The 130,135-nt window shown below is 34.6% G+C and overlaps 8 protein-coding genes across 13 annotated transcripts; 1 reads left to right on the forward strand and 7 right to left on the reverse strand.

The window, feature by feature from the left end:
* Nucleotides 1–3,314: 3,314 nt before the first annotated feature.
* LOC114748069 (uncharacterized) lies at nt 3,315–7,243 on the reverse strand. The gene is made up of 6 exons (XM_028936426.1): nt 7,056–7,243; nt 5,953–6,466; nt 5,647–5,841; nt 5,271–5,552; nt 3,757–5,147; nt 3,315–3,670 (listed from the first exon to the last, which is right to left on the reverse strand). Exons 1-6 carry the CDS (start codon nt 7,167–7,169, stop codon nt 3,587–3,589), a joined length of 2,580 nt encoding a protein of 859 aa, XP_028792259.1. The 5' UTR covers nt 7,170–7,243; the 3' UTR covers nt 3,315–3,586.
* A 10,174-nt stretch (nt 7,244–17,417) lies between these two features.
* Nucleotides 17,418–21,955, forward strand: LOC114748046 (uncharacterized protein At5g64816). Of its 3 annotated transcripts, XM_028936410.1 has the most exons (3): nt 19,260–19,567; nt 19,681–19,845; nt 21,306–21,955. In XM_028936410.1, exon 3 carries the CDS (start codon nt 21,379–21,381, stop codon nt 21,757–21,759), a length of 381 nt encoding a protein of 126 aa, XP_028792243.1. In that variant the 5' UTR covers nt 19,260–19,567; nt 19,681–19,845; nt 21,306–21,378; the 3' UTR covers nt 21,760–21,955. The 3 variants fall into 3 exon arrangements, with proteins under 3 accessions (XP_028792250.1, XP_028792243.1, XP_028792236.1); XM_028936417.1 differs by lacking the exons at nt 19,260–19,567; nt 19,681–19,845 and adding an exon at nt 17,418–17,547; XM_028936403.1 differs by lacking the exon at nt 19,260–19,567 and having other exon boundaries at nt 19,615–19,845.
* A 1,980-nt stretch (nt 21,956–23,935) lies between these two features.
* LOC114748036 (uncharacterized) lies at nt 23,936–26,705 on the reverse strand. The gene is made up of 3 exons (XM_028936395.1): nt 26,473–26,705; nt 25,316–25,518; nt 23,936–24,559 (listed from the first exon to the last, which is right to left on the reverse strand). Exons 1-3 carry the CDS (start codon nt 26,566–26,568, stop codon nt 24,229–24,231), a joined length of 630 nt encoding a protein of 209 aa, XP_028792228.1. The 5' UTR covers nt 26,569–26,705; the 3' UTR covers nt 23,936–24,228.
* A 2,499-nt stretch (nt 26,706–29,204) lies between these two features.
* Nucleotides 29,205–32,332, reverse strand: LOC114748025 (uncharacterized). The gene is made up of 6 exons (XM_028936386.1): nt 32,145–32,332; nt 31,844–32,059; nt 31,003–31,169; nt 30,250–30,331; nt 30,072–30,140; nt 29,205–29,633 (listed from the first exon to the last, which is right to left on the reverse strand). Exons 1-6 carry the CDS (start codon nt 32,286–32,288, stop codon nt 29,463–29,465), a joined length of 849 nt encoding a protein of 282 aa, XP_028792219.1. The 5' UTR covers nt 32,289–32,332; the 3' UTR covers nt 29,205–29,462.
* Nucleotides 32,333–34,481: 2,149 nt separating this feature from the next.
* Nucleotides 34,482–36,730, reverse strand: LOC114748164 (uncharacterized). The gene is made up of 7 exons (XM_028936521.1): nt 36,241–36,730; nt 35,968–36,117; nt 35,622–35,702; nt 35,442–35,492; nt 34,909–35,330; nt 34,603–34,830; nt 34,482–34,511 (listed from the first exon to the last, which is right to left on the reverse strand). The coding sequence occupies exons 1-7, from the start codon at nt 36,728–36,730 to the stop codon at nt 34,482–34,484; spliced, it is 1,452 nt and encodes a 483-aa protein (XP_028792354.1).
* A 19,317-nt stretch (nt 36,731–56,047) lies between these two features.
* LOC114748183 (uncharacterized) lies at nt 56,048–82,298 on the reverse strand. The gene is made up of 5 exons (XM_028936541.1): nt 82,023–82,298; nt 60,489–60,704; nt 59,559–59,787; nt 57,653–57,735; nt 56,048–56,179 (listed from the first exon to the last, which is right to left on the reverse strand). The coding sequence occupies exons 1-5, from the start codon at nt 82,164–82,166 to the stop codon at nt 56,048–56,050; spliced, it is 804 nt and encodes a 267-aa protein (XP_028792374.1). The 5' UTR covers nt 82,167–82,298.
* An 11,051-nt stretch (nt 82,299–93,349) lies between these two features.
* LOC114748088 (ankyrin repeat-containing protein NPR4-like) lies at nt 93,350–107,261 on the reverse strand. Of its 4 annotated transcripts, none has more exons than XM_028936464.1 (6): nt 107,036–107,261; nt 106,558–106,710; nt 106,026–106,106; nt 105,833–105,880; nt 105,311–105,525; nt 93,350–94,017 (listed from the first exon to the last, which is right to left on the reverse strand). In XM_028936464.1, exons 2-6 carry the CDS (start codon nt 106,619–106,621, stop codon nt 93,415–93,417), a joined length of 1,011 nt encoding a protein of 336 aa, XP_028792297.1. In that variant the 5' UTR covers nt 106,622–106,710; nt 107,036–107,261; the 3' UTR covers nt 93,350–93,414. The 4 variants fall into 4 exon arrangements, with proteins under 4 accessions (XP_028792297.1, XP_028792276.1, XP_028792291.1 ...); XM_028936443.1 differs by having other exon boundaries at nt 105,311–105,735; XM_028936450.1 differs by lacking the exon at nt 93,350–94,017 and adding an exon at nt 104,363–105,011 and having other exon boundaries at nt 105,311–105,735.
* On the reverse strand, nt 94,698–96,866 carry LOC114748115 (uncharacterized). The gene is made up of 5 exons (XM_028936471.1): nt 96,806–96,866; nt 96,414–96,724; nt 95,708–96,193; nt 95,435–95,584; nt 94,698–95,157 (listed from the first exon to the last, which is right to left on the reverse strand). Exons 2-3 carry the CDS (start codon nt 96,706–96,708, stop codon nt 95,820–95,822), a joined length of 669 nt encoding a protein of 222 aa, XP_028792304.1. The 5' UTR covers nt 96,709–96,724; nt 96,806–96,866; the 3' UTR covers nt 94,698–95,157; nt 95,435–95,584; nt 95,708–95,819.
* Nucleotides 107,262–130,135: the final 22,874 nt, after the last annotated feature.

A 130,135-nucleotide genomic window follows, 5' to 3' on the forward strand; every position in this document is an offset into this window, starting at 1 on the left:
GTGGATTGAGGTCTTATATTTAGGACTAAAATAAAAGTCAAACAGGGTCTTATATTAAGGACCAGAGGTAGTATAACCATTATGCTCATGTTTATTTTCAGTATTCCCATGCTACCCTAAACCCCTTTCTTCTTCTCTCCTAATGCCGCTCTCTCCTTCCCCACCCCCACACAAAGCTCGTTGTCACATTGCATCCGCCACCCTGCAGCTCGCCATCTTCGTCACTTGTGCATTTCTCGTATGTTTTTGCGAAGCTTTTCCAATGATGCCAGATGTAGAGATGGGGAGTTGTTTTTCTGTTTCCTTGTCTTTGAACATGAACAAATTTCGATTTCTGTAATGAAAGCTTTCCCATTCGAAAAGTTCTCGTAAAGAAGAAGCCATGTGTGGTGGTGGGTAAACTATCAAAGAAAGATGAGCAATTCACTCTATTGTGATACTTTGAAGAGTTCAATCAAAAAGCCAATCAAATAATAAACGGGCAAAAATTAATTAAAATATAAAAAAATTATAATATTTAAATCCCTCTACTCTTCTCTGTTAAAATCACTCCTTTTCCTTCCATTGAAGTGTTACATTTGTCTTGTTGAATTCATTTGCTCTTCCCTCTGCAGCAAGCTATGAACCTCCCAATATTCTTCACTTAAAGAACCAGCCAAGGCAAAATTTGAATTAACAACACATAGGGAGAATAACAATAAAAATTAGAAAATTAACAACAATGTATAAGGGAATTAACAACATCTAAAATGTAAGTAAGAATTAAAAACAATATGTGTCGAAATATGAATAAACAAATGAAATAAGAGGATTAACCACAAAAATTTAGTCATTAATAAGAAACATAAAGAAATTAAAAATCATTTTTAACAAGAGTTAGTGATTCAAATCAGAGTTAGACTGATCATAATTAAAATAATATAATTTAATTAAAATATATAAAAATACTTATGAAAAGAATAATATTTAAATAAAAAGACATTAACTCGTAAATAAATGAAACATTCATGTACGAAACCACACATAATTCAGCAAAACAGAGTAACTAAATTATAAACCTAACATAATACTATTTTTAACTTCAAACAATGTCATTTTAAGCTCAGTAAAGAAAAAGAAAAAAGAAAATATAATTCAACTCAGTCGACCAAATTGTAAACTCATAACCAAAACCTGTTAAGGAATTGATTCATCACTTCACTCCAGGCAACCTAGGTTGGGTTTTAACGCCATATGTTTAAAAGATATTTAGAAATTAAAGAATCCATTGGCTAGAGATGCTCCATTGAGAGGGATTAACAGTTGTGTTTGCTACTAACTTCAGGCAAATGCTTTCAGCCAGGAGGCACAAGAATTTGTTGGGTAAATTATTGTTGTAAGTGATGGGAAGATCTTTAATAATGACAGAGACATTTCAAATACTAATACCCTAATGATCTATCTTTGCAATTAGCTTCACAGAATGCTGCCGGGAAGTATAATAATTTGTTGAGTAGATTATTGTTCTAAGTGATGGTAAGGTCTTTATTTATGACAAAGACAATTCAAATATCATTATGATGCTTAATAAAAAATATTATTGTGATCGCTTGATTAAAAAAATATCATTATACCAATCAATTCCGGGTACACAACTAAAGCTAGGTGCAATTTACCATCATAAAGTCAGGTAAAAAAAAAAAATAATAACCATCATAAAGAAGAGTCAAGTTTCTAAAGAAGACTTTGTCACCTTCATGCACCCTTTTATCTGGTACTTATCATATTTGAGTTAAGTTTCCCGCCCCCTCGTAACCAAAAATAAGTTTCCTTTCAAAAAAAAAAAAAAGAAACAAAAGAAATGGAAAAGAAAAGAAGGTCATGCGAAACTACCACCAACTTTTAGAGCTCACTCAAGTTTTTTCACATATTTTAATATTCAGTGAACCTATATAACCAAACCCAGTACTATTTCAATTAATTTTCTTTAGGATTAATCCTTGTGATCTTGTAGTTTTAACTTGTTTGTAATTTAGGGGGTGTTTGGATGAAACCAAATCATGGTTTAGAGAATAGCTTCTGGAGAATAGATTCTGTGAAAAGTGATTCTGATAAAATTAAAGTGTTTGGATAGTTGTTATCAGAAGTGCTTTTTATATATGCAAATTACTAAAAAGAGCATAAGTTAATATGATAGATTTTATAATATATTTTAATTTGAAGGAATAAAATTGTTAATAATATATTTTTTATCAACATAATTAATAATATATAAGATAATGTAATTAATAAATAATTAATATGTGCATATATATTTATAAAATATAAGATTAAATATGTTTAGAGAAAAATGACTTTTTTTAATTTGAAGGAATAAAATTGTTAATAATATATTTTTTACCAATATAATTAATAATATATATTAATTAATTGTTAATATGCGTATTAATTAATTGTTAATAATTTTACATATATTTATAAAATATAAGATTAAATATGTTTTTAAAACAATAAAAAAAATTCAACAGAAAAATATTATTTTAAGAGGAGGAGGAACAGTCAAAAACCAAAAAGAACTGGAGAGGAGAAAGAAGTAGAAATGTGAGGCATGAAGATTATAGTGATGGGACTCCTCACTTTCGCTGACAATGTCGGGGGTGTTTGGATAGAAACCAAACCATGGTTTCAGAAGTGCTTTTACGGATTACGAAGTAAATATGTGGAGGAGATTACCTCGTTTTGCGGAAAAGTGCTTCTGAAACCATGGTTTTGGGTTTCCCAAACACCCCCGTCATTGTTCAAAAAGTGAAAATTTTTTGTTTATGGCAAAACCATGGTTTTGATTGGCAAATCATGGTTTCATGCTAAAACTATGGTTTCAAAAAATTAAGGGGTGTTTGGATGTTTTTGGGGGTAAACCTTGGTTTGGGATGATATCCAAACAGCCCCCTTAGTCCCTATATTATGACTTGATGCAATTCAATCTTTATAAATTTGATTATAACTCAGTTTTTAAACTTTAATTTATTACAACTCAATCCACATAGTTTTAACTATTTTATGATTTGGTCCTTGTATTCTTAGTTCTAAAACTATAGAAACTGAATTGTACATAAAGATTGAATTACAAACGAGTCAATGCTAATCCCTATTTTTCTTCTCTTTTTTTTTTTTCCAGTTTTGAACTAGTCATCAATTTCTTACAATTTTCCTAATGTTTTCTCCCTTTATTCAAATTTTTCTTATGTTTTATTTCTTCATTTTTTTCAAAATAATACTTCTTACTAGTGACATCAAGAAATTGAACCTGTTTACTGATTTATGTTCAAAGGCCAAAAGACATATAATACCTAGAATCATTGAGAGTGGTGGTTGACGCCACATGGTTAGACTCCTTTCTTTTAATAGTATGACTTCAAGCAAACTTGAAATACAAGCACAGAAAAGTGAACTTTGCACCCAAAGTTGAAGTCTTGAACAAAGGATAGTGATAGTTTGACCTCCCAGGAAAAAAAAAAAGTGGAAGAAAAGAAAAGAAAAGAAAGAAACTAAGGAAGAAAACCAAAGATTTCCTTCCCAGTCTTCCCCCCATCCTTGCCGTTCCTCTTCATGGTAATAATGGATGACCCTTGCTCGCTGTCATTCGGTTCTCTGGCAGTTCCTGCAACGCAGTTCTTTTCCTCTCCACTTCCTGCACCTTCATAAATATGATAGTGAATTAAATGTTAATAAGAATATAGTCACTTAAAATTTTACTCACAGATGTATCAGCCTCACCTTAACAGAATTACTCTTGTCGTTATTGGTTTTATTTTCTAAAGATAAGTTCTTCAGCATCTTCTTGAGCTGCCGCATGCTTTTACTGGTCAGGTCATCATTGATCTGGTTTTCCTTCTGCATATCTCCCTCTTCATTACATGTCTTTCTAGCTGATCTAACTTCCACTGCTGCATTATTTTTCAGTTCCGACAGATCTTGAGAAGCAAACTGAAGAACGTCAGTGGCCTTCTGTTCAGAACTGATTGGAGCAGAAGTCACAGTTGGAACATCGACATCTTCCTTGCAGTCTTCATTGCCAATTTGAACGTCGGTAGTATCAGATTCTGCTTCAGCTTCATTTCTAACCAATGAAGATTGGACATCTATTTCAGGCTCTGCTTTGGCTTCATTTATAACCATTGGAGATTGAGAATCTGCTGCACTTTGAACATTTGTATTTCCTTCGGATGATGGTTCATTGCAGACCTCCGTGACTGCATCCTCCTCTACATATCCTTTGGATTCTTCAATATCTAATGAAGCTCCAAATTCCAGTTCTCCATCAACAAGAGGAGACGTGTCGTCTTCAACTTCTTTTTTCTCAGCGGAGCATATCTCGTCGGAATTCTGAACGTCACATGAAGTTTCAGCTGCTTTGTTCTCTGCAGAAAACATGTCTTCAGGATTCTGATTGTCATATGCAATTTCAATGGCCTTGTTCTCAGCAGAGATCATTTCTTCCTGAATCTCACAGGAAGTTTCAGCTGCTTTGTTCTCAGCAGAAAACATCTCTTCAGAATTCTGGTTGTCATAAGCAGTTTCAATGGCTTTGTTCTCAGCAGAGATCATTTCTTCCTGAATCTCACAGGAAGTTTCAGCTGCTTTGTTCTCAGCAGAAAACATCTCTTCAGAATTCTGATTGTCATAAGCAGTTTCAATTGCTTTGTTGTCAGCAGAGATCATTTCTTCCTGAACGTCTCGGGCAATTTCAGTGGTTTTATCCTCGGCAGAAGACATCTCCTCAGGATCCCGAATTTCACAGGCTATTTCAAGCGCTTCCTTCTTGTTCTCAGAACAGAACATTCCTCCAGAATTCTGAGTATCATTGCCCACGTTAGAATGCTCACTTGCCTCATTCTTGTGTTCGACAATCATAGAAGCATCAACCTCATGATCACCTTTAGATACATGTGTTTCTGCTGAGCCATCTTCCATTTCTACAGCTGCTTCGTTCTCAGCAAGAGAAGAAAGCATTAGTACTGAGTTCTGAACATCATTTCCCATATTTGAATGTTCATGGCTCTTTTGCTTGTCACCAGAGAATGCATTATTCTCGGTACATGGAGAAATATCATTTTCTGTATCTGAAGAATCACAAGCATTCTCAATTGGACATATAATCCCAGTTCCTGCAGATAGCAGTAACAACGGTCAAATTCAACGTCTATCGAAGCAAATACCAATGAAATAACATAATCATTGGGCAAAAGAGATTTACAAAAAGGAATCATTCAACCAATGGGAAAACACACCTAATTCATTATTAGCATCATTCACTTCCTCAGTAACTGACTTGATTAATTCAACGTCTGATTCAGAACTATTGTTCATATCCTTCAATGGAGATCCTGATTTGTTGATTTTCATGAGACTCTCTTGTGGTTCAGCCAGCAGACTAGCTCCTGTATCACTTGCCATTTCTGACTTGGAATCAATTGACTGGCATTCAAATCCAGTGTTCTTTTTTGAAGAGGTAAGTTCCAATTTATCACCTTCCTCAATAAACTCACTTGATATAGTCTGTGAACTGGCTCCTGCATCATAAACCAATCCAATTTAAGACACCAAGTTAAAAACAAAGGTCTCCAAAAATAAATAAATAGCAAAAGACGTGCTGCTCTGACATACCTTCCACATCATCTTCTGATTCTTCAATCTTCTGAGGAAGACCAGTAATTTCTTCAGAGATCTCATCAACCTTCACTGACTCTGTTTCATCAGCATCCACGAAGCTTACCTTAGACAAGTTATTATCTGAAGAGGTCAACTCAGATTCATCAGTTTTCTCTACAACTTCGGTTGATATTGCTTGTGAGCTAGCCCCTGCATCATACACAGTGCTAGCTTAGGACCCGGCAAATTTTTTTTTTTTTTAAAAAAGGAAATATCTCAAGAACAACAACAAAAAGGCTTGAGAAACAAATATGGACATACCATTTTCAGTGTCTTCTGATTCTTCCATTTGCTGAGAAACACTTGTCAATTCTTCAGAAATCTCAGCACCGTTAACCGATCCTGTTTCTTCCTTATCCTCTAAGTTCATCTTAGACAAGTTCTTCTCCAACAACCTCACTGACTTCCTCGTATTGTAAGCCGAAGTAGCCTTTACCCTACTGCTTGAAGCTGCAGGAGTTTTAGGCACATGATCAGTTGGCTTTTCATCTTCCTTCTTTCTGCGACTGGACGCTGCTGGAGCTTTTCTCCTGGTTGTTGGCACAGCAGGAGTAACAGGAACGTTAAGATCTTTGTTCTCTTGATCGATTTCTTCATCATTTCTTGCTCTTGTCCCACGTCGAAGCCGAGTAGAGATCTTGGTGCTTTCAGGTTCTTCCATAACTGGTTTTCTCCGAGTTGCCGTCCGACAAGCTGGTGTTCCAACGCCCTTTTCATCGGGAAACTTCTGGGCATCACAGTCCACGGGATTCATAACTTCTTCTATCCCTTCAACCTAACATATTCAATGGAATATTTCAAAATCCACCATTAAAATCAGCAGAATAATGAGGAAGAGAAGAACCTTGATTATACAGATTGAAATGATTTCATAACTCTCCAATACAATTAAAGACCATGAAATTCGAAAAGACTTTCTATCATCTGTTTTCCAATTAAACAAGGCAAGATGCTCAAAGACTTTCACTGCACGTGGTAGAAAACAATCGGATCATTTCGACGTGCAGGAACTTGCCTGATTGCTGCTATGATGTTTCAAAATATATACAATAATTTCATATAAGTCGAAGAATATCGAGGGAGGCTTAAGAATGCATTATATAAAGGCCTCCAAGATACCCACAACTTCCGGGGTATATCAGCCAAATGAAAAAGATCAGTTCCAACAGCGAAGAATAATACATCATTGCTTGATGTTTAAAACGCGTAAAAATGGAATCAAAGATTACCCAATCCGAAATTTATTTCAAATTATCTGTCTTTAAACTCCCAATAAACCGTGATACATACTATGACGAAAGTCAGAAACAAATTGCATATTGCAGGAGAAAGAAAGAAAGAAAGAAAGAAAATAAACACATTACTTGCTCCAGAGCAGCAAGAGAATTGGCCATGGCCACATTAGTCATATTAGCTGGGATTTTGTTCTTCTTGCAGAGGGCTTGCAGCTGCTTCCTTGAGAGGGTGTGGAAGTCCATGATTAAGATATTTTCTGAATTGAATCAAAACAAGATGTTTTGTATTTGGGAGCTGAGAAATGAGAAATGCGGAGGAGTGTCTGAATCCGAAAGCAGATCGGCGAGGGAAATGCAGATCGGCGGTGCTATTATATGCACAGTTGGTCGTGCGAGAGACGTTGGAGAACCCTAGAAATTATGACCGTTGGAGCGTGATTTGAAATTTGAATTTCTGGGTTATTTTCGACCTCAATTTCTGGAGTAATTTGGTTCTTCGTATGGCACAAAAAATTGTGGTGCTTTAAAGTGTAAGAGAAGACAAGTGAGAAAGAGATTCAAGTTGAAATTATCTCGAAGGGTTTATTCTTTTAACTTTTACCTTTCTTTTTTTACCAGCAACTTTTAACTTCAATATTTGGCCAAACATAAAAATTAAAGAGAAAGAAAATATCAATATACACCTATAAATATATATTACATTGTGGGTAAAAAAAAAAAATTATGGTATTAAGATTTAAATTTAAGGTTTTTTGTAAACATATTATATTAAAAGCATCGTTGGCTAAAAAACTTAAATAGCATCTCTTATTATTTTTCCCAAAAAAAAAACTAAATTTTTTAAACAGTTTTTATTAAATACGGTTTATATACTTCGGAAAATTCATCTTTCCCTACGCATATAACTGCATAAGATTTTTTTTTTTTTTGGGTCGGGAATGCATGAGATTCTTTTTGATTGCGCATATTTCAAAATAAATAATGAAAAAATGATTCATACTATTATTTTAGTGTTATTCATTATAGGATTAAGGTGCGCCCAGTATCCCGAAATATTTTTCTAAATACACCCAGTGTCCTAAAGTTATTTATGGTGCAATTTTACTCTTGAAGCATTTAAAATGGTACACCCATATCTAATCATAACATATCCGTTTTGTTTGACTGTGAACTAATGACTCAATTTTGGTTTGACCAAAATAATCCTAGCTGGCATGCGTGACAATCAGCTGATGTGGATATTTAGATTTTTTTTATTTTGTTATGTTTTATCTGAATAGGTTTTCGTTGATGAGCCGCCTTGTTCGGTTCTCAGCTTTCGACGGCTCCAACAATCGTCTCTCCGGTCCAACTCCGGCGTCGTTAGCCAACGGCAGCGGCAACTTGCCAAGATTTAAAGCCACGTCTTTCTCAGGAAATAAGGAACACTACTAATGCCTTTTATTGCCACTTAGGAATAAAGGATTGTCCGTTTTAGCTGTTGTGGGGATTGGGTTAGGAAGCGGTCTCGCAAATCTGGTGCTGAGTTTCACCGGAGCTTGTATATGGTTAAAAGTTACGGAAGAGAAGATGGCACTTGAAGAAGGAAAAATCTGTCGGCTTATGCCGGATTATTGACCTTGGTGACAATGGCTTCAGAAGCTCCAAGGTATCTTTAAAAGTGAGGTGGGGGACATAGCCCTATTTTGCCTTCCTTCAGTTGAGTCATTCATTGAGATTTCATACCTTTCTTTTTTCGATCTTTTTGGGGATACAACAGATTTTTTTCTCCTTCCCTGTTCCACTGTTTCCATGCCCTTCCCCATTCCTGACTGGTTCTCTATCATAGTTTCTTTTGATTTTGATTCTGAACAGCGTATAATTGAATTTGAAAGGCATCTTCATCACCCGCACCAGTAAATTGCGCAGCTTTTTAATTTTTTTTTTACTGAATTGCTTTGGTGTAAGTTGTAGGATTGAAATCATTTACTAATGGTGCTGGAAGTAGTACAGGGCGATGTAATTTCCTCAATTTTCGATATCCATATTTCTCTGGAGGTGTTGGGATCATTCCATGGAGCAGTATAGTAACCAGGTAAGTGAAAGCACAGGTTCAGATAAAACACGCTTTTGAACCACAAAAAAAAAAAAAAAAATCCCAAATAGCCACATCAGCTGCTTATGTAACATGTCAAACTAAAGCTAAGTCATCAGTTCACAGTCAAACAAAACGGATCTGTTAGGATTGGATATGGGTGCACCATTTTAAATACTTCAGGGGTAAAATTGCACCATAAATAACTTTAGGACACTGGGTGTATTTAGAAAAATATCTCGGGGTGTTGGGCGCACCTTAACCCTTCATTATATTGAGATTTCTTGTTATTTTTTATTGTAATAAGTAATAACAACATTTTCGCTGACAAATAAAAGTAATGACAATATTTATTTTGAAAAATAAACAAATTTATAAAAGGTTTTTCCCTTCATATTTTGTCCTCTTGTTTACAATATTACATGCAATAATCATACTCGCTAAAAAATTTATGCTGTAGTTTTAAAATCAATATATTACTCCTCCGGTCTTTATTATAAGACCCCATTTGACTTTTTATTTGGTCCTAATTATAAGACCCCAATCCATTTTATCTCTTATATTTATGCATTTTTTTCGAAGATAATCCTTCTAATAATGATAGTTTTAGCCAATATACTTAATTAGCAAGGATATTTTAGGAATGACAACACTTATTTATTATAAATAACCAACTTAACTTACTTCCTTAATCTCCTCAAATAAGTCAATTGGGTCTTATAATTAGGACCGGAGGAGTACTATATTAATATTCAGGCAAAAATCAATATATGAATATATTATATTAAATTAAACCATCTCCTACTTTCCAAAAATATTTTTTTTTGCGTTCGCACTTTTTTCTTTTTCTTTTTTATATCACAAAAATAGTTGATTAAATAATATTCAGAGCACAGAATAATCTAATATGAATATTGAGGGAAAAATAAATTTAAAATTTAAAATGCCAATCAAAATAAAAATCACACTATGTAATAACGTGAGAAATAACTGAATTGACTTGTGCTGGCCCAAAATAAAAAAACTGAATCGAGTTGACTTCCTATAAATCATCCATATAATATTTATCCAAAATATTTAAAAATTAATTACATCCGTATACTTTGAAAACAAAATAACAGAGAAATCTACATTATTCACTCAAGTATCAATATTCAATTAATACGTGTCTTGTTTTATTTATAGGGCAAAGTCCAGTTTCTAAGTACCATTATTAAATTTTTCATATGAATATACTTTTTCGTCTTTTATTTATTATAATATTAATTATTATTCTTTTAGAAAGTGTATATATTTATCTAATTCTAAATATAAGATTTATTTTGTAGTGTAATTTATACTATAAAGTGGGTTTTATATTTAGGACCGAAAGAGTATGAAATAGGAATAAAGTTAAAAAATTGACATATTTTAAGGACGAGTTAATGCAGTTTAAAATTTTTTTAATCTATATGAAACATCTTGGAATCAATATTTTCAAAATTAAATCAGTCAATCAAACAATAATTATACTCAGAAAAAAACGACCCATTGATTGTGGTTTTTCTCTCATGAAAGAAATCATATTTATTGGTTATTGGACTTTGTTTTCGTGCATTTCCGGGAGAAATATTCCATTAACTTCTTAAAATTACAGTTTTACTTTTTATCTTTCCTCCCTTTATTTTAATTGATTCTACTGTTATTTTTTATTTGAAATCAATTAATTATAGGTAGTTCGGCCGTCTAAGTATTGAACTGTGAAGTTGAATTTTCAATAGTCGACCTAAATTTTAGAGAGAATTATTATGAGGTTCCAATGAAAGAATTGAATTACTAAAAAGTTTCAATAACAACTGAGCAACATAAATTAGTTGTCATTTTTTATAGTGGAACTTAGTATTACATGCTTATCAGTTATCAACAAATTTTAAGGTAATTAAATTCCTTACTTAGGATCATATTGTAATTTCCTCTAAATTTTAATACTACCTTTCACAAAACAAGAGAATGAATTTGTTTTACTAGGGATAAGTAGTATTAAATGTGAATTTCTATCCCAATGAGAATTCCAATCTTAATTTGTCATGTTGTGAAGAGCTAGTCATTTCCACTAAACTCAACCTTGATTGATTGTTAGTATATGTTCTTATTGGAGCACAAGACCCTTGACCTTTATTGTCTATTTCTTCTACTCCAAGCCCCCCAACCCCTAGCCACAAAAAAAAAAAAAGAAGATAGTTACAATGAAGACCCAAGCAAAGAAAATACTACCAAAAAGTTCTACTAATAAGTTAGAAGTTGTATTTTCTATTTTATAACTAGTTATTAAAAACTGCTCACTTGTCATTGGGACTTTTTAGTTGTTATGTTTTTTCCTTGAGACTTTATTGCAATTTTTCCACAAAATTCAGACCAAACAAAGATCCTTTTTGAAAACATACAATTAACTTGATAAAATCATTGATCATATACTCCTTGGGTCCTAAATATAAGACCATTTTTGCAGTGTAAATTACACTATAAAAGGGGCCTTATATTTAGGACCGAAGGAGTATTAAATAAGGAATATTATACATGTTAATACAATTTTTGGTCCCTTAAATTTGTTTTTATTTTGATTCTGGTCTGTCAAGTTTGAAACTATAGGTTTTTGTCACTCAAGTTTCTTTTTATTTAAAATTTTATCCCTATAATTCCATAAAAACCTAAATTTTTTTGCTCATTGAAGGACCAAAATCTATTATTTAAAATTTAAAAGACTAAAACTAAAATTCATTCAAATTTAAGATATCAAAGATTTTATTAATCCAAATCATACAGCAAAAGTTGATAAAATAGGATAAGAAAAAGCGGTTAAGATCCACAAGACCATTCAGCATATTTTATTTTTGCATGTAATGACTATGATATGATCTAATGATGCAACAAATGATAAGAGTACCTGGATAATCCAATAAAGCATCAACCTCAAAACAACAAATACAAAAGAGACAAGGAACAATAGATCCAATGAAGTATCAATCTCAAACAAGAAATGCAAAAGAAAAAGGATCAGTGGAATTTAGTTTCACCCATTTAAAAGTCTATAGACTCCTACAACATAAAGAAATTGTAACAAAGCAAGTGGTGTGGCTTTAAATATTGTGCTGTGTTTGGTATGATGGAACTTGTGTCAAAGAATTGGAAGTGGAAGTGGAAGTAGAACCCATAAATTGGATTGTTTGTTTTGTGTGAACCCACCTCCCTGTGAAACCCAATTCCATCAAAAATGATGGAAGTGGGTTCCTTAGATAGACCCATGGAACCCATATGAGTTCCATGGAAGTGAAGATTTTTGGACAATATTGCCCCAACCTATGAAATGTATGGACAACTTTGCCCCTCTTCCAAATAAAAAAGAAACCTATTATCTCATTAATGTAAAATAGAAGGGAGAAAGGGAAAGAGAAGGAGATCAGAGAAGAATATTAGAGAGAAAAGGAGAGCAAAAATGAGAATGGGAGTGGAAGAAAACTATTTGATACGTTCAAAAGCCAAGTCTCCTTACAATTGAAACCCTAAACTATTTATAATAGTTTAATTAAAATAAATAAAATAAAGAAATAAAATAAATAAAAGAAATAAAATGGGGTGAGTGGAGTAATTGCCCACTCTCTAAAATACAAAAATAATTAAACAAAATAAAACAATAACAAAATAATTGGTTAATCTGTGTCACTCATCTTCAATTGAAACACAAGCCGCATCTCACAAGTTGATAGAACAAAACAAAGGTTGATAGAAGAAAACAAAAGTAGCAGAAGACATAGCGAAGCACAGCAGATATCACAGCAGAGCACTATAGACATTGCAACGAAAGGAGGAGCACAAGTCAGTGTAGCACTGAGGAAGAGGATAGTAGATAAAGGTGATTTTTTTATACCAATATGCTTTTCCTAGATTTAATTTCTGCACCTTCTTCTTCTTGTATTTTTCATAAGAATTATTCTGGGTTTTGTTTGAAGCTCATACCTGATTGTCTAATACTTGTTTTGTGGGGCTTAGTTGCATTCATGAGTGATACCTCTTAAAAAATATTACTATACCCCCAATGCTTTTTGTTTTTGTTTTAAAATTAGAACACAGTTGCATTAAAAATCCAGAAATAAAGTTAACTTACTTCTAAGTATTTTATAAAGATTGATATGCTAGCAGAATACATTAGATTTATATTTGCAAGCAAATTCACACTACTTTCCCTGCTGCTTGTTAAGTTTTGTTTGTTGATTCACACATTTTCCATTGATTTATGAGGAGCCACGTTATTGTGTAGAATGAATAATGAATTTCCAAGTTCCAAGAGCACATGTAATAGGTTATAATATTTTTAAATGATTATGGTCTAGGCATTTGGTACAGCTTTTGAATAGTTCCTTAGGTATAAGTAAGTTAACCAAGTGGAAGATGAAAAAGAAAAAAACCATGACAAATTTATTGTTGACCAAAGCTTTAATGTATATAACAAAACCAAAGTTCTTGTTCTTTTGGTATGCTCCGGGTGAATTTATCGCCCTGCTCTTGTGAGCTTCATTTTTTTGGTGATATTTATTAGTTTGAATTGGATTCTGTAACTCCTCATAGCTTAACTTTCTGAGATGTTATTACATGTTTTCATGCAGCCATGGATCCAAAAACAAGTAAACTAATCATGCATCTGTTGGTTTAATGGTTGCATGTTGTATTTGCTATGTATCAATGTTTTATGAATGTCTTTATCACTATTTCCATGTATAGACGACGAATTCCTCATCATCCATACACTATGAACTTTTATTCTAAGAGAGTGTATCTACGAAATCTAGTGTATAATAATGATACCATTTGTTCTAACCAGATTAGAATGAATAGGGTTACTTTTGACAAGTTATATCTCATGCTTGCTATAAGAGGTGGTTTAAAACCAACTAAGAATATGTTGGTTGATGAGCAAGCTGTAATGTTTCTCCATATTCTTGCTCATCATGTGAAGAATGGGGTTGTACAATTTTATTTTGGGAGATTTGATGAAACTATAAGTCAATACCTTAATATTGTCTTAATGGCCATGAGGTGATTGGCTAAGGAGCTATTTAAGAAACCTAAACTGATTCGTGAGGATTTAATAAACGAAAAGTGGAAGTGGTTTGAGATGTACTGTTATTGATTATAAAATTATGTAAATTAATTTTATCATTTATTTGATTGCACTAACATCTTCATCTTCAAAAAGAAATATACAAACTCACAAGTTCTTCTACCAAAAAAACAAGAGAAGTTTTTTATTGCAAAAACTCGTGAGGGCAAATCTTCCTCTTCAATTTAGATTGCCAAAGATGAACAAAGGCAAAGAAGGAAAAAAGATTGATGGTCCTACAATTCCTTACGGAGGATATGAAGAAGTGAGAGAAGGCAAGGCAAAAGAGGTGAGGCGAGCTAGCGATTTGCTGAAGAAGACAGGTGGGGCAAAATAAACGACTAGGGCAAAAAAATTTTTTTATTTATTCTGTTTTATATTTTACTATTTTAATGAGGGCAAGGAGGTCTTTTTATGCTAGTTTCACACCTTTTATCGCCTTTTTTAGGGGTAAAGGTTTGTCTAACACTCTAACTATTTTTTAAGGTGCACCTAGCACCCTAAATTATTAAGTAATGCAATTGTATTCCCAATCTATTAAAATAGGTGCAATTTTATCCAAAACTAATGAACTCTTAAACGTCCGTTTTCCCATCTCCTTCCCTCTCTGCTCCGTCCATCTCTCCCCTCCTCCTTCCTTTTCTTTTCTTTCTGCATTTAAGAACAAACAACCCAAGACAAGAAAAAGAAGGAATCATAGGGAACAAGTAAGAACCCACAAAAAAAAAAAAGAAGAAGAAGTATAACTCGTGTCGAGTCAAAAGGAAAATCTAGAATAAGTTTGGTCTAACAAGGACCTTAATGGTGCTGCGTCCATCTGCTACAAAGTCTTTCCCAACGATCTCATGCTAATATCAATTACAATTGTCTGATGAAAACTCTCTCGAGAGAAGGCATGGAATAGTTTTCCAACATCAATATTAAAAAAAAGGAAAGAAAAAAAACACTTCACCTCATTGATACTAGAAGGACTTCTGGAAAAATAAAAATTAATACTAGAAGTACATAATGTGTGTAGCTGAGGAATACTTAGACTGGGTATAGCTCTGCACATTCGTAATAGTAGTAACCATGGCGTTAGAAGATTTTGCACAATAATTAATCTCAGTGCATGTAACTATTAGCGCACCAAGTAAACACAGCACAGGGAAATTACTCAGATGTAAATCAACTATAAATTCCAAGAAATCAGATATAGATGCAAAAGGGAAGAAAGGAAAAGGAAGGAGGAGAGGAGAGACAGACAGAGCAGGAGGGCGGGATGGGGAAGAAAACGGACGTTTTAGAGTCTATTAGCTTTGGTTAAAATTGCACCTATTTTAATATATTGGGAACAAAATTATACCACTTGATAGTTTAGGGTACTGGATGCATATTTAAAATTAGTTTAGGATATTGGGTGCACCTTTACCTATTTTTTTAATGAAAAAATTTACATCAATTTCCTGTTCATTTCTATCACATCAAATGAACTTTTAAATTGTGTGTATCATGATAATTATTTCATAGGAATATATAATACATGTAATTGAAAATGTTCTATATTGGATTATAATTATATTATATTATATCTATATATATATATGTTTATCAACTATGCCTTTTATTATGGTTATATATATTATAATAATATATAAAATTCACAACAGTTTATTTTAATTCTACATAAATAATAGAATATAAATTTACTGTTATGATTTTTTTTTACCAGCGACATTTACTGTTATAAATGATAAACATACTATTGCTACATATTTATCAAAGTCAAACAACTGCTGCTAAAAAAAATGAATTTAATAGCCATATTTTTTTAAAAAAAGTATTGTATTATAAAATTGATTATTTTCTGATTTTAATAAGATAAACTATCTAAGATCATATATTTAGTAATTTTGAAAACATATATACTCACAAAAAAACATTTTAAAAAGATATGAGTAAACAAATAATAGAGAAAATTGGGGTAAATTCCTCATAAAAAAATTAATTGGTGAATAGTCCTTAGAATGATGAATTACATGAGGAAGATAAATTACATATAAAGTTAAGTTACATAAAAGAGAAATAGTTTGTACAAACCATTAAAACTAATCCATGCATAAGAAAAATAGACTGCGCACAAGGAAAACAGATTACGCAAGACTACTTGCCAATTAAAAGGATTTACCCACGCTCGAGCTCGACCCCGCGGGCCGCCTCTGCTTGCTTCTCTGATCGTCGTCTGTCTACGCTTGATTTATACAAGAACAAACCACTACCGCCTCTGATCCCCACGTCGTCCTGTGCATCTACCTCCCTCCCTTCTTCTTCATTAAATGTTGAATTCAAACCACTGCAACTCTGCTGCAACTTTTATCACTGCACGCAAGTTGCATCTTTGTCTCGTGCACTCACATCTCCTAGCTAGCCATCGATTTTGTTCTTTTTCTTTGTGAGTTTGTTTCCTGTCTAGTCTGAAATTTTTAAATTCAGTGTTTTTTATTTTTGGCTGAATCTTGAATGTGTTTCTGTTTTCTGGAACAATTGATGTGTTTAATTTCAATATTTATTATGGACCCATTTGGAACGGCTTATAAGTAGCTTATAAGCTACTTTTCAATAGTGATTTACGGAATACGAGCCAAGTATGTTGTAAGAAGAATTTTGTCTCGACTTACGTGAAAAGTGCTTATAAGAAATTTTGACCTCTCTGCCAATAGGAGTTAGTCAGTTGATAGAGAGCTGACTTATAATTCACAAATAAAGTCAATAATGCTGAAGTTTGAAATTTTTAGGTCTACACCTCCTTGAGCCCGCTCCATCACGGGCCGTGGGCTAGCTTCCCTTTTTTGTCCTCACAGAGTCACAGTTCCTCACAAGTCAGTCATGGACTCGTCACTCATGAATTCATGATCCATTGGTCCATACTCCTTAATAGTCCAACTTCACCTTTCAACCCAAAAACTGAAATTTTAATCATAATTTTTTTTTAAAAAAAAACCATCCGCCCTAGTTCGCTTTGGCTAGTTCACTCTTCGTCTCTTCTCTTCGGTTTCAGCTTCAGTGCTTCACTCTTCAGCCTTCCGGAATCCAGACTTCGTCTTTCAGTCTCCAGAAACCAGAATTGCATAGCAGGTCGCAGGCTCGCAGCTCACTCCTCACTACGCATCGCCATCGCAGCTTCGCTCTTCACTCGTCTTCGCGATCGCAAGCTCTGAATTCCCTCCCTCGGCCGGCCTCGTCTTCGCGAATCGCGAGCTCGTCTCCGGCTCTCGCTAGTGTCCGCGACCGCGAGCTCGTTTCTGGCTGAGTCGTCTACTCTCCAGCTCTCGGCCACCGCCACGCACGCGTTGTCACAGGACAGGAGGGGGCTGCACGCAGCCACGTACCACGGATTCAGAATTCGGGCAGTCGCTGGAGCTCGTCCCTCTCAGGCAAATCTTCTTTAACTTCGATTTCTGCTTTCTTCTTCTTCGATTGTAATTGCTCTGCTGTTTGGCTGCTGGATTTGTTCTTCACCATCAACTTCGATTTGTTCTTTCCGTTGTGGTTGATTTTGCTGGATTGTCTGGATTATTGTTGATATTTGCAAGTTAACTTTAAAGAAAAATGGCTGCTGGTCGTAGTGTAACTGGGAGAAATCAAGTTGAGATTACTGTTACTGATGAAACAAATATAGAAAACCAATCTGGACAAGAGAAAACACATTAATCTTCTGTGCAATATAATCCAAATAAGAAGGCAAAGAAAAATACATCTGATGTTTGGTACTAAAATTGGTACTGTAAATGGAAAACAAAAAGCAGCATGTAATGGGTGTGGAAAACCATATGTTTGTAGCGGAAAGGAGTATGGGACTTCAACCCTTCGGCGTCATATGGAGTTGTGTGTATCACTCCCAAAAAATAAAGACATTGGTGACATGATAATAGACCATGCAGGGAATGTGAGGTCTGGGCAACTTGATCATAACAAAGTTCAAGAAATGATTTATGCTTGTATCATTAAACTTGATTTCCCATATTCATTTGTTGAGTATCAAGCAGTTAGAGAGTTGCACAAATATTTGAATGCTGATTATAAGAACATTACTAGAAAAACTGTAGTGCTGGATGTTTGGAAGTTTTATATTAGTCAAAAAGAAAAACTCAAAATGGTGATGGTGGATTGTCCTAGTAGAATGTGTTTAACTTGTGATTGTTCGACATCAATAACCGGTGAAGGTTATCTTTGCTTAACAGTTCATTTTGTTGATCAGAAGTGGCAACTTAATAGCAGGATACTTGCAGTCTCTAAGTTGCTTCCGTCTCACTCTGGGATTGCATTAGCTAAAAGGGTGCATGATTTATTGATTGATTGGGGGATTGAAAAGAAAGTATTTTCTATTACCTTGGGTAATGCTTCAGCAAATGATGTCATGCAAAATTTATTGAAAGAGAGGTTGAATTTGAGTAATAACTTGCTATGCAATGGGGAATTTTTTCATGTGAGATGTTGTGCCCACATATTGAATCTCATAGTTCAAGAGGGCTTGAAAGTAGCAAGTGATGCTATGCACCTCATTTTTACTTGAGTTCCTATTAATGCACCTAAACAACACTGTAACAAGTAAAACACATATTATACAGTTGTCACATCTTTAAAAATTAATGATAAATACAGAGCATGTATATCTACCTTGAACCACTTAAGTGGATGGAGAGAGGGGCGACATCCTAGAAATGCACGAGAGTACTTCAATATTAGACATTGTTTTGCAAGAAACGTCATTGGAAGGTTCTTTGGCATTTTGAAGTCAAGATGGGCTATTCTAAGAAGCCCATCATGTTATCTTGTTAGGACATATAATTGAATCATCATTCCCTTGTCAATGTTGCACCCTCTTGCGTTGTTCATTCTTCATTTCGTGTTCAGGCCTGCAAATTTAGGAGTTCCAGTGTTGGCAGCATCTTTTCTCTCACTTGCTTTGCTTCTTCCTCACCTTCGCTTTCAGAGTGCAGTGCGAGTACTTTAAGGTTTTAATTTTATGCCTCTGATTTTTTTTTTTTTTTTAAAAATCTGTATCGATTTTGGAATGTTGAATTATTGGTTCTGGAATGTGTTTTGCACAATACATTGTATGACTTCTTTAGATGATATTTGATATTGAATATGTGTATTCTGATGACTTTGAATTGTGTTTACTTTGAAGGATACTTTATTGCTGTTGCAGCTTCTGATTTATTTTATTCAAGTATGATGAAACTTTGGTGGTTTGATGCTTTATCTTGGATTTACATAAATAATCATAATAGGAATTATCCTTCATCTGTTTTTAAAAATTTTCGTACCTTTGGTTTTAATAATCAAAGTCCACAATACCGTTAGCTCTCGTCCTCTTCCTGTGCACGGTGCTTAATCGTCGATCACAAATCACACCCTCTCCTTGTCTTCCTTGTTGCCACTATACTTCAGGTTTCTCTTCTTCTTTTCATCTTCTCTCTCTTTTTTTTTAGTTTTTTTTGGTGGTTGTGGCATTCTGAATCTTTGTAATTTGAAAGTTGTCTCGTGTGTTTGAAACTTGAAAGAGATATGGTTGCTGAGTGGAAACTTGAAAGCTGTCTCATGTGCATGTGGTGTGCCCGTCAACCAGATTGAAGTAACTGTTTTGACTTCTGAGTTTCTGAGTGAAGTTACTATGATGAAATTTGAGGATGGAAGAAGACAAGGAAATTCAAGAACTAGATTGTTTAGTGATTCTTGAAGTGGCTTATCTATTTGCAAATCTTCTAAGTGTAGTTTGCTTGAAGATTAAAGTAATGGGACCATAAAATGTGATTAATCAATCCCTGTTTTGAGTTTGCTGGAATATCAAGAAAGGTCTTGTGGATAATTAGAGCATATAAAAAGCAGCCTAGTTTGCATAAGCCAGCAGGGGAATTATGATAGATATTCAAGTGGATATTGGGAGTTTTTCATCCTATAATGGGTGGGTTACTTTTCAATTTGTATGTGAATGCATTTAACTGTCACGTTTTCTTATTTGCTAATAGCTTATTTCAATGCCACCATTATTTGTTAATGAGGAACTTTCTCTTCTTATTTCTTACTTTCTAATATATTTATTGTTCCTTTGGTATATTCGAATGTAATTTGACGTAGCAGAACTTTAAATTCAAAGTTGATCAACCTAAAACAGGTAAGTAAAGATCTATCTAGGACTATTCTAGAAGGGAAACAAATTAGACTTTACCTCGTTAAAAAGATGTCCTAAATCATAGATAATCAACTCAATCTTATCTTTGATGACTCCCCCCCCCCCCCCAAAAAAAAAAAAAGAAAAGAAAAAGAGAGGTTTGAAAGAAGAGAGGATTGCATAGCAGGAGGAATTGAGCAATGTTTTTTTAATCTTGTTCTAACACTTATTTGTCAAAGTATCTGTATGTAGTGTTCAAATTTTAATAAATCTCACTACACCTGCATTTAAGAGTTTTAGGAAGTTGCTGTCTGTATATCGTAGTTTTAAACACAATACACTTGCATGAATCAGGTGTATTCTAAGTTACTCTTAGTGTTTTTTAATGGAACAGTGAATTGGTGAAATAAAAAATCTGCCTCTTGAGATTAAAAAATGCCACTAGAACTTTATCTCTATTGTTGTTTGCTTATTTCTGTCCTTTTTGCTTTTGTTACGAATGGTGATGAGTATCTATTGTAAAAGCACTATCTATTTAGAAACTTATTTCTTGTATTATGTAAAGCACCATACACTTGACACCAACTTCTTCAGTTTTGTGAAGCAGCCCTGTTCCTTTTGCATGGCTGAGTTTTTAATTTTATGTCTTTTTCTCTGAGGAAGTTAATATTCTGAACACAAAGGTGACTTTTTCCTTGGTAGACTATTGAGGTAGAGATACACCGCATCAGATCAGGATTTTAATCAATACTTGTTTTTTCCTTTTGCTAATACATTTTTTCGCCTAATTTAGCTTCTAGATCTGAGTTCTGATGATTTGTGCTGTTACATTGAGATATCAGCTGTGGGCTTTTGCTGGAATTTTTTTCTTACATTGAGAGCAAATCTATATTGCTGTAAATTTGAAATAGTGATACATGAAGGATTTTGGTAGTATGAATTGCCTTCTGTTTATAATTTTCTTTTATTACTTAGTGTGGATAATCTTAATTAACAAGTCCCCTGTAAAATTTATAGGTTTTCATTGATTTGTTGGAAGCGTACAGCACATGCAATAGGGTGGAAGAGCAGCTTAACTTGCATAGTAGTCATGGTGGAAGTGTGGTGGACTCTGTTGGGGGCTGCAATCCCGGCTGTCATTGCAGGACAAGCTTTTAGATTGAAGAAAAGGCATGCTGAAGAGCAGAGGTTGAGAAGTGCAAGGGGAAGGGAGAAGAGTTCTGACGATATCTTTGTTTGTGAGCGGGTCTGTACGTCAAAGAGGATGCTGAACAAGGTCGGCTCATTCTCAAAAGACCCCATTCCTGATACTTGTGTCACTGTCTGCGGTGTCTCTGAGCTTGATGCTTGTGCTGATGCCTGTGCTCGTACTGTGTGTGTTAACCAGCATCAAGTACCTAATTGGAATGACATATGCCTTCGGAGGTGTCAGAGCGAATGCCTGAAACTATCTGAATCTCATTCTTCTTAGGAGGTTTTCACTTGTATGCAGATAATTATGTTTTGATATTCTGATTTGAGATCCATGCTTTGGTATGGTTATTAATGTCTTTTGGCTGCCATGGTACCTCCAAATTTAGCAGCATTGCTAAATACTTGTAGATGGCATCATTCAATTTCTAGTGCATAATCAATCAGGTTCAAAACCACTTATCACTCGCTTACAAGAGCTCATAGGCTTTATTTGTTTCTCTTGCCTTGTTGCCTGAATATTAAGATTTATATTTCTTTATGGTCAGCTTGTAGGGCCCAGTGTAGTCTAAACACTGTTGGGGACAGTCGAGTGTTGAGAGACCAATTCAAACTAGTGTTAGAAAAAGGAAGCATGTTGGATTAATAGGATGAGAAAAACTTGTATACTTTTGTGATTTCCTGCGGCTTGGCTGTCTTTCTTTTCACGGATTCCTCCTATTCGATCTCTCCAAAAGCTTTAGGGCTTGTTTGGTTTCTGGATTCGGAAGCATTTTTTTGTTTTGTTTTTAAAAACAAAAAAAAACATGGGGCTCATTTGTTTCTGTTTTTGTTTTCTTATTCCCAAAACAATTTTATAAAATTGTGTTTAAAACAAGTTTTGAGAATAAAAAAATAAAAAGATATGTTTGGATAATTATTTTAAAAAATCACACTTGAAGTTGAAGGAAAATATAAAAAATTAAATTTGGAAAGCACTGGACATTGCCAGCAATATGTGATCCGTGGCGGTAAGTGATGAGAGAAGGTTTTTTCGATTTTTCAAAATAAATATTTTTTGTTTTTTAAAAACAAAGAATTGTTTTTAAAATAAGAAACCAATCAAGCCCATAAAAACTAGTTTGATAATTTGTTTTTAGTTAGTTATTTTGAAAAAATAATAATACGTTTTTAAAAACTAAAAAAACCAAAACAAATTTTAGATGATGTTTCGTTTTTGTGTTTTGCATGTTTTATTTATTTTTTTTTTTGAAAAATTAGAAAAATCTTCTTATCATCTTACCCCATTAAAAACTAAAAACATTTTCTTCTCATTTTGTTGCCTGTCACCTATCATCGTCCTTTTTGTTTCAAGTATGATTTTTTTAAAATAATTACCCAAATAATTTTTTTTATTTGTAAAACTTGTTTTAAAAAATAATTTTACAAAATTGCAAAAACCAGAAACAAACAAGCTCTTAATATGAAAACTCAATTTTTGCGTGGAGACACCCTAATTCCTTTCATTTTTTTTCTGTGCCTCCCTCCCATGCTCTCACTTGTCTGTCCTGACCTCTGTAGTTTAAATTTAATAAATCTATGAGATAGCATGTTTTAAAATAGAGAGAATCCCCAAAAAAATGACTCTAAAATTTCAAAATCCTAAATTAGGAATGATTATAAAAATGCGTTGTCATTTGTTTTTCAAATGTTATCTATTATTATTAAAGTGTAGTGAATAACACTGATTTGGAATTTTAAAATTTAAAGGGATTTTTTTGAAATTCTCCTTTTAAAATATTGGAACACTTTGCTTTGGTTGTCCAGAGTATTCTCTCATCTAAACGGTAAGAGATTAATCTTTCAAGGTATTGTAAGGCGCTGTAATGTAGACCTTTTTCAACAACATTTTTCTCCATGCACACTGCTTTAAGAATCGAATGTGGAACATGAAGCTTAAGGTACCTAGACCTTTCCACTTAGACTAACACTTGTTGGTGATATGAGATCACTTAGATCTTAAGAGAGATGTTATTTATTTGGGATATCTTAGGATAAATATTGAATATTAGCATGTTATTGCTTCTTTAGTTTATTCTTGTGAGATAACTCGGTGATATATTGAACTTTAATATCCTCTTAATTTTTTAATCTCTCTTGAATTTTCTAAAGGATAATCCCAAAAATCTTATCAATATAGAGATTTAACTCCTCCCAATCTATAGAGAATAAATATGCAAAGATATTTCCTTTAATTTTCACTTAAAATCTCAAGTATGATAACCCGTAACAATATTTGAACATCTATTTATTATTATTTTGGATTATTTTTTTGATATTTTTTTCTATTATTTTTTAAAACCTCAATCATGAGTATTTTTAATGAAGTTACCATTCCAAGTTAAGGCAATTGATTCATTTTTCTTCACAAACCTGTATAAGAATTTCTCTTCTTCACAAATTCTGACCATATCTCCTAACACCGATGCATAAAGATTCAACATATGAACTAACACTGATGCATAAAGATTCAACATATTTGATCTTCTCTGGACCATCAAATTGTAAATACAAAACAATCATAATCCCCTAACTATGCTGTCCTTTCTCATGTGTACATACATACATGTACAAATCCTACCTGAAAATAAACCAAATATTGACTGAAGCAGCCTCCAACCTTCACTTTCACAACATCATCCATAGAAACTGCTGTGCAAAATGTCATCCACCAATACACATCGCTCTTTGGTCCAGAGATATTTACTGATCAAGTGAACTGCCTTCTAATGTATGTGTCTTCATGTACAAATACTGGTTCTTGACTGGTCTGGGTTGGTGGGAACTGTGGTTGCCCCATGGCTATTCCTCCTTGATTTGGCATCGACGTACCATCCCCGGCAATCTTTCCTGTGCTTAGGGTGATGTAGTAAACAATTCCAAATGCTGCGCTTGCAAGGGCTAGGAGCGAACCTCCGGCAAAAACTCCAGGTTTCACCACATAGCAGTAGTAATTGCCAAAGTATATGCTCTCATCACCATGTTGATCATTAAGAGCAGCACCAGTTAGTAGCAGGAGAAACCCAATGACAAATGTGAACCTGTTTCACATTTAAACCACAATGTTAGCTGATCACTGCTTTCCTCTCCTTTTTATCTTTTCTCTTTCCCTCATACCAAACAAGGCCTTAGAGGAGAAAATAAAACGAAGCCTGCACAGCTATTGTCATTGGCATACATGAAATTCTTGTAACCACAGTTCAAGAAGAAACCAAGCACAAATATTCTATGCACAAAGCCTTAGCCTTATACAGAAATCAAAATACATGTTTTACAGGTTTAAAAAATTTCAATGCGCTTACAAGTCTAGAAAGAAGCAAGACAATAAAACAAATGTAGTGATTAACTTGTACAGCTTGTGAATAAGCTTTGTACCAAATCTTTTGTAATTATGTAAAAGTTCAAAAAAGAAGTTCCAAAACAAAGTCAATAATGAAAAAAAGTCACCAAATCTATGTGAAATCATGCATCATATTTATGTAACCTGTTTTCCCTTTTCTGGAAGTGCTCCTTCACCCCTATTTAATGAACCTTCTGGTCCCTCCTCACTACAAGTTGAATCATCTATAAAACTAATATTTCTATGCTCTTCGGACTCCGATTCTATTTCATACTACATCCCACAAAATGAATTACCCCCATTCATCTATGCTGCCCGCTAACGCAGGCCTGTTCAAGGCCAAGCCTCTTCAAAAGAATGAAATTCATAATTCTACTCTACAGCTAAGAAACTGACAACATTAACAGAGTCCATAAGGAATAAGAGTCTAAAAAAGATTACGCGAAATGAAAATTACCAAGATAATACAAAGCAAACCAGTGCCAGCCTCCAACTAGAATCAGGGATTCGAGGGCTTCTTCTACAACAAATACACCCAGTTGAAACATTTATGATGATTTGAGCAATCATAAGAGATAGAGCTGCAGTTAAACCAAGAGGTAGTGCAGGACTTCGAGGGTACACACATTGATCAGGAGGATCAGACATAACTTGAGAACTCTGCAGAAGTCACAGAACAGTATTTGAATGGAGTTTGTGGATGATGTACAAATAGCAAAGCAAACGAACAATGCTAGAGTGAGCAAGTACAACATCAATAGCCAGCTTGATACAAAGTAAAGGGATTGCTCAACAAATATATTACTAGTCCTACCAGTATCACATTTGGTCAAAACCTTACCATCAAATTCCATGTCAGATACCTAGACTTGTTTTCACATTTCAGGACAGGAAAGGAGAGCATGCTAAAAGCTGGAAGATAACATGATAACGGGGAACAGACAAGCATTAAATTCATAGTCAAGGACGGCAATTTAGGTCAGACTTGAAGGGTCCCCTACTTGTCCATCCCTGTTTGAGTCAGATAAATCAAAGTTTACTGAAGTTTGATGCGTGTTAGGGGAAAAAAGAAAACCTAACCTTAATAGTACAATTTCAAGGTGACATTAGGGTTCCTGTCCCATATCCATGTAGAATATACATCGATAGAACTTCAGTGGTACGATTCATTCTGAAATTTAATAATTCGCTTCCAAACTAGAAACCTACGTCGCTCCATCATTGCCATCCCCACTGATAGCACAACATATGTAAGGCAACATGGGATCCAATGCCGTACTAATCCCTCATGTACCGTTTAGACATAATTTAGATAGTTCTTCAATTTGTTCATTAAAGATGCCATTTTTAATTTGAATTTTTTTCCTCCAAAAGTCTAGACATCAGCACGGTCCTCATCTAACTTTTCATCCCATGAACACTAGATCTGTTTCTATTAAGAGGGGCTCTAGTTAATTGTTTAGACTGAAAAAAAATGATGCTTTCACAACTTCTCAAAAGTACGAAAATTTAAGTTCTCTTCAGCCGTTCCAGCCACTGTCGGACAATAAAAAGCGGAAAAAGAACAATAAACTGTCCAAATCAAACCCTCAAAAGCACAACACAAAAAATCACCTTAATCCGAGTTCCCTCTGCCGCAAACCCAGTCGCAGCCGATAATATCCCCAAGAAACCCACAATACCGCAAACCACCAGAACCTTCCTCTCCATGTATATCTCTCTCGCCCCCTCTCTTTTTCTGTATCCAAGCGTCTCCTGGGGTTGCGTGGGCGAACTGGTGACGAAGAAGAAGGAAGGGTAAAGTTGATGGAGGCGTACAGAATGGGAAATGGGCAATGTGAAGGGTGTGAGTGGACTCGTTTTTCGATAAACAAGAATCTAAATGGAAAAAGCAGTCAAAGCCCGTGTGATCCTGACAAACAAGAATCTAAATTGGAATTTAAAAACTAAGTTTCTTAATTTTTTACAAAACTTTTAATCCACTCAACCCTTCAATTATGATTTAGCGCGATTAATTTTTGACTTACTTATAATTTTTTTTGACTTTATATTATTACCCTTCCATCTAGATAACTCCATACGACAAAAATACTCTTGCAAAAATGGTGGCCTTTCAATGTCGACTAGAAATAGTACGTCTAGAAGCATTTGGATGCTTAGTCTTTGCTCGAATGTTATGTTTCTTTTCATTAGAATGAGCTTTATTTTTATAGTTTTTTGGGCTGCGATCAATTAATTATAATACCATCTCTATCTCTAGTGTTTAATATTACATCTGATCCTTTGATGAAGTATTAAACATTAGAGATATGTGTTATCTTATCTAAAATATCTTTATTAATAACGTGTATTAACTAAAACTATTATTTGATGGAATTTTTAATATGATCAATTATTACAATGATTACTTTGAAAAACATGAATAAATATGAGAAACAAAGTAGATTGGGTTCTTATATTTAGAACCAAATTGAAAATCAAACTAACTTTTATATTAAAGATCGGAGATAGTATAAAAATTAGATAACTAATTTAAAAAAATAAAAAATTAGATTAAGTTGGTTATTTGTCACAAATATGTGTTAATCCCTTTAAAATATCCTTTTCAATCATATGTATTAAGTGGTTATGATAATAATTCGGTGGGAACCCTTTACAATCATAAGAATATTTTTAAAAAAAATGAGAGAAAAATTAAATTTAGATATTATATTGAAGACAAAATCTAGATATTAAGAATGGAAAGTATTATAAATTAAATTGGCTGTGGGCATATGTATCTCTATACCTAAAACCAAGCCAATATGAATTACATTTTTTAGGCGTATAGGGGAGAACACTATGCCTTAAGGAAACCAGAGAAAACATCTAACACTTCAATCAAATCTAATATTTATGCTAAATGCATTAAAATTGCAAAAAAGATTATTCAAAGTTAGAAATTGAAATTATATAAAACATCAAACAAACATTCAAATTATATAAAATTGTTAAAAGCCCATCCTTTTTGCACCTTTCTTTTTTTTTTTTGCATGCGCACCCGGTATCCCAAACCGGCCCAATGTCAATGGGCTCACAACGGGTCTAGACTAATCCGGATTCGGGCATTGGCTGGACCCATACGGGTGGTGGCCCTGACCTTGGGGGAAGCTGCGTACCCAGCGCTCGAACTCAAGACCGCTGGTTAAGCTGCCGCGATCCAGTTCCATCGAGGCAATCCCGCGGGGTTTGCACCTTTCATTGCATAGTCAATGATGTTGATAATTATTATGGTGATAATAAATATAAAAAGGTGACTAAACTTGTTTTCTTTATGATCAATTTGAATACACACGCTAGTCATAGAGTATGTTGATCTTGAATTTGGTTCGATCATGAGATAGCTTAGAATGCCACAAAAATGAGGCTCAGTTCAACAATAACTAGTGGTTAGTTGTCAATTTCTTATAATAATATTGTCAATTTCCTATACTAAAATATTAATTTTCCATTGACTACTGTCATGTTAGAATTGACTTTAGCATATGAAATTAATAATTAATGTCTTGCAATTGACAATGCTAAGTTATGTCCATAAAATATTTTGCATATATTTATTGAATAGATTTGTTAGTTTAGTGGTGGTATAACTTCTTGGGATGTGGTGACTATGGGGAGAGAATTTTTTTTTTTTTTTTAAATTTACTGCAACAATTTGGTAATTGTTTCTATAAACTTATCTTGAGGAATTTCATCGCCATTTGTCCATTTAGTTTTTTTTTTTTGTATGTACAATTGTATTGTGGGATCTCACTCTACTTTTCCTGGTCCCCCCCAAAAAAGAAAAAACTATGCTTTTCCTGGTCTATTTTTGTTATGTCAAGCCACTTGCTGTCCTACAATTTTAAGATAAAACTAGTTTAAATTAAATAAAGTAGTCTAACAAAACTTTATATATTTCCTTAAATTATATTTAGATAAGAAAAATAAATGAATAAAAATTTTATTCCAATTTTGACTTGCTCATATCATAGAACAAATTAATAGAGCACTCCCTCAGTTTTGAACCCTCCCAAGTCCCAACCATATATTAGGCAGTGCAAAATTCAGTTTTTTTATTGTATTTTCTATGACTCTCTGTTTTAATATATACAAAATAAACAAAAATAATGCTCTACTGCCACTCCCCCCCCCCCCAAAAAATAAGTTATCACTCAAAAATCAAATATTTCAAATTCAAACCATCCAATTTAAATTCAGAAAATCATGCAAGGGTCATCCTTAAAATGAGCTTCAAATTATTCTCAATCCTATTTAATATGGAGCTCTTCATTTTTGTAGAAAAAGGGTTACTTGCTAATTCCTTCTGAGCAAAGGATCCAATTAAGCGCATGTAACCGTCTCCTGAGCAAAGGTCTATTTTTGTGTGAATTTCCATTACTTGTGCACAGTTCAACTTCAGTAAACTCAATCTGCAGAATTGCAGTACATATTTACTATAATGAATCATGCTTCAGCTGTAACATCCAAACTGGAAGTTGCTTTTGTGATGCAAGCTCCTAGATGGAGAGACAAGTATATTTTGGAGCATTTTCAATGAAGGCAGTGATTGATAGAAGAAAACTTCACTGAAGACCATAAACAAGCAAAGCTCCTACTGCGCCTACACCAGCAACCAGTCCAATAATAACTCCAATTGGTGGCAAACCCCCACCAATAGCTCTCCCTGTGTTCACGTCATACCGAGCAAACCTCTTCTTCGGCGCCTGGCACTGGGGACATATGTAGGTGTCGGGCTGCAAAAGACAGACCAGATGTTATGGACATTTAAAACTCATATCTTGTGAATAGGTATAAATCAATGCAGATCTTATGTGTACAAAAGTGAAGGCATATAACATATTTGAGAAGAGCCATAGAAAAGAGATTATGAGCATAAATAAGGGATGCCGGTTTTCCCACAGTCACATTCTTTTACATCACTTTCTCTTCAAATATATAAATGCACGAATGTAAGGGATTTAGAAAGGTTGTGCTTCATTTTGTCTGATGGCAATTTATCAGCACATGAGAGAAACAATGAAAATGCAACCACTTAATGGGCAAACAGACTATATGAACACCATAATGGGAAGAAGAAGCAAACCATCTTCTTGTGCTAGTTTTCTTTGAAGAAAATAAAATCTTTTTTTTTTTTACAGTGTTGTATGATTGATATGCCTTTCTGCTCTTACCTGCTCATCGAAAGGTTTCTGTAAAGTGTATATGAATCCACAATCAAGGCAAATGTGAGTAGCTCTAGCCTGCATGCATTGTGGGGCACCTTATTAGCCGTTGAATGTAAAACACATGACAATGTAATCATGGGCCTAGAAGATAAATAGACATGAAGATGCAATAGTCATTACTTGCCTTTTGAGCCTCACTCAATTTTCTTCCGAACCGAGGAGGGGCAGGGCGTTTTGGAAGTCTTTTAACATCTACATCAGCACCTCTTCATTAAAAAAATTGAACATATTATAACTTGATAACTCGTGATAACCGCCAATAAGCATGACAAAGTAACCAAGATTTCATGAAAATCACACAGCCATCAAAGCCCTAATATCTCAATCCTTCCCCGTCTTGCACATTCACATGTATGCTATGCATTTGATGCTGTTCCAACAAACTGATAGCATAATTAGTGTTGTAGAAACAGATTTCATGAAGAACATAAAGCGTCACTTAATGCATACCAAAAATTAATGCTGATCAGATTGATTAGTTACTTTTGCCCATGATGTTTTCATATTATTTGCCCCTTTGGTTAATTAAACTAGGTGTGCCAGAACTTGTCAAGCTATCTATAATACTGATTTTTCATTGTTTGTCCCACCCCAACCATGCTTCATTGGCATGATTACACACCATATGCATTATGAAACATACTCGCGAAGCAAACCAGTTTTTCAGCATCCTACCAGGATTCGTCAGGCCAACTAGGAATTAAAGGAGGCATCATATTACAAGATAAGTAGAAACTAGAATAAAGATTTTTATGAGCATAAGTTATAGACAAATTCGAGCTGTGTTTACATGCATTTGCGTATGCGTGAACTAATAGCAACTTAGTCTTCTAAGAATTGATGCATTTAGGCTTAAAATGCGTGGAATGAAGAAAACCTGCTGACAACAAAGTAGACAGAATCAGGCTTTGCTTGAATGGCAGTTTTTGTAAATCCAAGCTTATCAGCTGGCCACAGTTCATCCCCAAAGAAACTGCTGGTATACAGAACTTGGTCCCCTGCTTTCAACCCTGCTTTAGCTGCATTCCCACCACCATCCACACCCTAAAACAGACCATAAGTTTCCATTAACAACTTAAAAAACTAATATATATTGGCCAGTTTGGCATCACAAGGAAGTAGCATTTGTTTCTTACGACCATATGTTTTCATTACTCAACAATGACTGTATTTTTATATTTGTTTTAATCTAAGGACATTTGGCCAAAAGAAAAAAGAAATCTAAGGATACATGTATCATTTTTATCTATCTTCCAATCCTCTTTTCATTTTCATCCCTAACATTTGGCCTGCCAAAAGTGAGCATGTTTAAACTAAGCAGAATTCCAAAGGGCCAAAAGACAGGAAAGTTTTGAATTTTGAACCTAAATAAAAAATTATCTAAACTAAATTTCTGTTCGCTATTCTCCCATTCTCTACAATTTGAACATATGCTCTTGAAGACATTGATAAATTAAACACACACTCCTCTAACCAAATTAAAATTCCAAAGCAAAATAGCTTTCACATGCAGTAAGAATTCTAACAGAAATCATCAAAGTCCTGTACAAAACAACCGCATCAAGCTTTCACAGTGCTGTTTGCTGTACATAATAAACTGGGGGAAGAATACCTTTGAGGAAATAATTGAATTGGGACGAGCTGATGACGACATGAACAGTAATCACCAAACTGGCTAAAATTTCTCATTAAAGGTAGAAAACAAGCAAGTTACTCACAGTGATGACGACGCCGCCACCAGATTTCTGGCCCAGGGTGAGGCCAAGTGGCTTGTCGACCTCAACCTCAATGGTCTTCGCGGCACCAGCAGCTCTAGCTGCGATCTCAAGCCCTTTTCTGGCAATGGCAGAACCTTTCGTGTTCTCAACCACAAAGAAGGAACCCGAAACAACCCTTTTGGCTTCACGAAGTGAAAGGCCCTGAAAAGACGTTTTCTGGAGAAAAGAACCAAGAAAATCATAAATTCAAATGGGCAACAAGAAAACATTACAAAGAAAAAGTGAACAGAATGAATAATACCTGGGATTGAGATGAAGGGTTAGGGACAGACCTGGACTTGGAGTACTGAAGGAGCTGAGAATTTTTTATGGTGTGGTGGTTGGAGGAGGAAGAGAAGGTGGCAGAGCATGAGGAAGAGGAAGCTGCTGCGACAACACCGGACATGGCTGATCTTGCGAGTGAGAGAGTTCAGAGTTGTGCGGATGAGAATGAAGTGAACCAATTTCCAAACGAACACTTGAGCGAAGCAAAATTACTAAATTAGAGGAAGGTGGTTCTTTTTTCCCCTCACGGTGGAAGATAACCTTTGATTGGTGAGGGAGGATGACACCTCTGCGTGCCACACGCCCTCGGCAACGTACGGCCGCCAAGTCTCCAATTATTTTAATGGGCAAATTACAAAGTAGGACCCTTACCCAATTTTAATTATTTGGTTAGGGGTTGGGAGTTGGGACGAACACTTGGTGACTGACTCAATGCCCCACCCCCCCCCCTTTTTTTTTTTTAAGTAACAGAAAAGGAATCCTCAAGACTAACTATCCAACATCAAGGGCATTGTTACAGTTCTTCTCTCTACTACTAAAAATTAGTCTAATTGATAAGGAGTGAATTCATAACTTGTAAAGTCATAAATTTATTTTGTTAAAATTTGCTGAAGTGTCTAACATTAAAATGGTAATGTAAATTCATAAAATGACATTGATAATAGAGAAAAAAAATAGATCATCAAAATGCAAATGTTTAACACTTTTTTTTCCTGCTGTTTATTTGAGTAGTTGTTCACTGCTTGTGTTTTGGAAACTGATCCCCTTCTATTCTTTCCATTACACTTTGAGGACATATTGTTTTTTTAATCCTAGCAAAATCTAGCTGAGTACCACTTAGTGAGTTCGTCTTATCACTTTAACATTGTTTATAAAGATTAATACCGCTTACACTTCTAAAGACTAACATTTAAACCAAACTAAATTTTAAAAATTAAAATCACAGGTTTGAAATTTGAAAGATTAAAATTAAACTTAAATTTCAATATCAAATTCCAAGAACAACGTTTAATTTGATTCTTTAAACCATATAGTCTAATTTTAAATACTTACTTTACAAATATAAAAATTTGATGGGCGTCGGCACGCTAGGCTGGTAGGGAAAGAATAAGGGCAACATATCCTCCATTTCCTCGTCATTTTACATGAAGAATTTTATTGGCTGTATCTCAAATATATTAAATTACATCCTAGCGTGATGAAACTATTTTTAGAAATAAGTCAACCCACTGTTGTTTAAAATTCATTTTAACTCCAAGAATTGTTTCATCATACTAGAACTAACAACATTGCTCAATTTTTTTTCAGCAAGCCAAAAAACATTGGTCAGGATAGTGAAATAAAATTTCAAAATTGTTCATGTTAACATCTTTCGGAATCATAGAAGCCGAATCAATGCACAATATATCCAACAACATGTGCCAATTAGAGAAAAGAAAAAGGATGTTATGCAGAAAAAATGTAAATAGTTCTTCAAATTTGTTAATTAAACCCCTGGAGAAGATTCTCTCTCTGTTTTTTTTTTTCAAATCCTCTTTCCCTGCTCTTCTTTCAACATTTTAACGTCTATGTTTGTGTATATATATGTATGACTTGCAAGAAACTTATATTATTTAATAGAAATATACAAGTTATAGGATAACAACCACTTGCACATACATATATTTGTTACAATGGTAATTCTAATTTATATAATTAAATAACGTAGTATAGAGAAATCAAACACATTTGTTACAAATAATTAATTTAACTAATTTTTTTAATCTCTTCAAATTAATTATTTGGTTCTTATATTAAGGACCAAAGGTAATATATAACTTTTCAACCACATTAGCCAGCCTCAAATTAGATGCACCTATGCAATGTCTGGAAAGGATTCTCTCATCTTTTTTTATCCTCTTTCCCCTCCTCTTCCTTTCGATCAACATTTGAACGTGTATGTGTGTTTGTTTGTGTGTGTATATATATATGACTTGCAAGAAACATATATTATTCAGTAGAAATATACAAGTAGTGGGATAATAACAGCATGCACATACATACATTTCATGGCCAAGGGTTTATTTTACATTTCTCTTGAAGATGCCTGGGCCATAGGTAGAACAAATCACATCAAGAAGAAGAGGAAACTGTAATAATACAAAGAGAGTTATTGGGACACTAGCAATAATAATAACAGGAAGATAAGACCATGAGCATGTATGTTGGAATATGAGAATGATGCTTGAACAAAATGCTGCCATCATGGTTAAAATGGATAAGAAGAGTGTAGAAAGGCCTATGATCAATTTTTTTGGTAAGGATATGTGGAAGTCTATTTCAGCATAACGTGAGGTGAAAATCCCTAAAAATGTCAACACAGAAGTTGTTGAGGAAAATAATGATAGTGCATGTGAGATCATGAAAAGTATAAATAACTTGTCTTTCAAAAACACTGGGTAACCAGTATTTTGATCGTACCCTCCGGGAACAGTAAAAGCTGCTGCAAACATGACAGTAACAATCAAAGCACCAACAATAGAACAAGAAGATGCTGTATCCTTCATCCATTTTTCTCCTGCATCCCTTAAATCTTTGTGAGTTTCTTTGAATATGTCTTCTGGTTGTTGACCCCGACGATTCTGAGATACCCTAAGTCCAGGAGGTACCAATCTTTCAACTTCCTGCATGCATTATTTCACAAAAATAATTATATATGCATGAATGGATGTATTTATGTGTGTGTGTGCTTTTCTTCCAACCTTGAACCATTGCATTTCACTTTGCATCTGCAGAGCTGCACCCCGGTGAAGCTGGCGGTTAGAAGGAACCAGCCTGGCTGCAACATGGAGCATGCAACCTCCGGACGGACCTACTATTGATGCCATTAAATTGTTGAAGCGATACTCATGGATTAGGCTGAAAACCCCAGCTTGACGATATTCAATAGCACAGAAGAAAGTGTTCCAATTTTCTAATGTTGAAGTCAACTGGATTAATTGTGGGCTTGTTTTTGATATTTCAGACAAAAAATCAACAAGCCCTCCTTTAGCCGCAAGGTGCAGCGCATTTATAACTATTTCACGTTGCTGCTCATTCAAAAGAGGTACCCTCCGACAAAGTAGTTTCAGAATTTGAGATGCTTGTGCATGCTTCAACTTCAGCTCATATATTTTCTTTACTCCTATATATATATTCACAACTCACATGTAACTATCTCTAGGTTGTGTTTATGAGATTTATTTGATAATGTACACATTAGGTAGGAGATGCCTCAGCATATGATATGATATACCTAACAAAGCATAGACTTTAGAGATGAACCACTGCAGTAGACCATGCCCCGCTGCAAGCAAAGTGTTAAAAATTCATAATTTACCTCATTTTTAAATCATTTGAGAGAATTTAGAAGTAAGCTTGAGTTTTTTACGCACACACGCTCTCTCTCTCTCTCTCTCTCTATAAGTATACATACCTTGAATGCTTTTATCGTCACCTTCTTGTTGAATGTCTACACAAACATTGTCGATTGTTGTGGTTGATGTTATAGGTATGGCTTCCAACAAAAGGAGAGACAAGAGAAACAAAAGAAAAATGAGCGTCACTTAATGTAAAAAAAAATGGATAGAATATATGACTTAGTTTAATAGTCTTTGCGTATAAATCGGCGAGGATGTTACAAGAGATTACTAGAGACATGTAGAATTAAATTGGAGAAAACTTAAAATACACTTCCTTTTTTCTGTCATCAAGTTTTGTAATAATAAGTATATAGATAGATTCTGTAAAGAAAGATATTTGAAAGATAGTAAGAGACCCACAGTGATAAATCCATCTTTTCCATAATCCAAGTTGACTTGCACTCTCAACTGTAGCTGGCATGAGTGCTATACTGGCAACTGGTGTCCAATTGGTGTGGTCTGCGGCAAAAATGATATCTTCACATTGTTCAAGTAGATGCAGAGCAATATCTGTAATTATTATATATAGTCATGGCAAGATGTGAAATAAAGGGAAGAAAAAACAAGCCAACAAAATTAGATAGAGAAATAATATTTGTTCCCATCAAGGGCTGGGTAGGTAGGTTTGATTACCAAGTTCACCAGCTTCGAAACATGCACGAAGAAGTCGAGAACCTAGATAGCCATTTTGGGGTTTGAGAACTTCCAATGGGGTTTCCTTATAGAGAAAACGTCCCATTTCTTTCCGACCAGCACCAATAGCCAATGTAACAGGAAGATGAAATCTCAAGTCTGGAATGTCCAGTATGTTTCTATTCTTATGAAGGATGCATTTTGCGATTTGAATGACCCCAGTCGATGCAGCAATTGCAAGTGGAGTAGAGCCATAATCGTCAACTATTTCCAGGAATTCTGGGTCAGCTAATCTCACCAACTCCTCCATTAGTTCTACATGTCCAAAAAGCGCAGCCACATGGAGAGGTGTTCCGTTTGTAACGGTAAGTTTTGCCGTCCAAGCACTTGAATGTTGCTCAAGGATTTGTTTTGCTTCCTCTAAGTTGTTAGCACATATAGCTTTGTACAAAATGCCCACGTCAAAAGAAGTTTCTCCCGCTGCATTCATGGTAGCTAACCAACAATTCACATGCACATATATATATCAGCACGAGTAGTAATTAACTTTTTCATATCAGTATGTCATAATTGAATTGTTTTTCCCCCCTAATGAAGACTGAATAACATTACTTCACAAGGAAATAAAAGGAAAAAAGTAACAAACATTAGCTAACAAAAGAATTGAGTTGTTTTCTAACTACACAATCGGGAAAGAGTTGTGCGCATATATAAAGGTTAATGTATTAATTTGTCCTGGAAGTCACTCAGAAGTCACTAGGAGCGTTGGGCATCCAAACCTTTTTTTTTGGTGGTGCAAGTTTATCCCCAAGTTTAAAATCTTAGCAATATTATCTCTTCGCGTTAAAAAACTAACGTTGACTGTTAAAATTATTATAACAGCAGCAATATTATTATATTTTAAACTTTCAGGCAAATTTGCATCCAAAAAGAGCTTCTAAGTGCCCAGTGTCTTAGAATGAAAACTTTCAAGACAAATTTGAATATTAACCCTGTTAGTAGATCATTAGATCCACCTCTCCTGGCCCAATACAATAAAACCCGCATGCAGAACGACACGTGATATCAAGACTGGTTCAAATTAGAATCTTAGGATATTATATGATATATATTAGATTGTAATCATGCAATAACAGTATCGTGAGATTATCGCAATGTACATTGTAGTTTTTTCAATGAATAGATCATCACGATTTCATCTCAGTTGTTTTCTCTTTCTTGGTATCAGAGCAGTAAGGCGCAAGCCACCATGAGTCCATCAAGTTCTCAAGAGCTCTCTATTCCTGCTGGCTCGGCCATTCAAAAGGCCACATGCTTCGCAACTTCTAACTCTTTCTTAATGTCTGTCAAGTTGGACAGACAGAACTATCTCCTGTGGCAATGCACTGTTATGCCCATTATTCGGGGACATCGTCTCGAGGGCTTTATCACTGGTACTACTCCATGCTCAGTAGAGTTCATCAAGGACAAAGATACCGAGACCATCACCACTACCACCAATCCTTCTTTCAATGATTGGCTTGCCACCGACCAGTTGCTCCTCGGATGGCTATTTACAATAATAACCCCTGAAGTAGCCACTTAACTTGTTCATTGCTCAACATCTTTTGAGCTTTGGAAAGCTACAAAAGATCTTACGAGATCATATAATCATGTCCGTATTAAACTGCTTTGAAATGAACTTCAACAAACGCGGAAAGGATCCATGTCAATGGATGATTATCTTGCGAAGATGAAATCCATCTTTGACAACTTACAACTCGCCGGTAATCCTATCTCATCTGTTGATTTAGTATCTCAGGTCCTTACAGGTTTGGATGCTAACTATAATCCCATAGTGTGTCAACTACTTGACAAAGACAACCTCTCATGGGTTGAGTTATAAGCTGCACTACTCACCTTTGAATCACGTTTAGAACAACTGAACGAGTTTACCAATCTTAATCTTGGTACTCAGTCAGTCAATCTCACTGCTCATGGCCGTGGACGATCTCATAATCGCAGACCCCCATGTGGGAGAGGGGACTCAGGCAATCGTGGTCGAGGACATCACTACCAAAATAATGATAAAGTTCAAGGCCAGTTGTGCCGTAAGTTTGGTCACTCTGCTAAGACTTGTTATCACAAGTATGACAGGACATATGATGATGGGTCAGATACTGTAAAATCTACTCCCTATCACTTTGCTTTCATGGCTACTCCAGAGACTCTTAGTGACTCAGATTGGTACCTTGATAGTGGTGCCACGACCCATGTCACTAATGATGTGAACCAGTTGGACAATCCTCGTTCTTATTCTGGCAAGTCACCTTTTATGCTGGTAATGGTAACACTCTGAAGGTATCTTATATTGGTTCTAAGAATTTGCTGATAAATAGTGGCACAAAGCTGAAACTTAAAGATATTCTACATACCCTTCATGTGATGAAAAACTTACTTAGTGTTTGGAAGATTGCCAACGACAATGATGTTTATGTTAAGTTTCACGCCTCTGTCTGTTTTGTGGAGGACGAGAGGACATGAAGAATACTACTTCGAGCAACTCCTGAAGGAGGAGGACTTTACAAGTTGATTCGAATAATTGTACAGAATAACAATGCTTCACAGCATGATAATCATTTTTTTCTCTTCTTGCTAAGAATAAAGCTGTCTCTAGTTATGAACTAGAAGTATGGCATAGGCGTCTAGGACATCCATCTTATGGTATTTTGTCCAAAGTTTTATAACTCTATAATTTTTTAGTTCCAAGTAGCAATAAAACTCCCTTTTGTGAGGCTTGTCAATTTGGAAAAATGAAAAATTTGCTTTTCGACATATCTAAATCACATGCAAAAAATCCTCTTGACCTTATACATTCTGATGTTTAGGGGCTGGCACCTATTCATTTGATTAATGGATTTTGATATGTTCATTTTATAGAGGATTACAGTCACTTTACATGGATATATCCTCTCAAAAATAAAAAGTGATGTGAAAGCTGCCTTTATCCATTTTAAGAATATGGCAGAGACTATGTTTGAACAAAAAATTAAATCCTTGCAGAGTGATGGGGGTGGAGAGTTCAAGAGCTTGGCTAATATTATTAATGACTTAGGCATACAATTTCATTCTTCATGCCCATACATGTCTCCCTAAAATGGTCGAGCAGAATGAAAGCATCGTCATATAGTTGAATTTGGTCTTTCCATGTTAGCTTAAGCAAATATGCCCTTACGGTACTGGTGGGAAGCTTTTCAAACTGCTATTTATCTTATTAACTTACTTCCTACACCTGTTCTTGTAGGAAAATCTCCTCTTTATACACTCTTCAATAAGGTTCCTGATTATAGTAGATTAAAGATTTTCGGTTGCGCCTGCTACCCTTATCTTAAACCATATAACAAGCACAAATTGGAGTTTCACATTACGCGGTGTGTTTTTCTTGGTTACAGTGGTGTTCACAAAGGATTTAAGTGCCTCTCTGCAATAGGAAAAATCTTTATTTCTCGGTATGTGGTATTTAATGAAAAGGACTTCCCTTTCAAAGATGGATTCCTTCATCACACTTAGCCTACTAAAGTTTGAACCTTTTCAATTTCAACTTTCCCAACAAGTCTTCAACACTCACAACCCATCCATCATGCTTCTAATCATGAGTTGTGCACACCAAATCACTCTCTTAGGCCTAACATTATAGACCCACCTACACCACAGGGGGAGACCACATTCTCTCAATCCAATACCGACGATTATCTCCCAAGCAGTGAATTTATGTCATCTCCTCAGTCATCCTCATCTTTAGTACCTCAATCTACTGAACAACACATTGGCCATCAAATGGTCACACGTTCAAAAAGCTTAGTTTTCAAGCCTAAACATCTATTTATTGGTGTCCTTTCACACTCCTCAGTAGAAAATGATGAACCTACTAAAGCTTCTGATGCTTTGCAGATCCCATAGTGGTATGAGGCTATGAAAGTTGAGTATGATGCTCTCATTCAAAATGGAACCTGGGAGCTTGTCGCACCTAAGAGAAATATCAATGTTATTGATTGTCGTTGGGTTTTCAAGAATAAATATAATGCTAATGGATCTCTTAATAAACAAAAGGCAAGACTTGTTGCAAAGGGATTCCAACAAGATGCTGGTGTGAATTTTGGAGCTACCTTCAGTCCTGTTGCTAAAATTACAACCATCAGACTTGTTTTATCTATCGCTGTTTCTCTTAACTGGCCAATCAAGCAATTAGATATCAAATAATGCCTTTCTTAATGGTTGGATTACAGAGGATGTTTACATGGCTTAGCCGGAAGGATTTGTTGATCCCACAAAACCAAACCATGTCTGTAAATTGAAAAAGGCATTGTATGGGCTCAAGCAAGCTCCAAGAGCTTGGTTCGAATGACTTCATAATGTGTTGCTCTAGTGGGGTTTCTACAACACTAAGAGTGATAACTCTCTTTTCATTCTATGGCAGTCAGACTACATCATTATTACTCTTATATATGTCGACGATATTTTGATTACGGGCAACAATCTCTCCCACCTACGTAAGTTTACATCAAGACTTCATGCAATTTTTAGTCTAAAAGACTTGGGTGACATTCATTACTTCTTGGGTCTTGAGATACAGAGAGACTCGAACAGACTGCACCTTGGTCAAGCAAAATATGCAATAGACATTCTCAAGAAATTCAACATGCTCTACTTTGCACCATGCAAGACGCCCATGGTTACAGCAGCTGAAGGATAACCACTTGCAAACCCAACTAAGTTTCGAAGTGCTATTGGAGCCTTGCAATACTTGACAAACACACGCCCTGACATCTCTTATGCCGTTAACCACCTTAGCCAATTTCTTAGCAGTCCTACTACAGCACATTGGCAAGCTGTAAAGCTGATGTTACGTTATATCAAAGGTACTGTTTTGCATGGTTTATGTTTAAGAAGATCGAAGCACCTTGATCTTGTGTCATACTCTGATGCAAATTGGGCTGCCTGCCCAAATGATAGATAGTCTGTGACTAGGTATTGTGTATATATTGGAGGATCCCTCATTTCATGGTCATCCAAGAAGCACAGCATTGTTTCTCGATCAAGCACGGAGTCAGAATATCGAGCATTGGCAAATTGTGCAGCTAAGATTGCTTGGCTTAAGTCCCTTTTAATAGAGTTGAAGTTCCCACTTAAACGAACTCTGATCATATGGTATGATAAAGTAAGTGCTGCGACACTCTCTAAGAACCCTGTTTACCACTCCCGCACAAAACATATTGACATTGATATTCACTTTGTGCAAGATTAGGTGCTTGCTCATCAACTTTCTGTATGCTATGTTCCTACTCGTGAACAGATAGGTGACCTACTCACTAAACCTCTAGGTCACACTTAGTTTGTCTATCTACGTAACAAGCTCGGGGTATGTTTGGGACCCTCTCGCTTGAGGGCGACTATTAGTAGATCATTAGATCCACCTCTCCTAGCCCAATACAATAAAACAAGCATGCATAACGGCACGTGATATCAAGACTGGTTCAAATTAGAATCTTAGGATATTATATGATATATATCAAATTGTGATCATGCAACAACAGTATCGCGAGATTATCTCAACGTACATATTATATATACTGTAGCTCTGTCTATGAATAGATCATCACGATTTCATCTCAGTTTTATTCCTTTACTTTCGTTTTCTCTTTCTAACCCTATATATATATAGGGTTATATATATAAGGTTACCAGATGGTTTGTGGGTGAAGTTGTGATGAAGAATGAGCCAGGCAGCCTTGGCTTCAGCGACTCCTTCTATGAGATGATGAGTCTCGGGCGAGCATGAGATGCGTAAGATGCGTAATGCTTCATCATTCTTTTGTCCCCAAGAGGGATCATCTTGATGAGTAGGTGTATTATCAATCATTACTCCCCAAAGACGGTGGGCTATCAGATAGTTTTTAACCAAATTAAACCACTCTCCAGAGTTCTTCTCCGTAAGTGGCTCTATAATTCTGTCGTTATAAACACAGGTCTCAGCCATAAGTCACTCAATCTGCAAATGAAGACACTATGTTGAGATTGCAAGTGTATTTCAAATCATATATAGCAGCGTTTTCATAATTAAAACATACGTTATTCTAACTTTATTGTTTGTTTGCCTGGCGCCTTCGCACCAAGCTGTCTTAGTTGGAAGTTGCTTTTGCGCTGAATCATCTAATCACCATTCCCTTGCATTTTAATGATTAAAATGAAAGCAAAGATACTATAAACAATCATTGTCTTGGAAAAAAAATATATGAAATTCTTTTCGTACTGTATAACTTGCAAACAATCAATCACTTCCCTGCCATGCCCGGAATAAGTAAGAACTTATCTATACACCCACATGTATAAGTAACCATCAATTACTTGTAGGAGGCTTAGTTTTAGTCTAAATATAATTTTAAAATACATCAAGAGCCTAACGAAACGATAAGAAATTAATAAAAATGACAGAAACAGAATATACAAATAAAAGGAAACACATATTCTTACTTTTTTTCCTTAGAGATTTTAGCCAAGGGATCCTTTTTGTTTTTTGTTTTTTGTTTTTTTGTTTTTTGAATTTTGCCTGGATTAGAACACAAGAGGATAATTAAGCAAAAAAGCATATACATATATACAAAGGTGCAAAATTCATAGGAGAAAAAGTATATAATAAACAATGGCAAAAAAAAGTATATAATAAATATGAGATTAAAGCGATCGACAATGAATTCATTCATTATTAGAACGATAATTTAATCAGTTTTCTTTCACATGTGATCCTTCTGCAATTACCAAAAAAAAAAAAAAAGTTTGGCAGTTCTCCTTTTTCAGAAACTTTTCGGTATATAATATAAAAATTAAAAAGGACGAATGATTTTTTTTTTTTGCAGAAAAATTAATTTAGAAGTCCTTCTAGTTTTCATCAGTTTGGAATGAGGTCCTTGTAATTTATTTTCTTTTTATTAGATCCTTTAACTTTCTCCTATTAGATCCATTAACCTCTACAGTTAAATAAAACAAACACCATTATAACTTTGCGTTAAATCTTCTCCTCCTCACCCCCCAAAAAAATACCCAACTCACTGTTCCTTCCACGATAGATATCATCAGGCAGTACATCGAGCATGCTCTGCAAAAATTATAGCGTATGGTCTGGTTCAGGTTTGAAGGTCAATAAAGGAAGTGCGTTCCCTGGGTCATGTCCATATAGCTCATAGGGGTAGGGTAGGAAGACAGGGAATGAAGCCGAAGCAGAAAAGAGAACAAGGAAGAGAACCTTAAATAAAATGGGGGTTTCGTACAAAGTTCATTTTTTTGAGCTTATATTACTAAGATAGAATATTCAGGGTCTAGACTAAGGGAAAGTAAATTTGAGATAAGAGGATCACAGAAAATAAAGGAACAAATGAAAAATAAACTAAATCTAACAATAAAGTAAAGATAAATTCTATAACTAGCATGGATTCAATTTAAGAAACTGTTTAAAGGGAGAGAGACTTGCGTGGATCCAGTAAAAAAAAAAAAAAAAAGGAAGAAAGGGGAACTGGGGAAATGTATCAGATGAACAAGTGGGATGCAGCTGGAATTCGTGGTGTTTTCACGAGTTTGATGGACGAGCTCATACTACTCATGTCGGAGAAGTCGCGAGAACAGTGGGGAAGGAGACGACGTTAACTGAAGACCTTTCTGATGATGGCAAGCCTTTTTTTATTTTTGGGTATAAGATGCTCAGACATAAAAAGGGATTCAAGCAATTGATGGAGACAGAGAGAGCGGGGTTAAAAAAAGAACTTGGCCTGGAGAACACAATAGAAGGCAAACAACTCAAAGAAACAGGTAGTCTCCCACTAATTTTGCACAATTTTAAAATAGAATATTTAGCTTATAACTTATAACATATTCAGCTATACAGAATAAATGTGAATAATAAAGATCACCATTAAAAAGAGAGAAATCGACCTCTATGTAAATCAATATAACAACAGAACAACAGAACAAAATAGAGAATACAATTAAAAGGAAATAAGTTATGTATTTTTACCTTTTTCCTTCGGCGTTTAAGAGAGAACAAAAGAGATTATTCAGAAGAGAAGAGGACGCAGAGCAGAGAGCGCAGGAAGCAATGAGAGATGTATGGACTGATATTTGAAGACAACATCAACGTATACAACAAGTCTTCTGAATTTGGTAGTCAAAGTCTCCAACATAGTATATTTTTTTGGGGACCCTCCACTTGTCACTTACTTTTATAATGCTGTTGTTATTATTATATATTCGGGATGAAATGCAAGGGGGCAACTTGACTTACGGCTGCTGGTAAAAAAAAACTTGACTTACGGCTGTAAATCCTTCGTTGGACCCCCAAAAAAAAGCCAGTAAGTCACTTTTTTTACCAGCAGTAAGTCGTTCGTTGGGCCCCCCAGAAAAATGCAATTAGCTGTAAGTCACGTTTTCTTTTTATGGAGGGAGGTGGAGGGGCCCAACGAGCGACTTATAGCTAATTGAGTTTTTTTTTTTTTTTAAAGTCCAGTTGATAATATATACTAATTTCCTCCACTTCGTTTTCGTAAGAAACAATCTTTTTTGTACCAAAAGAAAAGAAAGAAACATTGGTTTTCATTTTAGTATCCTAAATATACAAAACAAATTCTTTTTTCTAAAATTTTAAACTAGTCTTTTCACTTTTACTTTTATTAAATATATATTACTCATTATCTCTGTATAATAAATTTTCAATAAATTTTCACAGTTTGACTTTTTATCTCTCATGTACTCTCTTTATAAATAAGGATATAATTAAAAAATATGTATATATATCATGCACATTATTACATTTAAGTAAATTTAACTCACATTTTGAATTGCGTGATTTTACTAATTATTTTTTTATAATAAAGGAGACTGTGTCTGTCAAGGACGTTCATTCATTGTCAGACGAGAATTAGATATTTTTTTATATTTATGCACATTGTGATTATATATATTTAATTTTTTATGTACAATTTCTTTTTATTAGTTCGTCATGGTCTGAGGCACTGATTTTTATCTCTCTTTTTTTCGATGATATAGTTCTGTTAATTTTTATAAGAGATAATTAACAAAATCATATATATATATATATATGAAAAAGAGACAGTTAACAAAACCAAGTTGATCAAAAAGTTGATTAAAATTAATTAAAGACAAATAGATGATGAATATATAAAAAATATTTTTTTTAAATATCCTTATTTATGAGGGGAGAGAGCGTAAGAGAGAGAAATTACCATCTAAACAATTTATCCTGATGCGCAATGATATTAATATAAGTAACTAAATAGGAATAACATGGGGGAAAAAAAGAAGAAGAAAAGGAATCATCACCAATGTATCCCTCATAACTAGTAACAAACCATGTCCAAAAGTTGTCTCTTGTAATCAGTGTTATCACAAATAGCCCATTATCCCATAATAAGGATGTTCGTAAGCATGTTTTTCACAAGAAATTTGTATAAAAAATGTTTTCAAAAGAAATTAATAGTTGTATTGGTTAACTTGCTAATCATTCTCATAATATGGATACAAATTATTACTCTTCTGATTTTATTTATAAATCAATTTTAATATGTTTTACACAAACCAATCAGGCTTAAAATGTAATAATTTTTCAATTATACTCCTATTTAATATATACATTTTTCAAATAACTAATAATGTATAATGATAAATGAAAAGTAAACTAGTACATTCATATTAAAAATTTAATGAAGTGACTTATAAATATGACCAAATAAAACATTCCTTCTTTACCTTATAAATAGGAGTAAAAGAGTATACTTATATATGAGCCTCCTAATTATCGTAGGAATTTACTGCTATAATCCAATTATGGCCACATTGCCTCATACTCTTATCTTTCTTAGTTTCTTTGTTAGAGAAAATTATTATAGGGTCTCAAAGAGTGAACATGGTCACAAAATCAAGGGCCCGTTGTCAGCTTTTTCGTTAAAACTTGTCGTTGTGTGGGCCTCAAAGGTGATCCAATTGGAGCCTAAATCAGGGATATGTGACAGGCAAAGTAAAAAGGGCCGAGGGAGATGTGAGAAATTATGGAAAGTAAAAGGGAAAACATGCTGCAATACACCACAAGGACAAAAGTAGTTATGCGGGTTGTGCAATCATTACTTGAATTCTCCTCTCCACAGATTCTCTTCTCCCTGGAATCCCTGCCATTTTCTATTTCCTTCTTCTTTGTATTTTCGTCCCTTCTTCTATGTTCTTTGCTTTGAATTTCTGTAGAGTTTGAGCTTAAAAGAACACCTAGAAATTGAAAAAAAATTTAGACTCTTATATGCTTTGAAAGTTTATTTTCGTAGCAAAAATATACTAGCTGTTATTCACCTCTAAATTATGTTGGTGGGTCAATGTTTTTAATAGTCAAACTTAATGATAAATAATGGTTTATAACAGAAATATTACGAAATAAAACTTCCACAACATATAAGAACCAAAAAAATTTTTAGGTGCTGGTTGCTTCTTTGTAGGTGCTTCTGGAATAGATATTTAAGCACCTTATCCTTTCATATATCTATACTACCCCCGGTCTCAATTATAAGAGTTAGTTGACTAATTTGAAAAGATTAATAAAGTAAGTTAAGTTAGTTATTTATAATAAATATGCATTGTCTTTCTTAAAATATTCTTACTAATTAAGTTTATTAATTAGAACGAATATTACTAGAGGGACTACTTTAGAAAAAAATAAATAACTATAAGAAATAAAATGGATTGGATTCTTATAATTAGAATCAAAATAAAAATCAAATAAGATTTTATATTAATAAATCGGGGTAGTATATATGCATATTTGAGAATCGATTTGATGATTACACATTACGTGCTACTCAGACGCAAATGATATTATAATGTTTAGTTTACCATCAACGAGTCAATAGTCTCTTAGTGGCAATACAACAAACGGCTAGAGTACAATGCGAAGTGACATTTCACACAATGATTGTGGCTGAGAGTCAGATGGGTAAATTCCTTTTTGTTGGAACATAATCTAATTAATTGAATCAAGCTCGATCTGACTAACATCAGTCAAGAACGATGAGTACTCAGTGGGAAAACTTACGGTTAAATGGGGGGTGTGATAAGATTTAAGATTTTTTTTTAGAATGAAATATTAAAATGTATTTAAAAATAAGCTAATAAAATTATAGCTGTGTGTACTATTTGACATTTTAAACATTCCTAGTTAACTTATCATTATTACTAAAAGAAAGACAAATAAAACCTTTTTTTTACACATAATTCGAATTCTAAATCCGAATACTAACCAGCCACCAAAGTTCCGTGGCCAATAATCTCCTCATGTTAAAAATATCCAATAAATAATAAAAACATTAATTAATAAATGATTATTTATCTTATATTATTTTTAGGACTATTACGATATCGTTATAGGATTTTTTTTTTTTTCTTTTTCTGAACTCTCCCTCCTCACTTGCTAATTTTTCTTTTTTCTTCATCGTTTCTTTACACCTGACAAGAAACTGGAGGGCAAACAAACTAAGAAATTGAAATTAAGGGGACCTAATTCATAGCAAAAAATATCCCTTTTTTTCATCATTTCATTGGTCATTCCTATCTGTTGTCGCACCACACAGATACGTCTTTTAACCATGTTCTTGAAAAGCTTCTTTGAGAAGACCAGCCAATTGTACAAAACTTTGCAACTAATTAGTATTGTGCTCATGCATTGTAAATAGATAGTATATGATATAGAACTAGCTATGGTTTTTAATATAGGAGCTAATTGACTAATTTAAGTATATTTAAGAAAATTTGTAAGTTAATTATTTGTAATAAATAGTTGTTATTTTCCTTAAAATACTTTTACTAATCAAGTGTATTATCTTTAATATTTGATGAAACTTTTAACATGTACAACTACTATAAGGACTGTCTTGGTAAAAAAAATGAATAAATATGAGAGATAAAGTAGATTGAAATCATTTATTTAGGATTAAATTAAAAGTCAAATTAACCTTTATACTACCTCTAGTTTTTAATATAATAGTAAGTTAACTAATTTGAGTAGGTTAAAGAAGTTTGTTAAATTAGTTATTTATAATAATTAGGTATTGTCTTTCCTAAAATATCCTTGCTAATAATGTATTTTTTAAAATTACCATTTGATTGAATATTTAACATGTACAATTGCTACAAAAATTACTTTGGAAAAAAAATAGATAAATGTGAGACAAAGTGGATTGGAGTTTTATTTAAAATCAAATTCAAAATCAAAATAGTTTTTATATTAATAACCGGAAGTAGTATTAAATAATTAGATAAAATAAAACCATTTTCTAATATGACTTCTACTGTAATTATATATAAAAACGATAGTGATTGTTTAAACCTCACAAGTGCTGCGATGAAATTATGACAGGTAACGATCTAAATTGGTAACAACTGGCATGTTATTATATTTTTCTTAGATAGAATTACATATAAGTCCAGAATTTATTTTTTTTTAAAACCAACTACATAGGAATTCCAACACGTTCATACTGAAAAATAGCATGCAAATGTTGAAGTTTGGCTTGAAAAGAAACTGAGAAAATAACCAATTAATCTACTTATTTATGACTTAAATGTAATTACACTTATTTATTTTTATTTTTTGAATTCGAAATTATGATTTTATTCATTTCATTATAATTTTGGATTTGATATAAATTTAATATATATACTCAAATATTGGGTAAATGTGCAAATTTACTTTTGATCTTATTTCCTAGGTGCATCTAGCACGATCTTTTTATTGATGTAATTTTATTCATATTTTTTTGGGTATAATTTTATCCATGATCTTATATTTTTTGATGTAATCTTACTCTTGATCTTTGAGTGCAATTTTAATTTAGCCTTGAGGGTAGAATTGCACCAAGAAAAAAAGATTATAGGTAGAATTGCACCACTAAAATGATCAGGATACTGAGCACACCTAAAAATTAAGATTAGGAGTAAATGTGCACCTTTACCCTTATATATTAAATATAAGATTCATAATGCTTTGATTATGATTAATAGCAGTAATATGTCAAAATCATAAATATGTCTTATATTCAGGACTAAAAGAGTATATATACAAGGTTACTAGATGGTTTGTCGACGTAGATGTCATGAAGAATGCGCTAGGCAGCCTTGGCTTCAGCGACTCCTTCTATGAGATGGCGAATCTGGGTCGAGCATGAGATGCGTAAGATGCGCAATGCTTCTTCATTATTTTGTCTCCAAGAGGGATCATCTTGATGAGCAGCTGCATCATCAATCATTACTCCCCAAAGACGATCAGCTATGAGATAGTTTTTTTTTTTGGTTACAACAGAAGCAAGAAAAAAACTAGACTATTATCCGACGTGGAAACTCAGTTCTGACTAGATCTTCTTGGAGTATCTCCTCCATCTCCTTTGGCAGTGTCATCCACACTATTTTCCCCGTCCTCATTTGTCTGGTCACTGAGGCTAGCTTATCAGCACATCTATTACTCTCTCTATAGATATGAATAAACCGTACTTGCCAATCATGACTAATCAAGTCCCTCAGCTTGAGAGTAATCAATTGGTTCCCTTGTATCAAGCTGCCCCTTTTAATATCTTCCACGATCTGTTTTGCATCACACTCCACCTCTATTTTCCGAAAGCCGAGGCTCCAGCATAATCTCAAACCTTCTATTATACCCCAAACTTCAGTGCTTTCTACATCACGGACATCCAGCTTCCTAGCAAATCCACCTAATGATTCCGCACAACTTCCTCTGATTACTCCTCTGCACCCAACTCTGCCTCCCCTATCTTTGGTACCGTCCACATTTAGCACTTGGTGGTTTCCATCCTACCCTAATCACTCTTTCCTATTCTCTTGGTTGTTCTGGCATCCATCTTTGCTTGCAAATTTCCAAATATTGTTTCACTATTGCTGGTGGGTTCCCTGGCAACTTCTAGTCCTCGTCATGTACCTGAAAGTTTCTCCACTTCCAAAGATGCCAGCACCCAATTGCAAATAATTCCGACCAAAATATCTCGTCCTTCTCCTTCCTGCTCTTCCTTAGATTTTGATCTAGCCAATGGCCCAGCCCGCCTTCAAAGAATTCTCCTTGTCTCTGACAGTTCACCATCTTCTTCCATAGATTTCTAGCCATTCGACAGTCCCTCAACACATTTATGTGAGTTTCTTCTTCCAACTGACATACTGGGCAATAGCCTTGGCCCCCATCCCAACACCTAGTAACTTGTTTGGTAGGGAGCCTCTTGTGTCTTGTCTGCCACAAAAATAGTTTGATGAAGCCATTTGTCCATTTCCATCTTACGGTATCTTCTCCTGCTTGCTCTTGTGGAGGCGGTAACTGTCTAATTCTTTCTAGTATATCTCTTGGAATTTTTCCTTCCAAGGCTTCCAGGTTCCATTCGCCTTCCTCATCAATGAGATCATTTACTTTCAGGTTTCTATCAGTTGGGTCTTCCTGCAACCTAAATCTCTACAGTGGCTCTTCCTCATCACACTATTGGTCTCTCCACAAGTTAGTATTTCTACCATTCTTGACTTCCTTCCTAACACTGAGTATGTATTTTTCTCTACTCTTAACCAGTGCTTTCCATAGTGTTGAATCAGTGCTCCTGGCAATTATTTCTGCTTTTCCTTCATCGTCGCATTTGTGGTATTTTCCCCTCAATACTTGCACCCATAAATCTTCTGGTTCCTTTTGTATTCTCCACAGCAGCTTCATTAAAAAAGCCTTATTAAAAAAGCCTCATTCATTGTTTCCAACAATTTCATTCCCATTCCTCCTTCCTCCTTAGCCTTACATAATGTATCCCATGCTATGACATGCCATCTTCTCCTACCATCTTGCTTACCCCAAATGAATCTACGCTGCTCCCTTTCTAATTTTTCTACTATCCCTTTTGGTGTTTTATCATGTTGCATTGTGTAGAAAGGGATTGTGCTTGTTACAGTTTTGGCCAAAGTCATTCTTCCTGCCAATGATAAGCTCGCCACCTTCCACCCACTTAGCCTCTTCTGCACCTTTTCAGTCACTTTCCTGTACTTTTCAGACCTTTTTCATGGAAATGATATTTCTACACCAAGGTATCTTCTGATGTCCTCCACCTATCTAAATTGACTCCTTCTACATATCTCTCTCCTCATATGTTGCTTGACATTCTGAGAGAAGTAGATTTGTGTCTTTTCTAAGCTCACCTTATGTCCTAACATTTCGCCAAATTCCTGTAAACAATTAAGCACAATTTGCAATTGTTCAATGTTAGGTTCTGCAAAAAGAACAAGGTCGTCAGCAAACATCATATGAGATATCATTAGTCCTTTTCGACCCGATCTCATTCCTTTTCATTTTTTCTCTCTCACTCTATCAAGGATAATATGTGTGAGCTTTTCCATTCCAAGTACAAAGAGATAAGGGGAGATTGGATCACCTTGTCTTAGACCCCTCAAGGGATTAAATTCCTCGGTTTTTTCTCCATGCCACAGAATGCTTGTGCTAGTAGCAGTAACGCACTTTATGATTCTTTCCACAAATCTACTCGGCCACTTTAGTTCACCTAAGACTTGCTCCAATAAAACTCCAACTCATTCTGTCATAAGCTTTTTCAAGGTCTACCTTGATCACCATGAAACCTTTTTGCCCTTTCTTTTGCCTTGTGGAGTGTACAAGGTCTTGTACTATAATAATATTATCCTGTATATTTCTTCCAGGCACAAAGCTCACTTGACATGGGGACACAATGTTGCTCATCACCTCCCTCATTCTATGGACAATCATCTTTGAGATACACTTATAGAGCACATTACATAATAAAATTAGTCTCAAATGATTTACCCTCTCTGGTTGATCAATCTTTGGAATGAGCATGACCAATGTTTGGTTGATCTCTTGAATTCTTGCAGGGTTCTCCGAAAGTCTAAGAATAGAGTCACATATGCTGCTTTCCACAGTAGCCTAATTTCTTTGGAAAAACAGGGCAGGGAAACCATCATTGGCAGGTGCTTTTAGACTGCCAATAGAGAATATTGCGTTTTTCGCTTCCTCCGCAATGATGTCACTATTCAACCCATTTCTCTGATCTTCTGTGATACAAGGCCAGGAATGTGTTGTTTGGACCCAGTTTTGGTCTTCATTCTCCTCCATAAATAGATTTTGGAAATTTTCCTTTATGTATCTTCCTACCTCTTCTTTCCCTTCCATCCATTCCCCTTGATCATTTTTCAGCATAGAAACTCTTGACCGTCTTCTTATATTTGTTTTTGTATGGTAAAAACTCATGTTTCTATCACCATCTTGCAACCATTGTGTCCTCACTTTTTGAAACCACAAAAGTTCCTCTTGTTCCAAAACTTTCTCTAATTCACTCCTTAACTCATACTCTAGCTTTTCCAACCTAGAGATCCATCGTTCCTGCAGCTTTCTCTGAATTCCTTTAATTCTATTTAATAACTCCCTTTTCCTTCTTCCTATGTGCCCAAACACATTATTTTTCCAGTTCCTTAAATGATTCTCCATATCTGAAAGTGCTTCCCATGCCTCTCGGTCTCTCTTCCAGTTTCTCCTAATAGTTGGTACAAAATCCTCATGTGTACACCAGGTTGATTCAAATCGAAAGGGAAGCTTTCTTGGTTTCCCTCTTCGCAGTTCAATCTCAATTAAAAGGGGATGATTGTCTGATTCAATTCTAGGCCCAACTTTGATTGTTGCTTCATTGAATTCGATTCTCCACTTTGTATTACTCAGGGCCTGATCCAATCTTTTAAACAACCTCTTTGTAAATCCACACATGGGCCCTCGCTAGGTAAACCTTGGGCCCTCAGCGCCCAGGTCTACTAGATTGCATTTGTCAATATGTTCCCTAAATCTTTCACATTTCCTGAGGTTAACTTCACTTCCACCTTTTTGCTCCTCTGGCGACTTTATATCGTTAAAGTCTCTAGCCAAAAGCCACAGCTCATACATTGATAGTGCTATACTTGCTAACTAATCCCATAACTTCCTCCATTCCATTTCTCTCGGACTTGCATATATAGCCGTTAAAAACCATTTACTCCTACCAATCCCTCCAACCTGGCAATGTAAAAATTGCCTGTTCGCCTTCACCACCTATATCTAAATTTCTGGTGCATTCCACAGAATCCAAATACCTCCAGACATTTCTTGAGCTTCCTCCAGGATCTGGAACTTAAAGCCCAGTTTTTTAATAACTTTTTGGGCAGTCAAACCACTACATCTGGTCTCTACTAGCACCACAATTCTCAATCTAAATTTCTTCAAAATTTCTTTTAGAGCAATACTGAAGGCTTTTCCAACAACCCCCTCACATTCCAAACTAGAATCATTAAACAACTTAAAAGGAAGAAAAGGATCCTCGAGTAAGCAAACTCACCTCTGGGCCATATGGCCCTAAAGAACACCACTTGAATCACCTCCCACATTTTGCCTAGTTTTGTGGGTGCATACAATTTTCAACTTCTGAGAGTCCAAGGTATGTGTGCACCTCCCTTGGATCTGGTGGTTTACCATCCTCCTCTCCCATATATTCATCTTCCTGACCTGGTAAATGTTCCAGGAAATGTTCCATGATATGGGCTTCTATTTCCACCCCTTCCATTTCCTGTAGTCCAAATCTAACTTTACATCTCCTCTCTATCAGCCCATTCGGCGAGTTAGCATGTTTTTCCTCTTCCTTATTCCTCTCAAGTTCACTTGCCAGTTTCATAGTTTGGCCCATTAATTGCCCTTATTGCTCTCCTTTTCTGGGCCCATTTATTTCTACTTGGTTACTTTGTTTTTTCTCTATCTTCATCATCCCCCTTATGGTTTCCCTGTACTTCTCCGTCTTTTCTTTCTCTTTCCTCTCCATCAGTTTTTCTCCTCTGTCAGCATGTCTTTCCCCTACTTTTTTTGCCTTAGGAGTCACATTTTTCTTTTTTGGCTTGGTTACAATTTGTCCTTCCACCTCGTTTTGCCCACCATCATTAGAGATATCCTTGAGTGCTTCTCATTCTTCTATCCCCAATTCAATCTCTTTTTCCTTTTCCAACACATTTGCCAACACTACAAACCGCGATTCAGTAGACTTGCGCACATCACTTTTGTCGCCTTTTTTCTGACTATCTACTGACTTTCCTTCCTTCTATATGCTACATCTCCCTCTCCTTGAGTCTTGCACCAACATCTAGCCTCCATACATTGGTTCAGATTTCTTCATCCCGTTTTGGTTGCTTCCTCCATCTCTAGCAACCTATGCTCCTCCCTGGTTTCCATTAGCCTGAGTACATGCTTCGTGTGACCTTCTCGCAAAACAGTGTTCCAAGGCATGACCAAACTTCCCATAGCAAAAGCATATCAAGTTAAGTCCCTCGTATTCAATTTTTTGGTGGTTCCCATCAATGCAATATGCTAGGAGCAGAGGTTGGTTTAAGTCTACTTCAACACATATCCTTGCATACATTATTCTTGCTTTGGTTAGGGTTATTTCATCCACCTTTATCGCCTTCCCAATTTTGTTTATCATATTATAGAAGAATTTTTTGTCATAATAATCACCCAGTAAACCCGGCAACCTTACCCACACCACTATCGTCTAAATCTTTTCATTCCAGGGGTTGAAGTTGCTCTTCCATGTTTGAACCGTTAGATACTAGTTCGTGATCATCCAAGGTCCTCCTTCAAGAGCAAAGTAGTAATTATCCCATTCTTAGAACGTTGCCATCATGAAGCCATTCCCTATATCTGAGATGGAAACTGACCCAGACTTGCTCCACAAGAGCTACACCTTCCTTCTCATTTGCATGAAGCCAATCAGCTCCCCTAATAGCTTAATAATGAGAGATTTCTCCCATTTTTTTGCCATCCGTCTACACTCTTCTTCAGTGAACATAATCTTCAGTCCCGTTATAATATCTACCATGGATACCTCTTGTTTCAACTTATTATCATCTTCAAAAATGAGGCTTCTATCCCACCCTTCTACTTCTTTCTCTTTTCCTCTGTTTCCTATCTCCCCTGTCTTTGGTTTCAAAGCTTCTCTATATGACAGTGGCATTTGGGGCACCATTGTCGGCACTATCTCGTCGTCTTCCATCCAGTCTTCTCTACAGGGTACTAATGAGCTCTATCCTGTGAAGTTTCCTTCTGTTCTCCTTAGTTTTCCTCCAGACCCAGACCCATGAGTGGTCTCCTCCAAGGCTTCCCTTCTGCTTTCTATCTCATTTGGACTTGGAATGGTACTTGCTCTCCCATCTCCAACCACCGTCTCGGCCATAGGACGATCCGGCAAAATGTTTTTGGGGGGTGGTCTCAAGGTCACTCCTATGGAAGCTCATGGAATCTCTCTCTAGTTTCTCTCTCTTTCTAACGTTTTTGTTCTCTCTTTCTAACATTTTTGTTCTCTTTCTATCTCATCTGTGACTTACAGCTATCAGATAGTTTTTAACCAAATCAAACCACTCTCTCGAGTTCTTCTTTGTAAGTGGCTCTATAACTCTATCGTTATAAACACACGTCTCAGCCATGACTCAATCTGCAGTCGGAAACAGTGTGTTGAGATTTCAACTGTATTTCAAATCAAATATAGCAACGTTTTCATAATTAAAACATGGAAAAATTACACATAGGTCCCATACAAGACAATTAATTCATAAAAAGTCCCTGAAAATTCCAAAATGATTCCTAAGTCCTCGAGGACCTGTGTGTAATAAATTAATTATGAAATTACCTATTTATTGTAGTAATTTATTTACAACATCAATAGTGGCTGTTGATAACCCGAGGAGAAATGGTTAACAATCTCGGCAGTGCCCCTGACAACTCACTCTGTGAGATACCAGGGGCACTGCCGAGGTTGTTAACTACTTCTCCTTGGGTTGTCAACAGCCACTGTTAAGGTTGTAAATGAATGAGGGTAAAGAGGTAATTTCACAATTACAATTTATTACACACAGATTCCTGGGGACTTTGGAATTATTTTGAGATTTTAAGAGACTTTTTGTGAATTAATTATCTTGTATGGGACCTGAATGTAATTTTCACTTAAAACATAAGTTATTCTAACTTCCTATGTTTGTTTGCCTGGCGCCTTCATACTAAGCTGTCTCAGTTCAAAGTTGCTTTTGCCCGGAACTATCAAATCACCATTCCGTTGCATTTTAATGATTAAAATGAAGCCAAAAATACTACTTATCCGGTCCTAAATATAAGACCCTTGTATACTATCAAATCACCATTCCGTTGCATTTTAATGATTAAAATGAAGCCAAAAATACTACTCCTCCGGTTCTAAATATAAAACCCTTGTATCCTAAATATAAGACCCTTATAGTACAAGGGTCTTATATTTAGGACCGGAGGAGTATAAAAAGAACATATATGAAGTTCTTTTCGTACGTTATAACTTGTAAACAATCAATCCCTTCCCTACCATGCCCGGAATACGTGGGAACACACACACACACACACACAAGTAGCCATCAATTAATTGTAGGAGGCTCAGTGTTAGTCCAAATATAATTTTAAAAAAAACATATTTTATTTATATATTCGTGTGTTATGTTTAAAAAATAAGAAAAAAATGATTAAAAAAAGAGTCAAAAATTACTAAATTGTAAATTAGATTTGGTAGTTATTATTTATAAATATTAACGATTTTTATTAACATTTCATGTTGTATGTGATTTTCTAATTTCTTTTCTTTTTTTGCGTGTAATTCCTCCAAAAAAATAACTGGAATTTTTTTATAAAAACTTTAACGCTGAGAATATACAATGTTAATCCTTAATATATATGCGTGTCGAAACTCAGAACCATTCCACGATCAAAAGGCCCAAAAAAAGAAAAAAAAAAAGAAACTCAAAACCATTCATGTTGGATGGATGACAATTAGATATTTTCTTTTTTATAATTTTGCATATTTTTATCATATATATTTAATTTTTTTATGCGCAGAAATGTGGGGTATTTCTTTTTATTAGTTCGCCACAGCACTAACCCTACCAAGTTGGTGGGCTACCTGAATTAAAATTCTTAGATCTGAACGGGCTGTTTTTTTTTTTTTTTTTGGGGGGGGAGAATTAAAAGGAAGAAAAAAGTGGTCGTCCAAGTTCGTTTGTGTTGTGCTCTATGAATCTTATGACAATGGAGATGAAGTAGAAAAATAGGCAATGAAAAGAAGAGGAGAGGAAGAGAGAAGATGAGAGAAGAAGAAGATCCAAGATGAAAATAAGTAAAGAAAAGAAAAGAAAAATTAGAGTATAAACTGGAAAATAAAGGGAGAAGAAATGAATCAGAGATGGGAAAAGTGAAAAAGAGTAGATAGAAGAAGAAAGTTGAAAACCAAGTAAGAAAAGCTCTTACCTGAACCACGAAAGAAGACGATGACTTGCTCAAGCTTTCAGGCCTCCCAACTCCCAGCCACTGAAGAAATTGAAAATCCAATCCTGAACACAAGAATGAAGAAAGAAGAGGGTTGTAAATGGCCAAGGCATACCGACATACAGTACAATTTCCTTGGGCAGTTAAAAAAAATTTGAAAGTCAAGTTAATGAATGAGTGAATTCAGACTGTACTTCTCTTTCACACTTGATTATAATTTTATTTTATTTTTGTATTTGAATCACGAAATCGTTATTTATGATTGTATAACTACTCCTCCGGTCCTAATTATAAGACCCAATTGACTTATTTGAGGAGATTAAGGAAGTAAGTTAAGTTGGTTATTTATAATAAATAAGTGTTGTCATTCCTAAAATATCTTTGCTAATTAAGTATATTGGCTAAAACTATCATTATTAGAAGGATTATTTTGAAAAAAATACATAAATATAAGAGAAAAAATGGATTGGGGTCTTATAATTAGAACCAAATAAAAAGTCAAATGGGGTCTTATAATAAGGACCGGAGGATTTTTTTTTTTTTGGTCAGATATAATTGTATAACTATAAACTACATATTGATGGGTTAAAGTTTTTTTTGTTTAAATTAGTTAATATAAAATTGACAACTTTTGTATCAACATTATTGTTTCACTCAAAACTTTGTTCATTGTAGTGTTATTATATTAATACTTAGACTCATTATATATTTATTTTTACTTGTTATTATATACATACAGTAATTTTTCATCAAATTTTTTGCTTTAATTATTACCAGTTTAACTATAGGTTGATCCTAATATGATCCGCTAATCCTTAAATCACTGTTTCAATCAATTTATTGACCAGTGTGATTTTTAGCTTTTTTTTTTTTTTAACCATAGCCATACAACTTTATTCTAAATACTTTTTACAATATTGGCAATGGTTGTCATTTATTATTATAATAATTTCAACTACTCCCTTTTTTTCCTTGTGAATTGGGGGGGGGGGACGATTAAAAACATACATTAATTATACTTAAAATTGAGTAGTTTTTAATAATTAATTAGCCCGATAGCTTATATTAAGGAGTTGAGGGAGTATCAGCTTCTTTCTTTTTCTTTTTCTTTTTTTTTAACTTTTGGGTTAAAATGCATCTAGTATCTCACCTGCTCTTATCTACTAGTATGATTGATATGCCTTTCTGCTCTTACCTGCTCATCTAGTATATCTATCCACAATCAAGGCAAATGTGAATAGCTCTAATATCTACATCAGCACCTCTTTATTACAAAAATTGAACATATTACAACTGGATAACTCCTGATAACCGCCAATAAGCATGACAAAATAACCAAGATTTCATGAAAATCACACAGCCATCAAAGGCCTAATATCTCAACCCTTAGCTGTCTTGCACATTCACATGTATGCTATGCATTTGATGCTGTTTCAACAAACTGATAGCATAATTAGTGTTGTAGAAACAGATTTCATGAAGAATATAGAGCATCACTTAATGTATACCAAAAATCAATGCTGATCAGATTGATTAGTTACCTTTGCCCATGATGTTTTCATATTATTTGCCCCTCTGGTTAATTAAACTAGTTGTGCCAGAACTTGTCGGGCTATCTATAATACTGATTTTTCATTGTTTGTCCCACCCCAACCATGCTTCATTGGCATGATTACACACCATAATACCATATGCATTATGAAACATACTCGCGAAGCAAACCAGTTTTTCAGCATCCTACCAGGATTCGTCAAGCCAACTAGGAATTAAAGGAGGCATCATATTACAAGATAAGTAGAAACTAGAATAAAGATCTTCATGAGCTTACGTTATGGACAACTTCGAGCTGTGTTCACGTGCATTTGTGCATGCGTTAACTAATAGAAACTTAGTCTTCTAAGAATTGATGCATTTAAGCTTAAAAACACAAAAGGGTGGAATGAAGAAAATCTCCTGACAACAAAGTAGACAGAATCAGGCTTTGCTTGAATGGCAGTTTTTGTAAATCCAAGCTTATCAGCTGGCCACAGCTCATCCCCAAAGAAACTGCTAGTATACAGGACTTGGTCCCCTGCTCTCAACCCTGCTTTAGCTGCATTCCCACCACCATCCACACCCTAAAACAGACCATAAGTTTCCGTTAACAACCCAAGAAACTAATATATATATATATATATATATATATATATATTGGTCAGTTGGGCATCACAAGGAAGAAGCATTTGTTTCTCATGACCATATGTTTTCATTACTCAACAATGACTGTATTTTTTATATTTGTTTTAATCCAAGGACATTTGGCCAAGAGAAAAAAGAAATCTAAGGATACATGTGTCATTTTTATCTATCTTCCAATCCTCTTTTCATTTTCCTCCCTAACATTCGGCCTGCCAAAGGTGAGCATGTTTAAACTAAGCAGAATTCCAAAGGGCCAAAAGACAGGAGAGTTTTGAATTTTGAACCTAAATAAAAAAATTATCTAAACTAAATTTCTGTTCGCTGTTCTCCTATTCTCCACAATTTGAACATATGTTCTTGAAGACATTGATAAATTAAACACACACTCCTCTAACCAAATTAAAATTCCAAAGCAAAATAGCTTTCACATGCAGTAAGAATTCTAACAGAAATCATCAAAGCCCTGTACAAAACAACAGCGTCAAGCTTTCACAATGCTGTTTGCTGTACATAATAAACTGGGGGAAGAATACCTTTGAGGAAATAATTGAATCGGGACAATCTGATGGCGACATGCTACAGTAATCACCAAACTGGCTAAAATTTCCCATTAAAGGAAGAAAAGAAGAAAGTTACTCACGGTGATGACAACGCCGCCACCAGATTTCTGGCCCAGGGTGAGGCCAAGTGGCTTGTCGACCTCAACCTCAATCGTCTTCGCAGCCCCAGCAGCTCTAGCTGCTATTTCAAGCCCTCTTCTGGCAATGGCAGAACCTTTCGTGTTCTCAACCCCAAAGAAGGAATCGGAAACAAACCTTTTGTCTTCACGAAGTGAAAGGCCCTGGAAAGACGTTTTCTGGAGAAGAGAACCAAGAAAATCGTAAATTCAAATGGGCAACAAGAAAATAATGCCGCACAGAAAAAGTGAACAGAATGAATAATACCTGGGATTGAGATGAAGGATTAAGGAGAGACTTGGACTTGAAGTACTGAGGGAGCTGAGAATATTTTGCGGAGTGGTGGTTGGAAGAGGAATAGAAGGTGGCAGAGCATGAGGAAGAGGAAGCTGCTGCAACAACACCGGATATGGCTGATCTTGCGAGTGAGAGAGTTCAGAGTTGTGTGGATGAGAATCAAGTGAACCAATTTCCAAACGAACACTTGAGGGTAGCAAAATTTGAGGAAGGTTGTTCTTTTTTCCCTCGTGGTGGAAGATAATCTTTGATTGGTGGGGGAGGATGACGCCTCTGCGTGCCACACGCCTTCAACAACATACGGCCATCTAATTATTTTAATGGGAAAATTACAAACCAGGACCCTTACCCAGTTTTAATTTTTTTGACGGGCGTTGGGAAAAACACTTGGTGATTGGCTAAGGGGTGTTTGGAAATATATAAAAGTGTTTTTAAAAAATATTTTTTTTCATCAAATGAGATAAACTTCTTCATACATTTACTTTATATATTATAAAAATATTTTTAAAATAATGGTTTGATTTCCATCTAAACACTTTTTTAGTAGTTTTTTTTTCAATAACAAAAGAGGAACCCTCAAGACTAATTATCCAATATCCTCCCCTCAAGACTAATTATCCAATATCAAGGGAATTATTATAATCCTTCACCCTACCACCAAATATTAGTCTACTTAATGAGAAGTCATCTCATAACTTATAAAATCAAAAGTTCAAATCTTATTGTAACTATGAAAGTCTTGTTAAAGTTTGCTGAAATGTCATAAACGACATTAAATTAGGCATATAAATTCATAGGATAACACTTAACTAGATATTTGTATGGATAATTGAAAAAAAAAAAAAAAGGTTATCAAAATGTAACTATTTAGTCCCCCTGTTCTTTCCATTATATTTTGAGGGCATATTCTCTCTGTGTTTTTTTTCTATCCCCACAAAATCTAGCTTAATCCCATTTGGTGAGTTTGCCTCATCACTTTAACGTTGTTTATAAAGATTTTAACACCATTTACACCTCTAAAGACTAATGTAGGATACGGAATAAAGGAATATATCCTCCATTTCCACGTCATTTTACATGGGGAATTTTATTGGCTATTTCTCAAATATATTAAATGACAAATTAATCATTTGGTCTTTTAATTATTAACTCATCTGTAACTCAATTTCTCTGCCATGACTCGTTGTAATTCAATTTTTAAATTCCTACATGACAAAAAATATACTTTAACAATATTAAAAGTTGCAAACACGTCATCCGAGTCAGCTTATATGCATTTGATGAATTATTTTAAGGAAAAAAACAAGACTGTCTGGCCGACTCAACTCATCGTCCTCTCCTTCGTCCTCACCCTTTGATAACCATGTCCACTTCTTCACTGCCATTCTCTAATCTCTTCTTCCTCCACGGTTTTAGAGACAAGCATGCCCTATCTTCTTCCTTGTTTCATTTCTTCCTCCATATCCCTCCACACATTTCTCCTCCCAGTGATTCTCACATTAGCCTGCAACGCGCTCGAGTTTGAGTAACCCTCTGATTCAGGTGCATAACGTTGTGGGGTTGTGGCCAATTAAAATTTTTATATTTGCCACTGTGATTATAAAGGCCATTAAAAAAAAAACAGTTGCATCATCCTTCAACCTCCTCATATACATAGCGGGAGGACAAATGCGTGGAGGGGGTTATGAGGAGGAAGACAGAGCATGTGCCCCTCTGTGAGAAGAAAGGAGAGGACGATGTCGACCAGATGGTTTTTTTTTCTTTTTGGTAACAGACCAGATGGTTTTTTAATCGTGAAGTAAATTATATCCTAGCGTTATGAAACTTTTTAGAATTAAGTTAAAACACTGTTTTTTAAGATTCATTTTAACTCCAAGAATTGTTTCATCAGAGTAGAACTAACAACGATTGCTCTGATTTTTTTAGCAAGCAAAAAAAACATTGGTCAGGGTAGTGAAATATCATTTCGAAATTGATCATGCTAATGTCTTTCAGAATCATCTAAGCCAAATCAATGCGCAATATATCCAACGACATATGCCAATTAGAGAAAAGAAAACGGATGTTATGCAGGCAAAAGTGTAAATAGTTCTTCGAATTTGTTAATTAAACCTCTGGAGATGATTTTCTCATCTTTTTTTTTTAATCCTCTCCCTTTTAAGGGTGAAAATAGGCTAGGCCTCTATTAGGCGCTAGTCTAGCCTATTTATTAAAAAAGCTAGGCTAAGGTCTATTTAAAAGCCTTATTATATAAATAGGTTAGGCTTATTTTGTTAAAGCCTAGCCTGTATATAAACCTTCAGGCTTGGCCTGTTTAGGCATAAAGAATATAATTATATTTATAGATATATATATACACACACAGACTTTAAGCCTATTTGTAACATATATAAATATGTAGGCTTTGAAACCTTTCAAAAACCTATGTACATGTTGGTTTTAGTAGGCTCAAAGCCTACTTACAAACTTTAAGGCTTGCAATATGAGATTTTTTTAAAGATCTACATTGTAAGTAGGCCTTTAAAAAGGCTTTAGGCTTAATCAGGCCTTTGAGAGGCTCAGGGTTTAACTTTAAAAAAAAAAAAGCTTATATTCAGGCTCAAGTCTAGACTCAAGCTTTAGGTTACCATTATAAGCTCATGCCTATTTTACCAAAATCTGGCCTGGCCTGGTCTATTTCTATGCCTACTCTCCTGTCTTCTAGTGTGTGTGTATATATGTATAACTTGCAAGAAGCTTATATTATTCAATAGAAATATACAAGTCATAGGATAACAAACGCATGCACATACATACATTTGTCACAGTGGTAAATTCTAATGTATATAGTTAAATAAGATAGTCTAGAGAAATTAACACACATTTGTTATAAATAACTAATTGAACTAATTTATTTAATCTCTTCAAATTAATTATTTGGTTCTTATATTAATTAAGGACCAAAGGTAACATATTTTTCAACCACATTAACCAGCCTCAAATTAGATGCACCTATGCAACATTTGGAGAGGATTCTCTCATCTTCTTTTTTTATCCTCTTTCCTCTCCTCTTCCTTTCTATCAACATTTGAACGTGTATGTGTGTCTGTGTATAGATATATACATATATATATATATATATATGATCTGCAAGAAACATATGTTATTCAATATAAATATACAAGCAGTGGGATAATAACCGCATGCACATACATGCATTTCATGACCAAGGGTTTATTTTACATTTCTCTTGAAGATGCCTGGGCCATAAGTAGAATAAATCACATCAAGAAGAAGAGGAAATAGTAACAATGCAAAGAGGGTTACTGGGACACTAGCAATAATAAAACCAGGAAGATAAGACCATAACCGTGGGTATGTACGCTGGCCCATGAGAATGATGCATGAACAAAACGCTACTATCATGGCTAAAATGGACAAGAAGAGTGTAGAAAGGCCTATGATCAATTTTTTTGGTAAGGATATGAGGAAGTCTATTTCAGCATAACGTGAGGTAAAAATCCCTAAAAATGTTAGTACAGAAGTTGCTAAAAGAGCCAATGATAGTGCATCTGAGACCATGAAAAGTATAAATAACTTGGATTTCAAAAACACTGGCGAGCCAGTATTTTGATCATATCCTCCTGGAACAGTAAAAGCTGCTCCAAACATGACGGTGACAATCAAAGCAGCAACAACTGAACAAGAAGATGCTATATCCTTCATCCATTTTTCTCCTGCATCTCTTAAATCTTTGTGGGTTTCTATGAATATGTCTTTTGGTTGATCACCCCTCCTATTCTGAGATACCGTAAGTCCAGGAGGTACTAATCTTTCAACTTCCTGCATGCATTTATTTCATAAAAATAATTATATATGCATACATACGTGGATGTATTTATATATCTATATATATATATATATATATATATATATTCCAACCTTGAACCATTGCATTTCACTTTGCATCTGCAGAGCTGCACCATGGTGAAGTTGGCGGTTAGAAGGATCCAACTTGGCTGCAACATGCAGCATGCAAAATTTGTCGGTATCTACCAGTGGTGCTATTAAATTCTTGAAGCGATACTCGTGGATTAGGCTGAAAACCTCAGCTTGACGATATTGAATAGCATAGAAGAAAGTATTCCAATTTCTAGAGCCCAAAGTCAACAGGAGTAATTGGGGGTTTGTTTTTGATACTTCAGACAAAAAATCAACAAGCCCTCCTTTGGCCGCAAGGTAGAGTGCTTTTATAACCATTTCACGTTGTTGCTCATCCAAAAGAGGTACCCTCCGACAAAGTAGTTTCAGAATTTGAGATGCTCGTGCATGCTTCAACTTCAGCTCATATATTTTCTTCACTCCTATATGTACATTCACAACTCACGTGTAACTATCTCTTGGTTGTGTTTATGAGATTTATTTGATAACGTACAAATTAGATATGAGATTTCTTAGCATACGATATGATATACCTAACAAAGTGTAGACATTGGAGATGAACCAGTGCAGTAGACCATGCCCTGTTGCAAGCAAAGTGTTAAAAATTCACATTTTACTTCATTTTTAAATCATTTAAGAGAATTTGGAAGTAAGCTTGGGTTTGTTACGCACACACACACTCTCTCTCTCTCTAAGTGTACATACCTTGAATGCTTCTATCGTCACCTTCTTGTTGAATGACTACACAAACATTGTCGATTGCTGTGGTTGATGGTACATGTATAGCTTCCACCAAAAAAAGAAGACAACAGAAGCAAATTAAAAGAAAAATGAGAGTCATTAAAGGTAAAACGGAAAATGGATGGAAAGAAGCTCCCTTATTGACTTAGTTTAATAGTCTTTCCCATTTAAATATAGGAGAGGATGTTATAAGAGACATTAGAAAAATGCAGAATTAAACTGGAGAAAATCTAAAAATACACTTCCTTTTTTTGTCATTAAATTCTGTAAAAATAAGTATATTGATGGATTCTGTAAAGAAAGATATTTGAAAGGTAGTGAGAGACTCACAGTGATAAATCCATCTTTTCCAGAATTCAAGTTGACTTACACTCTCGACTGCAGAAGGCAAGATTGCTATACTCGCAACTGGTGTCCAATCAGTATCGTCAGTGGCAAAAATGATATCTTCGCATTGTTCAAGAAGATGCAGAGCAATATCTGTAATTATTATAGCCATGGCAAGATGTGAAATAAAGAAAAGGAAAAAAACAAACGAACAAAATTGCATAGAGAAACATTTGTTTATTAGCGCTAGGGAATTTGATTACCAAGTTCATTGGCTTCGAAGCATGTGTGAAGAAGTCGAGAACCCAGATAGTCATTTTGGGGTTTGAGGAGTTCCGGTGGGGTTTCCTTATAGAGAAAACGTCCCATTTCTTTCTGACCAGCACCAATGGCCAATGCAGCAGGAAGATGAAATCTTAAGTCTGAAATGCCAATTATGTTTCTATTCTTGCTAAGCATGCATTCCCCGATTCGAATGACCCTAGTAGATGCAGCAATTGCAAGTGGAGTAGAGCCATGATCATCAACTATTTCAAGGAATTCTGGGTCAGCTAATCTCACCAACTCCTCCACTAGTTCCACATGTCCAAAAAGTGCAGCCACATGGAGAGGCATTCCATTTGTAGCTGTAAGTTTTGCCGTCCACGCAGTTGAATGTTGCTCTAGGATTTGTTTTGCTTCCTCCAAGTTGTTAGCACATATAGCATTGTACAAAGCGCCCCCGTCAAAAGAAGTTTCTCCCGCTGCGTTCATGGTAGCTGACCAACAATTCACGTTTGTGTGCGTGTGTGTATCAGCACGTGTAGTAATTAACTTTTTCATATCAGTATGTCCTGATTGAGTCCCCCCCCGGCCCAAAAATGAAGACTGAATAACATTACTTCACATGTAATTACAGCTGAAAAAAGTCACGAACATTAGCTAAGAAAAGAATTGAGTTGTTTTCTAACTACACAATCGGTAAAAAGCCGTGCGCATGTATAAAGTTTAATGTGCAAATTTGAACATTAATCCCATAAATATATATATGTATATATAAAAGGTTACCAGATGGTTTGTGCGGGAAGTTGTGATGTGATAGAAAGCAGAACCGGAAACAAAGACAAAAGACAAAACGGAAGAGCAAGGCATTTTGTTATATGTTGAAATGAATTACAGTGCTGCTTATAAAGACAAGTGTAGGGTAGTGTCACGTGAGTAGCAAGTGCATAATGCAAAGAATAACTGTACACGTAGCCCTTATTACAAGATTCTAGAATATCAAGGTATTGGGCTGAATATTAGCATCAGTGGGCTGGGTGTTTACTCTAACAGCCTCCCTCAAGCTGAACGGTGGTGAGCCAACAGTGAGGCTTGATCGCAAGGATTCAAAACGACAGCCATCTAAAGGTTTGGTGAAGATATCAGCAACTTGATCTTTGGAAGAAAGAAAGTGAATGCGGAGATTCTTTGCAGCTACCCTTTCTCGGACAAAATGGTAGTCTAATTCAATGTGTTTTGTTCTAGCATGCATAATGGGATTCGCTGCTAAGTAAGTAGCTCCAATGTTGTCACAAAAGAGTGTGGAACAAGTATGCAAGGGAATGCCCAATTCTCTGAGTAAGTTCTGTAGCCAGATGAGATCACACGTAGCTAGAGCTGAAGCTTTATATTCAGCCTCTGTGGACGAGCGAGCTACTGTTTGTTGTTTCTTAGAGCTCCAAGAAATAAGGTTTGAACCAAAAAAGATGCAAAAACCACCAGTGGAGCGACGATCATCCAGACAACCAGCCCAGTCAGCATCAGCAAAGGCAACTAAGGAAGGCGACTCTGATTTTTGGAGAAGGATCCCAAAATTCTGAGTATGGCGCAAATACCTTAAAATACGTTTAACAGCTTTCCAATGACTATCTCGAGGAGCATGTAAGAATTGACACACTTTATTGACAGCAAAGGATAAATCTGGTCTTGTAAAAGACAGATATTGAAGACTGCCAACAGTGCTTCTAAACAATGTAGCATCAGGAAACGGTAAGCCGTCAGTGGCAGAAAGCTTGGTTGAGGCAGACATAGGTGTGCGAACTGGTTTGCAGTGAAGCATATTTGTTTTTCTTGGCAAATCAAGAATATATTTCCTCTCGGAGAGGAACAAACCAGCAGAAGTAGGATGAGCTTCAATGCCAAGAAAAAAACGCAGGGGTCCGAGATCTTTAATAGGAAAGTGAGTTCGCAGAGCAGTAATTAACTCAGAGATTTCAGTAGAGTCAGAACCAATAAGCAAGATATCATCAACATAAACTAAAACATAGAGAGCAGAGGCAGATGAAACTCGGGAGAAGAGGGAGGTATCTGATTTTGAGGGAATAAACCCGAGTTGATTGAGGCAGATGCTTAATCGAGAAAACCACGCACGGGGAGCTTGCTTGAGGCCATAGATAGATTTGTGAAGCTTGCAAACATGATGAGGAAACAGGGGATGCTTGAACCCGGGTGGTTGGCGCATGTAAATGGCTTCATCCAGCACTCCATGGAGAAAGGCATTGTCAACATCGATCTGTCTCATTGTCCATCCTTTGGAGACAGCTAAGGAGAGTAGAAGCCGAATGGTGACTGGCTTGACCACAGGGGAGAAAGTTTCGGTATAATCAATCCCAGGCGATTGATGAAAGCCCTTGGCTACTAGACGGGCTTTGTACTTGTCAAGGGACCCGTCAGAGTTAAGCTTCTTCCGAAAGACCCACTTGCAACCAACAATGTTTTTGTGTGGTGGAGGAGGAACTAGAGACCAGGTTTGAGTGAGATGAAGGGCTTGAAGTTCTGCAGCCATGGCAGATTTCCAGTTAGGGCAGCGAAGAGCAGAGGTTAGGGTGGTGGGTACATCGGAAGTAGGGAAGGATGTGTTGGGAGTCGGGAGAACAGAGGTGTGATGAGATTTTGGCGGTGGCCATGGAATCGTACCATCCGTGAACTGTTTTGGTCGAAGAGTATGGGTCTGAGCTCTGGTAATCATTCGGTGAGGCTGAGAAGGGGATGAAGGAGGAGAGAGAGAAGGGACTGGGGCAGCAGGTGGGGAAGAAGTGTCAGACGCAGAGGGAGTAGGGGAACCTGATTGAGGGGAAGGGGGAGAAATTGGGCTGGGCCGTGAAAAGGAAGGAGACGGAGTGGAAATGGACGAGGGTGTGTCGGAATGGGCCAATGTTGGGGAAGTTGGGCTGGACTGGGGATAGGAAGTAATGGGTAACAAAGTGAGGGCAGGAGAGTAGGACGGGGGAGAGGCAAATGTAGGGGATTGGGCTGCAGGAAAAATGGATTCATCAAATACAACATCACGAGATATGTAAGTGCGCCGTGTCTTGGGATCAAAACAGAGATAACCGTGATGATCAGTGGCATACCCAAGAAAAACACAGAGTGTGGACCTCGGTTGTAATTTGTTATGAGTGTAAGGACGAAGATTAGGCCAGCATGCACAACCAAAAACCTTTAGGAAGCTATAGTCAGGATTGTGACGGAAAATAAGTTGATATGGAGATTTATAATTAAGAGAAACAGAGGGAAGACGATTGATTAGATAAACGGCAGTGGCAAAAGCATGAGTCCAGAATTTGGAAGGTAAGGAGGCATGATGAAGAAGTGCAAGACCTGTTTCAACAATATGTCTATGCTTTCGCTCGACAGTGCCATTTTGGGAATGAGAATATGGACATGTTAGACGGTGCCCAATGCCTTGAGAGTTAAGAATATGACTTAAGGTTTGGTATTCACCACCATTATCAGTTTGGAGAAATTTAATCTTGGTATTAAATAATTTTTCCACATGGGATTGAAATTGCAGAAAAGCTTTAGAGACATCAGATTTTGCACGAAGTGGATAAAACCAAGTAAAGCGAGTGAAATCATCAACGAAGGATACATAGTAACGATAACCAGAGCAAGATAAAACTGGAGCAGGACCCCAAACATCACTAAAAACAAGAAAAAGGGGAGAAAAAGATCTGTGAGTGGATGTAGAGGAGGGTAGTACATGGCTTTTAGAAGTTCTACAGGCAGGACAAGAAAGGGAAAAAGAAAGACTAAGAGCAGGTAGAGAGTATTTGGTTATAACATGCTGAACTATTCTTCGTGCTGGATGTCCAAGTCGAGCATGCCACTGATCAGGTGATGTTCGGATTCCAAGACACACCTGAGGAGATGATGGGTATAGAAGACGTCTAGTTGGGCCTTGAAGAAGAGGTTGCTTTGTGACTAAGTCCTTCAAAACAAAATGAGAGGAGTAAAACTCAAAGTAAACAGGGTTATCTAAACAAAATTTGGAAACTGAAATTAAATTTTTGGAAATTGCAGGAATGTGCAATAAATCAGAGAGCAGGTAAATGCCATGATTATTAGGAGAAGTTGGTGGCAAGGGAAGCAAGCCAGCCCTGGTGTTGGCAATAGATGTTGTTGATCCATCACTCATGCTAACATGATCGTGGCCCCTATACGGTTCTGATCCCAAGTTGAGGTTGGCCAAATTAGAAGTCATATGGTGAGTGGCACCAGTATCAAAATACCAGTTGTTGTCTGGCGTGCTGTAGAGTGTAGCATTATGCGCTTCAGCTAAGAAAGGTGGCGGGGGTGCTTGGTAGGCATGATCATAGCGATGGGGACAGTTTTGTACAGCATGGCCAGAGCGAGTGCAAAGAGGGCAGTACAAGTCAGAGAAATTAGAAAAGTGTTGTGGTGGTCCATAAAAAGGCAAAAAACGTCCTCTGCCACTACCACTACGTCGTCCTCTGCCGCGTGGGTGGAATCTGTTACGTCCTCTGCCACGAAAAATTCCACGAGAGGGAGAAAAGGGAAGTCGAGCCACAGCATTTGCAGAGATGTCAGACGCAGGGGAAGGGAACAATGTGTTGAGTCTTGCTTCATGAATGAGGAGATAGCTTAGAACTTCTTCTGGGGACAGCTCATGGGTTCTGGTAGTCAAGGAAGCAACAATGGATTCAAAGTCTGAACCCAATCCATTTAGCAAATATAGAATGAAGTCAAGGTCCTCGACTGGACGTCCTGCGGTGCTTAATGATTCAGCAAGGAGTGTAGCACGTTTGAAGTATTCTGAGATGGATTCTGGGCCTTTCCTTAGATGAGTAAGTTGGCTATGAAGATGAAGGAATCGTGCCTGTGACTTTTGAGCAAATGATCGTTCAAGAGCCTCCCACATGGATCTTGCTGTCTTGTTCTTGATGAACTGCCCGATTAATGGTTCGGACAGTGATGAAATTAGAACAGAAAGAATGTACTGGTCCTTTTGAAACCATAGCAAATAATCAGGATTTGTGACACCAGAATCAAGAAGCATGGGAGGAGGAAATGTGGTTCCATCAAGGTGAGTGAAAAGTTGTTGACCGTGTAAATAAGGAACCATTTGTGCTTTCCAGACACTATAGTTGTCATTTGTGAGTTTGATGGAGATAAAATGGGATGGAGAAGATGAGACAGGAGAGGATTGAGGTAGACTGGATGAAGAAGTAGTGCTGGAAGTGGACACAGAAGAGGCGGAAGTGGTAGAGGTAGGTGTGGAGGATGCCATTTTTGAAGGTTAAGGTCTGAAGGTAGCTAGGGGAATGCGGCGGCTCTGATACCATGATAGAAAGCAGAACCGGAAACAAAGACAAAAGACAAAATGGAAGAGCAAGGCATTTTGTTATATGTTGAAATGAATTACAGTGCTGCTTATAAAGACAAGTGTAGGGTAGTGTCACGTGAGTAGCAAGTGCATAATGCAAAGAATAACTGTACACGTAGCCCTTATTACAAGATTCTAGAATATCAAGGTATTGGGCTGAATATTAGCATCAGTGGGCTGGGTGTTTACTCTAACATGATGAAGAACGCGCCAGGCAACCTTGGCTTCAGCGACTCCTTCTATAAGACGACGAGTCTCTGGCGAGCATGAGATGCGTAAGATGCGCAATGCTTTTTCATTATTTTGTCTCCAAGAAGGATCATCTTGCTGAGTAGCTGCATCATCAATCATCACTCCCCAAAGGCGCTGAGCTATCATATAGTTTTTAACCAAATTAAACCACTCTCTCGAGTTCTCCTTCGTAACTGGCTTTATAACTTTGCCGTTATAAACACACGTCTCAGCCATAACTCACTCAATCTGCAATTGGAGAACGTTTTCATAATTAGAACATATTTACATCCAATTCTTCAAACTAGGGCTAAGTGCGAACGTACCTTATGAAGCAAAATCTATAACCTCACAATATGTACCGACCCCAACTCTTATAGCAGTAACGGTATTACAACAACAAACAAGGAGGTCAAATTAATGCACTTATATCCAAAACTGAGAATCGTACGAACATTATATATAGTATTTTATTGAGCAAAAGGAACGAGTGGTTGCTTGTGTAATTTGCCATGAATCATTGACTTTATACCTGCACCCACATTCACGTTATACCTATATTCTCATCCTTTTCTGATTTTAATTTATAAATCCTTCCAAAACTTTCTTCCTTTTTAGTTAGCCAATCATTCTAGCTAAATTCTCGTTTGATTTGTTTGCCTGGTGCCTTTGTATCAAGCTGTCTTAGTCGGAAGTTACTTTTGCATAGAATTATCTATTCAACATTCCGTTGCATTTTAATGATTAAGATTGAAGCAGAAATAGTGCAAGTTACCAATCTTTGATTAAAAAAAAAAAAGCTATGTGAAATTCTTTTCTCACATTATAAACAATCAATCACTTTCGTTCTCGTCACGTTCTAAAAGTTTAGGGTGACCGGCATAAAACATGAGAAAACTCACATTTCTTAAACACTCAAAACATATCAATAAACACTTGACATAACAATCATAATGCCATTCATAATATCATAAGTAATATAAAGCTCTTGAGCATGGATATAAAAATTCGAAATCATATGGGAACAATTTCCATGTCATCAAAATATAAGGCGGTTCGGCTGAGACATTTAATGATCAATTATTCAAAATAATAAAAGAGCACGGGGATCCCACTTATATATGGACTACGTGGAGTATCCAAGTAACAAAAGTAAATGCATCTGTAAATGTGTACTTGGATCTATATTAATTAACAGTTGTTCCAAAATATTTTCAAACTCTGATAAGTAATGAAGGTCTTCACTCTTTTTTTTTTTTTTTAATTTTTTGGCCCTGAATCCACTCTTCAATTGGAGGCACAAGGTCAACAGTGCTATTTGAGGCCAAAATAATTTACTGGTGAATAACATTTCATTAATAAAAATAAGATAAAACAAATGCTGAAAAAAATAAATTATGCAAATATGATTTTGTAAAATAAATGATTTATTGTTACCTTTAATTTTAGAGTAAACCACTAAGACATATATATAAAGCATTTTTTATATACAAAATTAACTAAGTATTTAAACAACTTATTTATAAAATCAATTTACAAAATAGTGTGAAAAGTTTTTTCCCCCCCTAGTTGAGGATTTCAACAGAATGGGCAACAAGTGTAGATACACAATCTACAAGGGCAAGTAAACAAGCGTGACTACTTGTGTTTCTTTATTTGGGAAGATTACATGTGTTTATCATAATTTGAAGCATCATTATAAAGATGTCATTAATTGATATAGTTATTTTACTGATCACTAATCTTTAGAAATATTAGTCGCAAGTATATTAAGTTAACTTTTACCTTTTTTTTTGTCAAATCAATTTTTACACTCATCAAATATATATCGCTATTAGTTAAGTTAAATATTATATAAAGCAAAGATGATGAGTAGTAGTAATCATATTCACAAGATTCAAAACTTGATATCGCACTCACTCTCCTTCCACTTGATTCAACATGATTGAGATAAAAATTAACACAGGATTGAAGTTTTCATTATATATGATGGATAAACATTCTGTAATAACTCAATCATAAGTCAGATGTTTTAATGGAAGAATGTTCTCAGCGGGGTCGCCATGACTTTACATAGTCGAGGCGCAACTAAGGTTGAAAAATCTGCCCTGATTACCATAAAAATATTTTCATATTTCAAAACTTAAGAAAAGAAATGAATTATTTAATGTATGGGACAAGGTACTTTAATACCCGAGACCCAGCGCTTGGAAGTTTTTTGAACTCTCATATGCCTTGAAAGTTTTATTTCATAATATTTATGTCCTGAACCGTTATCTGCTGTTAAGTTGGATTATTAAAGGTATCGGCCAAATTGCATAATTTAAGAAACTTAATGATAGATTTTTCTATGAAAATAAACTTTCGGGGCATATAAGAAGGGGGGAAAAATATGAGAAGACTGTTGATCCATTCGAGGGTGAACAGAGTCAAGGGTGGTTTGTTGTAGGGTCAAACAAGTCTCAATGTTCCCCAAACCGTCAGCTGACGATCACATCTCCGACGGAGCCATTGGCTGGAGGTAAGGCTCTGGTACCTTAATGCTAAGTGTAGAGAGACAAAATCAGAATATTCATTCACATAAAACAATCAGCACCGGTATAGGGATATATATTCTGCCCTATACACGTCATAATGATTACTTTTCTCTCCCTATAACTAACTCAAAAGGCAAAAGTTACCTCTTTCCTCAATACAATTACCATAAACCCCCTTAACAGTATAACGCATATATTACAAAATATCCATGGAAGGCAAAGCCTTAAATAGAAGCTTTCATATGAACAAAAGATGCTTAACTGGGAGAGATATAAACCATAAAACTTTCTAAAAAACATTGTTAACTCTAGATGTTGTCTCAGGCACCCAAAAAAAAAAAAAAACCGTCCTTCATTTTTTTCCGGCTTCCTGAATTTTCCCAGGAAAAAATCTATGTAGCAGGGGTCTATGCGATTATAAATAAATTTAGGCAGGGAGCACAGAAAATTTGATTCTTTTAAACATATACGCTAACTTTAAATATATACTTTACAAATACTAAAATTTGATGCGCGCCTGTACACTAGGCATATAGGTTACGGAATATGAGCAATTTATCCTCCAATTCCTCGTCATTTTACATGAAAAATTTTATTGGCTATTTCTCAAATATCTTAATTTATATTCTTACCTTGTGAAACTATTTTTAGAATTAAGATAACACATTTGTTTTTAAATTCATTTTAACTCGCAGAATTGTCTCATCAGACTATAACTAATAACATTTCTCAATTTTTTCCAGCAAAGTGAATAATATAATTTCAAAATTGTTCTTCAATGTCTTCCTTTTTTAACCATTAGGTAAACATTTGAATGTAAGTGTGTCTACGTGTGTGTATATCACTTGCAAGAACCATATATTATTCAATAGAAATTAAACACATAGCTAGTGGTATAATAACGGCATGCACATACAAACATCTCATGGCCAAGGGTTTATTTTACATTTCTCTTGAAGATGCCTGGGCCATAAGTAGAAGAAATCACATCAAGAAGAAGAGGGAATTGTAACAACACAAGAAGGGTTACTGGGACACTAGCAATGATAATAACACGAAGATAAGACCATGAGTACGTATGCTTCAGCATGAGAATAATGCATAAACAAAACGCTGCCATCATGGTTAAAATGGACAAAAAGAGTGTAGAGAGGCCTATGATCAGCTTTTGTGGTAAGGATATGAGAAAGTCTCTTTCAGCATAGCGTGAGGTAAAAACCCCTAAAAATGTCAGCGCAGAAGTTGTTGAAGAAAACAATGACAGCACATCTACGATGACAAAGAGTATATATAACTTGTCTTTCAAAAACATTGGGTAGCTAGTGTTTTGATCGTTCCCTCCAGGAACGGTAAAAGCTGCTGCAAACATGATGGTAACAAAGCACCAACAACAGAACAGGAAGTTGCTGTGTATTTCATTCATTTTTCTCCTCCGTCCCTTGAATCTTTGTGAGTTTCTTTGAATATGTCCTCTGGTCGTTTACCCCAACTATTTTGAGACACCCTAAGTCCAGGAGGTATTACCTTTTCAACTTCTTGCATACATTTATTTCATAAAAGTAAAATAATGTATAATTATATAAGAATATGTTAAGGTGTAAATTTGCTCAGTAAATTTTCACTCAGGAGTGCTGGACAAGTAGGAGTCTTTTTTTATGCAAATTTTCTTGAAAGTTTAAAATCATAACAACTTTATCCTCCTACAAGGTTAAAAGTGTTAACGATTAATGTTAATTTTTTAATAGCAAAAGGTAATATTGCTATGACTTTAAATTTTATGTTTGCATTCGAAAAAACTTTTAGGTGCCCAGCAGTCTTAAGTAAAAACTTCTAAAATAAATTTGTACTTTAACCTTATATATATATATCGATATAGATATAGATATTCTAACCTTGTAACCATTGCATTTCTCTTTGCATCTGCAAAGCTGCACCGGAAACGTGGTTAAGTTGGTTAGAAGGAACCAGCTTGGCTGCAACATGGAGCATGCAATGTCCAGAGGTATCTACCACTGATGCTATCAAATTCTTGAGGCGATACTTGTGGATTAGGCTAAAAACCTCAACTTGCCGATATTTAATAGCACAGAAGAAAGTGTTCCGATTCCCTAAGCTTGAGGTGAATTGGATTAATTGTGGGTTGGTTTTTGATACTTCAGACAAAAAATCAACAAGCCCTTCTTTGGCCGTGAGGTATAGTGTATTTATAACCAACCCATGTTGTTGCTTATCCAAAAGAGTTGCCCTTCGACAAAGTATGTTTAGAATTTGAGATGTTCGTGCATGGAGCAACTTCAGCTCATATATTTCCTTCACTCTTATATATATATATATATATATATATATATATATTCACGAATCACATGTAACTATCTCTGGGTTGTGCTTAAAATATTTGAAAACGTACAATGTATGAAAATTTTAAAGGATTATATGATATACCCAACAAAGTATAGACGTTTGAGATCAACCGGTGCAGCAGACCATGCCCTGTTGCAAGCAAAGTATTAAAATTCATATTTCACTTCATTTTTAAATCATTTGAGGGAATTTAGAAGTAAGCTTGGGTTTTCTTACACGCATGTGCTTTCTCTAAGTATACACACCTTGAATGCTTTTATTGTCACCTTCTTGTTGAATGTCTAAACAAAGATTATCTGCTATTGTAGTTGATGGTATAGGCGTGGCTTCCACCAAAAGGAGAGACAAGAGAAACAAAAGGAAAATGAGCGTCATTTAAGGTAAAACAAAAAATGGGTGGAAAAAAGCTTCCTTACTGTATGAATTAGTTTAACAGTCTTTAACGTTTAAATCGGAGAGGATGTTATAAGAGATTATTCGAGACACGCAGAATTAAACTGGAGAAAAGTTAAAATACACTTGCCCTTGTTTTCATTAAATTTTGTAATAATACATATGTAGATCCTGTAAAAAAAGATATTTGAAAGGTAGTGAGAGACTCACAATGATAAATCCATCTTTTCCAGAATCCAAGTTGCACTCTCAAATGCAGCCGGCATGATTGCTACACTCGCCACTGGTGTCCAATTGGTGTGGTCTGCAGCAAAAATGATATCTTTGGATTGTTCAAGTAGATGCAGAGCAATATCTGTAATTATTATATATTGTCATGGCAAGTTGTTAAATAAAGAGAAGAAAAAACAAACAAACAAAATTCCCCATTAGTAGGTACGTAGGCTTGATTACCAAGTTCACCGGCTTCGAAACATGCACGAAGAAGTCGAGAACCTAGATAGCCATTTTGGGGTTTGAGGACTTCCAATGGGGTTTCCTTATAGAGAACGTCCCATTTCTTTCTGACCAGCACCAATGGCCAATGCAACAGGAAGATGATATCTCAAGTCTGGAATGCCAAGTATGTTTCTATTCTTATAAAGCATGCATTTCGCAATTTGAATGACCCCAGTAGATGCAGCAATTGCAAGTGGAGTAGAGGCATAATCATCAACCATTTCAAGAAATTCTGGGCTAGCTAATCTCACCAACTCCTCCACTATTTTTAAATGTCCAAAAAGTGCAGCCACATGCAGAGGTGTTCCATTTGTAGCTGTAAGTTTTGCAGTCAAGGCGCCTGGATGTTGCTCAAGGAATTCTTTTGCTGCCTCCCAGTTGTTAGCACATATAGCATTGTACAAAAAGCTCACATCAAAAGAAGTTGCTGCTACATTCACTATAACCAACAATTGATGTGGGTATATGTATATTAGCAGGAGTAGTAATTAACTTCTCCAAACGAGTATCTCCTAACTGGGTTGTTTTCTAATCACACAGGCTTGGCCTAGCCTAAAGCCTGTTAAAAAAATTTGCATTTTTTTTAAGAGTTTAAATTTCAAACAGGCCAAAAAATATTAACTAGAACTGAATCATAAAGCATATATCAAGGTTACCATATGGTTTGTGGGCGAACTTGTCATGGAGAATGTGCCAGGCAACCTTGGCTTCAGAGACTCCTTCTATCAGACGGCGAGTCTCCGGCGAGCATGTGATGCGTAAGATGCGCAATGCTTCTTCATTCTTTTGTCTCCAGGAAGAATCATCTTGACGAGGAGTTGTATCATCAATAATCGCTCCCCAAAGATGGTGAACTATCAGATAGTTTTTAACCAAATTAAACCACACTCTAGGGTTGTCCTTCGTAAGTGGACCTATAACAGCCATAATTCACTCACCCAATCTGCAATTGGAGAACGTTTTCATAATTAGAACATATTTACATGCAATTCTTCAAACTAGACCTACGTGCGTACGTACCTTATGAAGCAAAATCTATAACCTCACAATATGCACCGACCCAAACTCATATAGCATTAACGGTATTAGAACAACAAGGAAGTCAAATTAATGCACTTATATCCAAAACTGAGAATCGTACGAACATTATATGGTATTTTACTGAGCAAAAGGAACGAGTGGTTGCTTGTGTAATTTGCCATGAATCATTGACTTTATACCTGCACCCACATTCACGTTATCTCTGTATTCTCATCCTTTTCTGATTTTGATTTATAAATCCTTCCAAAGCTTTCTTCCTTTTTAGTTAGCGAATCATCCTAGCTAAATTCTCGTTTGTGTATCAGGCTGTCTTAGTCGGAAGTTACTTTGCATAGAATTATCTAATCAAAATTCCGTTGCAGTTTAATGATTAAGATTAAAGAAGAAATAGTATAAGTTTAACAATCTTTGATTGAAAAAAAGCAACATATATATATATATATATGAAATTCTTTTCTTATGTTATAAACAATCAATCACTTTCATCACCGTCACGCTCTAAAAATTTAGAGTGACTGGCATAAAATATGAGAAAACTCACATTCCTTAAGCCTTAAAACATATCAATAAACACTTGACATAACAATTATAATACCATTCATAATATCATAATTAATATAAAGCTCTTGAGCATGGATATGAAAATTCTAAATCATATCGGAACAAATTCCATGTCATCAAAATATAAGGCGATTCGGCTGAGATATTTAATTATCACAATACATTTAATGATCAATTATTCAAAATAATAAAAGAGCACGGAGATCCTGCTTATTTATGGACTACGTGGAGTATCCAAGTAACAAAAATAAATGCATTTATAAATGTATACTTGGATTTATATAAATTAACAGTTGTTCCAAAGAACAAAACTTATATCCAGTGCGTTATATCCAGTTTGTCCTATTCCCCAATCAACACCTGACATGTGGATTAGATTTAAATTATGCCCTCCAACTCATTAATTCACTTTGACGCCGTCAATGGCCGTTTCTGTAGAAAGGGCTAGTTAGTTGATAATATTTTGCCCTCCTCCATTCATCTTCATTTAGATATAATTTCTTCTCCTTCACCTTGTCAATAGTCGATTTCTCCAAAAAGCAAAGAAATTTTCGACAAAGCAAAACCATTGAACCACAGTAAGAAGCCAATACTAGCATTTTGGGGTATCTATTGTGAAATAAAAAAAGAAAAGTTATGAAGGATTAAAAAATCAATCCATGAACAAACAATTCTGAATTACTATTGAAAACTGTAGCCTTTAGATCAACGTCGTCTATCCACACGAATGGGTTTCAAAAAAAGTTTCATAGAAACATGCTCGTTCTACACTTGAAACGGGGATTTTATTGGGATTGACTCTTCAGATGAAGTTTTTGGTCCAAATATTGCTCAGTCGTCTCTGAATCTCGCCTTCTTCCAACTCCTGATGAGATCAAAGAGAAGAAGACAATGGGCTATTCGCAGAAACAGGAGACGGCGAATTGCGCAAGAGACATGTTCGCTTTTCGCTGCACAGTTAACTTCGTTGATGATGGGTTGCCAAACGGCGTTAAATGACCAAGCGAGATGGCAGGTGAGGTGTAAAAGTAATCCACATGTCAGGTGTTGATTGGGGAACAGGACACACTGGATATAACGTACTGGATATAAGTTTTGTCCTGTTCGAAATTACATCTAAAAACTCTGAAAGTAATGAGGGTCTTCACTCTTCAATTGAAGACACAAAGTTAACAGTGCTATTTGAGGCCAAAATAATGTAACGGTGAATAACATTTCATTAATAAAAATAAGATAAAAAAACGCTGAAAAAAAATTATGCAAATACAATTTTGTAAAATAAATGATTTATAGTTACTTTTAATTTTTGACTAAACCACTAAAACATATATATTTATATATAAAGCATTTTTTATATACAAAATTAACTAAGTATTTAAACAACTTATTTATAAAATCAATTTACAAAATAATGTGAAAAGAGTTTTTTTTTTTTAGTTGAGGATTTCAACAGAATGGGCAACAAGCGTAAACAGACAATCTACAGGGCCAAAGTAAACAAGCGTAACTTGTGTTTCTTTATTTGGTAAGATTATATGTGTTTATCATAATTTGAAGCATCATTATAAAGATGTCATTAATTGATATACTTATTTTACGGTTCACCAATCTTTAGAAATATTAGTGACAAGTATTTTAAGTTAACTTTTACCTTTTTTGTTCCCTGTCAAATCAAATTTTTTTACACTCATCAAATATATATCACTATTAGTTAATTTAAATATTATATGAAGCAAAGATGATGAGTAGTAGTGATCATATACACAAGATTCAAAACTTGATATCACACTCACTCTCCTTCCACTTGATCCTGAGATAACACAGGATTGAAGTTTTCATTTGATATATGATGGATGAACGTTCTGTAATAACTCAATCCTAAGTCAGCTGTTCTAAGGGAAAAATCTTCTTAGCAGGGTCGCCATGATCATACATACTAGAGGCGCAATTATGGTTGAAAAATCTGCCCAGATTGCCATAAAAATATTTTCATATTTCAAAAGTTATAAAAAGAAATGAATTCATTTAATGTATGGGACAAGATGCTTAAATACCCAAAAAGTATATAGAGAGGAGCACTCAGCACTTGGAAGTTTTTTTCACTCATATATTCCTTGAAAGTTTTATTTCGTAACATTTATGTCCTAAACTGTTATTCGCTGTTAAATTTGACTATTAAAGATATCAGTCAAATAACATAATTTAAAGGTCAAACTTAATAATGGATACTTTTGCTACGAAAATAAACTTCCGGAAAATAAAGGAGCTGAAAAAAACTTTCAAGTGTTAAATGCTACTTCACGTACACCTCGGGGCATTTAAGAACATTATCCCTTTAATGTGTTGAAGCTTAGAATATTAGAATAACTTAAAATTTAACATTAAGTCACACTGGAATGGCAAAACAGAAAAAGAAAAAAAAACTAATATTTAGAAAGATATACAATGTCCAAGACTATACATCAATGGTAATTATAACAACCGAAATTCCCCAAACTTGCAAATCCAACAACTTTCTGGGGGAAGAATACCTTTGAGGAAATAATTGAATTGGGACAATCTGATGAAGACATGCAACATTAATCACCAAACTGGCTAAAATTTCCCATTAAATGCAGAAAACAAGCAAGTTACTCACAGTGATGAGGACGCCGCCACCAGATTTCTGGCCCAAGGTGAGGCCAAGCGGCTTGTCGACCTCAACCTCAATGGTCTTCGCAGCGCCAGCAGCTCTGGCTGCGATCTCAAGCCCTCTTCTGAAAATGGCAGAACCTTTCGTGTTCTCAACCACAAAGAAGGAATCCGAAACAACCCTTTTGGCTTCACCTAGTGAAAGGCCCTGGAAAGACGTTTTCTGGAGAAAAGAACCGAAAAAATCGTAAATTCAAATGGGCAACCGGAAAATATTACCCCACAGAAAAAATGAACAGAATGAATGGTACCTGGGATTGAGATGAAGGATTAAGGAGAGACCTGGACTTGGAGTACTGAGGGAGCTGAGAATTTTTTATGGAGTGGTGGTTGGAAGAGGAAGAGAAGGTGGCAGAGCATGAGGAAGAGGAAGCTGCTGCAACAACACCGGACATCGCTGATCTTGCGAGTGAGAGAGTTCAGAGTTGTGTGGATGAGAATCAAGTGAACCAATTTCCAAAAGAACACCTGGGAAGCAAAATTTGAGGATGGTGGATCTTTTTTAACATGGTGGAAGATGGAAGATAATCTTTGATTGGTAGGGGAGGATGACACCTCTGAGTGCCACACGGCCTCTACGACGCACAGCCACCAAGTCATTCCCATTATTTTAATGGGAAAATTACAAACTAGGAACCTTACCCAAATTTTTTTTTTTTGTTGGGAGTTTGGACAAACACTTGGCGATTGACTCTTTTTTTTTAAAAAATAAATAAATAAATAACAAAAGAGGGAACCCCCCAGACTAACTACACAGCACCAACAAATATGGGTTGGGTCTAACGGAAGGAGCTAGTTCCTTACGATATAGCAAACCAAGATTCGTATCCCCGAACATCAAGAAATACCTATACTTTAGGGGGAAAAAAAGAAAAACTACACAACATCAAGAGAATTGTTACAATTCTTTACTCCATTGACAAGGATTGGTCTAATTAGTAAGAAATTATCTCATAACTAATTATTAGTTCAAATCTCATTGCTAATATAAGAATCTTGTTGAAATTTGCCTAAGTGTCATAAATGGCATTAAAGTGATGATATAGACTTATAAAATAACACCTAACTAGATATTGTGTAGATAATAGAGAAGAAAAAAAGAGAATAGATTATCAAAATACAACTCTCCTGTTTATTTGAGGAGTTGTTCATTATGTTTGCCTTTGTCCTTTTCATTATATTTTGAGGACATTTTTTTTTTTACCCACACAAAGTCTAGCTTAGTGCCATTTTATGAGTTCGGCTCATCACCTTAACATCATTTACAAATATTTCAACATCGTGCCTCCAAAGACTAACATTTAAGATAAATTAAATTTCAAAGATTAAAATCAGAGGTTTAAAATTTGATGACGAAAATCAAAATAGACTTAAATTTTTAGATAAAATTCGAAGGACTACGTTTAATTTGATTCTCTTAACCACATACGCTAATTTTGTGTGTGTATATACACACACACACGCAAATGTAAATAATTTGATGTGCGTCCGTACACCAGGCAGTTTGGGTGCCGAATAAGGGTAATGTATCCTCCACTTCCACGTCATTTTACAAGAAGAATTTTATCGGCTATTTCTCAAATATATTAAATTATATCCTAGCGTTATGAAACTAATTTTAGAAACAAGTTAACACGTTTTTTAGAATTCATTTTGACTCCAAGAACTGTTTCATCAGACTAGAACTACTAACAATAAGCAAAATAACATTGGTAAGGATAGTGAAATATAATTTCAAAATTGTTCATATTAATATCTTTCGGAATCATATAAGCCAATGCGATGCTCAGTAATAATTATTTTAAAAATATATATATATATAAAAAATAAAATAGATTAAAATTTTATATTTAAAACTAAAATAAAAATGAAATTCACCCTTCACAAAAAAAGAAAAAAAAAGAGGCTCTGCTGGAACCTCGATCCTCGCTGCACGGGGGGTCCGTTGGCATCTTCGTTTCGGAACTCTTGTCTGGAAATTATGCGAACATAGAAATAGAAATATTTTCTTGCCGGAAACTAGATTGCCTGAAGATATGATTCTTCCCGTTCAAACCATTGTACGCCACACCATCTCTGCTTGGGATCTCCTTGGTACTGTCAATCCTGAAGCTTAGATGTTAGTGGTTCTGTAGACTCTGTACAGCTGTCCTAATTTACATATATTTTCTTTTTCACTTGAAAAAAAAAAAAAAATTGCATGTGTTATTATGGAGCCAGGGGAGCATCTACCAGTCAACTGCTTGTTTTTTTGGGTTTCGTTTGTGTATTCAAGGAGCTGTTTGGATGAAACAAAAAAATAGTTTGGAGAATAGATTTTGTGAAGAATAAATTTTGTGAAAAAGTGATTTTAAGAAGTGAAAGTGTTTTGATAATTGTTATCAGAAGCACTTTTTATATATAAATTACTAAAAAAAATATAAGTTAATATGATAATTACATAAAAATAGATTTTATGATATATTTTAATTTGAAGGAATAAAATTGTTAATAATATATTTTTAACCAATATAATTAATAATACATAAGATAATGTAATTAATAAATAATTAATATGTATATATCTATTTATAAGATATAAGATTAAATATGTTTATAATAAAATAATTGAGGGATGTTGAAGTCATGTTATTGTTGAGATCTACTCTCATAAGCACAATCATACTCTCTAATTTGAGCTAGAAGTAAAATGAATTCACTTCTCTTAAAACCATGGTTTTGGATTCTAAAACTATGGTTTTGACTCAAATTATAGTTTCAGATTATTGGTCCAAAATTAATACTGTTTGGATAACATCCTATCCAAATTATGGTTTTACCTTCTAAACATTTGGGAGGACCATGTCGTAGACCGAAGTGGCATATGGGGACAAAAATCATCCGCATCCGTAATCTTTTAGCGTCATGCGCGTCCCTTTATTTCGCTTGGAAAATATAAAAAAAAAAAAAAAATCATATTCACCTCACATGGTGACTGTAAAGAATCCTATGATTCATCGGCATCCGTAATCCTTTAGCGTCATGCGCGTCCCTTTATTTCTTTATTTCGCTTGGAAAATATAAAAAAAGAAAAGAAAAAAAAATCATATTCACCTCACATGGTGACTGTAAAGAATCCCATGATTCAGTCCTGTCCAAAGTATAAGTCGCTTGCTAGAGATTTTTATTCTAGATACAAGTCATTTGCACTATATTTAATATTTATTTTTTTAATTTATTTTATTTAATTTTTATTTAAAAGAGAGAAAGTAGGGAAAGATGGAAGAGAAAACTTTAATAAGAATAAAATTAAAAATTTTTATCAATTAGTATTTGAGAATGTGTTCCAACTGATGTATATTAGGGACCAAAGTGGTACTATTTCTTCTTGAAAATTTACTATGTACTCCAGTCAATCCTTTTTATAGGTTGGAAAAAAAATCCTTTTAATTAGATTCCAAAATTTGAATTAAGGAGGTATTGGGATTAGCTTCTTAGGAATGATTTTATAGAGCATAAGGTATTTATGACAGAAATTTTGTAGTATTTATATAGGAGAAATTTTGTCTCAACTTTTGTGAAAATAATTTGTTAAGCAGTTATAAAGGTTGTCAAACCCCTCTTTAATTCGATAATTTTTGTAAGATCTTGTTTAGATATGTCTCAACATTAAATACATTTTTGCTAATTCCAATGTATTTACATAAAGAGTTAATTATGCCTTTTTAAATTTCTAAAAAATGAGAGATATTTGAAATTCGTATGAGAAAAGTCAACCATATAGTAAGCAATTTTATAAATTTTTAGGACTCACTGCGATGAGGACTAAGGATAGCCATGGCAAACGACTAAAGCGCGGTGTTTCATTAAAGCAAGTTCGTTGTGACAAACGACTGAAATTTTAAATACCGAAGAGGGTTTATTTTTTGGAGTTTAAGAGTTTAAAAAGTAAGGTTTATCTGCTAGGAAAAACCCAGAGCAATCTTTTGAAAATTCTGAGAACTCTGTTAGTAACAGTAGGTGACTCTAATCTTTTTGTTTTCTTTCTTTTTCTCCCTCCTTCCCACATGATGGGGGTTCTAGGGTAACCCATTGGGAATCTTTCATCAGTCTTTTAATCTAGCAACCTGATGTTTTGTCTTAGAGTAACTTTAAATACTCGAAGAACATTTGAGAAGCAATTTGGTTATCTCAGAAGTTATTCTCAGAGTTCAAGTAACATGAAATTCTTACTTATTTCTGCTGTTGGTTCCTCCAAAGGTAGCCTCTACCCAAATAACTTTTATGATGAGATTTAGATGTTCTGAAATAGGAAAAATTGAATAGGGAACTGGTGATCAAAAGATTAGCTGGCCGCAGCTAACAATGCTAGGCACTGCGGGGAGATTCCTCTCTCCCCACATTCAAAGGGAAGGGGTTCGTCGCAACAAGAGATCTAGGGCCATGGTTGTCTGATTTTCTCATGATTTTGTGATTTGGAACTATGAATACGAGAGGTATGACTTATTGTCACATATTGGTACTTTCCTCTTGTAGTTATGACACGAATTAAAACCCTACTGCTCTGTATATGTGGTAAGGGCTATTGAGCTGAACTAATGATGTTATGATAATATTGTTTTGAATTGAGGAATATCTTGGTCGTGAAATTTATATGAACTGTAATAATGGGGAGGCGATATTGTTGGCAGTTGTTCTTAACCATGTAATTTACCTCCTGAGAGTGCACTATGATTGGCACTTTGAAGAGGGTAGTATACTCTTATTTTATGACACTCTAGAAGTATCTCAGGACAATGTACTCTGAGGGTAGCATACCCACTAAAATACTGTTGCTTGTGTGTACCTTGCCAACTTTAATCAGTTGACATCACACGTGAAAAAAACTCATGCGCATATTCATTTTGACATGAAAAAAAAAAAATTCATACGACCTTATTCGATAATAACTTCATAAACTACTTGCCATAATCATTTTGACAGTCAGAATTACACCATCTTAATCCTCGAAATGAGACTATAGAAAGAAAACTTGAGCCTTAAATTCCCCAAATATGACATATTCATCAAATAAGAGCAGACAAGCATGCGCCTACAGGCAACAGTTTAACAAGTTTACTTTTGCGTAGAAGTCATAATCAAAATCCTAAAAATATAATTGTCAGAAATACAATCTTCAAGAGCTCAACGAAACGATAATAAATTAATAAAAATGACAGAAACAGAATATACAAATAAAAAAAAACACATATATTCTTGCTTTTTTCCTTGGGGATATCGGCCAAGAGAAGTCTCCTTTTGTTTTTGTTTTTTTTTCCCCCCTAATTTTGCCTGGATTAGAACACAAGAGCATAGTTAAGCAAAAAAGCAGATACATATATACAAAGGTGCAAAATTCATAGGAGAAAAAGTATATAATACATAATGGCAAAAAAAAAAAGTACATAAATGTGAGACTAAAGCGATCAACAATGAATTCATTGATTATTAGAACGATAATTTAATCAGTTTTCTTTTACGTAAGATCCTTTTGCACCTTTTTCAGAAACTTTTCGCTATACAATATAATGTGAAAATTAGAAAGGACGAAAGATTTTTTTTTTTTTTTGCTATGCCACATATATCCTATTAAAAGTAATCATGTTCAAGGCACTATTGTTGGGTATTAAATATGAATACCTCTTCCACTGAAATTCAAGATTCAAACATTGGCTTATCATATTGTAAAGGACTTGCGAAAGATTATTATTGTAAAACAGCGATGCAAGTGTAATATGAAGATGTATAGTTTGATTTCCTCTTTTTCAGATAACTGCCAGAGCTTTTTGATGATGGCAAGCCCTTTTTTTTTTTTTTTGGAGGCGTATAAGATGCTCAGCCATAAAAGGGATTCAAGCAATTGATGAAGGGGAAAAAAAGTTGGCCTGGAGAACACAATTGAAGGCAAACAACTCAAAGAAACAAGTAGTCTCCCACTAATTTTGCACAATTTTAAAATAAAATATTTATAAATTATAACATATTAAGCTATATAGAATAAATTTGAATAATAAAGATCACCATTAAAAAGAGATAAATCGACCTCTCTGTAAATCAATATAACAACAGAACAACAGAACGAAATAGAGAACACTATTAAAGCAAATACGTTATGCATTTTTATCCTTTTTCCTTCGGCCTTGAAGAGAGAACAAAAGAGATTATTCAGAAGAGAAGAGGAAGCAGAGCACAGAGCGCAAGAAGTAATGAGAGCTACTACCTATTGTTCTTAATATAAAACCTTATTTGATTTTTATTTTGGTCCTAAATATAATATTCCAATCCATTTGTCTCTCATATTTATATATATATTTTCCAAGATAGTCTTTCTAGCAATGATAGTTATAGCTAATATATTTGATTAGCAAGAATATTTTAGGAAAGATAACACATATTTATTACAAATAACTAACTTAACTTCTTTCCTTAATCTCCTCAACTTAGTCAACTAGATCTTATAATTAGGACTGGAGGTAGTATATGGATTGATATTTGAAGACAACATCAACAATAAGTCTTCTGAATTTGATTAGTCAGAGTCTTCAACATAATATATTTTTTTGGGAGCCCTCCACTTGTCACTTACTTTTATTATGTTATTATTATTATATATTTAGAATGAAATGCAAGTATGCAACGTGACTTACAGCTAATTGTTTTTTTTTTTTGGGGCCCAACGAACGTAAATATACAAAACAAATTCTTTTTTCATAGCTAAAATCTTTTTTCTGAAATTTTATTAAAAAGACGTGATTTATAGCTAAAATCTTTTTTCATTTTAGTATCCTAAATATACAAAACAAATTCTTTTTTCTGAAATTTTAAACTAGTCTTATCACTTTTACTCTTATTAAATATATGTTACTCATTACCTCTCTATAGTCAATTTTCACAGTTTTACTTATAGTCTCTCATGTACTCTCTTTATAAATAAGGATATAATTAAAAAAATATGTACATATATCCTGGACATTATTACTTTTAAGTAACTTTAACTCACATTTGGATTGTGTGATTTTAGTAATTGTTTTTTTATAACAAAGGAGACTATGTCTGTCAAGAGCATTCATTCATTTTCAGATGAGAATTAGGTATTTTTTTTATATTTATGCACATTGTTATTATATATATTTAATTTTTTTATGTACAATTTCTTTTTATTAGTTCATCATAGGCACTGATTTTTATCTCTGTTTTTTTCGATGACATAGTTCTGTTAATTTTTAAAAGAGATAATTAACAAAATCGTAAATATAAAAAAAGAGACAATTAACGAAACTAAGTTGATAAAAAATTTGATTAAAATTAATTAAAGACAAATGGATAATGAATATATAATTGTTTTTAAATAACCTTATTTATGAGGAGAGAGCGTAAGAGAGAGAAATTATCATCTAAACAATTTATCTTGATGCGCAATGATATTAATATAACTATATAAGTAACTAAATGGGAATAACATGAAAAAAAAAAGAGGAGAATCCTCGCCAATGTATCTCTCATAACTAGTAACAAACCATGTCCAAAAGTTGTCTCTTATAATAAGTGTTATCACAAATAGCCCATTATCCCATAATAAGGATGTTCGTAAGCATGTTTTTCACAAGAAATTTGTATAAAAAATGTTTTTAAAAGAAATTAATAGTTGTATTGGTTGACTTGCTAATCATTCTCATAATATGGATACAAAGTATTACTCTTCTAATCTTATTTATAAATAACTTTAAATATGTTTTACACAAACCAATCTGTCTTAAAATGTAATAATTTTTCAATTGTACTCCTATTTAATATGTACATTTTTCAAATCAATAATCATATATAATGATAAATGAAGAGTAAACTAGTACATTCATGCTAAAAATTTAATCGAGTGACTTATAAATATGACCAAATAAAACATTTTTTCTCTACCTTATAAATAGGAGAAAAAAGAGTATACTCATATATGAGCCTCCTAATTATTGTAGGAATTTGCTGCTATGATCCAATTATGGCCGCATTGCCTCATACTCTTATCTTTCTTAGTTTTTTGGTTAGAGAAAATTATTATGAGGTCACTTTGGAGAGGGTAATATACCCTTATTTTGTGATACCCTAGGAGCATCATGAGGCAGTATACTCCAAGAGCAGCATACTTGCTAGGATACTTTGTAATAAACCCATTGGGATAGCAAACCCCTTTTCTGGAGGAGTCCATTACTTGCGTGTGCTCTGTCGACTTTAGCTAGTCCGCATCGCATGTGAGGAAAGCTTGTAGGAGTCATTAGTCACTTGGTAGTACTCACCAAAAAGAATAAGCAAATTCAACATACAAATTGACATGTATGTTTCCTCTTAGATTGAAAATTAAATTAAAAAGGTGTATATGCTTTAATTTCCATGAGCCGCCCAAACAATCTGATAAAGACATGCAACAGTAATCACCAAACTGGCTAAAATTTCCCATTAAAGACAGAAAACAAGCAAGTTATTCACAATGATGACGCTGCCGCCACCAGATTTCTGGCTTAAGGTGAGGCCAAATGGCATGTCATCCTCAACCTCAACGGTCTTTGCAGCCCCAACAGCTCTAACTACGATCACAAGCCTTCTTCTAGGAACGGTGGAACCTTTCGTGTTCCCAACCATAAAAAGGGAATCCCAAACAACCCTTTTGACTTCACGATGTGAAATGCCATGGAAAGACATTTTTCAGAGAAAAGAACCAAGAAAATCATAAATTCAAATGGGCAACAGTGAACAGAATGAACAATACCTGGGATCGAGATAAAGGATTAAGGAGACGGCTATTCTTGAACTACTGAGGGAGTTGAGTAATTTTCATGGAATGGTCGTTGGAAGAGGAAGAGAAGGTGGTAGAGCTTGAGGATGAGGAAGCTGCTGCAACAGCACCAGACATGGCTGATATTGCGAATGAGAGAGTTCAGAGTTGTGTGGATGAGAATGAAGTGAACCAATTTCGAAATGAACGCTTGAGGGAAGCAAAATTAGAGAAAGGTGGTTCTTTTTGTCTCCCTCATGGTGGAAGATAATATTTGATTGGTGGGAAAGGATGACACCTCAATAAGGTACAACCACCAAGCCATTCCAATTATTTTAATGTGCAAATTACAAAGTAGGACCCTTACCCAATTTTAATTTTTTTATTTGGATGAAAACATGGTGACTAATTTTTTTTTTTTTGGAAAACAAAAAAAGCTGCACGAACAAGTTATTAGTTGAGATAATAAGGGCCTTTACTCTCATAAGGAGGAGAGTACAAGTTAGAATACTAGGAAGCACATTTATTGGGAAAGATGAAAACTTTACGCTCTAAGTCTCTAAAACAAATACCCTTGATTAAATTATGAAAATAAAAATAAAGAGGAACCTCAAGACTAATTACCCAACATCACAGATTACCATCCGTTTGGACTAAGGCGCTAACTCGCTAAAAATTGGTAAGATAATCTTCTTTTTAAAATCAGCACTAAAATATAATTAACAATTAGTAATATATTCATTACTTTTTTTTTGGGCCATGGATAATAGATTCATTACTAAAACAAATATAAAATGTCAAAAGGATTGGTTAAACGCATATTCAAGTAGTTGGAGCAAGTCTCCCTTCATAATAAGCACATTCATGACAAAGATCGATCTTTTATTGCAGCTTTATGTTGGGGAATTTGGAAGGTTAGATGTGACTTTATATTCCAAGGAGTTCAAATTGATCCAATGAAGGTTGTTTCTTCGGCATCCTTGTTAGCAAATGAAGTCTGGTCTGCAAGAGATAATTATACTGTGCAGAAACGAACTAGCAATAGTAGTAATGTTTTAAGAGAGATTTTATGGAAAGCACCGCATGTTGGCTCCTTGAAAATAAACTTTGATGGTGCTTTTAATGCAAAATTCAAAACAGCTGGTATTGGTATTCTATGCAGAATCCATAATGGTATTCAACTTGGTTGTGTTTGTAAAAAGTTGAGAGCAACTTCCCCCTTTCATATAGAATGCCTTGCATTAAGAGATGCTATCCTTTATAGTGACCAGTTTGATTGTGAGAAGATGAATTTAGAGACTGACTGTCTTGAGTTATATAAAACTGTGATTAACTGTTCCTCTGATAGCATTGAATGGCAATGTAAGGATGTGGTGTCTGATATTCTTCAACGGCTAACGGCAAGACCTCATATTCAACTCTCTTTAGTATCTAGAGATGGAATTAATGCTGCGAACCACTTGGCAGCATGTGCAAAAAATGGGATGGCTACCAATGGGATACTTATTAAAGCACCATCTCATTTACTTCGGATTTTGGAGAAGGATGCTGTGAATACTACTGCTGTACTCTCTATTAGTAATGGTTGTGGATCTAGTGCTATCAGCCTCGCTGGAATAGGCTAGTTATTATGGCCTGAATGTGATATGTAAACTCTTGTAGTTTTTCTTTTAATAAAAATTCTTTCTTTTGTGTAAAAAAAACCGCATATTCAAGTATTTTTATTAATTAGTACTTTTATATAGATCTTGAGAATCAATTTATGATTCAACCATATTTAATTATTAATATGATATATTTATAAAATAAAAAAATTATAGTAAATTAAAAGTAAACAGATAATGACTTAGATTTTAAGATGGCAAAAAAAAAAACTTATATTTTAAATTCAGGAAATATATATTGTATACCTTACTATATATATTTTAAATTTTTATTTTTTTTGATAAAAAGACAAATAATGTCAATAAAAAAAAGGAAACATTATACGGGAAATCATAAAATAAATTAGAAAAAGATGCAGGAAAAAGCTAATAACTTCAATGTTTGTTCAAGAAAATAAGATAGGAACATTGGGATAGTGTCTTCGCAAAATATCAATAGAAGGCAAAGCCTTAAATAGAAGCCTTCATACGAACAAAGGGTACTTAACTGGGAGAGATATAAACCACAAAACTTTCTAAAAAGCATTGTTAACTCTAGATGTTGTCTCAGGCACAAAAAAAAAAAAAAAGAACCGTCCTTCATTTTTTCCGGCCTCCTAAATTTTCGCAGAAAAAAAATCTATGCAGCAAGAGTCTATGCGATTATAAATAAATTTAGGCAGGGACCACAGAAAATTTGATTCTTTTAAACATATACGCTAACTTTAAATGTATACTTTACAAATATTAAAATTTGATGCGCGTTTGCACACTAGGCATATAGGGCATGGGATATGAGCAATTTATCCTCCAATTCCAGGTCATTTTACATGAAAAATTTTATTGGCTATTTCTCAAATATCTTAAATTATATTCTTAGCCTTGTGATACTATTTTTAGAAATAAGATAACACATTTGTTTTTAAATTCATTTTAATTCCCAGAATTGTCTCATCAGACTATAACTAATGACATTTCTCAATTTTTTTTCGGCAAACAAAATAATATTGTTCAAGACAGTAAAATATAATTGCAAAATTGTTCTTCAATGTCTTCCTTTTTTAATCATTAGATAAACATTTGAACGTATGTGTGTCTACGTGTGTGTGTGTGTGTGTGTGTATCACTTGCAAGAAACATATATTATTCAATAGAAATTAAGTACATAGGGAGTGCTATAATAACGACATGCACATACAAACTCTCATGGCCAAGGTTTTATTTTACATTTCTCTTGAAGATGCCTGGGCCATAAGTAGAAGAAATCACATCAAGAAGAAGAGGGAATTGTAACAACACAAACAGGGTTATTGGGACACTAGCAATGATAATAACAGGAAGATAAGACCATGAATATGTATGCTTCAGCATGAGAATAATGCATAAACAAAACGCTGCCATCATGGTTAAAATGGACAAAAAGAGTGTAGAAAGGCCTATGATCAGCTTCTGTGGTAAGGATATGAGAAAGTCTCCTTCAGCATAGCGTGAGGTAAAAACCCCTAAAAATGTCAGCACAGAAGTTGTTGAAGAAAACAATGACAGCGCATCTGAGATGACAAGGAGTATATATAACTTGTCTTTCAAAAACATTGGGTAGCCAGTGTTTTGATCATTCCCTCCAGGAACGGTAAAAGCAGCCGCAAACATGATGGTAACAATCAAAGCACCAACAACAGAACAAGAAGTTGCTGTATCTTTCATCCATTTTTCTCCTGCATCCCTTAAATTTGTGTGAGTTTCCTTGAATATGTCTTCTGGTCGTTTACCCTTACTATTTTGAGATACCCTCAGTCCAGGAGGTACCACCCTTTCAACTTCCTACATACATTTATTTCATAAAAATAAAATATCATTATATAAGAATGTGTTAAGGTGTAAATTTGCTCAGTAAATTTTCACTCAGGAGTGCTCGGCAACCATAAGTCTTTTTTACGCAAATTTATTCCGAACATAACAATATTACCCCCTACAAGGTTAAAAATGTTAACAATTAATGTTAATTTTTTAATAGCAAGAGGCAATATTGCTATGACTTTAAATTTTATGTTTGCTTTCGAAAAAACTTTTAAGTGCCCAGCAATCTTAAGTAAAAGCTTTAGAACAAATTTGTACTTTAACCTTATATATATATATATATATATATATCTACATAGATATTCTAACCTTGTACCATTGCATTTCTCTTTGCATCTGCAAAGCTGCACCGGAAACGCGGTTAAGTTGGTTAGAAGGAACCAGCTTGGCTGCAACATGGAGCATGCAATGTCCAGAGGTATCTACCACGGATGCTATCAAATTCTTGAAGCGATACTTGTGGATTAGGCTAAAAACCTCAGCTTGACGATATTCAATAGCATAGAAGAAAGTGTTCCGATTCCCTAAGCTTGAGGTGAATTGGATTAATTGTGGGTTGGTTTCTGATACTTCAGACAAAAAATCAACAAGCCCTTCTTTGGCCGCGAGGTATAGTGTATTTATAACCATCCCATGTTGTTGCTTATCGAAAAGAGGTGCCCTCCGACAAACTATGTTTAGGATTTGAGATGCTCGAGCATGAAGCAACTTCAGCTCATATATTTCCTTCACTCCTATATATACACACACACACACACACGCACATATTCACAACTTATGTGTAACTATCTCGAGGTTGTGCTTAAAATATTTGAAAACGTACAATGTATGAAATATCTAAAGGATTATATGATATACCTAACAAAGTATAGACGTTAGAGATGAATCGGTGCAGTATACCATGCCCTGTTGCAAGCAAAGTATTAAAAATTCATATTTCACTTCATTTTCAAATCATTTGAGAGAATTTAGAAGTTTGGGTTTTCTTACCCCCACGTGCTTTCTCTAAGCATATATACATACCTTGAATGCTTTTATTTTCGCCTTCTTGGTGAATGTCTAAACAAACATTATCTGTTATTGTAGTTGATGGTATAGGTATGGCTTCCACCAAAAGGAGAGACAAGAGAAACAAAAGAAAAATGAGCGTCATTTAAGGTAAAACAAAAAAATGGATAGAAAAACACTTCCTTACTATATGACTTAGTTTAACAGTCTTTCACGTTTAAATCAGGGAGGATGTTATAAGAGATTATTAGAGACATGCAGATTTAAACTGGAGAAAAGTTAAAATGCACGTACCTTTTTTTCATTAAATTTTGTAATAATACGTATGTAGATTCTGTAAAGAAAGATGTTTGAAAGGTAGTGAGAGACTCACAATGATAAATCCATTTTTTCCAAAATCCAAGCTGACTAGCACTCTCAACTGCAGCCGGCATGATTGCTATACTCGCAACTGGTGTCCAATTGGTATGGTCTGCAGCAAAAATGATGTCTTCGCATTGTTCCAGTAGATGCAGGGCAATATCTGTAATTATTATATATAGTCATGGCAAGCTGTGAAATGAAGATAAGAAAAAACAAGCCAACAAAATTAGATAGAGAAATAATATCTGTTCCCATCAAGGGCTGGGTAGGTAGGTTTAATTACCAAGTTCACCAGCTTCGAAACATGCACGAAGAAGACGAGAACCTAGATAGCCATTTTGGGGTTTGAGGACTTCCAATGGGGTTTCCTTATAGAGAAAACGTCCCATTTCTTTCTAACCAGCACCAATGGCCAATGCAACAGGAAGATGATATCTCAAGTCTGGAATGCCAAGTATGTTTCTATTCTTATTAAGCATGCATTTTGCAATTTGAATGACCCCAGTAGATGCAGCAATTGCAAGTGGAGTAGAGCCATAATCATCAACTATTTCAAGGAATTCTGGGCTAGTTAATCTCACTAACTCCTCTACTATTTCTAAATGTCCAAAAAGTGCAGCCACATGGAGAGGTGTTCCATTTGTAGCTGTAAGTTTTGCAGTCAAGGCACCTGGATGTCGCTCAAGGAATTCTTTTGCTGCCTCCCAGTTGTTAGCACATATAGCATTGTACAAAATGCTCACATCAAAAGAAGTCGCTGCTACATTCACTGTAACCAACAATTGATGTATGTATATGTATATTAGCAGGAGTGGTAATTAACTTTTCCATATGAGTATCTCCTAATTGAATTGTTTTCTAATCACACTAGCTTGGCCTGGGCTAAAGCCTGTTAAAAAAATTTGTATTTTAAAAAAAAAAAGTTTAAATTTCAAACAGGCCAAAAAATATTAACTAGAACTGAATCATAAAGCATATATTGAGGTTACCAGATGGCTTGTGGGCGAATCTGTCATGGAGAATGTGCCATGCAACCTTGGCTTCAGAGACTCCTTCTATCAGGCGGCGAGTCTCCGGCGAGCATGTGATGCGTAAGATGCGCAATGCTTCTTCATTCTTTTGTCTCCAGGAAGGATCATCTTGATGAGGAGCTGTATCATCAATGATCACTCCCCAAAGATGGTGAACTATCAGATAGTTTTTAACCAAATTAAACCACACTCTAGAGTTGTCCTTCGTAAGTGGAGCTATAACTCTGCCGTTATAAACACACGTCTCAGCCATAACTCACTCACTCAATCTGCAATTGGAGAACGTTTCATAATTAGAACATATTTACATGCAATATAATTCTTCAAATTAGACCTACGTGCGTACGTACCTTGTGAAGCAAAACCTACAACCTCAGAATATGTACCGACCCAAACTCTTATAGCATTAACGGTATTAGAACAAACAAGGAGGTCAAGTTAATGCACTTGTATCCAAAACTGAGAATCGTACGAACATTGTATAGTATTTTATTGAGCAAAAGGAATGTGTGGTTGCTCGTGTAATTTGCTATGAATCATTGACTTTATACCTGCACCCACATTCACGTTATCTTTATATTCTCATCCTTTTTCTGATTTTAATTTATAAATCCTTCCAAAACTTTCTTTCTTTTTTTTTTTAGTTGGCCAATCATCCTAGCTAAATTCTGGTTTGTGTATCGAGCTGTCTTAGTCAGAAGTTACTTTTGCATAGAATTATCTAATCAGCATTCCGTTGCATTTTAATGATTAAGATTAAAGCAGAAATAGTACAAGTTAACAATCTTTGATTAAAAAAAGCAACATATATATATATATATATATATATATTCTTTTCTTACGTTATAAACAATCAATCACTTTCGTCTTCGTCATGCTCTAAAAATTTAGGGTGACCGGCATAAAATATGAGAAAACTCACATTCCTTAAGGTTTAAAACTTATTAATAAACACTTGACATAACAATTATAATACCATTGATTATATCATAATTAATATAAAACTCTTGAGCATGGATATAAAAATTCTAAATCATACGTGAACAAATTCCTTGTCATAAAAATATAAGGCGGTTCGTTCACCAAAATATATATATATATATATATATATATATATATATAAGGCGGTTCGGCTAAGACATTAATGATCACTTATTCAAAATAATAAAAGAGCACGGGGAACCCCCTTATATATCGATTACATGGGGTATCTAAGTAACGAAAGTAGACGCATATATAAGTGTATACTTGGATTTATATTAGTTAGCAGTTGTTCCAAAATATACATACGAACTCTGATTAGTAATGAGGGCCTTCACTCTTTAGTTGGAGGCGCAGGGTCAATAGTGCTATCTGAGATCAAAATAATTTATCAGTGAATAACATTCTATTAATTAAAATAAGATAAAACAAATGCTGAACAAATAAATTATGCAAATATGATTTTGTAAAATAAATGATTTATTGTTGCTCTTAATTTTTGAGTGAACCACTAAAACATATTTTAATATACAAAATTAACTGAGAATTTAAACAACTTCTTTATAAAATCAATTTACAAAGTAGTGCAAAAAGCGTTTTTTTCTTAGTTAAGGATTTCATCAGAAAGGACAACAAGCATAAATATACAGTCTACGGGGCCAAGCAAACAAGCCCAACTGAAGCCATGAACACAAACCTTATATTGTTGTGTTTCTGTATTTGGGAAGATTATTACATGTGTTTATGATAATTTGAAGCATCATTATGAAGGTGTCATTAATTGATATATTTATTATCACCAATCATTAGAAATATTAGTAACAGGTACTCTAAGTTAAAATTTCCCCCTTTTTGTGAAATCAAATTTTTTTACACTCATCAAATATATATATTACTATTAATTAATTTAAATATCATATGAAGCAAAGATGACGAGTAGTAGTGATCATATACACGAAAATTCAAAACTTGATATCACACTCACTCTCCCTCCACTTGATTCAGCAGGATTGAGATAAAAATTGAAACAGGATCGAAGCTTGCATTTGATATATGATGAATTAACATTACTCTAATGACTCAATCAATCTACAGCGAATTTAATCATAAGCTGCTTTCAGGGAAGAATGTTCTCAGCGGGGCCGCCATGATCATACATATTAGAGGCGCAACTATGGCTGAAAAATCTGCCTAGATTACCATGAAAAAATATTTTCATATTTCAAAAGTTGTTAAATTAAATCAGTTAACAAAAAGAAATGAATTCATTTGATGTACTGAAGCTTAGAATATTAGAATAAATTAAAAATTTAACATTAGGTCACACTGCAATGATAAAACCAAAAAAAAAATTTAGAAAGATATAACAATATCAGTTAGAGAATAAAATCATTTTATAATAGTAGACATTGCTGTAGGATGAGAATAAAGTTATCACCGTTGTATTGTATATGTCCTTGTATCAGTACGTGGCTCTTGTATATTGGTTACCCTGTACCGCTTCCCTTATATAAACGTGAACAGTGGGAGCCAGCTATCTATCAAAGCTTTTGGCTCATTTCTCATTTTCTGATTTTCGTCTACTTTCCCTCTTGGTACCAGAGCCAGGGGTTTTCTTTTTCACCAAACATGTCGGACTCTGTTTCCACCGGAACCAATGATACACCTACCACCATTACTGTCAATACTGTTTCCAAAACTAATCCCCTCTTTCATAATCAAGCTACCTCAGTCAAGTTGGACCGAGAGAACTATTTATTTTGGGAGTCAATTATTCTACCTTTTATTGAAGGGAACAAACTTGAAACTCATGTCAATGGAGTCGGCCCTGTTCCACAGAAGTTCATCCCAGAAGGTGCTGAGGTGAAACTCAATCCTGCTTATGAAGAATGGTCTGCTGTTGACCGACTACTTGTTGGATGGCTTAGAAATACAATGAGCATGGAGATAGGAGCACAACTTTTTCATTGTCGTACTGCTCAGGAGCTTTGGGATGGAGCTAAAGCTCTTGCGACAGCATCAACCAAAGCCAAAGTCATGGCGCTCAAGTCGGAGCTCCAGCGAACACGCAAAAATGGGTTGCGTATGGACGAATTTCTGACTAAACTAAAGAACCTCACAGATCAGCTTGCTTTGGCCGGCTCCCCTGTCTCCACCGAAGATCTCATTGCTCAAGCTCTAAATGGTCTTGATGCAGACTATAATGCCATAGTCGTTAAACTTATTGATCAACCCAAACTCACATGGATTGATGCTCAAGCTTCGTTGTTAGCTTTTGAAAGCAGAATCGAACAGCTCAATCAGTTTTCATCTCTGACTATTCAACCTACTGTTAATGTTGCACAGCGAGATTATCACCGTCCTGAAGCTAGTCGAGGTTCATGGCGTGGTGGACGAGGGACCCGAAACAACAATCGCGGTCGTGGCCGCTCATTCCGGAGCGTAAGTGGTGGTCGTCCCTACTGTCACCTGTGTCGTCGCTTTGGTCATCTAGTCGCAAACTGTTACCATCGCTATGATCGTTCCTTTCAGCCACCAACTGACTTCGGAAATGCATCATCAGGGGCCTTTTCTCCTCAGGCTTATTTTGCTTCACCAAGTACCGTCTCTGATTCAGCTTGGTATATGGATAGCGGTGCTAACTACCATGTTTCTCCATCTTCTGATCATTTAGATAAGACTCTTCCAGCTGGTAAGTGTCATCTTCTTACTTGCACTGGTGAGAAAACTCAAATCCAAGCTGTTGGTTCAACTACTATTCCTTGTTCTCCTTCTTCACTCAAGCTGAATGATATTTTGATAGTTCCCACTGCAACTAAGAAATTAATGAGTGTTTATAAGTTGATTGAAGATAACATGGTTGATGTTTTGTTTACTGATCATGGCTGCATTGTGAAGGACAAAGTGACAGGACAAGTGTTGCTTCAAGGGAAACCACGATAAGGAATGTATCCAATGAGGCATGATAATCACGGTCAAGCTCAAGCTCATTTTGCTGCTACACTATCTTTTGCTCCAGAAGCATGTTTTTCTGATTTAGTTGAATGGCATCGTAAATTAGGACATCCTTGTGACAGAGTTTTGAGACAAATATTAAGTGATTGTAATGTGAAAATCAAGTCTAGAGACAAACTTTTTTGTGAAGCCTGTCAGTATGGAAAATCTAAATATTTACCTTTTCCTAATTCTAGCTCTCATGCTTCTGCTCCTCTTGATTTAATTCATACTGATCTCTGGGGACCCTCACCTGTTCAATCTGTTCAAGGGCACCGTTTTTATATTCACTTTGTTGATGATTTTAGCCGTTACACGTGGTTGTATCCACTAAAGAGCAAAGGAGAAGCAATACATGCTTTCAATCAGTTCAAAGTTTTAGTTGAGAATCAATTTGGAACTAAAATTAAGAGCCTGCAATGTGACATGGGAACAAAGTACAAGCCCTTCGTTAATGTTGCTCAAACTCATGGAATTAATCTTAGATACACTTGTCCATATACTTCTCAACAAAATGGCCGTGCTGAACGCAAACATCGGCACATTGTGGAAACTGGTTTAACTCTTTTGGCTCAAGCTCACATGCCTTTAACATACTGGGTTGATGCTTTTCAAGCTGCTGTATTTTTAATTAACAGACTCCCCACACCAGTTCTCAACAATAGCACTCCTCTGTTTAAACTCTTCAAAACAGAGCCAGAATATAAATCCTTGCAACCATTTGGGTGTGCGTGTTATCCCTGTCTTAAGCCTTATAATAATCACAAGTTTCAGTTTCATAGTCAAAAATGTGTGTTTCTTGGCTATGCTTCTCAACAAAAGGGGTATAAGTGCTTGAGCTCTACTGGACGGATTTACATTTCAAGGCATGTAGTTTTTGATCCTTCAGTTTTTCCCTTTGCAACAGGTTTTTTAAATCGCAAGTCTAGTGGGATTCAAAGTGAACATGTGGTCCCCATAGTCATTCACTCCGTGCCTCATTCTACAGCAGCTTTATCCTCTGAGCAATCTGATATGCTGCCTCCCTCACCAAGACAGAGCTCACACACCACTATCTCACCAAGACAGAGCTCACCAGCCACTTTCATACCTCAACATTTATTGAGGAGTGATGATACCACTGCACAACCAGCTGTCTCTTCTTCTGTATCGGGAAGCAACTCTTTATCATCTTCCTCTTCTTCAAGTGGTCCCACTAACATCACAGATCAACCTAATACTAATGTGCATCCTATGACCACTAGAGCCAAGAGTGGTATTTTCAAGCCCAAATACCCGTTTGTTGGGCTTTTATCTTTTGAAGATCCAAAGTCCTTAACTCAAGTAGCTGAGCCCAATAGCATTCCTGAAGCCTTAGCTTCACCTCAGTGGAGACAAGCTATGGTGAGTGAATTCGAAGCTCTCCAACGAAACCAAACATGGTATCTTGTACCCTATGATGGGTCTTCAAAGATCATTGATTGCCGATGGGTGTTTAAGACAAAATTCAATGCTGATAGCTCTTTGTTGAAGCACAAAGCCAGGTTGGTGGCCAAGGGTTTTCAACAAACTCCTGGTGTTGATTTCAGTGAAACTTTCAGCCCGGTAGTTAAAACAGCCACCATTAGAGTTGTTCTTACAATTGCTGTCACTTTTAATTGGGAAGTAAGGCAATTGGACATCAATAATGCTTTTCTTAATGGATTCCTTCAAGAAGATGTGTATATGCGTCAACCAGAGGGTTTTGTTGATCCCAAGAGACCAGATCATGTATGTAAGCTTGTCAAAGCGATTTATGGATTGAAACAGGCTCCGCGGGCTTGGTATGAGAGATTAAGAACGACTTTGTTGCAGTGGGGTTTCAAGAATGCTCGAAGTGATATGTCCCTATTCATGCTTCGCACTAACAGACTCACAGTATTTATTTTGATTTATGTTGATGATATTTTGATTACTGGGAATAATTCATTCTATTTAAGGTCCTTTGTGCATAGGCTAAATTCTCTCTTTTCTTTGAAAGACTTGGGTCCCTTGCATTATTTCTTGTGTATTGAGGTGGTGCGAGATAGTTCTGGCATTTTTCTTAATCAGGCTAAATATGTTCTTGATCTTCTTAAGCGTTTTAATATGCTTGATGCTGCACCGGTAACTACACCAATGGTCACAGGAAGACAATTTTCTATTTATGATGGTGAACCACTCACTGATGCTACAAAATATCGGCAAGCAATTGGAGCACTTCAATGGCTTACAACAACTCGTCCGGACATTGCATTTTCAGTTAATAAACTTAGCCAGTTTTTATCAAAACCCACGGATGTTCATTTTCAGGGGGTGAAACGGATACTTAGATATCTCAAGGGAACTTATCACTATGGACTTCATATTTAAACCATTTGTGAACCTACATTTGACAGCTTTTACAGATGCAGATTGGGGTACAAATGTGGATGATCGCAAGTCTATGGCAGGTTTTTGCATATATCTGGGCAATACTTTGGTAAATTGGGCTTCGAGAAAACAGAGAGTTGTGTCAAGATCAAGCACTGAATCTGAGTACCGTGCTTTGGCTGATTCTGCAGCAGAGGTCAACTGGCTATGCTCTTTATTATTTGAACTGGGTCTCTTCTTAAAGCATCCTCCGATTATTTGGTGTGATAATCTCAGTGCAAATGCCTTAGCAGCAAACCCAGTCCAACATGCGAGAACAAAGCATATAGAAATCGATATTCACTTCGTTCGCGATCAAGTATTGGCGAAAGCACTTGATGTTCGACATATTCCTTCACCATGCCAAGTAGCTGACTGTTTGACCAAAGCTTTAACTTTCCCTCAGTTCTCTGCTTTTCGCCGCCAACTTGGTTTGTGTATCCCCCCGTCTCGTTTGAGGGAGAGAGTTAGAGAATAAAATCATTTTATAATAGTAGACATTGCTGTAGGATGAGAATAAAGTTATCACCGTTGTATTGTATATGTCCTTGTATCAGTACGTGGCTCTTGTATATTGGTTACCCTGTACCGCTTCCCTTATATAAACGTGAACAGTGGGAGCCAGCTATCTATCAAAGCTTTTGGCTCATTTCTCATTTTCTGATTTTCGTCTACTTTCCCTCTATATCCAATCATGACTATACGTAAATGATAATTATAACAACCAAAATTCCCCAAACTTACAAATCCAACAACAACTTTGAATTACAATGGTCTTATAACTTGCTATTTGATTTTTTAAACACAACGAAGGATTATAATGGTATAATAAATCGGCTTTGAACAATAGGTCCACACAAAGGAGGATAGTCTCTGATGGCTGAAACTCTTCTTCTAGTGAAAGTCTTCTTTTGACATGCTAATTGAATATTTCCATCATCAAATGTTTGAAGCTTAGCCTTGCCACTTGTCTCTTCAAACATTAGACCCAAATATCATATTCTTTAGGCGTAAAAATAGTCCCTTATTTCTGTAAAAATACAGCAAATTGGTCCTTAAAGAGACCATAGAGGGACTAAGTTATTACCTTACTTTTACAAAAGCAAAAGACCATTTTGATTCAAATGAAAAGTTGAGGGACCAAAGTGATTCATTTCACGAGAATGAGGGATCAAAATAATATTGAACCCATTAAATGTTACCGGCCGATGTATTAAAATTTCAAGGAAAATTAAAAACAAATCTTAGTAAGAAAAAGACAAACCGAAACAAAAAAATCATTTTCATTATTAGGCTAATCATATTTTTTATTAAATACTTAATGATACAATCATTAATACATATATGCTTGATGAGAATTCATCCTAGAAGTCATGCATGGCCTGTGGACATAATTTTAATGACTTGTTATTTAATTTTAATTAATTTTCCATAAATTTTAATTAACTTCTTTGCTGACATTTTATACATATATAACGTGCAAGAAACATATATTACGCAATAGAAATTAAATATACAGGTAGTGAGAAAATAACGGCATGCATATACATATATTTCATGGCCAAGGGTTTATTTTACATTTCTCTTGAGAATGCCTTGGCCATAAGTAGAAGAAATCACATCGACAAGAAGAGGGAATTGTAACAGTACAAAGAGGATTACTGGGACACTAGCAATGACAATGACAGGAAAATAAGACCATGAGTATGTACTCTTCAGCATGAGAATAATGCATAAGCAAAATGCTGCCATCATGGTTAAAATGGACAAGAAGAGTGTAGAAAGTCCTATGATCAACTTTTTTGGTAAGGATACGAGGAAGTCTCCTTCAGCATAGCGTGAGGTAAAAACCCCTAAAAATGTCAGCACAGAAGTTGTTGAAGAAAACAATGACAGTGCATCTGAGATGATAAAGAGTATAAATAACTTGTCTTTCAAAAACATTGGGTAGCCAGTGTTTTGATCATTCCCTCCTGGAACAGTAAAAGCTGCTGCAAACATGATGGTAACAATCAAAGCACCAACAACAGAACAAGATGATGCTGTATCCTTCATCCATTTTTCTCCTGCATCCCTTAAATCTTTATGAGTTTCTTTGAATATGTCTTCGGGTCGTTTACCCTTACTATTTTGAGACACCCTTAGTCCAGGAGGTACCACCCTTTCAACTTCCTGCACGCATTTATTTCATAAAAATACATAAAATAATTATATATGTATGCATGAAAATTTACCCGAAAGTTTTTACTAACAAACGCTAGGCACTTGAAAGTTTTTTTGGGGTGTAAATTTGCGTTAAAAGCTTAAAATCATAGTAATGTTACTCTCTACGGTTAAAAATGTTAACAGTTAACGTCACCACCCAATAAAACTTTTAAGTTGTCTGGCACTTGTGAGTGAAAACTTTCAAGATATATTTGTACTTTAACCTTATATATATATAGTTATATATATAAATATATTTCCCTAACCTTGAACCATTGCATTTCTCTTTGCATCTGTAGAGCCACACCAGAGACGCGATTAAGTTGATTAGAAGGAACTAGCTTGGCTGCAACATGCAGCATGCAATTTCCAGAGGTATCTACCACTGATGCTATCAAATTCTTGAAGCGATACTCGTGGATTAGGCTAAAAACCTCAGCTTGTCGATGTTGAATAGCACTGAAGAAAGTGTTCCGATTTCCTGAGCTTGAAGTGAACTGAATTAATTGTGGGTTTGTTTTTGATACTTCAGACAAAAAATCAACAAGCCCTTCTTTGGCCGCAAGGTCCAGTGTATTTATGACCATGTCATGTTGCTGCTTATCCAAAAGAGTTGCCCTCCGACAAAGTAGTTTAAGAATTTGAGATGCTCGTGCATGTAATAAATTCAGCTCATATATTTCCTTCACTCCTATACATATATATATTCACAACTTACGTGTAACTATTTCTAGGTATAAGGTATGAAATTTCTAAAGGAAATTAAGTTAGCATATGATATGATATACCTAACAAACTATAGACGCTTGAGATGAAACAGTGCGGTAGACCATGCCCTGTTGCAAGCAAAGTGTTAAAAATTCATATGAATAGGAATTTGGATATAAGCCAAAGGTCCCACTTAAGTGTGAACATTTAGAACTCAGCCAATAGTAGTTGACATTCAGAGATATCTTAATTAATCTCTCTAAGTATAAATACCTTGAATGCTTTTAACGTAGCCTTCTTGTTGAATGTCCACATAAACATTATGGGTTGTTGTGGTTGATGGCATGGGTGTAGCTTCCACCAAAAAGAGAGACAAGAGAAATGAAGAAAAATGAGCGTCATTTAGGGTAAAATAGCTAGGAAGTAGTTAGAAGACAAAAGAAAGTTAAGAAAAATGATTCCATTCATTGTTTCACCTGTTTAATTCTACTTAATCACTAGACATTTAATCCTGCACAGGCAAACATGGTCTTGGCCCCCTCATTTCAACTTATTTTATTTTGATGTTGGGCCTGCCATTGCACTTCTTTCACAGGCCTTGTGATTATTCAATAGATTGAGAGAAGCTTCCTTATTGACTTATAGTTTAATAGTCTTCCACATTTAGATAGGAGAGGATGTTATAAGTGATTATTAGAGATGTGCAGAATTAAACTGGGAGAAAACTTAAAATAGACTTCTTTTTTTGTCATTAAATTTTGTAATAATAAGTATATAGATTCTGTAAAGTAGTGATGAGACTCACAGTGATAAATCCATTTTTTGCAGAATCGAAGTTGACTTACTACGCTCTCAACTGCAGAAGGCATGATTGCTATACTCGCAACTGGTGTCCAATTGGTGTGGTCTGCAGCAAAAATGATGTCTTCACATTGTTCAAGTAGATGCAGAGCAATATCTGTTTATTGTAGTCATAGCAAGATGTCAAACAAATAAACAAAATTAGATAGACAATAAAATGAATACAAGTATTGACTTAATTATTCGTGCTAGCTAGAAAGAAGCTACCGATATTTTGCTTGGTTGATAAAGTTGTGAACCCCACTAACAAAGGAAGGCATCAATATGTTTTTATATACTACTTTTTGTCCTAAATATAAGAGCTAGTTTGTAGGGTTTTTTACCTTACAAACTAGCTTTTATACTTAGGACCGGATATAGTATGCTTGCTTTACAATTAGCTCTTATATTTAGGAACGAAGGTAGTATGTAAGTTTGGTTACCAAGTTCACCAGCTTCGAAACATGCACGAAGAAGTCAAGAACCTAGATAGCCATTTTCGGGTTTGAGGACTTCCAATGGGGTTTCCTTGTAGAGAAAACTTCCCATTTCTTTCTGGCCAGCATCAATAGCCAATGCAACAGGAAGATGAAATCTCAAGTCTGGAATGCCAAGTAAGTTTATATTTTTATCAAGCATGCATTTTGCAATTTGAGTGTCTCCAGTGGATGCAGCAATTGTGTAACATCTTAAATTCTACTCCAAGGATTTAAATATTTAAAAATTGAAAAAAAAGGGGTTCAAACTGTTATTTTTTCCGTTTTACCTAGGGTCTTTAACTTCAGTTTACCCCGAGTGTTTTCTTTTTACCTTCTTCCCGTCTTCTCCTTCTTCTCCTTCTCTCTCTCCGCGTTGCTTCGTCCGCTCGCTCGCAGCGTCGCTCTCTCTCCCTTCTCTCTTCATTATTACAGATCATTTTGGTAAGTAAAACTACTTCTAATTACAAAACTCTCTTCATGAAAGTTGTTCTACTCAATTAGATCTATCTAATGATAGTAATTTTGTGTTGCTTAGAGAAAATTTTTGGTATAGAGTTTAGAGCAAGTATTTAGTTTTGATGAGTGTTAATCACAGTATTATAGATCTGTTATAGTAGATCATTTCTACCGGTTTAGATTTGTCTATTTATTGATTTTGGTATTTAAAAATTAATTTTTAATTAAAAAATATGTTATTTATGATATATATATCATATTTATACCGATTAAAATTAAGTTAAATAATTTATTTGGGTTGTTTGATATATTCTTAAAATTTTAATCGGTTTAGTTTTATTTATTGAGTGACTAGAGGTTTTAAAATAATTATTGTAATTAAAGTTTCTTATTTATTGAAAAAAAAACATATATATGCCATTAAAATCTTGGTTTGATTATTTATATATATAAATATTTGAGACACTATTGAATTTTTGATGGTCTGGTTTTGAGGCTTAAATTTTAAATGTGATTTTTGGAATTTAGAATATACTAATTTCATATTTAGAAATTTTAGAAAATTCTTTTTATTAAAGTAAATAAGTTGAGGGATGTAAATAAATAATTTGGCTTGTTAGAAAATTACCAATTAGTTCTAAAGTACTTAATTTTGGATTATAAGAGTTGTGAGAATTTAGAATGATAATTAAATTAAATTAGGAATTTAACTAATATATATAAGCTTAATTAATTAGCTTATATTAATTTGTGGCTATATTAATGGTGTAGATTGATTATTGGATTGTTGGTTTGAGCACGGGGTTGACTTTGTAGTAATTCTTTTTATAGCCTTGGTGAAAGGTAACCACTTTCCACTTGTTATGTATGCTTGTATGATGTTTGTGAGTGATTTCAAATTATATGAGATTCTTGAAATGCCATTGAATTATTATTTGAGCAATGAAAGGCATCGTTGTTGAAATTACCTTGAGATACTTTATGTTATTGAAAAATAGTATGAAATTATGACTTTATAAATTTGTCATGTGGAACAAGAATTTATTGAGAAATGGTTTGAGGACTGGTGTTGATTATTGAAATTTCGAAATCTCGATTTTGAAAAATGTGAAAGTTATTATGTTATTGGTAAATGACTATTCTCATGAGTATAAATACGAGAGGGGACGGTGAACGTTGATCTGTGGGAGACATGTTATAGGGAGAATAAGGGGGTGAATTTTTGTACATATTATAGAGGTAATAAGGTGGGAGGACGCCAGATGTACACTGGTTGATCCTTTGGCCCTATCATGTGTTGTAGGGCGTATGACACCCCGCTAGTGGACTAGAGGGGGAACCCATGGTCCGATCTTGTGCTCTGTGGATTTTGGCCTATTCACATCATTTGATCGGTGAGCTTATTATGTTGAACTACCAGTCACATGGGACAGTACTAGCCCATGGGTTCAGTCAGAGGAAATAAGGTGTGAGGAAATAAGGTGGAATTGAGAGTGAGATATTGCATTTTGATATGTATATGTATATGTATATATATATAACCATGTGACAATTGTGAATGTTATGATTTTAGTAACTGTTCCACTTGACACCTCTCAAGCACTTACTTGTATGCCTAATGAGTAGGATTGTTGGTTACTGAGGCTTTTGTCTCACCCCGTGGTTTAACATTTTCAGATAATAGCTCTAGGGCTGGTCCATCAGGGAAGGCAGCGAAGGCTTAGCTATCAAGTTTATCTTGTATAGCCTCCTTTTAGTCATGTGATGAGTATTGTATATTGCCACATATAGCTCTTTTTGCATACTCTGATTTAATCGAGACTTATGGTCTTAGTTACTTTTGCTGCTGGGTTGCTTGGGTCGGTAAGCTGTGAACCCACAATAACTTTTGAAAGTGTTGACTTTTGATTAATGAGCTCTATAGTTTATATTAAACTGATTTATCAGTTCGTATGTTTGAAAATATCAGTTTGGTTTGGGCTAATGGTTGAATGATATTTCTGAACTTTGGAAGTCCAAGACCCAAGGTAACGATCGATGTTACTCTTATTATAAGTTTATTTCTTTTAACCATGATAGCGATTTTAAAATTTTAAGGTTTCTTCTTTTCTATCATGGTTAATCGTTCGAATAAATTGAAAATTTTGATCTAAATGGGTTTTAAAGGAACGGTTGTCACAATTTGGTATCAGAGCCATAAAGTGAAAAGCCCCGAGCCTCTGTCTCCTGAGAGTGTGGCGAAGGGAGGATCTCCGTAGGGGATGCCTGGGTAACCAGGTGGCAAACTGATAGGTACCTTGTGATGCCACGCGGTGGGGACCTAGCACTGGGGACCCTGCAGCCAAGAGGGCTGGGGACCTTGCAGTGGGGACCCTGCACCGTAGTCTCTTCACAATTTGGTATCAGAGCTAAAGATTCTGCGAACTGGGTTGCATTACATTGCATTTAGTGGCAATATATAATAATATCACATAACCTTCCCTGTTACTTTGTGTTTGTGCGTGACTTTACTTCTTGTTTCTTTTTAGTGGGTTCTATTCTTAGGTGGGGAGGATGGTATGGATGTGATCTTGATAAACTAATCAGGGTGGGGATGAATCCACAAACCTGCCTGATTAACCACTGAATCCTCTGCAATTTAACTAAAAGATCTTACTGCAACAGCTAAAAGAAGTGGTAGTTATAGTGATAGATACGAGGGCAAGGAAACTAGAGGAAGACTTAAGAAGTAAGAAAGTTATGAAAGAGTTCGAAGAAAATTGGCTTCCTAAGCTGTTTGTGGGTAATTTTGGAACCCACAGGGTTTCTATTGAAGAAACCAAAGAAGAAAGTAGCTCGTAAGGCTGATAAGAGAAAAAGGAGACTGTGAAGCTTAAAAGTGTGTGAAAGGACATAGAGCGTCATCACGCAAAGACTTTTTATAAAAGTATGGATCTTAATAAAGTTAGTGCATAAGAAGGAGTTTATTACCAAGTACATGGACCTCTCCAAACATGTTACCTACTTGCAGTAAAAAGATAACCCAGAGTGAATGGCCCGGCAATAGATGGAATAGGCAAGGTCAGAGTTGAAGTAACAAATGGCTTTATATAAGTTTAAAAGTTGCAAGGATACCTGCATGAAACTCAAAATAGTAGCTCGCAGGGCTTGAAAGGTAGAGAAGAGCCAGCTCCGGATAGTCAGGGTAGGTTCTCTAGTTTTGTGAGGCTAATGGGAAGAATTAATAAGAAGAACCATACTGGGAAAAATTGGAACCCCTATCATTATTTTTATATCCCAATCTAGTATTAATGAACCCCATCAGAAATATGAAGATGTGCACTTAGAACAATGCTAGGAGTGTTATCAGCGCCACAAGCTAGGGTATATTGTTTGTAATTGCCTAGAGGCTAGGTAGATTCCTCAGAGCAATCATTCTACTATTTCAAGACAGGTTCTTAGGATGACCTAAGAGGAGGTTGGGATATCCCTTGATCCGATTAGAAGTACAGTTCACTTTAAGGACATGATATGTTCATCTTGTTGAGTCGGGTGCTATGTATTCCTTTTTATTTGTTGAGGGTACTAAAAGTTTAATTCATGTATGATTGATTTGTTCTGTTTGCTGCTTAAGGACATCGATGTGATTATGGACATGGATTAGTTATTAGCTAGTGATGTCGTAAGAGATTTGTGACTTCTTCCCTTTGTACTATGTCTATTGAGGTTATTATAGGTTTCACACAATGGTTACCTACTCAAGTGATTAAGTGTAAGTGCATTTAAGGAAAGTCACCAAGGTGTATGGCATTTTTTTTCTCTGTCAGTAGGGATAAAGAGGTTATTATTGAATAGACTGAGGTGAAAGGATTTATTTAATTCAGTGTTACATCACAAGGTTCACTAGTATTGTTAATAAGAAAAGAGGACTACAACATACGATTATATATTGACAGCAACAATTTGAAAAGTGACCAAATAGATATTTTGAATGGATTTCTAGATGTAATTTAGGGCATTGAGGTGAAGTCTTCTATTGAGTTGGAATAGGAAATAGAGCGTATCTCAAAGGTTCTCTCTGTGAAATATTACCATCCAAGTTAGAAACATTGAAAGGAGAGAGAGGGAGAACCTACCAGTTTATCATACTTAGTGTTTCTCCTTGTGGTTCATAGGTGTTGTTGTGAAAAAGAAAGATAATAGTTTGAGGATTGGGTATTGAATACTGTAATATCCTAATTTGTTTAATTATAAGGTATATAGTGGTGTTTTAAATTTTAGATTTGGGTGAAAATTAAGGGTTATTATTCTTGATTAAGGTTAATTGAGGATTAGAGATATTATGAATGATGATTTGAAGTTATATCTTTCAACATTTCGAGCAGTCTTGAAATATGAAAATTTTGATGGACTTAAGTTAGTTACTTGGCTTATATAAAATATCTAGTCAATTTAGTTTTGTTGTGATTTCGGTTTTTGGTGATTTAGAGTTATGGTTTGTTGTTAGAAGAAAAGCTTTATGAAGATTGGTAATATGATATTTTGAAATAAGGTTTAAGGATTGGTTTATGTTCGTTTGACTGAATATTTTGGGATTTGGTATGCTTGAGGTTAATAGTTCTAAATGTAAATTGAGGGTTGTCATGAATGATTAGTATTAAGGTTGACTAATGGAGTTAATGAGCTATTTAAGTAGAGAAAATAATTGTTATATCTTTTAAGTGAGAAGTTGAAATTAGATTGACAGTTAAATATTTGGAGTTATTGTGGATTGTGAGATATGAGGGTTAATCTTGTATTAATAGTGTTTTTCTTAAAGATTTAGAGAGATGTTATCCTTTGGATACTTAATTTTTGTTCTTTAGTGATAATGAAAGTCTAAAGTATCAAGTAGACTAGAAAAGTTGGACAACGACAGTATAGATAGATGAAAATCCTTAAAGACTATGACTTTGAACTTAAAGTGTCACTCAAGTAAAGCTATCGTGGTTGCTGACACATTGAGTAGGAAGACAGTGTATGTGTTTCATATGAGGTTAGAGGAGTTCTGTTGTTTGGTAGGGTTGAGAGATCTATAAGTGGTGCCTGAGTCATCAGATACTTTGCAGTCGAATATGAATTCTTTAAGGATTTGAAGGTAGCACAAATGAAAGGTGAATGATTATTGAGTATTTGAGAGTATGGCGAAATGGGGATGTATCAGATAATGATATTGGAGGAAAAGGAATCTTTAAAAAAAAAAAAGAAAAAAAAAAGAAAAGAGAACTTGCATCCCTAACGATGATGAGATTAACAAGGACATTTTTTTTTAAAAAAAAAAGAGTTTTATCATAGTAACTTTTCAATGAATCTAGGAATAATGAAGATGTATAATGATTTAAACCCTTGAAGACATGTTGAGGGCTTTTGCTATTAAGTTGAAGGATAGTTGGGACAATCAACTATTGTTAGCAGAACTTGCCTATAACAATAGCTACTATGCTAGCATTTAGATAGCATCGTACGAGGCGTTATACAGGAAAAAGTGTAGATCTCTACTTTATTGGATTGAATTAAGTGAAAGAATAATTATTTGCTCAGATTTTGTAAACATTATAACTAGAAAGAGTAAGCTTATTAAGTAGAAATTATTGACAGCCTAAGGTCGCTAGAAGAGTAATGCAAATCATTGGAGGCTACCTTTAGAAATTGAATTGGATGATCCTGTATTTCTGAAAGTTTCACCTATTATAGGTGTTGGTAGATCCATTAAGGTTAAGAAGCTTATATCCCGATTCATAGGTCCTTATGAGATTTTAGGACGGATTAGACCTATTGTGTGAAATCTCACATCGGCTAGAGAGGAGAACGAAGTATGTTTTGTAAGAATGTGAATATCTCTTCCTCGTAGATGCGTTTTTGGGTGGCTACGGCTGAATTGGGGAAACAAATGGTGAGGTGGCTATGGCTAGACCAAAACTGAAAATAGCTACGAGAGACACCCTGGGATGGCTACGGCTACACTCTAAGACCTGTGGATGTTACATATTGTATATCGGACTGTGCTACCCCCATATCTTTCTAGGTTACACGACGTGTTCCATGTATAGCAATTGAAGAAGTATTATCCGGATTCGTCTCATCTTATTGAGTTGAAACGGTTGAGTTATGAGAAAATTGATCTATAAAGCGAAACTAGAATAGATTTTAGACGTTAAGAATAAACAATTGAAGAACAAGACCATCTGCCATGTTAAGGTCATTTGGAAGGGTATGAGTTCCGTTAATGCTATTTGGGAGACTAAAAAGCAGATGTGTCACAATACCCTTACTTGTTTCTTTAGTAAGCACCTTCGATTGTTTCTGTTCTAATTTTTGTACATGGTTGTTTGAATTTTGGGGACAAAATTCTTTAGGTGGGGAGAATTGTAACATCTTAAATTCTACTCCAAGGATTTAAATATTTAAAAATTGAAAAAAAAGGGGTTCAAACTGTTATTTTTTCCGTTTTACCTAGGGTCTTTAACTTCAGTTTACCCCGAGTGTTTTCTTTTTACCTTCTTCCCGTCTTCTCCTTCTTCTCCTTCTCTCTCTCCGCGTTGCTTCGTCCGCTCGCTCGCAGCGTCGCTCTCTCTCCCTTCTCTCTTCATTATTACAGATCATTTTGGTAAGTAAAACTACTTCTAATTACAAAACTCTCTTCATGAAAGTTGTTCTACTCAATTAGATCTATCTAATGATAGTAATTTTGTGTTGCTTAGAGAAAATTTTTGGTATAGAGTTTAGAGCAAGTATTTAGTTTTGATGAGTGTTAATCACAGTATTATAGATCTGTTATAGTAGATCATTTCTACCGGTTTAGATTTGTCTATTTATTGATTTTGGTATTTAAAAATTAATTTTTAATTAAAAAATATGTTATTTATGATATATATCATATTTATACCGATTAAAATTAAGTTAAATAATTTATTTGGGTTGTTTGATATATTCTTAAAATTTTAATCGGTTTAGTTTTATTTATTGAGTGACTAGAGGTTTTAAAATAATTATTGTAATTAAAGTTTCTTATTTATTGAAAAAAAAACATATATATGCCATTAAAATCTTGGTTTGATTATTTATATATATAAATATTTGAGACACTATTGAATTTTTGATGGTCTGGTTTTGAGGCTTAAATTTTAAATGTGATTTTTGGAATTTAGAATATACTAATTTCATATTTAGAAATTTTAGAAAATTCTTTTTATTAAAGTAAATAAGTTGAGGGATGTAAATAAATAATTTGGCTTGTTAGAAAATTACCAATTAGTTCTAAAGTACTTAATTTTGGATTATAAGAGTTGTGAGAATTTAGAATGATAATTAAATTAAATTAGGAATTTAACTAATATATATAAGCTTAATTAATTAGCTTATATTAATTTGTGGCTATATTAATGGTGTAGATTGATTATTGGATTGTTGGTTTGAGCACGGGGTTGACTTTGTAGTAATTCTTTTTATAGCCTTGGTGAAAGGTAACCACTTTCCACTTGTTATGTATGCTTGTATGATGTTTGTGAGTGATTTCAAATTATATGAGATTCTTGAAATGCCATTGAATTATTATTTGAGCAATGAAAGGCATCGTTGTTGAAATTACCTTGAGATACTTTATGTTATTGAAAAATAGTATGAAATTATGACTTTATAAATTTGTCATGTGGAACAAGAATTTATTGAGAAATGGTTTGAGGACTGGTGTTGATTATTGAAATTTCGAAATCTCGATTTTGAAAAATGTGAAAGTTATTATGTTATTGGTAAATGACTATTCTCATGAGTATAAATACGAGAGGGGACGGTGAACGTTGATCTGTGGGAGACATGTTATAGGGAGAATAAGGGGGTGAATTTTTGTACATATTATAGAGGTAATAAGGTGGGAGGACGCCAGATGTACACTGGTTGATCCTTTGGCCCTATCATGTGTTGTAGGGCGTATGACACCCCGCTAGTGGACTAGAGGGGGAACCCATGGTCCGATCTTGTGCTCTGTGGATTTTGGCCTATTCACATCATTTGATCGGTGAGCTTATTATGTTGAACTACCAGTCACATGGGACAGTACTAGCCCATGGGTTCAGTCAGAGGAAATAAGGTGTGAGGAAATAAGGTGGAATTGAGAGTGAGATATTGCATTTTGATATGTATATGTATATGTATATATATATAACCATGTGACAATTGTGAATGTTATGATTTTAGTAACTGTTCCACTTGACACCTCTCAAGCACTTACTTGTATGCCTAATGAGTAGGATTGTTGGTTACTGAGGCTTTTGTCTCACCCCGTGGTTTAACATTTTCAGATAATAGCTCTAGGGCTGGTCCATCAGGGAAGGCAGCGAAGGCTTAGCTATCAAGTTTATCTTGTATAGCCTCCTTTTAGTCATGTGATGAGTATTGTATATTGCCACATATAGCTCTTTTTGCATACTCTGATTTAATCGAGACTTATGGTCTTAGTTACTTTTGCTGCTGGGTTGCTTGGGTCGGTAAGCTGTGAACCCACAATAACTTTTGAAAGTGTTGACTTTTGATTAATGAGCTCTATAGTTTATATTAAACTGATTTATCAGTTCGTATGTTTGAAAATATCAGTTTGGTTTGGGCTAATGGTTGAATGATATTTCTGAACTTTGGAAGTCCAAGACCCAAGGTAACGATCGATGTTACTCTTATTATAAGTTTATTTCTTTTAACCATGATAGCGATTTTAAAATTTTAAGGTTTCTTCTTTTCTATCATGGTTAATCGTTCGAATAAATTGAAAATTTTGATCTAAATGGGTTTTAAAGGAACGGTTGTCACAATTTGGTATCAGAGCCATAAAGTGAAAAGCCCCGAGCCTCTGTCTCCTGAGAGTGTGGCGAAGGGAGGATCTCCGTAGGGGATGCCTGGGTAACCAGGTGGCAAACTGATAGGTACCTTGTGATGCCACGCGGTGGGGACCTAGCACTGGGGACCCTGCAGCCAAGAGGGCTGGGGACCTTGCAGTGGGGACCCTGCACCGTAGTCTCTTCACAAATTGCAAGTGGAGTAGAGCCATAATCGTCGACTATTTCAAGGAATTCTGGGCTAGCTAATTTCACCAACTCCTCGACTACTTTTAAATGTCCACAAAGTGCAGCCACATGGAGTGGTGTTCCATTTGTTGCTGTAACTTTCGCAGTCAAGGCCCTTGGATGTCGGCTAAGGAATTCTTTTGCTGCTTGCCAGTTGTTAGCGCATATAGCATTGTACAAAATGGCCACACCAAAAGAACTTGCTCCCGTTGCATTCACTGTAACTAACCAATAATTCAAATGTGTGTGTGTCAACAGGAGTAGTAATTAACTTTTTCATATCAATATCTCCTAATTGAGTTGTTTTCCCATTACATAATTGGGAAAGAGCTATGTATAAATATAAGAATTAATGTGCTAATTTGTCTTGGAAGTTTTTACTCAGGAACATTGGGCATCCAGACAAATTTTTGAGTGCAAATTTGCCTCTAAAATTTAAAATTGTAACAATATATATTGCCTCACCACGTTAAAAAACCAACGTTAACTGTTAATAGCAGTAATATTGTTATGATTTTAAGCTTTCAAGTAAATTTATACCCCAAAAAAAAACTTTTAAGACCTTCAGGGCAAATTTGAATCTTAACCCTATATATAATTAATGTTACCAGATGGTTTGCGGGCGAAGTTGTGACGGAGAATGCGCTAGACAGCCTTGCCTTCGGTGACTCCTTCTATGAGAAGGCGAGTCTCAGGCGAACATGAGATGCGTAAGATGCGCAATGCTTCTTCATTCTTTTTTGTCCGGGAATCATCTTGAGGAGGAGTTGCATCATCAATCATTACTCCCCAAAGATGGTGAACTATCAAATAGTTTTTAACCAAATTAAACCACTCTCCAGAGTTCTTCTCCGTAAGTGGCTCTATAACTCTGTCGTTATAAACACATGTCTCAGCCATGACTCACTTAATCTGCAATTGGAGATAGATCAATTGAAGTGCATTTCAAATTATAGCAACGGTTATTACGGAGCAGACAAAGAGGTCCAATTAATGCACTTACAAGTCGTCACTTGCTCTCCGAAACGGAGAATCTTCATAGCGACATTATATGGTATTAGTGAGCAGAAGGAACGTGTGGTTGCTTGTTTCAGTTGCCATGAATCATTGACTTTATACATCCACCCACATGCACGTTATCTTTATTCCCATCCTTTTCTGATTCTAATGTCACATGTCGCCTTTGTACCAAGCTGTCTCAGTTGGAAGTTACTTTTGCGCAGAATTATTTCTAGTCAACATTCCGTTGCATTTTAATGATTAAGATTAAAGCAAAAATACTATAAATAATCATTGATTGGAAGAGGGAAAAAAGAAAAGAAAAAGAGGAACATATGTGAAATTCTTTATGTACGTTATTAACAGTCAATCACTTTTCTTATCACGTACGCCCTAAGAATTTTGGGGTGACTCGCATGAATGTGAAAGAATTCTCGTTCCTTGAGCAATAATATATCAATAAACACTTGACATAACAATTGTAATAGCATTCATAATATCATAATTACAGTAAAAATCTTGAGCATGGATATAAAAATTTTAAATAATAAATGAACAAATTCCTCAACTATCATCAAAATATGAGGCCATTAGTAGAGATTGCGCCTGAGTCTCCTCTATTACTTAGAGTTTCCAAACAGTTCTAAAATTAGCCTACAAGTACCACATAGTATATGAAGCTCCGACGCATAACAATAAATTTAATGATAAGAGCACGGGGATCCCATCCATAGACTATATGAAGCATCTAAGTAACAAAAACAAATATATACATAAATGTAAACTTGGATTTACATCAAGTAACAGTTGCTTCAAAATATATCTACAAATTTTGGTCAGTAATGACGGTTTTCACTGTTCAATTGGAGGTGCAGGGCTAACAGTGCTATTTGAAGCCAAAATAATTTATAAGTAAATATAAATGATTTTTTTTTTAGAAAATGCAGAAAAAATTATGTAAATATAAGTTTGTAAAATAAATGATTTAGTGTTGCTTTCAATTTCTGAGTAAACAACTAAATTATAAATATATATATAAAGCATTTTTAATATACAAAAATAACTAAGTATTTAAACAACTTGTTTATAAAATCAAATAACAAAGTAATGCAAAAAACAGTTTTTTCAAGTTGAGGACTTCAACAGAATGAGCAACAAGCAAAGACACACAATCCACAGGAGCAAATAATCAATAAGCACAATTGAAGTCACAAATACAAGCATGAGAGCGAGGCCCAAGAATACCAGGTGAGCCTAATACTACTTCCGGTCCTAATTATAAGAGCCAGTTGACTAATTTGAGGAGATTAAGAAAGTAAGTTAAGTTGGTTATTTGTTCTAAATAGGTACTATCTTTTCTAAAATATACTTGCTAATCAAATGTATTAACCAGAACTATTACTGTTAGAAGGGCTACTTTGGAAAAAATGTATAAATATGAAAGACAAAATGGATTAGAGTCTTATATTTAAGACCAAAATAAAAGTTAAACAAGGTCTTATATTAAGGACCAGAGGTAGTATTAAGCATGATGTACTAATACAACCGCAGCTGAAACCACTAACAACAAGCACGGATGAAGGTATGAATAACAAGTGCAACTGAAGCCATGGATAACAAGTAAGCTTGATATTAATTAACCATGATATCCCCCAAGGGGTAAAAATATTGCTGTTAGTAACCAGTAGTATTCTGTTTTTTTTTAAAAACCAATATTCTGTATTTAATCCTCTAAAAAAGCATTTTCAAACATGTATATGGGGTTAATTTACCATTAGTAAATAAATACTTTTCCCTCTGTCAATGAAAACTCGTAAAAAGAACATTGCGTAATAAGAGACATCAACATGAAAGTTCACAAAATCTTAAATATTCCCTCAAATTCTGTCAGTAAAAAAAAAAAAATCTCAAATAATAATAGTTGATACAACAACATTTCAAAATGTAAGATAATCTCAACCTGGAAACTTTATAAAGGATGTCTCAATAGTTTTCTTATCACTTTCATGTGCAATTGTAAATTATGATATAAATCAATTGAAGAAAAATAAAGAACAAAAAATAAAGTCATTAATAAAACAATAGTCAGGAAATTTGGGAGTTTAATTAAAACTATAAAAAAATAGTAAAAATGTTATTAAAAAAAATAACATGGGGCGCACGCACCTATTGTCCTTTCAAAGGTATAACTTATTACTCCTATTTAATCTTCTTTAATTTTTGGATTATGAATTCTCTTCAATCCCCTAAAGTCTCAAAACAAAAGCATTAATACTCAAGTCAAAACTTATATATATATATATATATATATAATTCGTACCACCTTATTCTATAGCCCTTCTCATTCTATTTCATCATGATAATCCTTTCACACACACATTCAGCTTCTATAATCATCGACATAATACCTTCATAAACCACTTGCCATAATCATTTTGACTGTTAAAATTACACCATCTTATTCCTCGAAATGCAAACCTTTAAAATAGAAAGAAAACTTGAGCATTAAATTCCCCAAATACATATGACATATTTATGTCTAATAACTTTGTATTAGCGGTAACCATGAAACAATAGCAAATCTTATTTCCCAATCCACTCAATGGGACACTTTTCATGAATGACTACCAGCTAAAGTCTTTCTTTATTATTGTTTTTTTGTTCAATTCTTAATTGCATGTCAGTACGGAAATGAAACACCAGGCCAACATAATATGATCAAAATTATCATCAATAAAAATAATTAACCATAAACTTTTTTGGCCAAAAAATCAATTTTATTAATATTAGGGGAAAAAAACAATTACACACACTAATAGCCGAAGCTAAATGAACTTCATAAATTAGTATATGAAAATGAAAACTTAGTCTTTGAATTGTCAATCAAATAGCCTTTTAATAATCCATTAATTTCAATTACAAAATTCTTCACCTTGATATAATTTCATCAAAATTTAAATTTTGAAGTTAGAGAGATTTTCTTAACCATAAATATTCAAGATGATATCTTTCAAAATAGGAAAGATTTTCTCAAACTTGATATAATTTCAAATTTTAAATTTTGAAGTTGACGAGATTTTCTCAACTATACCTTAAATTTCAAAAATTTAATTTTAAAATTAGTGAGATTTTCTGGACTGTAACTTAAATTTCAAAGATTCTTAATCTCCTTAAACCTAAGTTATAATTAAATTAGTTAATAATTTGTGGATCTTAAGAATAATTATGAACTTTTGTAAATATATATATATATATATAGAGGACATATTAACATACAAATAAAATAATGATAACAGATCTGACCACTCCTTTCCTTTTTCTTTTGGCAGATCAAAGCAATTGATTACATCAAGAATAAAAAGAAGAATCTATAGAAAATAAGAGCAAACAGCGATGATGCACCAAGAGGCGAGAGTTTAACAAGAAGTTTGCTTTCGTTTTCTTTTGGGGAAGAAACTATAGAAGTTTCCGTTTGTTTAGAAGTCATAATCAAACTCCTAAAAATATAGCCGTAAGAATACAACCTTAAAGAGCTCAACGAAACAATAAATCAATGAAAATGGCAGAAAGGGAATACAAAAATAAAAGGAAACACATATATTCTTACTTCGAGATTTCTGCCACAGAGAATTCTCCTTTTTGTTCTTTAATTTTTCCTGGATTAGAACACAAGAGCATAGTTAAGCAAAAAAGTATACGACAAATATGAGATTATTAAAGCGATCAACAATGAATTCATTGATTATTAGAACGAGCTCCGTGGTGTAAGTAGTCAATATAACAACTGAGATAGAGAATACAAAATTAAAAGGAAATACGTTATGTATTCTCACCCTTTTGATCTTCAAGAGAGAACAAAAGAGATTACTTGATCAGAAGACAAGAGGACGCAGAGCAGATGAGCCGATGAGCAGAGTGCAAGAAGGTGATATAAGAGAGGGGTTGATACACAGAACGCAATCTGATTCGAATTTTGAAGACACCGGCAGTCTTGTTAACTTAATTAGTCAAAGTCTTCAAAGTCTTCAGCATAACTTTTTTTTTTGGCGGGAATCCTCCACTGGTCACTTACTGCTATTATTATAGTCGTCGTCATCATCATTATTATTTGGGATGTCAAATCACAGTCACCTCAAATGGTGACTGTGAAGAATCCTATGTACTATATTTTGCCTTGGAAATTCATATATGTGCACTCCGAAGCCTAAATGTAACTCGTCAGGAAAAGTTTTGGTTTTAAATGTAAGTGATTTGTAAGATATTAAATGTTTATTTATTAATTTTATTTTTATTTAATTCTCAGTGGAAAGAAAGAAAGGAAAGAAAAAAAATATGAGAATGATTTATAAATATAAAGAGAGAATAAAGATAAAATTAAAAAAATTGTCAATTTAATATATTTATTGACATATACAAATGTGTTACAAGTGATTTATACCGAGAACTAGAGCAGTACTCCTTTTAGTCCCTTTTCTAAGATCCCAAAATTTGAACTGATTTGATCATTTTTATAAGATGCTACCTACGTGTGTCTGAACGTTAAGTGTGTTTTTAATGATTTTACCTCTAATTAATTTTCTGTTCCCTTTCCTTATCATTTGCGTACACTGCATTATCTTTCATTCTTTGTCTTATTAATTAAGATACTACTCTGTCTCTTATTATAAAATCACTTTAACTAAATTACACAATTTAAAAAAACAGTTAAAATTAGTTAAAAACAATTAATATATAGCAAATGTAATTTTTTTCAAATATACCCCTATATATAAATGAGTAGATGTGAGAGAGTAATAGTGAGATAAATAAAAAAAAGAATGTATTAAATACATTAAACTAGGGGTAAAATAGGTAATAACACATTAAATGTTTAGACAAACTCAAAAAGGATCTTATAAAAAGGGACAAACTATTCAAAAAATTAGATCTTATAATAAAGACGGAGGAGTACTAGTATTTCTAATTAACAAGTTGTTGTTTGTGCTATTAAGCAGTCTCATTCCCCTAAAGAGAAGAATGCAAATTCGAATTCTAAAAAATATATTTGTTGGGAGGACTTTAATCATAATACTTCCAGCCTAACATAACTTAGTCTCAAGCCCAAAATAGTTTGAAGATATTCTGAGTTAAACCTAAAAAATACTAGTATTTCTCTCTCTCATTTGCTTCCTTATTAAATAAAGATAAACTTAAAAAAATGTTTTTTAACATATTTATTGCTTTCGACTCATTTTAATTATTTTTTAAACCCGATAATTTAGTTAAAATGACTTTATAAAAGGGACAGGACATATATGCCTGCCCCATCGATTTTCTTACGCAGGACTGATTCTAAATAAAAGAAATACTTTTATGTTTATAAAAATTGAAATAATTTTTTATTTTTATTCTCATTAAATATACAGAGTTTTATAATCATATAATTACACCATAAAATAATAAAAATTTAAATCGTCAACCTATTCCCACCCGTTACCTATATAATCTTTTGCGCTTCCCCATGCAATGTCATGTGGAGCGGGCATCCAATATAGAGCCTTGTGCACATAAAGGAATATTGTTGTTGATCAACGGAAAAGGCTGATCAACAAATTCAACATCTCTTTTTTTGGGTTGCGGTCAAAAAAAAAAAACATCTCATTTTTGGGGTAAAATATTCATCATATATGTGTGTGTGTCTGTGTGTGTATGTGCATAAAGAATTAATTGCGCCTTTCTAGATTTCTAAGAAATGAGAGAGATATTTGAAATTCATAAAAAACGTCAACCACTCAGCAAGCATTTTTCTCAATTTTCAGAAATAAATTAAGAATTATTTGATGGGTTTTCTTTTACTTTTGTTTCCCAGCATATTTAATTTGATGGGTTTTCGGAAACAATATATAGAGGCTCAATTTATGTTTATATATCACTACCAAAGTCGTCGAAGGATGCAGAAGAAAGGAACATGATGACAGATCAGTTGGATATTTTACGTGAATTTTCATAAACTAATTTTATTTGTAATTAACATTCAAATTTAATGCTCAATTTTAAGCCTCATTGGCTCGTTGCCTGGCCGATCTTTCAGCCTTTATAAATGATATGCAATTTGACAAAACAACTTAATAGTACTAACATTTTAAATGTATATTATTTCAATTTGAATTTTAAATATCATATAACATACATAGTTTTTTAATTAGCTTGACCTAATTTAAGCTTATCTCATTGGTTTCTATAAGCTTAATTAGTTTAACAAATCATTCTCTTATTCTATGAATTATAACAACAACAGTAAAACCGGTGACAATTAATTTCACAAATCATGGTTTGTATAATGACAAGTTTGGTCTAACAAATCACAACATTCACTTTGTGTAGTGTAATGACAAGTTTAGTACACAACTGAAAGCGCTATAGTTGAATAGTTAATTAAAGCTCGTAAATAAAATTTACATTTAATCTTTGGGTTATTATTCACTTGGCATTTTTTCAATTTTATGGTCTAAATTTAAAAATCTATAACTAATTCCATAAAAATATTTTGAGGGTGGTTCAAGTTTTTAGTTAAAGCTCCTTGAGTTATCCATAAGATAAAATATTTTTGATTCATTTACTTACTCATTCATTTCAGAAAAGTCATGCCAACTATGGTATTGTTTATTGGGAAAATAAATTTGTCAGTCCTTATAGTTTTATTGGATTTTGAATCAGGTCCCTCTAGTTTTATTTCTTTTTATTGAATCTTTATACTTTGTTCTGTTAAGGCAATAGGTCTTATGTCCGTAATAAAGTCTCACACTAGTAGTAGGTCTCTTTCCCCTGGTCAAAAGCGAGTGGCTCTCTGTCATCAGCCATGACCAGTTCAATGATGCCGAGAAGGAGGGCTCTTTCTTCAACTGGTTCCACTTCTCTATCAATATCAGCGTGTCGCCTCTATGTGTTGTGTATGTTGATGCTAATCAATGAAGGTTATGTGCAATCCTGCACATTTGTACACTACTCTGACTTGACTATAAGAAAGCCGAGCAACTCCCATTAGACTCTTCTATCTAATTGTAATTATTATTTAACATCTTTTTTTCTTACTACATTGGCGCACTATTTTATGAGGGCCTTTTTCCTTAACGATGTCGGAGGAGTTTGATAGTTTCTTTCAAACTTTTGTTTTGAGACCCTTGCATTATTCCATAAAAGAGCATTGATTTTTTAGTTTCAGATGCTCATGACCTTCAGCAATATTAATTTATGATTTTAGATTGATCAACGCCAAAGAGTAATAATAGTTATTAGAGTTTTGGGGATGAGGCTGTTTGGAGTGGCTAGAGGCTAAGGATGACCACCTAGTTTGCAACAGCTAGAGGCTCTGCCATTGGCCTCATTCCTCAGAGACCCTACCTTCATGAGTTGGAACCTTCTAGCAAGAACACACATGTGCCAGCCCACCTCCTCCCCTCCTAGCAGAAGGCTCACAGCTGGAGAAGTAGCATAGACGCAGCATGCCGATATTGATGGAGAAGAACCAGTTAAAGAGGGAGCTCTTCTTCTCCTTCTTGGTGTCATCATCAAACTGGTCATGGCTGATGAGAGAGAGAGCCACCAGCTTTTAATTTGGGGGGGGGGGGAAGAAAGCAACTAACAGTGTTTTGAGAATTTATTATCGGAAGGACCTATGGCATTAACGGAACAAAGTATAAGGATTCAATTAAGAAAAAAATAGAGAGAGCTAATTCAAAACCCAATGAAATTATAAGGACTGACAAATCTATTTTCCTTGTTTATTTGATCAATTTTGAGTTTTCTAAATTCACTAACACAACTTCAAAAATTTCATTTGGTCAATTGAGGTAATCTACCACTTATTTAAAAGTTTGGGATGTGTATTAATTACTCATGAAGTTTTATGCGCAGATTCGAACGATTTATCTAGATTTACCTTGTCCCAATTTCATAGGTTTTATTAAATTTCCCTTGATTTATTTAACACAATTTTAATACCCTGTGCATTTTTATAAATGAAATTTTAGAAATTCTATGAACTAAATTCACTGAATCATAATAATAAGAACTCAATTCAACAACTATAAATTACAAAGACCTTGTGCAAAATTGAGGTAAATTAAAAGGACATGTAAATTAATTTTTCATATTTTATTATATCTTACTAAATATATTGTCTTACACGTATTTCAAGTATACGGATTATTTTTATTCATAAAAAAGTTATACGGATTATTTTAGAGATTGTAAAATTGCTCGTGTCTGATTAGAAACAAGCTTCTTATTGGATCATCCATGAAGTATTTATATTGTTGTGTTCCTATAATTGGGAAGATAACGTGTGTTTATCACAATTTAATTTGAAGCATCATTACAAAGGCGTCGTTAATTGATATATTTTATCACTAATCTTTAGAAATATTAGTAACAAGTACTCTAAGTTAACTTTTCCCCCCTTTTTTGTGAAATCAAATTTTTTTACACTCATCAAATATATATTACTATTAACTAATTTAAATATTATACAAAGCAAAGATGACGAGTAGTGATCATATACGTAAGATTCAAAACTTGATATCATACTCCTTCCACTTGATTATTCAACAGGATTATTGAGATAAAAGTGTCATTAATTGATATATTTATTATCACTAATTTAGAAATATTAGTAACAAGTAGTAACATAGTATTAACTTTTCCCCCCTTTTTTGTGAAATCAAATTTTCTTCACACTCATCAAATATATATTACTATTAATTAATTTAAATATTATATAAAGCAAAGATGATGAGTAGTGATCATATATATAAGATTCAAAACTTGATATCATACTCCTTCCACTTGATTATTCAACAGGATTATTCAGATAAAAAATTAACACAGGATGGAAGTTTACATTTGATATATAATGAATAAACAACACTCTAATGACTTAATCAATCTACAGCAAATGAAATCATAAGTCAGCTGTTTTAATGGAAGAATGTTCTCCGCAGGGTCGCCATGACCATACATACTAGAAGCGCAACTATGGTTGAAAAATCTGCCTAGATTACCATAGACAAGTTTTTTCATATTTCAAAAGTTGTTTAAATTAAATCAGTTAACAAAAAGAAATGAATTGATTTAATGTATTGATGCTTAGAATGTTAGACTGAATTAAAATTTAACATTAGGTCACACTGGAATGGCAAAACAAAAAATAGTTAATATTTAGAAAGATAAAAAAAAAAATCCAATCATGACTATAGTCTTATAACAACCAAAATTCCCCAAACTTGCAAATCCAACAACAACTTTGAATTACAGTGGTCTTATAACTTGGCCTTTGATTTGGAAAAAGGAAAAAAAAAAAAAGAAGAAAAAGAATTATAACTTGCCGCACAGAGGAGGATAGTCTCTAATGGTTTGAAACTCTTCTTCTAGTGAAAGTCTTCTCCTAACATGATAATTGAATATATTTCTATCATCAGATCATTGAGGCTTAGCCTCGCAACTCGTCTCTTTAAAAATCAAAACCTTATTAGTTGCCGTATCGTCGTCTTCTTAGACTGTTACTCTTATTAGGCCCACATAAAGGAGGGTAGTCTCTAATGGCTGAAACCCTTCTTTTAGTGAAAGTCTTCTTCTTCTGACATGATAATTGAATATTTCCATCACTAGATTGATGAAGCTTAGCCCCACAATTCGTCTCTTCAAAAATTAAACCCTTATCAGTTGTAGTATCATAATCTTCTTTAAGTGCAATTGAACTCTGAAGCTTATTTGGTCCGCAAAGGAGGATAATCTCTAATGGCTGAAACTCTTCTTCTGGCGAAAGTCTTCTTTTGACATGATGATTGAATATTACCATCCTCAGATCGTCGAAGCTTAGCCTCACAACTCATCTTTTCAACAATTAAACCCTTATTAGTTGCAGTATCGTCGTCTTCTTCGGGTGTAATTAGACTCTGAAACTTATTGGGTTTACGTGAAAAAGGATAGTCTCTAATGGCTGAAGCCCTTCTTCTAGTTATAACTTGTGAGAATAATCATTCTCACTTGCTATTTCAACATCTTGAGACAACAGGTTCTCTTGACCCATCAATTTTCTCATCACAAGTAGTGATCTCGGAATCTGGTGTATCGTCAGATAGTTGTTCACGAGCTTCACAGTAATATCTTCTTTAGATTTTTTCTGTGAATCGGCCACACCCAGGTGGATAATCACGAATCGCAGAGTGCTTTCTCTTTCTAAGAATGGTTCCGTCCATGGGATTGCACCAGAATATGAATTTCACTGCTTATTATCAGAAGAAACCGTTCAAGGAGTAAATGGCAAAACAAAAGAAAAAGGATAAAAGAAAGACGAAAATCAAGGCAAAATATTGGCTAGAAAAGACAAGAAATCGTTGAGAAATTACATACCAAAAACGGAGTTTTAACTGGTTGGTAGTGCGGGAGGGAAAGAGGAGAGAAAGCTATTTTTAGTGAATGAGTGCAGACTGAACTCGGGCTCAGTTATACACACGTATAGGAAAGATAAAATCAAATAGCTTATATCTTATCTGCACATTCCATGTTTATCATATGCTGATCTTAATCTGGACTATTTAGATTACTTTTAGATGGTTCAAATTCAATTCAAATTTTTTTATATTTTAGATAATTTTTTATTGTTATTTTAGTAAGTACAAAATCTTGAATGGAGGGCAAAAAAATTTTGTGAATAAAAATAATCTTATATAATTAACACTTTTTTTAAATAGATTTATTATTGAGCCATTTGAGATCAAATTTTGAATGGTTCACAGTTATCACAACTATAAACGTACGATACTTGTCACACTATGATGAACACCAAATGTAGACACAATAGTATTTTATAATATCATACAAAATACTTTTGCTTACTTCAAAATCCTCAGAAATATTTCCTTGAGCTGTTTTCAGCTGTTTTCTCTTTGATTACAGGTTGTGTGTTAGGTCTTGAGTCGTTTCTTGTGTAATGGCTTTGGCTACTGGTGCTTGTGCCAGTTTTTTTTTCTTTTTTTAAATTAATAAAATGAACTTTGTTTTTAGCCAAAAGAGAAAGAAATATTTCCTTGAATAAAACCTCAGAAGTTGTTAGCACTCCAAATTTTATACTAAAATACTTCTCGTTAATATAAATAATTATTAATAATCTTTTCAATTTCCGAGCAAAGAATACACACACGCTTAATGTTTTAATTGGGAGATTTTATACATATATATATATATGGTGGCAAATATATATGTATTATTTTTATTATTTTCCTTATTCCTTATATCTGTTGAATTGTCTATCGGATAATCTCAAAACAAACTTGAAGATATAAATACTTATACTTGATATTATTTTAAACTCCAGTTTATAATAATCCCCTAATGTTTTTCCGGCCAAAAAAAAAAACCCTAATGTTCAGTAAAGAACTCAAGTATTACATTTTTTTTTTGGCCAACAAGTATTACAAAAATTGACCCCCTAATTCTATCTCTTTTTTATTTTTATTTAAATTACTTGGACAAAATAAAGTGTCCACTCCCAAGGGGTTATTAAAAAAAAAAGGAATGATAGTTTGAGAAAACTTCAATTTGATTAGAAATTTAAACCACTTCAATTTGATTATTAGAAATTTAAACTCTTTCTTTCTATCCGAATTGACAACAAATTATGGGAATTAATGAAAATGAGAAATTGAGAAGATGCAGTTCCCACAAGAAAAAACATATATTCTTCTCTTTCAATCCATATTTTCTTAAATAAAATGAAAAATGAAAAAATTTCTAAAGTAAATTCTAGTCCAATCTTTAGTAATATAAATACATAATTAATACTTATTTATACATGTATGCTAACTATTTAAAGTTCAAAGATGAAAATATTTAAGAAGAAAAAGGGAAAAAAAATTGCCTTCTATACCATCAGATTTAGGATTAGTATAGAACAAACAAAACAAGTTATACACATCAAAAAATGGGCAACGAACAAAGTCAAAAAAACTATCACCTCTTGTCCATTAACAAACCTCCAAGAACCGCAATACATCCTTCCAGTACACCCCACAAGGCCACAAAGGCAATCCTCCTTCTTTATGTTGCCATCAATCATAGATTTGATCTTTTGAGTAATTGTAATCAAAAGTCAGCTCTTTTAATGGAGGAATGTTCTCAACAGCAAACAGCATTATGTGAGGAATCCTGCAGTTGCCATGATCATACAGAACATTTTGTACATACATGTTAGGGGCGCAACTATGGTTGAAAAATCTGCCTAAATTACCACACCGAGTTGCATCAATGGTGAAGTCCCCACCATCCTCAGTGACTTCAGGCCTAGAGACTTCATCATAAACTATAAAATTATCAATTACCTACATCAAACAGATACTCATCATGACCAGTTCTTTGTTCAGCTTCCTTGGCTTCAAGCAACTCTCCTATGTATTAGCATACAAATCTTCCAAAAGGAATACAACTTAGAGATTTCACAACCCATCCCTTTTCATGAGTTTTATAAATTTCAAGCGTGAATTTTATTCCACGTTGGCTCTGT

The sequence above is a fragment of the Neltuma alba genome, unplaced genomic scaffold (assembly GCF_004799145.2).
Source record: "Neltuma alba isolate B1F8T4 unplaced genomic scaffold, ASM479914v2 tig00000912_pilon, whole genome shotgun sequence".
Taxonomy (NCBI): domain Eukaryota; kingdom Viridiplantae; phylum Streptophyta; class Magnoliopsida; order Fabales; family Fabaceae; genus Neltuma; species Neltuma alba.

What these genes read in the sequence shown, in the direction of transcription:
- LOC114748069 (XM_028936426.1), bottom strand. Translation starts at nt 7,169, where the DNA reads ATGGACTTCCACACCCTCTCAAGGAAGCAGCTGCAAGCCCTCTGCAAG. An exon ending in CTCTTGCTGCTCTGGAGCAA is followed by an intron (nt 6,467 to 7,055) that starts GTAATGTGTTTA and finishes TGAATATGTTAG; the next exon opens with GTTGAAGGGATAGAAGAAGT. An exon ending in ATCAGAAGACACTGAAAATG is followed by an intron (nt 5,842 to 5,952) that starts GTATGTCCATAT and finishes TGTATGATGCAG; the next exon opens with GGGCTAGCTCACAAGCAATA.
- LOC114748046 (XM_028936417.1), top strand. Translation starts at nt 21,379, where the DNA reads ATGGTGGAAGTGTGGTGGACTCTGTTGGGGGCTGCAATCCCGGCTGTC.
- LOC114748036 (XM_028936395.1), bottom strand. Translation starts at nt 26,568, where the DNA reads ATGGAGAGGAAGGTTCTGGTGGTTTGCGGTATTGTGGGTTTCTTGGGG. An exon ending in CAGAGGGAACTCGGATTAAG is followed by an intron (nt 25,519 to 26,472) that starts GTGATTTTTTGT and finishes TGACTTCTGCAG; the next exon opens with AGTTCTCAAGTTATGTCTGA. An exon ending in GTTTGCTTTGTATTATCTTG is followed by an intron (nt 24,560 to 25,315) that starts GTAATTTTCATT and finishes AATGTGAAACAG; the next exon opens with GTTCACATTTGTCATTGGGT.
- LOC114748025 (XM_028936386.1), bottom strand. Translation starts at nt 32,288, where the DNA reads ATGTCCGGTGTTGTCGCAGCAGCTTCCTCTTCCTCATGCTCTGCCACC. An exon ending in AATTGAGTGAGGCTCAAAAG is followed by an intron (nt 30,141 to 30,249) that starts GCAAGTAATGAC and finishes CAATGCATGCAG; the next exon opens with GCTAGAGCTACTCACATTTG. An exon ending in AGAAACCTTTCGATGAGCAG is followed by an intron (nt 29,634 to 30,071) that starts GTAAGAGCAGAA and finishes TGTCTTTTGCAG; the next exon opens with CCCGACACCTACATATGTCC.
- LOC114748164 (XM_028936521.1), bottom strand. Translation starts at nt 36,730, where the DNA reads ATGAATGCAGCGGGAGAAACTTCTTTTGACGTGGGCATTTTGTACAAA. An exon ending in TTTCGAAGCTGGTGAACTTG is followed by an intron (nt 36,118 to 36,240) that starts GTAATCAAACCT and finishes TAATAATTACAG; the next exon opens with ATATTGCTCTGCATCTACTT. An exon ending in TGACGATAAAAGCATTCAAG is followed by an intron (nt 35,493 to 35,621) that starts GTATGTATACTT and finishes CTTTGCTTGCAG; the next exon opens with CGGGGCATGGTCTACTGCAG.
- LOC114748183 (XM_028936541.1), bottom strand. Translation starts at nt 82,166, where the DNA reads ATGTCCGGTGTTGTTGCAGCAGCTTCCTCTTCCTCATGCTCTGCCACC. An exon ending in ATCAATTCTTAGAAGACTAA is followed by an intron (nt 57,736 to 59,558) that starts GTTTCTATTAGT and finishes TCTTGTGTTCAG; the next exon opens with GATTGGATTTTCAATTTCTT. An exon ending in CGTCTTCTTTCGTGGTTCAG is followed by an intron (nt 56,180 to 57,652) that starts GTAAGAGCTTTT and finishes CAACCTTAACAG; the next exon opens with TGGCTGTTGACAACCCAAGG.
- LOC114748115 (XM_028936471.1), bottom strand. Translation starts at nt 96,708, where the DNA reads ATGGCTGAGACGTGTGTTTATAACGGCAGAGTTATAGCTCCACTTACG. An exon ending in ATTCGCCCACAAGCCATCTG is followed by an intron (nt 96,194 to 96,413) that starts GTAACCTCAATA and finishes TGTTGGTTACAG; the next exon opens with TGAATGTAGCAGCGACTTCT.
- LOC114748088 (XM_028936443.1), bottom strand. Translation starts at nt 106,621, where the DNA reads ATGCCTTCTGCAGTTGAGAGCGTAGTAAGTCAACTTCGATTCTGCAAA. An exon ending in CAAAAAATGGATTTATCACT is followed by an intron (nt 106,107 to 106,557) that starts GTGAGTCTCATC and finishes TTTTGGTGGAAG; the next exon opens with CTACACCCATGCCATCAACC. An exon ending in CTACGTTAAAAGCATTCAAG is followed by an intron (nt 105,881 to 106,025) that starts GTATTTATACTT and finishes TGCTTGCAACAG; the next exon opens with GGCATGGTCTACCGCACTGT.